This window comes from Desmodus rotundus, chromosome 5, assembly GCF_022682495.2.
Source record: "Desmodus rotundus isolate HL8 chromosome 5, HLdesRot8A.1, whole genome shotgun sequence".
NCBI classification, from domain to species: Eukaryota; Metazoa; Chordata; class Mammalia; order Chiroptera; family Phyllostomidae; genus Desmodus; species Desmodus rotundus.
This window is the reverse complement of record NC_071391.1, coordinates 159010415-159116901: the sequence shown is the minus strand read 5'-3', so window position 1 is coordinate 159116901 and position 106487 is coordinate 159010415. Positions and strand designations below refer to the sequence as shown.

General features: G+C 37.9%; 2 protein-coding genes across 5 annotated transcripts; one reads left to right on the top strand and one right to left on the bottom strand.

Moving 5' to 3' along the window:
• Positions 1-5330: 5330 nt before the first annotated feature.
• Positions 5331-66151, bottom strand: SMC6 (structural maintenance of chromosomes 6). Of its 2 annotated transcripts, XM_024552482.3 has the most exons (27): positions 65940-66150; positions 59313-59440; positions 56192-56309; positions 53928-54033; positions 49646-49782; positions 48960-49021; positions 45853-45933; positions 44492-44593; positions 40662-40781; positions 40476-40574; positions 37671-37817; positions 37219-37307; positions 36876-37040; positions 36291-36469; positions 35004-35208; positions 32103-32217; positions 30646-30806; positions 28358-28493; positions 27426-27506; positions 26214-26384; positions 21307-21444; positions 20133-20278; positions 18260-18385; positions 15285-15390; positions 9445-9597; positions 6614-6711; positions 5331-5816 (listed from the first exon to the last, which is right to left on the bottom strand). In XM_024552482.3, the coding sequence occupies exons 2-27, from the start codon at positions 59433-59435 to the stop codon at positions 5702-5704; spliced, it is 3279 nt and encodes a 1092-aa protein (XP_024408250.1). In that variant the 5' UTR covers positions 59436-59440; positions 65940-66150; the 3' UTR covers positions 5331-5701. The 2 variants fall into 2 exon arrangements, with proteins under 2 accessions (XP_024408250.1, XP_053780309.1); XM_053924334.1 differs by lacking the exon at positions 21307-21444 and having other exon boundaries at positions 65940-66151.
• A 49-nt stretch (positions 66152-66200) lies between these two features.
• On the top strand, positions 66201-97065 carry GEN1 (GEN1 Holliday junction 5' flap endonuclease). Of its 3 annotated transcripts, none has more exons than XM_053924335.1 (15): positions 66201-66608; positions 72456-72480; positions 72634-73219; positions 73861-74047; positions 79291-79467; positions 80623-80733; positions 82737-82810; positions 84879-84970; positions 86497-86647; positions 86942-86978; positions 87060-87140; positions 88061-88191; positions 89854-89915; positions 92380-92520; positions 93051-97065. In XM_053924335.1, exons 3-15 carry the CDS (start codon positions 73059-73061, stop codon positions 94325-94327), a joined length of 2682 nt encoding a protein of 893 aa, XP_053780310.1. In that variant the 5' UTR covers positions 66201-66608; positions 72456-72480; positions 72634-73058; the 3' UTR covers positions 94328-97065. The 3 variants fall into 3 exon arrangements, with proteins under 3 accessions (XP_053780310.1, XP_024408187.2, XP_053780311.1); XM_053924336.1 differs by lacking the exon at positions 66201-66608 and adding an exon at positions 67435-67619; XM_024552419.3 differs by lacking the exon at positions 72456-72480.
• Positions 97066-106487: the final 9422 nt, after the last annotated feature.

The window sequence follows — 106487 nt, the reverse complement described above, 5'->3', positions numbered from 1 at the left end:
ATTCCACCCAGAGCTCTATGGCAGGTTTGCATTTTCAGAGCGCGCCTAGAGCAGTTCCCGTTTCTTTCCAAGGTGCCGGCCACCACACCTTTGGGTGGTGAAGGAGACGTGTGTCAGTACCAGCTTCATGCGGCTTGTGTGACTGAGGGACCGTTTCCCACTTCACTTTAATCTGACACATGTAGCTAGTATAGTGTCAGGCCGTGCAGTGCTGTATGATTCATTTTTTTATTGAGCACTTTTTCCAACACTCTTGCCTTGTCGGCCGTAGGATCATTAAATAAGAACAGAGATCAAGGTCTAAAAATTCCATTTGTCCACTCAACAGAAACTGAGCAAGCAAACCACCTCAGACAGTCGGGTCCCCACCAGCACTGACGGTTCCAAGCTTCTGCCCCAGAGAGCACAGTCCCATGTGTTAACAGAATGTCCTGGTACCCTTAACCCCAGAGCTAGGGGAGTCCGAAATGGGGGCACAGAGAGATGCAAAGGTCGGGTGCCTCCCCGTACTCTCTCCCCTGACAGGGTGGGCTGGGGCGAGGAGGCTCCTTGGTTAAGTCAGGCTCCGGGCAACGTGGTCATGTCATAGCAGTCTTCATGGACCTGCCATGTGCCCAACACTACTGACAGATAATAAACACGCACAGACACAAATGTGCGACTGTAAAGACAAGGAAGAAAATGCCCAGCAAGCGACGAGTGACAGGGCACAGTGGTGCCTATTCCCTATCAGGTGGTTGGGTGACATTGGAAGTAAGGCCTGAATAGGAAGAAGTGGGTCCTGTGGGTATTCTGGACACTTAAGGAAGAATCAACTCTCCAGCAAACAAACTGGTTCTTTTTATAAATGAAGTGAAGAAATGGGGCCAGCAAGTGAGCACAGTGGTCTTTGCTTGTTCTGGTCCCCACGGCTCCGGCATGAAGGCCGATGCAGCGATCCTGGAGGGCAGCCAGGCAGGACGTGGTCAGAGCCCGTGGACTCATGCCCTGTGGGCCAGCAGCCCCCTCTGGTACGTTGCCCTGCAAAGCTCTCACAGAGGGCCACGAGGGGACATGTCCCGGGATGTCTGTGACGGCTCTGTGGTGTGGGGACTGGAGGCGATCTCATGGGCCATTACTAGAGGAACAGGCAAGTAAAACGCGGACGCACTCTATGGCATTCTGCACCTCAGCTGGGGACAGCAGACTGATGTGCACACGGCAACATGGATATAAATACTGAATGGAAAGGAAAACAGTGAAATCCATTGCCCAGTATCACATGTAAGTGAAAAATACATTCTCCCAGAAGAACATCAAAGTCATGTAAAATAAAAAAAGCAAGTATCGCATCACAATGGTTTCTGGGGGCAGGGGGTGGTAATGGGAATAGTTTAATTATTGCTTCACAACAATTCATCCCCGAGACTTAGTGGCTTAAAATAGAAACAATCATTTTATTATTTCCCCTGACTTCTGTGAGTTAGGAAATTGAGAGGGGTTCACGTGGCTGCTTCTGGCTTGAGGTCTCTCAGACACTGCAGTCCTACAGTAGCTTGAGCTGAGGCAGGGCCCTGAAGTGGCTGGGGGCTCATTGGGCCTCTCTTTTCTTGTGTTCTCAGGGCCCCTCCGTGTGGGCTAGTGTGTGCTTCCTCACACCGTGGTGGCCCCTCCATCTGTCTGAGGTCTGCAAGCACAGCCTTAGCTCTTTCTGAGGTCCTAGCAAAGGATCTTGCCGTCCTATCCTGATCTGATTTTTTGCAAATCAGTCGCCCTCAGAAAGCAAGTCTGGGAATAAGAAATAGTCCTGGCTCTTTTATATGTAACAGCTTATTCTTTCCTTCCTCACTCGCCTCTCCTACTTTGTCATAGCAGCAAGGAGCCAGGAGGCACTTCTCATATTCTCCCTACTAACCTCTTTGGATAGAGCACCAGCATATTAGGTACATTTTCCATTTTCCATGTGACCATGACATCATTTGCCAAGCTCTCCACCCTACATCACAAGGGACCCTTTTCTCCAGCTTCCAATTGGATTTCCTTTTAGCTCTCACCCACAGCATCCATGAGACCCATTATGTTTTGGCTAACACTCTCCTGAAGGCCCTAGATTCATGTGTTCATGAATCTAACCCTCCTCAAGGTCCCTCCAGACAGTGCCACGTGGTTTAGGTTTATTTTTATTTTGATACGTCTACTTCCCTGAGGACCAGATGTAGTAACCAATGTAGTTCCACACCAAGTACCAGTTTGTTCTCCACTTCTGCATCTTCCTTATCCCTATGAATGGCACTGTCTTCCACCCAGGTTTTTAGGCCCCAAGCCAATTATCCTTGATTCCTCTCTCAACTCCGCTATACTCTTGTAAGTCCCACTGCCTCCAGACTTCAAATTTGAACCTGTCTGTCTCCACTGTTTTAGTCCAAGTCACCACGGCCTCTTACCTGGACCACTGCAAGGGCCTCCAAATCACTTGCTCTTTCCATGTTAGCCATCATCCACTCCTTACCTATTCACACAGCAGCCAGAGGGGCCTCGGTATTTACTAGACTAGGGGAGAATGTGCTCAGGACCCCAGATGATCTAGAGCTTCTTTCTGCCTACCTCTGACCCACATCTGCCAGCCCAACATCCCCTTTGCTCACTCATCTCCATCAACACTGGCCTTGATTCCTGGACATGAAGGCTCATTCTCACCCTAAGGACTGTTTTCCTCTGCCCATGGCTTTCTCTCACTTATTTTAGGCCTCTGCTTAAATTCCCTTCTGCAAAGACTTCCAAAATGCCACTTCTCTCAACTTTCAACTCCTTCCCCTGAATTATTATTCACAGCGATCACCATTACCTGAAATTACATCTGGTATTGTTTCCCTAACTACGCTGTAAGTTCCTTGAGGGCAGATGTAGTATATTACTCACAGCAGAATTCCCAGTGCTTAAGAATTGCCAGCAAATGGCAGGAGCTTAACCATTTTTTAATGAATTGATCTCTACATTCTTAAACTAGAGAAAAGTTAGGCAGCAAAAGCCCTTGTAAGCTTGCCAATTAGTAAGAAGTCTCAGGCCTCCTCAGTTTCTATGGTTTCTATCCAGATGTCTAGCCAAAATTTAATCGGTTAGGCATCAATATTATATATAACTAGGGAAAAAATTCATTCACTAACTCAAACAGCTAATTTATATCCACACTGTCACTTTCTTAAAGAACAAAACCAATTCCTATTAAATAATATTTTTACATCTCTTCAAGTCCATTGTCATTTACTCAAGTGATGATGTATCAGTTAACTGTTTAAACTTTTAGAAATGTTAAATTTCAAACCAATTTTCCTGAAAACCTGAGTTGGTTAATGTACAGGCATCTGTGTAGACACATAAATGAGTCATGAATCTTAACTGGAAAATTACTGATTCTGGACATAAAAAAATTGTACTACTTTGTACCACACCTCACTTGTACTCACTTTCATCGGACACCCCGCATCACTGGGTTTTCATCGTAGTTGGCAGCATTTCTGTTCCAGCTCATTAGTCCCAGCCAATAGTTTCTTAGCCAGAATTGGAGCTTTTGGGTCTCCACATATAGAGAGTCCAGGCATTCTGAAGACATGCAAAGTCTACAGGACTGGAGGAAGGCGGCAGTGAAGCTTAGAAAATACCCAGGAAAGCAGCAATGCCCACATCTTGTGTTATCAGTGTGACTGGACTGTTTGCACTTCGGTTTACTACAACTCATCAATCTGTCACTTTAAGAATGATTTTAGTCATGTCCACCCCAAAGCTGTGAGAAGGCAGGAGTTAGCTAAGGAAGCATTTCTTCAGTCTTTGGGACTTCGCTACTTAGTCCAGGCACAGCTGAGCTCGGGATGAACTGTGGGGTGGAGTCATTTGTCTTATGTATTGAAGTCAATCAACACATACAAAGTTGTTATTTTTAGAAGTTACACGTATTTTGAAAGAACACTTTTTTTTTCTTTTAATTAAGGCTACTAGTAGAACACTAACTAAACATAGTTTCCCTTATGATAGTTGAAACCAATACCCTGTGAGGCAAAAGCAATGAATAATCTTTGCCTCAATAAGAGACACATGAATTCCTGAAGATTGTATTTCCCATTCTGTATTAAGAACATTCAAAAACCATCACAAAAACTCAGACACTGAATTTATTTAACTAATATAAGTTTATGCATTTGGTATATTTGATTTTTTATTTGAAAAAGCACATGCATGTTAAAATAGTTTTGATAGAAATTTTTTATAAATGTAATTTAAAAAATCAAACTTTGTATGGTTAGTGAGGGATGTTTAAAACATTCAGCACACGTTTCTCTTTCTTCAGATTCTTAGATTAGGAAAGCACATGTTTTGGACTTCTCATCTGCCAAATGAGCTCAATTTAAAGCTAAATTAAACTCCCATCCTCCACCAAAATAAAAGACAAAATCCAGCTTTTCTCAGTAACTAGAGAAGTGTGGCTGTTTTTACAATACTGCCCTTTTTCTTAGAATACCTCCTTTTCCATTCCATAAACATTTATGGCTGGCAATAAAGGGATGCTTCTTGTTGTATATCCACTGTCTTTTTAAAGTTTTGCACTAATCCTAGTATCAAGCATAGGGAATAAAGGCAGGAGTCCTACCCACACTTTTTTTTTTTAAGTTCATAAATTCCATTTCTTATAAATGCTGTATTCTATCATTCTAAGAAGCACCTTTTTGAACACCTCTATGATCAGGATGTACCTTTAAGTGATGCCAGCTCACCATCAACAGGATGGCCTTTGGCTCCTGGCTCCTGTCCTTCTCCAGCAGGGCCACTCTCCTCCCCGATTTGCCCAGCCTTTCTCCCCAGCCTGGTTGGCAGCCCCTCTGGCCTGTGTCCTCTCTCAGCCCAGTGAGACCTTGCTGGCCCCTGGATTGAAAACTGAGGGATTTCAAACCAGGCAGGCACACGGCAGGTCAGGGTGTAGGAATCTGTCATAATCCAGTTCTGACACATGTAGACGCCTAGTTGAGTGGATGACAGTTAAGGGCTAAGGGAATGACACTGTGTCAGAGCTGGTGACGCTTAGTGCTCCACGGAAGTGTCACATAAACAGACAGCATCTTAAATTTGATGGAACAGCAATTAAAAGTACAGCTCAAATCTGTGGTTGTACCTCCAAGGTTAAAAATGACCTGTACAGATTTTGACCCAAGTTTTTAGAGTCCTGTGTAAGCCCCTCATAATTAGTAGGCAGAAATCAGATAATAAATCCGCTGTAAACCAGTCCCACCCCATGGACTGACTGTGCGCCCCACCTCCTGCAATGAGAATGTCCTATTCTTGAAAAGCAGAACTAAATATAATCAGGGGATCAAAACATTTATTTTCATTCTTACAAATTCTATAGAAATGAACTCAAACAAAACAAATATGTACATGTATATATGTACAAAACTTTACTTCTGTAAAAGAATCTATAAAAGTAGATGGTTAAAAATAAAACAAAGAAACAGAAAATTTAAAACCAGTACTATGAAACTGATTTTCTCAAACTAAAGTAATAACAACTTTAAGTTGCTGGTTGTTGTTGGCTTGCTAGGCTTATTTACATATTTTATTGTGGTCATCTATATCAAGGTATCTCTTTTATCTTAGAATATCTTTAGTTTCACTTTATTACATCAAATAGTCCTGAATTCCTTTCCCTTTACAAAGCTTTCAACATGAGGACAAATCAGCTTCGATTTTCTTCTTCCTCCTGGGTCACAGGTCGGAAAGGCAGTGTCATCTGTCCTCGCTCAGGATCAGACATTCGAAGGATTCTGATCAGCTGACTTGATGGAAGTGAGCTAGAAGACGGAAAATTTATTACTCAGATTCCAAGAAAAATTTTCCCATTATAAGAAACTTCTAATACTCCTGATGAAAATATAAATCTAAATGGCTGTTATCTGCTAATAGAGGGATATGTCTAATATCTAAAGTTCAAAAGAAATATTAACTTCCTGCTAAATGCTATGAGTTTTCAGTTGGGAGAAAAAAGAAAATAAAGAAGATATAAATCAACTATTTCTTACTCTTGTTCTTCTCGTCTAGCCAGAAAGGAGCTACCTGATGTTCCTAAGGACAGCTGTAAGTCCCCATATAGTCACGGTGACCACTTTAGAGAGAGAGTAATGGCCCCCAGGACACAGTGCCTGACACCTTAGAGGGGCCCAGTCCGTGCTGCCTGACAGCAGAGTAAGCGCTTTGCTTAGAAGGGCTGGTACTTGTAGCCTCCCAGGAAAGGGCCCACACCATGGAAATCATGAATTGTTTCTTTAGTCTAAAAGGAATCACTAGGCCTATTTTATACATCAGATGGCCATGGGAACCACAGAAGAGCAGATTCAAAACAGAAATAGGAGCAAGCCAGTAACCACATTTAAATCAACGTGCTTCTGTTATGGAAGGGAGATGACGCAAACAACATTTTAAATATCTACAAAGAAAAAATTATCTTACATCCCCAGAACTAGTATGGAGGCTAATTTTTCCTATTATGGGTCATTTGTGCATTTGCACTTTCAAGTAAGATTCTAAAAGATTTCTTCTTCCCGATTTACATACTTGACATATATATTCAGAGTACAGTTTTAAAAGCTACCTCATGCTTTGAGGAGTAAGCAGGATAAATTGCCTGAAACGCTGGGAATCTGCCATCTTGAGTATCATGTCCATTGCGATCCTGCGGTTAACCATGTCCTGGAGAGCAAAGGCAGAAGTTAGGTCGGGGCTGTGCCTGCCAAGCAAGTTCCTCTGAACCAGCATCCTGCCGGCTACTGCCAACCCCTGGACCATCCACTACCCCATCTCTGATGCCAAGCACAGAAAAGATAGTATCTGAACTCAGTCAGGGAAAACAACCAAATATATCTATCTTCCAGGTAATTTAAAGTATTTATAAGTATGGTTCCCTCCCCAAAATATACTTAGCCATTCAAATAATGAAAAAATATTCAAAAGACATGAGTTCACTATTACGGAATGAATCTAATTTATGCAGTAACAGTCACTCAAGAGAACAGTATCTGAAGTGACCAGCTGCAAACTTACTCTCTCAAATTTTCCCTCGATGATTAAGGTGTTTTAAAACTCTGCTGGCCTCCTTCACCATCTACAATTTGTACAACGTGAACCAATTTGAATTTACAGACCAATTTCTCATATCTTTAGGTTAAAGAGCACATCAGTGTACAGAAAAAAAAAATGTTTAGTTATAACAGGTTTTGAAGTGAAATGAATTAAACTGTGTGCTTACTTTTTCTGAATTAAATAATAGAAAAAGAAAAAAAATCAAGGTGCCCCTCCCACCCTTGAAAGCTCCTGAAAGTTGGAAACGCAGACAAATGAATGCAGATATTTTAAAGGACTCCTGGCTGTGGAGGCACAGCACGCTGGTTTAGAATATGGGCTTCGGAGGCGGATGGGGACCCACGCCCTGCCTACACTGTTCGGTGGCTCGTGTGATACAAATTCTTCCATCAGGCCTGTCTGTTACGTAATCTGGCGCAGGGTTAACAAAAATAACCACAGCGTGCTCAAATGGAATACTGTCCTTTCAAAACACCGCCCAGGGGAGTAACAAAGCTGCCAATGCACCCAAAAAATACTGATTCACTTCCTTTGGATTGGTTCTCTGAACTTGGGCACATTTTTCTGAATAATTCCAATGGGGCAAAATGTCATTCAGATTAAGACCTTCTAAGTGTCTGAAAGAGAAAGTTGTTGTTCTGAATTAAATATGACAAAAACGACTACAGAAGGTCCTCATTGATTCTGCCTGGCTGGTGGAAGTCCTGAAGGCCACACGAAGGTGACATCTGAACCAAGTCCTGACAGAGGAGCAGGGGTGCGGCGTACCATGAAGAAGGGTGCCAACAAGCAGAGGCGCAGTGTCCAGAAAATCACAAACATCAAGGGTCTCAAGGTCACCCTTGATGTTTGTGAATTAACATTTACTCCAGAGAGGATAGGCAACCAAGGAAGGGTTTTAAACAACTAAGTAACCAAAATCCAATTTATTTTAGAAATAACACTTAGCAAAATGGTGAAGGAGAACCTGAAGGAGCAGCAAGGTTAAAGTCTGGGAGTCTGGGCAGAAGGCGATTATAGCAGGTAAACGGCGGGGAGGAGGTGGCGATGAGACGTAAAAGGGAGAAGAGGGCAGAGATTAGGGAGGTATTTCAAAAGAGGAAGACGAAAGACAATGTGCGGGTGGAATGGAAGAATCTCAGATAAATCAAAGTTTTGCAGTTAGGTGATTCGACTGGTAATGGCAATCTGCCACTAATCAAGGTAGGAAACCGACAAAAAGGAAGAGGCTTTGGGTGGAAGACAGATTCAGTCTCGGACATGATGAATCTCAGATGCAGGTCGTTTACTAGATTATGTCGGACAGGTAGCAGTTGGGCATAAGGACAAGGGGGACATCAAGGTGAGACTCTTGGATCTGGCAGGTTTCCACATGCAGGTGGCAGCTGGGGGAACTGTACAAGTCTGTGTGGGGGGAGGGGAGGGGAGGGTTTGGTATCCAGTAAAATCAGTAACAGTGTAAAAACTAAACAAACGAAGAAGACCTCAAACACTTCCACGCTGGCAGATGGAGAACGAAGCAGAACAGCAGAATGGGGAAGGAGGAGGGTGGAAACCAGCAAGAAGACACAGTTTAAGGGATGGAGGACAGGTCTGCGGTGGCAGCTACTTCAAGTGAGGTTAAAAGTTCATTTACGATTTTGGTGAAACCAGTTCTGCCGGAGTGGTCTAGACCCAGATCACAGTGGATCTGGAAAAGAACAAGGTGTGAGGAAGTAGAGGCCGACAACAGCTCATCCGGGAGAACGACTACGTGCACCGTGCAGAGCGGAGCCTCACTAAAACCCCACGAAGCAGGAAAGACAGAGAGCTTTATTTTATAGATGAAGACACTGAGGCCTAAAAAGGACAAATGCTTTGCCCAAAGTCATTTGGGTAACTGGTGGTGGAAGTAGGTCTCAATCTTCAGGTTTTAAACTTCAAAATCCAATGTTCCTACTCGCTGTGTCATGCCCGCTGCTCTCTGAAAAGCTGTGAAGGGAGGGAGGGCAGAAACAGGGCTGGAGGCGGCCCAAGCGAGGGTGGTGACCTGCCTTACGTCAAAACAGAAGACGAAAGTGCACACTGAGGAGAGCCCATGAGGTGGAGAGGAAGGGCATCCCGATGGGAGAGAGGACGCAGTCAGGACAGGGAGAGGGACGGGGTTTCTGCAGGTGCAGCATCATAGCAGGAGAGAGCACGACTGCTCTTCAGATTAGTTCCTCCTGACTGTCGGCCATGGGCTGAAGTGCCTGGGCAGGATCTTCCCTATTTTGGGTAAAACTAAAGAGAGAATTGCTTCCATTCAAAAATCCACACCCACCTCCCTTCCCCCAAACTACAGAATTTAAAACTTAACACTACCATGTAGACATCAAACTCATCCAGGCATCTGAAAGGAGACTCAGCAATGGACCACAGAGAAAGAATGAAGCAAACGGTGGAAAAAGAGCGTTCCCCTCCAGATAAGGCTCTCATGTCGTTGAAAGCGGCTCTGTTTCCCTCTCCAGGCTGCACCTTGAATGAATTAAAAAAAAGAAAATGGTATAGAAAAAGGTTCTTTACAAAATGGTTGCCTAGCATGAGAAAGAATGGGTTTATAGTTTAAAATAATAAAAAAAGAATAAAACCATTGTGTGGAAGTAACATCTAATCCTTTTAAAATATTTTATAGTAAAACAACGAGCTGTATAACAGTGGTTTTTGTTTTACTGTCAGAAAATCAAATTGAAAACATTTTCTCACCGTAACTGGATCTAACATACCAAAATTCCAAAGGTTTAACAATAAAAATGCCAATGTTAGGTAAATGCTAGTGATTAAAATAATTTAAACTAGTCTTTCTGGTGTTTTTACAGTTTTTTTCTCCCCTCTAGGTTTCATGAACTAACACTGACATATAACATTGTGGACGTTTAAGGTGTACAATGTGATAACTTGACATGTGTACGTATTGCAAAATGGTTTCCACAATAAGCCTAGTTAGCACATCCATCAATTCATACTTACCTTTTCTGGTGGTGAGATCTACCCTCTAAGCAACTTTCAAAAGTGACAATACAGTATTGTTAACGAGAGTGACCATTCTGTACTGGCATAAAAACAGGCACATACACCAATGGAACAGAAGTGAGAGTTCAGAAACAAACCCACGCATGTGTGGCCAACTAATACTTGACAAAGGTGCCAACAATACACAAAGGAGAATGAAGAGTCTCTTTAAGAAATGCTGCAGGAAGAACTGGGTATCCACATGCAAAAGAATGAAATTGTACCCAAATCTTACCACCACTCACAAAAACCAACTCAAAATGGGTTAAAGACTTGCAACCATGAAACTTGCAGAAGAAAACAAAGGGAAGAACCTCTTTGTCTTACATAGTCTGTGACCTCCAGTCACCTTCACCTACTTCCCCCACACCCGGCACCAACCATTCTACTGTTGCCACGAGTTTGGCTCTTTTAGATTCTGTGTAAGTTATGCCATAGAGTATTCTCTGTGTGATTTCTTTTTTTTTAAGTATATTTTATTGATTATGCTATTACAATTGTCCCATTTTTTCTCCCCTTTAACCTCCTCTGCCCTGCATCCCCCCCACCTTAGTTCATGTCCATGGGTTGTGCATATAAGTTCTTTGGCTTTTCCATTTCCTATACTATTCTTAACCTCCCCCTGTCTCTTTTGTACCTACCATTTATGCTTCTTATTCCATGTACCTTTCCCCCCATTTTCCCCCCAGCTGCTGATAACCCTCCATGTGATCTCCATTTCTGTGATTCTATTCCTGTTCAAGTTTGCTTAGTTTTTATTTTTGTCTTTTAGGTTCAGTTGTTGATAGTTGTGAGTTGTTACTCTACTGTTCATATTTTTGATCATTTTCTTTTTCTTAGATAAGTCCCTTTAACATTTCATATAATAAGGGCTTGGTGATGATGAACTCCTTTAACTTGACCTTATCTGGGAAGCACTTTATCTGCCCATCAATTCTAAAAAATAGCTTTGCTGTATAGAGTAATCTTGCATGTAGGTCCTTGTCTTTCATGACTTGGAATACTTCTTTCTAGCCCCTTCTTGCCTGTAAGGTTTCTTTTGAGAAATCAGCTGATAGTCTTATGGGAACTCCTTTGTAGGTAACTCTCTCCTTTTCTCTTGCTGCTTTTAAGATTCTCTCCTTATCTTTAATCTTGGGCAATGTAATTTATGATGTGCCTTGGTGTGTTCCTCCTTGGGTCAACTTCTTTGGGACTCTCTGAGCTTCTTGGACTTCCTAGAAGGCTATTTCCTTTGCCAGATCGGGGAAGTTCTCCTTCAATATTTGTTCAAATAAGTTTTCAATTTCGTGCTCTTCCTCTTCTTCTTCTGGCACCCCTATGATTTGGATGTTGGATGTTTAAAGTTGTCCCAGAGGTTCCTAAGCCTCTCATTTTTTAAAATTCTTGTTTCTTCATTCTGTTCTGGTTGGATGTTTATTTCTTCCTTTTGTTCCAAATCCTTGATTTGAGTCCTGGTTTCCTTCCTGTCACTGTTTGTTCCCTGTACATTTTCCTTTATTTCACTTTTCATAGCCTTCACTTCTTCCTCTATTTTGCATCCATACTCAATCATTTCTGTGAGCAACCTGATTACCAGTGTTTTGAACTGTGCATCTGATAGGTTGGCTATCTCCTTATTGCTCAGCCCTTTTTCTGGAGTTTTGATCTATTCTTTCCTTTGGGCCATACTCCTTTGTCTCCGTGCACCTGTTACATTTTAAGAGGTGGAGCCTTAGGTATTCGCCAGGGCAGGGCAACCCACTTCTCTGTGTTGTGGCGCTGTATGTTGGGGAGGGGTCAGAGAGGGAACAAATGCCCCTTGTTTGGCTCTTGCTCCACTGTCAGTCACTTTCCCCACTTCCCACAAGCAAATTGGGCCCTTCTGGTGCTGATTCCCGGGTGGGTGGGTTCATGTATGTTCTAGGACTCCATGAGCCCCTCCAAGGGACTATCGTGTGAAACTGGCAGTTTTTCCTGCTGCTGCAACTCTCACAGGTTTTTTCAGTCAGAGGTTTTGGGGCTTTATTTCCCCACGCTGGAACCCTGGGTTGTGTGGTCTGTCCCACTCCCCAGTTGTTCCTTACAGTTTATCCACATGCAAATGTGGGACTACCTGGTCCTCTAGCTGCCACCTCGCCAGCCCTGGTCCTCCAGCCGCCACCTTGCCGCATGTCCTCTCCACCCTGACTGCCTGTCTCTGCCCCTCCTACTGGTCTGGATGGATGTTTCTTCTTTAACTCTGTGGTTGTCGACTTCCACAAAGTTCGATTTCCTGGCAGTTCTGGTTGTTTTTTGTTTTTAAATTGATTGTCATCCTTCTTTTGGCTGTCTGAGGAAGCAAAGTGTATCTACCTATGCTTCTAACTTGGCTGGAACTCTGTGTGACTTATTTCAATTAACATAATGCCGTCAGGTTCATCCACATTGTCACATGGATGTCAATTCCCTTCCCTTTTTAATGTTAAATTACAGTATATTCTCTGTGTGTGTGTATCACATTTTCTTTATCCATTCATCTGTTAATGGACACATAGATGGTTTCCATATCTAGGCTGCTTTAGATGATGCTGCAGTGAACATGTGGGTGCAGATGTGATTTCACCTCCTTTGGCTATATAACCAAAGCTTGTACTTTTGGTGTCAAATCCCAATAATCATTGCCAAGGCCAGTATCAAGGAGCTTTTTTCCCTAGGTTTTCTTCTAGATTTCAAACTGTGTTAAAAGCTATAGAAATCAAGAAATGTGACTGCTTCCAGATTCATTCTTTTTTTTCTCAAGATTGCTTTGGCTCTTCAGGGTCTTTTGTGGGTCCACACAAATTTTAGGATATTTTTTCCTATTTTTGTGAGCAATGCCACTATAATCTCGATAAGGACTGAATCGAATCTATTCAGGCTTTGGAAAGTATGGACATTTTAACAATATTAATTCTTCTGATACATCAACACGGATCTTTCCATTTATCTGTGTCATCTTTGACTTCTTTTATCAATGTGTTATAGTTTCCAGTGTACAGATCTTTCACCTCTTTGGTTAAATTTACTCTTAAGTATTTTATTGTTTTTGATGCTATAGTAAATGCCACTGTTTTGTTTCTTTTTTTCAAACACTTCTAAGTGCCAAGATAATCTTTTGTTACTTGAATTCCAGTGACACCTAGTGGTTAAGCTGCTTTAAAAGCAATTACTGAATGTCAAAAAGACACAGGCCAACTTAAATAGGCTCATGCTGGCCAAAGAATGCAACATCAGTAAGCGAAAATTCATAAAATCTCTTAGAAAAATGCCCCCTTTAATACATAAGGGCTCATGGGAACAAGAAAATGGCAATTAATAAATTTCCTGAGAAGATAGTACATTTGAACATTAGGAGGCATCTGAACATTAGAAGGTGCCTTATTTCATTCTGACAGAATTCCACATGCACATACATGCTACACAGGATGTACCAGCCAACTGTATATTACAACATTTTATCATACATGTTTTGGCAGACATGTGGCTTCACATAAATTCTGAATTTAAACATACACTAGAATGTTATATTTATCATCTGTAAGTCTGAATCCTCCATGAAAATCCAAATGAAAAAGCAACACTAACATAAGCAGTAAAAAGCCAAACCAAATAAACAACAGCAAAAACACATATAAAGGAAGTAAGCAACAGGATGCAATCTTGTGCTCCAAACTGCATTTTGTATCAACCTAATGAATGCCCCGAATGAATCATGGAGGTCTAAATCTTACTTCTGGTTTATTACTAACTTATCGTGGGACTTCAGTGTCAGTTTCCTCTTTTGAGAAATGAAGACTAGATAACCAGATTCTTAGAGCAATAATATTCTTTTGAACAATAGGGGTAATAATGTTAGAAAGTCTAGCTTCATTTGTCTTGTACAGTTAGCTCTGGAGAAATAATACCCAAACACATCTAATGCTTTCTTCTTTTTTTATTTTTATTAGAGTATGAATTATTTATATAGTAGGGAATAAAGCATAAGTGTTTGGCTCAATTTTTATACAAACACACACACACACACACACACACACACTGAGTAACCACTACTCAGGTAGAGACAGAACATTGCTCGCATCTCAGCAAATTCTGTGTTCTCTCCCAGTCACCAATGCCCAAAAGGTAGCCACTGCTCTGACTTAAGTGGCAGAGCTGTACTGTGCTGGTTTTTGAAGAGTGGAGTTGCTTTCACAGATACTACCAGATAGGTTTCCAAATTCGTTCTACCACATGACACTCCCACTGGCAGGGTACGAGAGTTCTAAGCCTGCACCCTCACCAACATACAGTATCACCAGTCTAACTCATTTCAGTCGCACCAATAGTGATGTGGTAGTAACTTACTGTGATATAAATTTGTGTTTCTCTGATGACTAATGACTGAACACTTTTTCATGTGCTTGTCTGCCATTTGGACACTTTAATTTATGAAGTTCCTGTGTAAGCCTTTTGATTGCTTTTAAATGTACTGTCATTCTTTTTCTCAATTATTATTATTCTTTAAAATTTTAAATGAGTCCTTTGTTGTGAGTGTTTATGTACACACACACACACATGTATATATTACCAACTATTACTCATTCTAAGTATTAACATGGAAGTATGAAGTTTATGGCAACTAAAAATAGTTAGCAATTATTTGAAAATTTTGCTCCAATTATTTAGAGTGGGTAGCTGCTCTTGACCTCTTGACTATACAATTTTTAAATGACATATCCTCCACCTTCTCGTTCAATGCCACGTGATTATGAAAGAATCCATAAAGATAGACTCCACAAAGTCAAATGCGGTCAAATCTCTATCCAAGAAAGGCCAGATCTAGATACACCTTCAGAAATAAGTAGTACAAACACAATTACATGGGGTAGAATATACTTTGAGAAATCTTTTCTTGGCTTTCTATAGTGAGACCAGAGACAATGGACCTTCTATAATGTCCCATATAATTTAAAAGAGAAACTGATAGAGTAGGAAGAGAAAGTAAACACTTATCACTGAAATACAATTCTTAATTTTCATCATAAGAAAATGTGGTTGTCTGGAGGGGGAAAAAAAACAACAAAAAAATCCCTACAATGGCAGCTTTAGCCAGTAATTTCAACACTTTGGCAAAGCACCTCCTAATAATCAACATGCAAAGTTAAGATACTTACTGATATAGTAAGAGTTTCATTCTTGTGGTCAAAATTCATTTTTCCACAATAGGCCCGCTGAGATAATAAGTTGTCAAAGTACAATTTGCATCGTAAAGTCAAACACCTTGAAATAAAAAAATTGGGCATATTTAAAAGAATATAAAGATACAGAAGTATATATTCAGCATGATCTCTAAACCGGCATGTAAGACCAGACAGAAATAGGCCAAAATGTTAACATTAGTTGGCAATTTTATAGGTGGAGTTTTAGGTGACTTCCCCCCCTTTTTATATTTTGGTTGTGTCTCCACATTTTTTACCACAAACCTCTACAAAATGAATAAAGATGTCACCTCAATTTAATATATCCCGTTGTTTCAGCCTGTTCATATATGGATTATATGATTGTATCAACCCATCACCCTAATAAAGAAGATGTAAGCCTCATCCGTAAGAGCACTGGACTCTAGCAGTGATGCTAATGGATGAAAGACCTATTCATCTGCCTCTCTCCTCTCAACTTTATAGTTGCAAAAAGAAGGGGGAAAAGCAACCTCTTAATTACTGTATCTGTAACACCCTACACACCGTCTGGCTCAATGCAAACTCCCCCGGTCCATCTCTATTTGTCAAATGGCATTCTGCTGGCAGGAAGTCCTTTTTCTTCAATTACTTAATTCACTTATCCACCTTTCTATTTATCAGAATGCAACCACAGACTCTTATTTTATTCACTGGGTTACCATCTACCACTGACCTCATCTACTTTAACCCTCAAATTGTCACAGATTTCACCTGTAGGAGCCCCTTCAACGTGCCTCCTACATTTCCATCATGACTCCAAGTGTTTTGAGTACCTCCTTACTTTCTGGCACAGCAAGAGACTCATCTGTACCTCCCCTGCTCTGGAATCAACCATTTCTCCAAGGAGCGTTGATTCCTTTCGGGTGGGAAATGGTATTTACCAAATAAGATCTGGGTGATAGGTGACTGGCTGTATTCCTCAATATTTTTGCTCCTTAATTAATCTAAGGCTCATTTCTTCAGAGTAACTATCACTTATTCTTTTCTTTCCTAATTTCCTTCCTCAACTGCATTAAATCTCCACACTAGAAAATACTGACAGACTGAGTTTTCTTTTGTGCCACAGCAATGACTGTAGGCTGGTTTTCAGAATTTTCTGTTAACTTTTTTCTCACAATACAGACACATATTTTTCAACTTCCACTCATGGGATGTCTAAGAGAGTCTTTTCTCGTAAAATGGCAAGGTTCTGCAGTGTAGAGAAATAAACAATTTTTAAAATTTGATAATTCTGATTCTACTCCTAAGATTGGGTAAACAAAATAAAACATATCAAAGAAACATACCAAAAGTAATAAACTGTAAGACCAATACTTTTACAGAAAATACTTTAAATAGCAATTTTTTAGATAATGATAAACAAATCCTACTGCTTCTAGAAAAATGTAGTTATATGCATTGGGTTTTCTCTTCTGCCTGAAACAAATTAAAAAACTGGACAAAATGTATGAAACAAGTTTTCAGACTCTGGACATCAGACAGCACAGGCATTTCCAGTGACACTCATCTCCCAAAGACAGGAAATAAACCCAGCTTTACAGTTGCCCCAAATTACTACTTACGGAAAGAGTAAAGGGTGGGTGGAAACCTAAGTGGAGCCCGGGACTTCCCTGATGGTGGACCCAGAGCCAGCAGAGTGGGGAGGCCAAAGTGCCTCTGGGTAATGAGGCGGAGTCTGCAGGTCACCAGAGGGGAGTTTGCAGAAAGCGGCGCAGACGCAGAACCGAGGGCACCTGGAGGGTCTGGAGAGGGGCCTCGCAGCTCATGCAGCATATGTGGGTGGGGAGACACCCCCAGGGGGACAGAAATACCCGGAAGCAATTCCCGAAGGCCACTCAGAGCCAGGAACAGTTCACGCAGTTCACGTTCCCACTGGCAAGAGTAGAAAACCTTCTAACTCACAAGGCATCAGTAGGGTGCACTCAGAAGACCACTGCTTCACAGGTAGGAAAAGCTTAGTACTCAACTAAAGGCTGCTCTGGTCTCACCTAACACAACTGAAACACACATTTCAAAAACTGTCCTGTAGTGTAGTTAGAGAATATGGTAAAACATGCAAAGCTTGTTGCTCTTTATGGTTTTATCTGAAGTTCCATGAATATAATAGAACTAGATATATTTTTTTATTTCTGTAGTCCTAAGACTATAGTTTGGGGTATAAAGACAGGAAGAAAGCATGTGACTGAGGGAATTCCTCTGGGGAAAATAGTAAGTGTAAAGACCCGGGCCGCCTTGGATCCGAACACATCAAGGACCCGTCCCTACCTTTAAATGGTCCTCTGATCTACTTAGGTTGCTTGTGATTTGTGTTGGGGTCAATTTATCCCTGTAAGCCTATACATCTCGAGGTGTATTAATAATACCAGTTTCTCTAATCCTGCACTCATTCACACAACCAAGAAGCATCAAGTTCCTACTAGGTTGCAGGTTCCACAGTGGGTCCTGGAGAAAAGGCAGTGGACAGAGCAGACTCTGCACGCACCACACAACCCCGTTCTCGCTGATCACAGTAACTCAACGGAGGCGCTGCCTCAACAGGTCTGGTCAAACACTTGTATGTTTTAAGAACACACGACATCCAAGAGTGAAAGAGGCTGTTTCAGACGAATGAGCTCCCACTCAAAGGACCTTTCTAAGCAGCCAATGGCCAGGCATCTGTGAATGCTCTAGTAAAGGATAGCTAATGGAGTAGAGAAGCTGGACAGGCTTGCCATAGAGGTCCTTTCTAATCCAGAATTCTCTGTTTAAATCAGAGGATCACAAGTACCAGCTGGCCAGGTAGTCACTGGCAAATCTTACTAGTTGAACCACATAAGATTCTTTTAATTTAATTTAATATTTATAAGAGACAAGTAAAAACACAGAAAAACCAAAAATACATATGTGCTAATATTTTTTAATGCACTTACCTTCTAAATTGTTGGTATGTTTGGTATCTGTGGGTCATTATTTTTTCCAGTAACTTAATAAACCTTTTTAAAGTTCTTACTTTAGTGTCCAGATCAAGATAGACTTCTTTTGCCTCTTGATACTGCCTATTTTATGAACAAAATATTAAGTAAATAAAAGCCATTAAAAGAAACATAAAAAGAAGTTGACTCTCAAGTATATTTAATGGGGAAGAACAGGAAGTAGAGGAGTGCTGAGGGGCCCAGCGGTAGAGTTCATAAATCTCCAAACAAAATCCGTCACCAGAGTGAGCGTGGGCTGCCCTGACCGGGGGAGCTGTTAGTGGGGCTGGGCAGGAACCAAGTCCAGCCCTACGGAAGGCCAAGAAAGCATAGGAGGAAAGTGCCCAGGTGGGGCCCAGAGGTGGCAGGACTTAGAGAATACTAGGAAACATATACCTTCTAAAACTGAGGGATCATACTGGAAGGCAATAAATGTTTCCCTCAGTGACAGATGCGAATATGGGAAGAGAGAACAGAGAAATTAGGATTCCTTCCATCCTCCAACCCAAGCTGAACTGACAAGGAGGCAGAGAAGGCATGGCTCCTCAGAAGTGATATTACAGAGGGCAACAGCTATTGCTGCAGAGAGGGAGAGGAAGTTCCTGACAAAGTATGAAAGGCAACCCTAGCCAAGACTCCCACAGGGACCCGTCCCATCCTCCTTCAAAGGCCCAGGCCAGGAAAAGCCAACTAATTAAAAAATGAGTAACAAGAGAGGCACCAGCATGGCCCCCACACAAAGATATCTATGGCAGTAGGGGCCGGGGGTGGGGAGTGGGGGGAAGAGCTGGGAAAGAAAGAGCAGCAAAACTCCCCCTATAGACAAAGAAAACTTATTAGAACAATGACTTCACAAAGCAGAATATAAATGTAATTGAACACTATGAATTAAAACAAAACAAATGCTACCAGGAAGGAAGACCTCAAAACAGAAATGAAAAAAACTGAAAGAAAAGATAAGGTGATAACCAGACAAGAGGAGGTGAAGTGAGAACTTGCCGTATTCGTGGTAGGAGGGCAAGTTAGCCCCCACCTCTGCAAAAAAAAGAGAAGGAAAGGAGAACAAGACAAAACGAGAAGCTGATACTAAGGGGCAAACACACGGCACCAAAAACAGAAATGAGAAAAGAAGTTGTGTGGAAAAGAGAAAATGGTTAGATAAAATATATGGAGAAGACAAAGGATATACAACATATGTGTAAATGAAGACCTCAAAAAGAAAATTAAACAACAGAATAGAAAATATTTATAAGTAAAATACAAGGAAACTTTTAAGAAATAAGACTTAAATCTGTACACTGAAAAAGCACACTGTGTATCATGGGGGAAAGTCACAGATTCGGGCATTCCAGACAAGTTATCGGACTTAAGAGACCACTGCTATCATGAACAGATGCTCGAGAGACAGAAGATTGTATATTTCACTAAACTATTCTTCAACTCAACGTTAAAGACAAACAGTTTTGAACATGCAAAAACACACAAAAATATTATTCATGTAGCCATTCAGGAAGCAATTACAGGATACTTTTTCAAATGCTGCAGAGCCATTTTTAAAAATATATAAAACATTCCTCATGCCCAAAATATTGAAAAAGCACATAAAAATTTCACAGAAAAAAATATCATTCTGTAATGAATTTTGTAAAAATTCAGAGGAAAAGAGTTCGTTTATTATTAACCACACACATGTGACACACTAGTTTGGCTATAAACTACATGCCACAGTAACATTTAATCCAAATTTAAAATTTGCATGTAAACATTTATTTTTTGTCTTGATAATATATACAGATAACATGATAAAGCAGAAAAGCTACCAACTACTTACCTCGTTATTTCCTCTCGATCTCCGTGACTAGCATGTTCTGCCTGAATCTTTTGTCTTAATCTATTAATTTCTTTGTCTAGAATTGATGCAGACTTTTTTACTTCTATCCGCTCTGGGCAGATCTGTCTTGCTTGAGACATTTTCTCCTAAGATAACAGATATTTAGTATCTTTAAAACTCTTCTTTGAGATAACAACTCACTGTATTATTAGTGCCAAAACAGGCAAAGTAAAATTCTAAACTTAGATCTACAAAATGTATTTTAATTACACTTAGTATCAATGTTATTTCTACAAGTTTTATATTGAGCATATAGTCCAGAGTCGTCATACATCTTCAAAAGACAATCACATTACTATACACACCTTTACTAGTTTGTAAGAACCCCACAACTTCCTATTGAAACACATTTCAAGTAGCAGTTATGAAGTTTGGCACACTGGGTACTGAAGTCAGAGGTAGCTTTCTGTGTGTTCTAGGATGGACTCTGAACACTAAATAGCACTGAAAACTCAAACAAAAAGACCTCTATTAAAACTAGAGGTTTGTAAAATATTAAAAAACTCAAAGCACTTTACCACATAGAACTTATTTTATATTCACACCATTCCATATGGTAAGTTTTGAATACATAAGGCAATAGATTACAGTTTCCATCATTTCCTAAGATAAATAAAGGCACAGTTGGAATCCATCTTTTCTAGTTTAGACCAAGGGTGCCTTCAGCTTATCTCTAGAAACAGGAACATGCTTACAGCTGTCAACGTGGGTGTCCAGTGAGGAGGAGCTGAACTGCAGCCCAGACCACTCCCAACTACTCAGAGGCAAGGGTGACTTTTCTGACCACAAGGCTGCCACCTGTTTGCCCAACTGGGCATCTAAGGAGCTCTGTCAGTAGAGAGGGAGGGCCACTCTCCAGCCCCCAGAGGCTCGACGTCTGACTGCTACGGTCTAGCCCAAAGTCCTCTTTGTGTTGTCTGTTTAAGCCCCAACTCTCTGAGAGTCCCCAAGTCTCCTTCTCTCTTCATTTACCAAAACAGCTGTTAGTTTATACAAGACAGATATTCACTGGACTATTTATCTATGTTTGCAAACATGACATTAAGGAAAATGCACTTTAAAAATCAGGACTAAGGTTGAAAACAAAAACGTAAAACCAAAAATGATGGACAACCTCTAGTTCTTTTTCTTTCATATCCAGTTCTCGTTTCTTTTTATTTAAAGTATTCAAGTGTTCTTTTTGTTTTTCTTCATAATGCTGTTTCCCTCGTTTTTGGGTATCTACTTCAGAATCAGCAAGGTTTAATTCATCCTGTTTGAAGAAAGCCAAAATAATCTCTAAAGGAAACATTGTTTAAAAAAAAATTACCAGCACAGCTATAAAACTAACTGACAACTCCACAAAGCGGTCAGGGCTATGCTGCTTCGAGACATAAGTGTTGGAGTCGTATCCAGATGTGTCTGAATAGAAGTGAGGAGTTTCCCCAAATTAAGAAGTCACATTATTATATTTAAATTCTTATATGAAGTCTCCATATATCATGGTGCTTTCAACTTTCTTTTGGTAAACAAGGTAGTCTGTGGGAAGCCACATTAGCCGGCAAAGATTTAAAGGAGGCACAGCCTGGTGAAAGGTCAGGGGTGTCCAACCTTTTGGTGTCTCTGGGCCACACTGGAAGAAGAGTTTTCTTGGGCCACACATTAAATACACTGTGACATATAATCACACAAAAAAATCTCATAATGTTTTAAGTAAATTTACGATTTTGTGTTGGGCTGCATTCCCAGCTACCCCGAGCTGCGCGTGGCCCGCAGGCGGGGGGTGGACACCCCTGGATGCACACAGTCATTAATTACAGCAGCTTTCTCACACAATGATCTAGCAGTTGACTACATTACAGTTGATTTGGACATTTTAAAAATATATACATTTTTAGACTCCATCATGGAGATTTTATTTTAGGTCTGGAATCCCCAAATCTCAATTTTTGAAATGACTCTTGTTTTAAGACCACTAAGTAAGTTTAGACTCTCAGAGAGTTTGCTCATTTGGTTACAAATGTAAATAAAATGTATAGAGCAATTTATCTGTAATAGCCCCAAACTAGAAACACCTGCCTATCAATAGGCAAATGAATAAACAAACTCTGGTATATCAAACAGAATGGAAAACTATTTGGCAATAAAAAGGAATGTATTATTGATTCAGGTAAAAATATGGATGATTACCATAATCAAAAAGAACCTTTTATTGTACTCATTTTTTCTTTCCAAATCTAGAGTATTCAGTATGTACTAGATAGTGTGTGGTAGGCTCTGAAAAAGGTCAAACCCCACAAAAGTAAGAGTACATGATATGTGATTCTAACTTACGTAATTCTAGGAAATGTGCAGACTGTAGTAATAGAAAGCAGATTAACGGTTTTCTGGGGACAAGGGGCAGGAGGTAGGGAGGGATGGATTACAAAGAGGCATGAGGAAACTTTTGCGCATGAAGAGTATGTTCTTTTTTCTAATTGTGCAGTTTTATAGGTATATACACACCACATTTTTCGGACCGTAAGACACACCTAGGTTTTTCACCACCATCCCCACAAAGCGAGCCAGGTAAGCTACATTCTGACTATAAGATGCACCCCCGTTTTCCTCCCAAATTTGGGGGTGGGGAAATGTGTCTTATAGTCCGAAAAATACGGTACATGTCAAAACTTAAGAAAATTTAAGAAATACACTTATTTGTGTATTTACTGAATGTCACTTACATCACAATAAAACTGTTTTTAAAAAGCTCCTGATTTAAGAACCACCAAATTAAATTTCAGTTTGTTTCTTGAGCCTAGCACTGGTCGTGTTCAGCCTCAAGAGTTGCAGTTTTAAACAGAGAAAGAACCAAGTAACAACCAAATAGCAGTAACAGAATCATGAAAGACAGAATATATTGAAATATCCCAAAAAGGAAAATGGGTATCTAAATACTAAAAATATTTGCCTCATTTAACAGAGGACTTAGGCTATTTCCTAATCTAAGAATACAAATTTTTCTATTTTGTTCATATTGATAAAAATACCACCTACAATAGATGTGATATTATGTAGCTTTTCTAAAAGAGTTCCATTAAAAATCAAAACATTATTACACGAAGGATGAAGGTAAGCAGTTCTGTTACCTTAAATAGCATAATAGAAAATGGTTGCGATTTGTGTAGCAGGAGATATTACAATTAGAAATTGGAACAGCTTAAGAAGTAAAATGGTTATTTTCCAATCATTTTTGGTAAAAGCTGTCAAAATGAATAGGCCCACATTTGCTTTAGGGAACCAATTTGTTGCTTTAGGAAACCGAAGGGGTAAACCGTATCAGGGCACATTTGTGCTAGGTTAATCCTCCCTCCTGGCAAACTTGGGGAGGGAAAGACTTAACTTGTAAAATAATAGGAACAGTACTAGAGATGTTAATGATCCCTTTCTCCACATTTACCACGGCCATTTGGTTTGTCCTTGTATATTTAATAAATTCATGTCCTGGGTACCATCAAATTTAAAACTAAAAGAAAGCAAGAGAGTATTTCACTTAATTTCATGTTATTGATGGTGAAACAAAGAACTAGACATGTTAAAATCAGGTTAATGACATTCATCCTGGTTTTGGGGTGAGGACTAGGTTGGGTTAGGTCTGAAATGAAACTTTGATGCAGGCCTAAACCTGTAGTTTCTAACCTGTAAGAAGTTATAGCCTTTAAAAGATAAGCTGAGATGCTAGAAGGGACAGGATCCTTGAAAAACGTTATTGTTTGGATACCAAAATCAATTTTAGTTACTCAGCACCACTGGATAAACTGCTACTAGTTTTATGCAAACCTACATTAATTATGAGGTTTTGAAAACTATAAAACATGAAATCTTGGAATTTTCAGAAGCATAGTTACCCTCAATACAAATAAACTCTCATTAACTATATCAGACACAGACGCCCTTCTACGGCAATAATGCTAAATGTGGGCCACACTCCCTGACCAACAAGTTTAATACACAACTAAAGCATCTAGCATGGTAGTTTGCAGGGTATTTAAAAATAAACTGTGCAGGCCCTGTCCAGTAGGTTAGAGTGTTGTCCCCGATATGCCAAGATTGCAGGTTCGATCCCCAGTCAGGGCACATTCAAAAACCAACCCATATATAAATGCATAATTAAGCGAAACAACAAATGGATGTTTAGTTCTTTCCCCTGTACTTTCTCTCTCTAAAATCAATCAGTAAAAATAAAATAACTGTTCAAAGTGAGAAAAATATTTCCTATGCCAAGATTTCAATGACTGACTACATGTTTAAACTCTACTCTCCACCACCCCTGTCACAAAATGAACAAATGCCCTGAGAGCAAACAGATTATGTCTAGAAACTGTTAATGTATAATGACTAGAGTTTCTCAGGAATTATTTTGTTAGCCAAACCCTCTTTGTCCTACAGTTACTGATGGCTGTGTGGTGTGATATTACGAAGGAAAACCTCTTGGCTACTGGCTGATTGCATGCAGGTTAACTGAAGGACTCACCTCCTAGCTTTCAGTTATTTGCAGCCAAGGCAAAGAGCTAAGATCAAGAATTCTTACTGCCTTCTGCCCATATTTTCTGCTCTTGAACTTATTTATGGACTCCCAATTCCAGGAGTTGCTTTAGCTTAGAGGTCCCTAAAAGAACAGAACACAGCTTACTCTTCATCATTTCTTGTTTTTAATTTTAAACTGTTTGGGATAAATAATTTAGGCACTAATCTATCTTTTTCTATATCATTTTAGCATATTTCACCATTTTGATTTTGTCACACTGTTCAATCCTTTACCCATTTAAAGAAATGTTTTAATCTTACCTTTGTTGTAACTTTACTGCTCTGATTCCTGAGTTCTGAATTCTACCTTGTCTATTCTTAAAATTTTTCTCATTTATTTTATTCTCTTATTCTATTTTCTTTTAAAAGCTAATTTGCCTTTTTTTACCTTTGACTTTGTCTTTTAAATTCTTATTTCCTGTAACAACTACTCACTTATTTGTCTGTCTCAGCATTTAATACATTTTCCTTCCCCATAACTTTAATATTTATATATTCTTAATCAGTTAGTCTATTTTCCTATTTTTTATTCTCATACAAAATAGGAAAAAAATTAATCCACATTAGGTTACAACGGCAGGCAGGAACCCCAGCTCCATGGACGGCAGCTACAGAGAAATCTACCACAGACAGCTACTCCTCTAACTTCCTCTAATATTCTCTTAACTCTTCGTTATGACATTTTTTAAATTTTTCAGTAAACACAATGACTAAAATTTTTTATGCATGCAAATTCTTTTAAACTTTAAAATATCTAAATACATTTTGATTCACAGGGGATAATTAATTTTCCTGCAAAAAAGAAAAAAGGAGTACGGTTAGAGTGATATCATCAAATACCCCACTTCTCTTAAAATATATAAATCATTCTTCTCAGCATCTTATAAGTAAAATTTGAAGTTCTGAGAATTAAGATATTCATAAAAATGATAATGACAAAATATTGATAACTAAGCTAATATACAGCTTGGGGAGATTTATACAATTTAACTGTTGAAAAATTTTATTTTCCTAAATTTGGTTTCAAAAAACATGGGTTAATAAAAAAATCAATAGAATTCAAGCTAGACTGTAACTGAGACATGCCCATAAACGGGAACTGGGTAGCACTGCATTTCAAGGTGGCCTGAGTTACTGAAGGAAAGGTAGGACAACAGAAAGGTAAGCACAGAAGCAGTGTAGACAGACAAGACGTCCCTGGCTCTGGCTCTAAAAAAAGAAGGAAGTGAGAAAATGAAGAGAGGGCAAAGGCTGTAATCTTCTGGGAGAAACAGAAACTTGGCAACTCATTCTCATAAAGCCATGGGCAGAAGAATTTAATTCTAATAGACCTAATGAGAAAATTTGGTTTACATCCTGTTTTTTATGTGGTTATATTTACACTGAGCCATATATTCTGATAGGGCGCATCTAGTGAGTACACTGTAGATATGAAACTAAAACATAAGATGCATACAGAGTAACAGCACTACATACCTTAAGTGGGTCTGCTTGCTCTGATAGCTGATTAACTTTCAGTTTAATTGCATTATACTTGCTTTCTGCTTCTACTTTCAGATTTTTAAGATATTCCATAGTTTCTTTTTGTTGTTCCATCTTTTCCTCAGCCATTTTCATTTTCATTTTATTGTCTTTAGCTTCATCTTCCTGGTTACATTTACAAAGCACAGACGGTTAATTAAAATACTTTTGTTATCAGGTAGAAAAATAGTACAAACAATTCTGAGAGGAAAAAACTACAGGCTATGGGCAAATCAGATCAAAGACAAATTCAAAAATAACAAGAGATAACATTTAGGACACAACTTAAAACTATATTGTGTTTGAGATCATAATCAAAAGGAATAACCTTTATTCTGTCTACTCACTTTTCTTTCAAAATGTAGTGCATATAAATAGCCACCTTGGTCAGACAATGTGTTAGAGGCTGAGTAAAAACAATAAGACATAGTGCACACCTTTAAGAAACTTAAGTCTATCAGTGAAAGGAATTAAAGCAGAAAATAAAATGGGGAAAATAAGATTATGAATAAAAGATGAAGACAAATTCTCATGACAGTAAAGCTCGGCCGGTGCAGGGACTTCATCTGCCTTGTTCACTGTTATATCCCTCCGCCGTTAAAACACTACAGCACAGACACTAATTAATACTTATTTATTTTAACAAGACTCTGCAATCTATCTAATCTGTTGTTTACTGTAACTCAGAGAAGCTAAGCTGAATATCATAAATAGTTGCCCGAAAAAAAAAAACCAGAGTAACAAATATGTGGTTCATTAAAATGAAAACCAGTGACCTGGAAAAAGATGAATGCAAGGAGACCACCTACCACTGACTGAGAGACAGCCACTGACATTGATACTGATTAACTCTGGAAAATACTCTGCTAAGCAGTTTGGTTTAAAATGCCACTTTTTAATTTTAAGTGCACAATTAAGCTTTGATAAAGTTCTGTTTCATGCAGGAGCTGACAAAATCTATTACTATGCATGCCAGTTATATAAATAAAACATTAAGGAACTTGAAGGCTATATTCCAGGTAATTTCTACCTTATCTGTAAATGGAGACAGCAATCATAAAAACATAGCCTCAATGAAAAGGATTAAAAAAAATTGGAGTGTAGATGCTAGTAAACTAAATGACCATTTTGTCCTTTATAACATTAAATTGAGGAAAAGAATCTTACCAAGGTTGCAATATCTACAGACTGATGTTCTTCTATATTCTCAAGCTCTTGAATTTCAGAAAAATTTTTTCTTATTTTCATCTGAAATAAAGTATTTAGATTTTAGTAGTATAAAAATAAATAAAAAATAAATGCCCTGGAAAAGATACACACACACACACACTTTATGTTACAAAAGAGTTCTGTATTTAATGAAAAAGACACATTATTATTAAATGAACCAAAGTAAGTTATGTATCCTATCTGCCATGATCATCCTCATTGGTAATCCATTCCCACGCAAAAAAGATGTTAAGTACTCCATCTTCCCATTTCAAATGATGACAATGTTGAATCCACAGAGAAAATATTGTTCTGAAATATCCAGATTCAAGTCATGGAAAGATTACTCTAATCCAGTGGTTCTCAAAGCACAACTCAAGTACCTCCTCGGTGCCTCTCAAGCTCTTCCAGGTGTTCACAAGGTCAAAACTGGTCTCATAAAAACACCAAGACATTATTCACCATTTTTAAGTGTGTCGGTTTATAATTCTATGATGTGTACGTAATATCACAACAGATTGACTGCAGAAGCTCTCATGATAATTCAGCTGTAGTAAATAATAGATATTTACTACAAAAACATAAAAGTGTCAAACTTCTTACTAAATAGGTATGGTTTTGGAAAAGATATTTTTCATAAGAATGTTAGTTATGTTAACAAATGATGAGTTAATTATTTTTAAGTGAACTAATAAATACTCTCAAATTTTATTTTTTAACAATGTAAATACTGATAGATAAAACCCACATACGTGAAAGCCCGATTAAGACTGTAAAGGGGCTTGAGGCCAGAAAGTTTGAGAACTCCTCTAACTAAATAAATGGTAGAATTTTTAAAAATAGCTTGTAAGTGATAAGTTGAGAAAACAAAGTGATGTATTTTTTTATACCTGTAACTCTTTATAATGAAGTTGGTACCTTCTAAGAAGTTCTTCATTGTGTTTAATATCCTTTTCAAGGGCAGACAAATGGTGCTGAAGATTTAATATCTGGGCCTTCTTATTCTCAACCTCATTCTCCAAGTGGCTAGATAGAGGAGAGGATAAAAAACTCTTTAAATCTATTTCTGAATATTATAAATTCTTTGGATCTTCACAAAGAAAAGTTTGTTTTTAGTAGCTTATTTGCAAAACCCTATTCAATCAAACCAGTTCTATACTCCTACCAAATTATAACACGAAAAAAGATTTCACGAAACATCTAAACTGCAGTCAAATTTTACTTATTTCATTAGTAAGTATCTATGCTACGATTTCTGTGGGACAGACATTGTGAATGCTGATAGGTAGAGGTAAGAGAATTAAGACATGAAGGACTCAAACAAAAAAGAAAACACAATCAGGAAATAAACCATAGCATTAAAACGGGAACAGTACACTACTTTTCCATAGAACCATGGGACAAAAGAGTCTGGGAGAAATGACAACTGAACTGCAGTCTGAAGTTTTCAACAGCTGGACCAACTAGGGGAGAGAATGGAAAGAAATGCACAAAGGCACAGAAGGGTGAAAAGATAAAATCGACAGATGAGCATTTACTCCTGGTGAACAAATGCTATGAATGTCTGGGAAGTAAAAGTGGAGGAGAGGAGGGCAATGAAAATGGATGGAGGATAAAGTAAAGAGAAGCTAAGGCCACACAGGCCTCCTGCCAGCTGTCATTGTCTTCAGAAATGATCTTTTCTGGCCTCCCCTACCCAAGCACCTGTCTCCCAAAGTTGTGTGCCTGGTGGAGGAGGACCAGCTCAGCAGGTAAGGAAAACTTCTCTGATGGAGAGCGCATGTCATATTTCAATAACATGCATTATTTTCCCACATATTAACATCTCTGAAATCATCTTTCAGTCCATGGTTCAATTAGCAGCATTTTTTTTTTACTGATATATAAAATAACACAGCATTTTAAATTTGATGAAATAGTGTAACTGTGTTACCTTGCTGAAATTCTCGAAAGTAAAAAATAATCAATAGCCCTGGCTGGTGTGGCTCAGCCACGGCTATTGATTAGTGGATTGAACGCTGGCCTGTGAACCAAAAGGTCGCTGGTTCGATTCCCAGTCAGGACATGCCTGGGTTGTGGGCCAGGTCCCCATTTGAGGGCATGTGAGAGGCAACTGATCGCTGTACCTCTCCCTCTCTTCTTCTCTCCCTCTCCCTCTAAAAGTAAATAAATAAAATCTTATTTAAAAAATAAATAATTGTTAGCTGAATAACTGATAAATTATGAAAGTAAGGAAAGGAGAATAACTGTGGTATTTCCGGTAAAAATGGAGCCAGATGCCAGAAATTTAAGATGGGTCCTTGGATTTAATAATAAATGTTTATCATACATAAATCTATTCCTTTATTAACACATAATCATTTTGCTAAAAATAACAAAAAATTTACTAAGGAAACAAACTTTGAAACTTAAAGAGTCTAAAGTAAAAACCAACATACAATATTGTTATTAAACGATTTTCTGAATATTTAGAATAAATGTAAAGACTCAACGTAACTTACATAAACAAAAAGACTAAATTTTACAACTTCCTTTTTTCTGGGTAGGACAAATTCTGTTGCATATTTGCAAATACTGCTTCTCCTTAGTTTTAATTACTTTTTACATGGAGAAGGGCCATGTGCTACCTAATAAAATATGGACGAAACCTCCGCTCAGTAAGTGTGAGCTGCTGGTGTGGGATGGACACTTGTTCTAGGCACAGCCTATCTCAATAGCACACTCCTGACTCTCGCCCTTCACTCTGCTGTGTGTGTCTCCTTACTGCCTGACCTTGACCTGGTTAATCTCTCTTTACAGTCCATCTCTACCTTCCTAATACAAGCTCTAGGAGAGAGAAATTATTTTGTACTTTGTATCCTGTTGCATCTTGCGCCTAGGATCAGGGTCTGGCATATTAGGTATTCATTCAGAATCTTTTTTAAAGAACATAAAAAAATAAAATTGGAAAAACATACTCCAGAAAATTATATTAAAATGTTCTGGTGTTTTCAAAGTCCAAAAGTCCACAGGTAATTTTTTTTAAAAAAGGTGTTTATTGATTTTAGAGAGAGAGGAAGGAAGGGGAAAGAGAGAGATTCTCAAAATTCTTCATAAAGCAACTACTTATATAGTAATATGAAGTGAACTCCAAAGGAAGCAGTAGAAATAATATAGCAAAGCTATACTGGACACCAACCTTATTTCAGAATCCACATCTCTGCTTAGGAATTTAGGTCTTGTATATTCAGATGAATAGTAACGTCCTGCAAAAACCTGATCACCATCAGCAGTGAAAGCTTCTCTACAATTCTTAGGTGGCTTTTGGGACTGCATTACTGCACGAGCTACAGAATTATTCTAAAAACAACAGAGGAAAAATATACTCTTTAGGTTGTGCCAAAGCATTTCTGATCCACAAAATTTCAAATTGTTACCTGTCATTGTTTTAAGAGTAAGTATTTTTACTTATTCAAGTAAAATAATTCCATAAAATTAAATAAAAGAGGAGTGGGGAGAAAATGCAGACAACTGTAACTGAACAACAATAAAAAGAAAATAAATAAAAGAATTAAAAAAAAAAAAACACTTTCAAGACACAAAGAATTAAAACTATTAATTCTTTAAAATAACACAGTAAATAATGCTATATGATAAACTGATACATTTTATTTTTAAATAAATTCTACTATTGCTATCCATTTACAATTAAAAATTATTTAAGTAACTTTTCACATGAAAATATTTACTTTAAACCAGTTTATACAAATCTCGTTTTTTCTAAATGACTTTTACACCCTAGAAATGATGCAACGGAACAGCAAATTCCAATAAAGAGTAAGATACTAAAATATGTTGGAAAAGCCTAGAAATATTTAAGCCCTGGAGGAAGTAAAAAGGGAAATTAGGCTTCACTGAGTTCCTGTCAACCTTTCTGGGCACAGACATTTACAACAGAACTTCATTATTTTCTTTCACATATCATTCCAAAATACGATAGAGCCAAGCCCACAAATAATTGCAAGGTGAACTTGCAATATATACACACACCCGGATCACCAATACCATTACTCCTCAGTTTCCATTAATGAGAAAAACAGGTATTATTGTGTTTGTCTTGATTACAGATGGCTGTTTTAAATTTCCTTATGCCTTCTCAGCAAATGTAGGCCAAAGATAAAATACAACATGGTGACTGAATCCGCCAAGTATATCAATATGCACATACAGATGAGGAGTAAATATTAGTTTTACAGCACTTCAATTTTTAAGAAAATGGATTCTTAAAATATCAAATCAAGTATTTATTTAAAAAGTGGAATGATAATATTATATGTATGTATCTGTAAGGATAAATAAAAAGTGAATTTGTCAGGCAGTCAAGAACAAAAAATGTTTATAGTATCATACACCAAAAAGATATATTTATGAAATGATTTTCGAAGAACAGCTGAAAGTAACCAAGTTCCCCGGGGCAGAAAGCACACCAACCAGCAGCTCTATATTGGTCTACAGCTTCTCCTACGAGGTTAGAATGCGAAGATGAAACATCGTCAACTCCATGATATTTATAGGAGGGGACCAGGAATTCATATAACCCACTTCAGTTTCGAAAATTCTTAAGTAACACAAAATACAGCAAGCATCTGGTCTTACTTTGATTAGTAGTATCGTCTCTATGCCTCTCATGTCAATTAGGCTATTTGCAACAACTGCGTTATCTATTTCTAAAGCTGTCAGAACCGTTGGGAAGTCTGGATGATAAGCAGCTCTAGGAGACAAAAATATGTAAGGATTAACATCAAACTTTAATTATATTTAAACATACCTATATATTAATGGGGGAGTAGATGACAGATACTGATAAGACAATGAAAACTATCTGATATCATTTGGAAACATTGGATTAGGTTACTTTTATTTATTTAGCAAACATTTCTATGATATGTCACAGGCACTGTTATACGTATATTACACGCTCATCTAATCCTTACAGCTACTATGAAATAGATAGTATTACTCTCTCCATTTCTTTTTTCAGATGAGAAAGCTTCAGAGTTCAATAAACTCTCCAATGTCAAAGAACTAGTCAAATGCTTGGGCTAAGATTTAAACCAGGGAGTTCAGCTCCACAGCCCAGATTCTTTTTCTTTTAAATCAGAGTAGAGTTGGCATATGGTATTGTATCAGTCTCTGGTGTGCACCATCGTGATTCAACATTTGCAGAGCCCAGATAACCATTATGCCTTACTGCCTATTATAATAATTACACTTTCCTTAAATCTTCTATGCTTCCATACATAAATATAAAAGTCAGTTAATTAAAACACATTTTTAAAAGCTAAACATTTTCCTACTGAGATAAGAAAAACTAAAGTACAGATTATTATGAAGACAGAGGAAATAGGAGAAAATAGATATTCGTATAAATAGTAATTTGTGTTACTTAAAGAGACATTCAATCTTTCAACTAGTATTTTGAACATCTGTGCTGTTAACAGCACTGAAGAATGGATGTACAGGAACAATGAATCAATCTCTAATGGGAAAATGATCATAGTATTAGTGCTTTCCTTGTCCTAGAATTCTAAACAATGAAAGTACCTTCATATATATAGGGCAGGGCAAAAGTAGTTTTATAGTTGTGAGTATGCGAAACAGTTCATTCTGGTATTATTATTTACTATTGTATTATTTTCCATACAAACAACTGTGAACCTACTTTTTACCCCACTCTATTCATTAATTTGACATGCATTTACTAAGCACCTACTATATTCCCAAGATGAGGCAGGAATAAACAAAACATACTACATCCTTCTGACCATGGAGCCACCATTCTACTGAAGGAGAGAGAGAATAAAGAAGTGATATAGTACCTTTCCACACAAAAACAGTTAGGCAAGCCTCACAGGTGACAACTGGACAGACACCTGAAGAAATGCAAGCATCACACTGACATCCTGAGAGCATTTTGGGCCAAGGGAACAGCATTTGCAAAGGCCCTGAAAGGTGTGTTAGGGAAGCCAGGAAGCCAGTGTGCTGTGGTGGACTGAGCAGTGGGAAGAGGGCTGGAGCAAGAACAGGAGAGCTGGTAAGATCGGGAGGTCCTAGAGGTCGTGGCCTAAACAGGATGGGAGTGTACTGAGCGCTTTGGGCAGCAGAAGGACACCACCTTACTCCACTCTGTCTTCGGTACTGAGTGTGGGGTGGTAGGGAATCAGATGAGCCTACTGCATCACTCAAGTGAGATATGATATTGGCTTGAACCAGATTAGTCCCTACAGAAGTGATTAGAATATACACACGCACACATCTTTTTAAGTAAAGCCATTAGGATGTGAGGGGCAGAGAGGAAAAAAAAAAGATGGGTGTGGCTTAAAAAACTGAAAAATGAAGATGCAGAAGATACTAGAAAGAACAGACTTCAGGGTAGAAATCAGGAGACTGGCTTTTCCACATATTAAATTTGAATTTCTACAGGACATTCTCCCACTCCAGATGCAACTAACCTGTCAGGGGCCTCTGTTACCATAGCAATGTTGTCTGTTAGCACAGCTGAAATACCACTTTTATGAGGTTTTAGAAACCAGGGATCAAACTAGAATTAACATAAGGTCAAATTCTCATGGAGACACAGAAAACACTTACTTTTAACTCCCAATCCTTATTTCTAGTGTAAAAGCTCAAAATCAACAATTCCAAAATAGGACTTAACTACTTTTTGACAAATCCATTTTTTTTCTTGTTTGGCACATCTGTTAGGTTAGTCACTTCAGCCAAAAACCTAGCAGTCACCTCAATTCTTCCTTCTCTTTCATTCAAGTAACAAGTATCATTGATTTTGTCCTAAACCTCTTTCAATCTATTCCATACTATCTATAATGCAAATGCTGTTTTTTGCAGAATAATTCATGATGTCATGCCTCTATGCATTTTGCACGTAAAATTTTATTTGCTTAGAAGGCATTTAACAAACTCATAAGTTAGCTGACTAATCATTTTTCCTCTCTGATTTCTTCCCTAACCTACTTACTAACATTTAATTACTTCCTCATCTCAACCACATCCCTGCAATCCAATTTTATCAAAGCGGACGAAGAATAAAGTAGAAAATATGCACATACTTAGAAGGAAAGAGACCCAGCAGCTACTGAAGAAGCCGGGTAGGTACTGTGCCTTGAAGTTTGTTAGGGTCCTCAAAGAAAACAGACAGCTCTCTATGGAATCTTCCAAGCACCATGAACAATGGGGGCCCCGAGTTCTTCCTTAACACTTCCCTCTTCCTTTGGCTTGGTCTGCACCATACCCCTCATCAGCACAATTTCTGCGCCACACCACATATATCTCACTGTACAGTCCCCCACAGTAGACCTCATGCAGGGACCTCAAGGGCAGGGAGTATCTTTCTCATCTACCTGGAAGTAAAGAAGGGGCCTTATACAGTTTTACATATCAGTAGTGTAGATATGGTTAACATAAAAACGTTTTAATTCTTTGTGATCTTGCATGTGATTTAGTAAAACCAGAAACAGTGCTTAATTCCTGATGCCTTACCTGTGTCTCACATCATACACATCATTCCGAAACTCAGAAACTATGATCTGTGGCCGTGAGGTCCCTGGTAAATAAAACTTTCTCATCAGTGTCTGAAGTACTCTTTCATCAGAATGATTATGGCAACAGTAGGCTTGCAGAAGTCCCTTTAAGCAAGATTCAATCGCCAAAGCATGTTCAGGGTCCCGAAGATGAATGCAAGCTCCTACAAGGGAGAGGAAATTATTGAAAGGCCCATAAATACTTCCTTTGAAATATTAATGTAACTACCTTTGTATAATAATTTTACAATAGTTTCATATAAAGCAGCTTAAATGATATTGCATATCTTATTTTAACTGAATGGGAAATCCCCTATACCCATTGAATAGACTGGGCAGAAAACCCACTAAACCCTGTAGAAAAAGCTGTCCCATTCTAATGTAAATCAACAGCATTTTTCTATGTAAGTTTACACTATTCCAGCCTTTGAATAGTGTTCTGACAATCAATCAAAAGATTTACAGATTCTTTATTATTTTCTATAAAAATGATTAAATATTGGAACTGTTGACTATCAGCAGGAAAAAAATGCTTCATTCATTGATGCCTCATTCATTGATGAAATGGATCTTGCCATAGAGGTACATATTTAAAGAGACATTACTACAGTACTTAATACCGTACATAATACTGTACTTATACAGCAATACAGTACTTTACTAACGAAACATGTTTACATTTACAGCCTCACTTTTACCTAATGATACATAGAATGAGACATAACTCCTTAACAGAATTCAACTGATTTTTAAAAATCTCATGTATATATGAAGAAGATAATTAAGTAACCCCAGATTTTACAGTTGGAAGAGGACTTAAAAACAATGTTGTCCATCCTTAATAGAAACTAAGAAAAAGACAAGTCATTTTATGAAGGTTACACAATACTCAGGTGGTGAGTGCTCTTTCAAGTATATCTTGATGTCACTGGATTTTCCTACTCATCAGTTATATTTGTTAGTTCCTTTATTTATTCATTCAGGAAAAAAAATCGGACTCAGATTATTCAACTCTATAATTACTGTTTCTTTTCCTAAATTCTCTTTAACTGTTTTATGATTTAAAAATACAAAAGAAAGGTTACAAAGTTTAAGTTGACTCACCACTATTTCTTAAAGTATGTACAATGAAAATCCACACATAATTATATAGTTCTTTGATAACAGAGTTTTAAAACTCGACTCAATAGAAAATAAAAACTTATTTCTAGTGTTAACTATATCTTGACAAAATAGTGACAAATACCTAAGGGGCCTACAGGTTTATAGGTAAACTGCCCACGTGTATAAGCGTCATCTATTGCTTCAAGAAGAGCTGGAACATGAGGGCCAAATCGCTTCAGTCGATCAGTTTTACTATCTTTCAGTTCTTTCAGTTGCCTCTGATTATAATTCAGTGTATGCTTCACATCTAATTCTTCTCTCCTGAAGAATAAAAGTGGAAGAAGAGAGCAGATCTGTGATACACTTACACAGAAATATTCAGCCTTTTCCCATAATACCTACATACTGGTGAATGACCCAGCTACCCTAAAAACTAAAAGCAGATGACTCCCCTTGAAAATAATTGTGTCACTAGAGAAAAATAGTCAGAAATCCTCAAAACTTAGCATGAAAAAAAAGATGCATTAATGATGAGGACTAGAAATCCTGGAAGTTGTCCAACTCTGCGGTGTAAGAAAAGTCTCAAAAAAGCGACTTTAAAAGATCCCGTATGTAGAAGAAACAAACAAAAGAAGCAAAAAAATCCCATGTTTCTCTCTTCATATAAAGAGCAAAAATATGATTTTCAAGTAATTGAAAAAACCATTGTAAGCATGTTGAAACTTACTTAATTCTAGTATGTTCTTCTTTATCCTTTTCTATGGCTTGCTGAAACTGTTCAATCTCTTGGTTGATGGAGCTTTCTTGATCCTGTAAGGCCTTTCCTCTCTCTTTTAACCAAGATATTTTTTTTTGTCTTTCCAAACGCTCAGGTTCCAAAGATTGGTCAGCACTAACAGTAAAAAAAATCCAAAATGGAAAATGTTAAATGAAAAATCTAATATTGAAAAAACATAAAGCAATGTGATAAAACCCCTTTAGCAATAACACAGAAAAGAACAATGCATTTCACTTAGAATACTTTGTTAGAAAATGAGGAAAGCATACAAATGGCAAAGCAACTATCTTACCTTTTTTTTAGTTCTTCAATTCTTTTGCAAAGCTGCTCATCATCTTTCTTTAATGCTTTATACTCACTTAGGGAACGGTTATATAAAACCTAACAGAAAATTCGACACACTTTAGTGAAATAAAAAAATAAATACCCCATCCAAGTCTACTCTGCCAAGTCTTCACATCAGAGGCAAATACAAGCAGGAATATATACATACATACATAATACATGTATGTATGTTTCAAAATATAAGCAGGAACATACATATATGTTTCAAAAAATATATATATTTTTTAAGGAATATATTTTTAAAATACAGAAATGGCCAAATGCAACCATTGCATTTTTTAAAGTCTTAAAGCAGCACAAATTTCTACAAAATTACAAAATCTCTACTTTAAAATGAACAAACAGTATTTATATTTGATGTGCAGTTGTTAATATTCCAGGTTGGACAACTTCTCTCACCTCAGCTCCGTTATAGTTCCTTTTCTTGGCAGTGAGGTCTGCTTTCAAAGCCATACATTCTGGGGCTCGTGCATTTGTCTCTTGACTAATATTTTCCAGTTTATCTTGAATATCCTTGTACTTGTTTTCTGCTTCATTAAGTCTGGCCTTTAAGAAAATAACATTGTTGGTTTTATTTTATTTTTCTTCAATAAAATTACATATAGTTCACATCCCAATAATAAACTTAATTTCACTCTAAATAAACTCAAGATATCAAGCAAGTAAGCACAATTATATAAAATACTAAAACGTAATTAAATTTTAATTCCGCATTTCCAACAAATGAGCTATCTTCTGGGGATACAAACATGCCGTAACAACTGTTTTCAAGTAACACAAAGAAAAAGAGACACAATTTAGCAGAGAATAGGAACGCAAACTGATCCTACAGTTTGAGTACAATAATGCTGCAGTCAGGTATGTCTATTTATAATTGTAGAAGCATAGAGAAAAAACCCATAGGTTTGCCAGAAAAAGGCATGCTTTCAAAGCGGGAGCTGCATTTGAGCAGAAGCTTGAAAGATTAATCAAAATGCACCAGGAGAAAAGCTGGGGAAATGTGATAGAAGTAGACAACAAAGCACGCAGAAAGGGATTACTACCCATTTTAAGAATTAAAAATATTCTGGAAATTAAACTGAGAAGGTAGCATGGAGAGATGCGGTGATAGGTTTTAAGGCTCTTGAATTCCAGAATGATTAGCTTATAGCTTAACCCTCTCGAAAGCAGGGAGATGAGATATGACCAAATGTGTATCATAAATTACTTTGGAAACACATGGAAGGCATGGTGAAGGGAAAAATTAATGGCAATGATTTCAGTAAGAAGTTAATATGTATTCTGATTCGGGGCCAGAATGGGGCACTGAAAATAGGAATAGATTAGAAGGGACAAATATGAGAACAATTTAGGTCAGGGGTCAGCAAACTTTTTCTAGAGAGAGCCAGGCAGTGTATATCTCAGGAGAGGTGAGTCAATTGTCTATGCCACAGCTATTCGACGAGACATGCTAAGATTAAAGTGGAAAATGCATGTGAAGCTGTGAAAACAGGTATATGAATCAAGTTTTGAGGATAAATTTTTGAGTAGGAGACATAGATTATGGAATCGTGAATATAAAGGATATTTAAACACAGGTTTAAAGTCTGCTTGAGACACTATTATTCAGAAACCATCTATTCAATAATCATTCTATAACCAATAACCAAGCATATATTATGGGAAAGGTTTTATGTAAGACAGAGTAAGAAGGACATAAATATAAAATTAGATAGTCCTTACTGTCTAGAAATTTACTACTTACTACATACAGGGCTCAAATACTAAAGTGGAGCAAACACCAACAGTTGTAAATATCACCTAGCCTCAAGATTCCCCTTTTCACGTTAAAAAAAAAAGTAAAACGTAAGCGTCTATTGCTCAGACTGGACTCCATTTTTAGACTGGTGGATACATAAAGAGGAAAGTAACTTAAGGCTTTCCCTATGACAATCTAAGAAATGGGGCTGAGAAGAATAGTGAAAATTTCAGAATATTCTCTCAGAAATGAAAAGATAAGGTGACAGAGGTGGGTGGGGTTGAACTGCCCTTTACTACCTGAAGAGGGAGGAAGAAACTCAGCCCAGAGATCACTAAGCAAATGGACTACCTTTAGCATTTGTTATTTTTACATACTCATCTATTATCTTTGATGGATTAACATCACAACCCTTAAAAGAAGATGACTTATCGCCTTAACTTGGAGGGATACAGAAAAAAAAGCAAGGCGGGAAAGAAAGATTACAGCCTATACTACACACTTGGGCGACAACAACTCCTAAGTAAAACCAAATAGGAAGAGCTAAGGCAGCCACACTGAGAACGGGGTGGAGGGGGCATATCCCGTACAAAAAGAAAAGGCCAGGAGCCCTACTTCTGGCATGACAGTGTGAGGAATTCCGCAGGGCTGGCTACACACCCTTGGGAACACACGAAGATACCCACTGGCCTGTAAATTTTGCTTGGGTGAAATGCATGGTATATGAATTTTACCTCAGTGTAGCTGTTTTACAAATGAATGAAAAGGCGAGCATGAAGAGTGGATCTGCTACATGGTAGAAGGGTCGAAGAAGACCCCAACAGAAATTGACTGCCTTTATTTACCATTCAACCAGCTTCTGACTTGACGCCCAAGTGGAAGACTCTGGAATCTTAGATAAATGACATAGTGTCTACCTGGGCTCTTTGGCCTCAGGCTGAAATTAACCCCATCAGGTCTAACAACTAGTCCTACGTATGTTTTCCCCATAGGAAATCCCCTGATAGTTCTGGGCCCTAAAACTCGGTTCCCTACCAGCTCCATGTTCAGTTCTGAATTCCTATTATGTCATGACATTTAACTTTAATGCTGTTCTAATTGAGTATCATCCTAGCACTCTTTTATTCCTCGAGCCATCTTATGTTTCTATTCCTTAGTGAACCCAAAAGGAAGAGCTTCAGGCTCTAGCACTGCTGGTCGGTAACAAAGTCCCATAGTCCACATGCGTGAATTTAGAGTTCTACAGTGTGAGCCTCCACAGGCTGATGACATTCAAATAGTGCACTCTTTTTAAAAGAGAGTTCCACAGTAGTCCTTGAACAGAAGTTCAGGTCAGCTTCACTTGAATGACAAAGTCAAATCAGATAAATATAGAGGCTGAAACTGCTACTTTTGTAGGTCATAATAGTGTAATATTGGCAATCTCATGATTTAACCTACTAAATCTGTAATAAGAAACTAGTCACCTGCTGTTCTTCCAGTTTCCTTTGAAGTCTAGCAGCACGATCTTCTCCAATTTTGATATTATCTCTGATAGCATTCAACTGTTTTTCAATTTCATTGACCTAAAAAGAAATTATATAGCAAATCACTCTGTAACCAATATACTGTGTAATACAAACATAAGTGAATAAATAATAAGTGAAAGTTACCACTGCCCAAGCCATTTCATGTTTCAGATATTCTAAATTAGTCTTCATTGTACTTAATTCAGCAATATTTTCAAAACGTTCTTCTTTCTCTAAACACTGGCGCTTCAGTTCAATAAGTCGCTTTAAAAAAAAAAGGATATATTTCTTACTAACATGGAAAAGAGAAGACTTTTTACAAATGTCTTTCTTTTAAATACACTACTTAACATGTACTAAAAATGATTTCTTTAAGGTGAAAATAAAAATATTTTTGTTTCTTTGGCATATTTTACTAGGTGCAATAGTTTTGTTAATTTCTGCACTATAAAAATGTTCAAGTACTCTTCAGATGAAGAAGAACAAAGGAACAAAAGGATTAAGATGACTCAGGCAGAGACAAATCACAAAAGAGTTTTACCATTTCCTCTCTATTCCATATCTAATACACAGACCGAAATGTTCTGGGCAAAATACACTCCATACTGATTCCAAACACAGTGGAAAGCTCAGAAGAAATTCATTTCCAAAAATCAATAAGGTATAGTTTTTGTTATCCAAGTTCTCTCTTAATGATTAATAAATGAAATAATCAAATATTAAATATGACATTAAAACAGCTTCTGAAGTGGCTCCTAGACCTTATACTCCGTACATGTGGGCAGACAGCTTCTCCCCTTCATCCATGATTACTCATCCAATACGTAGGACCTTACAGTGTTCATCTGACTGTGTTTCCCCATCCAAGTCACTTTTCATTCTCCAGGATTACTTCCATCCCTATCATTACTCTCTTCAAACCTCATACACCTGCCACACTAATCCCTCATTCATTCCCCCTGCCTCCTACTTCAGAGAATTTAATAGCCATGAGAAAGACATTTCCTCCAACTTCCAATAATCTTATCAACAAATCTGATGCAGTCATCTCCTCCTGCTGCTACAAGAGAGGTGGCTTCATTATCCTGAAGTCCAGTCCCTATCGCCTACCTATACTTTGGATTCTGCCATCCCCTTCTGCCTTCTCAGATCTCCAATAGTTGAACTGTCATCTCATCTTCTCATCTTCCACTTCCTCCTCTTCCCTCGCTCCCTTCCTTCATCATATTTAAATCTTTATTTACTTATCCTTCCCACTCACAAACAAAACCACCACTATCCATCCCTGGGCACTATCTCCTCCCTAAAGGTCTCCTCTTTCCATCATTTCGTGAAAATTATCTTTCTCTTCCATTTACTCACACTTTTAGCCCCACCAATCTGCCTTCTCTTTTCACTACTGAAACTTGTCTTGCCACAGACATCTATGAAAATTATGTCACTAAATACAGGTGTGTATTTGTCAATCCTTGTGGTGCCTGCCCACTCAGTACAGTCGTGACTACTTCCTTCTCGAGTCTTCCCTTCTCTTGGCTTCTACCACTTCCATAGCATTTGTGACAGCTCACACCCGGCTGGGGCCCACTTTCTTCCACTCCTCGGTCTCAGACGTTACCTGTGGCTTAGACAGCAAAAACATACTGATGACTCCCGAACTGTTAGAGGTCAGGCTTGACTTCTGTGTGCCCAACTCATACATCCAACTTCCCACTTCCCATTTCTATTTGGATGGTTTATAAGCACCCCAAAATTAACTTGTTCAAAATGGAATTCATCTTTCTTAAAAGAAAAAAAGAAAAACTGGTCCTTCCTTCCAAGCTTCCCATCTTAAGAAATGTACTCTATTGCTTGGGTCATTAACGTAGATGTCATTCTGTCACCCTTGGTGTCTCTTCTGGCTCAACTTTACTCCTACACATACTATGTAACATCTGCCCAAGTCATTTCAAAACTCTTCTCCCCGGTACTGCCGCCACCACCCTAATTTACATCATCATCTTCTCTTCAGACAAAGGTAACACCTTCTTTACTGATCTCTCTACGTTTACTCTTCCTGTACAGCAATAGCAGGCATTTAATTAACTGGAGAAAGTAGTTCTTATGAAGTGCACATGTTACATAAGGAACTCAGCTACAAGATACAGGGAAGTGCTTCTTAAACTTCATAACCAAAATATCTTAGATTGCTGATGACAAAATACACGGTGAAGAAAGTGGGTACTTAACCACAGGCTGTCTAAAGCAGAGTTTTTCAGAAGTCCTAATTTGTTAATTTTAAAATAATAAATGTAACATATACCAAGTACATTTGACACAATATGCAAATATTTCCTTTCCCTAATGTTGCGCTGGCCAAAAACTTCACTTGGTTTTTTCTGTACGACGGCTGTAGTAGCGCTTATTTGTTTTTAATGTCATCCGAAACAATTCTGAGATTGTATTGTGCCAGCTGTCATACCAGCATGCATTTTTAAAAAACTTATCAAAACAGGTGAATTTTCATGTAGCTGTTTTAATATTGAAGATGGAAGAAAATAAGCAACATTTTGGACATATTACACTTTATTATTTTAAGAAAGGTAAAAATGCAACTGAAACACAAAGAGATTTGTGCAGTGTGTGGAGAAGGTACTATGACTAATCAAACATGTCAAAAGTGGTTTGCGACATTTTGTGCTGGACATTTCTCCCTGGATGATGCTCCATGGTCAGACAGGCCAGTTGAAGTTGACAGGGATCAAATTGAGACATTAATTGAGAACAATTAACATTATGCCATGCGGGAGATAGCTGACATACTCAAAATATCTAAATCGATAAAGTTATTGGTGAAAATGAGAAATGTGTCTTTTATTTTACGGAAAAAACCATAAGGACTTTTTGGCCAACCCAACAATAACACTGACACTCCAGAAAAGTGTGCTATATACTATTAGTCTTGTGGTTTACAGTACTTCCTTGCCCACTACCACATATGCCAAGTTTGAAGGGATGATGTGGGGAGTAAAAGTAAATATGTTCATCCTTGCTTTTCAAGTTTTCACTTAATGAACCATACAACTATAGACTTAATTTTAAATATACACTCCTCAAAAACTTGAAGTAAAAAGGTCAATGTAACAACTAATAAATTTGACCTGAGTCAATCATTAGTACAATTCTGTCTCAGAAGGAGAAGGCTAAGAAGTTGCTAAAAGTTCAACTGGTTGCATAAAATTGACTAAAGAGCAAAAGCACAGGATACAGAATCACACAAAAATTGGTGGGACTTAACTTCCTGGATGAACAGCTAAAACGTAAACCTTATGACTCTGAGATCTCTGATATTCTGACAGAAGGGTGTATCTTCAGGAATGTGAAGAAGGTGTAAGAACAAAATACAGCATATGTAAAAACAAATTTAAATAAGCCCCACTGGCTTCAGTGGTTTGTAATTCAAGCGAATTTGCACAGCTGCCAAGTGGCGAGTTCTGACGTGACAGCTGCTACCAAGCTATCAGAGCTTGATGTTAACATTGTACTCATGTAACACAAGAGTCATCTACCATATAAAACTATGAATGTGTATTCTGTTTAATATCACCTTGAAGCCTTGTTTATTTTCCCATCAAAAGAAATATTATAGACTTTATGCTTATAGTGAGAAGTGGTGTATCTTATTGTTGAGCCAGTCAGTCATATATCAAGAAAAGAACTAAGTGAGATACTGCCCTGTCCTTCAATTTACATAGAGGAAGACGTGTACATACACATTGTTACAAAACAAAAAGTAAAGGTTAATAAATGCTCTGACTTTAAAAACCACACTTCATATGCTTCACAGAGTGCTTTAGAATGTTACTACTTCTATACAGATGGATATCTATAAATAGGTCTATAATTTTACAATACCATTTACAATACCATTTGTAATACCATATACAATACCTCACAGAAATTTGATCTCAAAAAAAATTCATTAAGTGTTTACAAACCTCTTCTCCCTGATTTATCTGCTCCTTTGTTCTTTCTTTTGTTTCCATAATATATGAATAATCTTCCTTCATCTGTTCAAGTTGGGTTGCTTTCATAAAAAACTACATCAACAAGGAAAACACAATGAGGAGTTTGCAAACTTTCATGGAACTACAAAAAATAATTTGGTCTCCAAAACTTTTAGACCAATTATGTAAATAAGACATGAAGAACATACTTAAGGAAATACACATAACCACAAAAGAACATGTCTTATTTTAGACTCCAAATTTACTTAACCTGTATGTTTACAACTACATGTTCATTTGCAATAGCTGTTGTTTTTTTTTAAATCCGCACCCAAGGACATTTTTTTCATTGCCTTTTTTTTCTTTTAGGAGAGTAGGAAAGGGAGGGAGAAAGAGAGGAAGAGAAACATCAGTGTGTGAGAGAAACATCGATTGGCTGACTCTCATACTTTCCCAACAGGGGACCTGGCCTGCAACCCAGGCACGTGCCCTGACTGGGAATAGAACCAGCCACCTTTTGGTTTGCAGGCCGGCACTCAATCCACTGAGCCACATTAGCCAAGGCATTATTTTGTTTTGTTTTGTTTTTTAAAAGAGAAGAAGAGAGAAAGAAACACTGATGTGAGAGAGAAACATCTATTGGCTACCTCTTGTACATGCCCAGACTAGGGAATGAACCTGCAACTGAGGTGTGTGCCCTGACAGGGAATCAAATCCACCACCCTTTGGTTATGGGACTACACTCCAACCAACTGAGCCACACCGGCCAGGGTGCACTTGCAAACACTCTTAAAAGCCCATGAGAAGAAACACTTTTGCTATGATACTAATACCATTGTGAGAGCTTATTTCCACTAATTCTCCTAGTTGTTAGGCAACTATGGAAACAGAGAAAACATGTGTATGCTTGATCTTAGTGCATTATAAATTTTTAGAAAGGGAAATACTTAAACTCATTCAAATGTTACAATGTAAGTTTTAGTAGCAGTCACAATTTTGTTAGCTTTTTAAGTTTTAAATAATTTAAGGTATAAAAGTTGTTACGTACATGTAGCAAATTATTCCTTTGCATTTCCTTAAGATTAATTTTAGAAAATAACACTCCAATTCTCCCTCAGAATTAAAAGCTGAAAAGTAGATGCAAGGATTTACAAAAAAATGAACATTTTGGTAGTGTTAATTTATCATCTTACTGAATGATTTCCTAAATTAGTCCTACAATATTATTTTAAATAAATGGCTTAATAAAAAAACCTCAATATTTATTGTATGAACAAGAATTATGTCCAGAGTATATGCTTAAACTATGAATGTGTTCTTTCATGAAGTTACATTTACTTGGTGCTCCTTACTTTGTATTTGTCTCCCTCATTTTTAGACTGTAAAAACTGCTTGCTCATCTCTTGTGTTAAAACAGAAACTGGATTATCCACCTGAAACAAACAAACAAAAAGTTATTTTTGAATATATCACTTTAATGCCTTAAAAATAACTGAACTGAAATATACAACTGACCTAGGGTGCCATCAAGCAGGCTAAGTAGTAGCCAACGGTTATAGCATTAGGATAAATATACAAAGAAAAATGTTAAATGCAGAGAAAATGTTTTAATATTTCATGACACTAAAATAGATACTATAGTCAAAACTCAACGTTCTGCTATTACATGAAGCCACAAGTACAAGAATTCTCTGAATGGAGTCTTTATTAGAAAGTTTTAATTTCTTTTATAGAGTACCACTCCTAGCTACTGAGAACAGCTCCAGCACGGGAACCAGCTGACCTGATATCCAGTGTGGGCTCTGTACCCTCCTGTTTAGCCTTGGGCAAGGGAGTTAGTTTCTCCAAATATAAGAAGTCCTACTCAGATTCTTTTTAATCAGAATTATGACAAGTTTTGTTTATTTTTCTTACAACAGTTTTTCAGATTTCCCATTTATTGTTATTTCCTCATAAAGACATTGTGGAAAAAAGTGGAAATACTGGAATCATTTCTATCTTTCATAGGGGGAGTCATTTTAAATAAGCCATTGTTTGCATTAAACCACCTTTGGCCAACAGGTTAAAGTACAGTTAAGGTAACAGTAGAGTAACATTTCAAAGTATAGTTGAAAAAAGCTTTTAAAAAAATATTACTTGTTTCAGAAAGATTCAGGGTCTTATATCTCTGGTGTTAGTAATAAAGCAACTGGTATGTTAGAAAATAATCCTGTTTCTAAATTATATGTAAGGCCAGTATAAATGGGGAAAAAAAGTTTTAAACTCCTTCACTTTACCATCTGTAAAATACTGATTGTACTTTGTTAGTAAATCGATGCCTAAAACCTTTCTTTTAAGTGAAATTTTAGATCTTCTAAAATAATTTTTTTTAAATCTATGCAGTTCTAAAGATACTTCTACATATCGCATTTTTCTTATTACATAGGTAGACTGGACTGACTGCTACATTTTTTTTTTAACAAATTCTGCTCTGAATCTTAAGGACACACTATGTCTGACTTAAAAAATAAGACCTAAGGCACTAGCTTTAATGACAGACATCTTACCACCAACTTTGGATTAAGAGCTTCCTCAAAGTTTGTATTCTTTTCTCCACATCCTTTTTTACTATTTCTGAAATGAGGATCCTAGTTCCTACTCAAGGAATTACTTAAGAATCTTGCAGTTTTATCTTTGAGACCCTAGAGCAAGCTCAGATGGGTAATCTTAAGAGAAAATGCAAGAAGGGGAGACACAGGGGACAAACATAATCAGATAAACACAGTAAAGACTCTCCTCCCTCCTGGTTATTCTAGACCAGCACTGTCCAATGGATACATGACATATACCATACATATAATTTAAAAATGTTTAGAATCTACATTAAAAATATAAAACAGGCAAATTAATTTTAATAACATATTTTAATCTAATGTAACTAAATTTATCATTTTAACATGTAATCAACATAAAAATTGAGTTATTCCCTTGCTTTAGGTTTTAAGATCCAGCATATAATTCACACCATACACCTCAACTGGACCACCCACATTTCAAGTGCTTGATATCCACTCAGGGCTTGTGGCTGCTGGAACAGTAAGTGCAGCCCTAGACCTTCTGTATTTTGATCAATGAACTTGAACCTTTAGAACAATATGAGAAGAGGACTAAAGGACTTATGATAACAATCTTCAAATATTTCGAAAGAGAATAAACATGGTTTAGCTTCCCCCATAAAGTGGGAGATTACACAACTTTTCACATCATAAGAACCTTGTAATAAGCACAGCTACCCCAGAACGAATCAGAAGCCTCAGGCAGAGATGCTTTCCCCACCTGGCAAGGACAGAGTATGGTAATGCGCTTCAAGGTTCGCCCAACACCCATGGCTCTATAAACTACTAACTTCTGGTCTTCCTGATTTTGTTTGCCAAACTGTTCATATGCCAGTCCCAAATTTCTTTGCATCTGCCTTTATTCAAATTTTAATAATTATTTTTCGGACCTGTGCTGCCTTTTACATTTAAGTCAAGTGAAGTTAAATAAAATAAAAAATTTAATTTCTCAGTCACATATTTCAGGTGCTCAAGAGCAATGCATGGCTAGTGTCTACCCCACCGGATGGCCTAATACAGAATACTTCTATCCTCACAGAAAGTATTCCGGACAGCTTTGTTCTAAAGCAAACTGGGAAAGAGACCCAGATGTGCAATTGTTCTTGTTCCTCAGTGACTAGTCTTGGTGTTCTTCACCCTGGAACCAGGCAGGGTGGCACCATGGAGACAGCAGTAGAATGCACAGGAGGCCTGGGTCCCAATCCGGGCACTACCAGTAACCACGCCTAGACAACTGTAAGTGCACACTGACTTCTTCTGCATCCCAATTTCTTACCTACAACATAAAGGGCCTGGATTCAGTGACCTCCAAAGACAATTCCAGTATTAATGTTTTTTTTAAATTATTTTATTGTTGTTCAATTACAGTTGTCTGCGTTTACCCCCCACCAGTGTTAATGTTGTAGGACTATAGGTGACCTATTTCCAATGATCCAATCAAAATATCTTAGCAGAGAAGGACTGAAGTCTTGTCTTCTATAGGTATGATCAGTATCTCCACAATACATAAAGAAATGGTTTATCTTTCCAGAACAGATTTCCTTTATATGAGAATTTGGCAACTGAGCTTAAGAAACTACGATGCTACTCTGACCAGGAGAGCAGAGAGCAGAGGAACAGCCAGCCTTTATGGACATAAATTTAGCACACACCGGTACAGACTACACGTTCTTGACTGTTCTACCACATTAAAGGTGTCACAGGACTATGTACTGAAAATTCCTGTTGCATTACTAAATTTTCAGGAACTTAACTAACAATAGTTATACATATTCTTCCTGTAATCAACTTTAATTCTTTCTATATCACAAATGAAATTTTAAAAAAGTAACCAGGTACATTAATTAATCTGAAACACAAATTACCTGTATGTTAAAATGATCAAGAATTGCAATCAACTCTTCTTTCTTAGCAGAAACCACAGCACCTAGTTATGAGAAAGACAAAATGACCAGACTGTCTCTAGTGCAATGGTACAGAAAAAAAAACGGAGTGATTATTTGTAACTGTAGAGAAGAATTACTTCCACTGCCATCAAGAAGGTACCACTGACTGTACAGACGTCTGAATGAGCTGGGGTGGCACACTAGTCAGGACGAGCCCTCACAGGAGGAAGCGGCCCAGATGCAGTGACTGTGCTTCTCTCCACAGCTACACATTTCCTGTTCCTTCTTACCTATCTTTTCAGTAACTCTGAACACTCACTCCCTCCTCCATGTCCTTTCCCACCTTTTGCTAACCATTTCTTTCCACATGTGAGAGAAACTGTGGGTGTAAAAGGAGGTCTGCAGATGAGAACAAAATGGCCTAGGCTGTTTCAAACAAACCCAAACACTGCTCACGGTGGTTCTGCTGTGGTACGACCCTGTGTACATGTGTATGTGAATATACCTGTATGCATGCATCTATGCAACAAATGAAGCATCTTACAAGAAGGAGGTCTCGAGAGGTAAGCAGTGCCTTTCAATGAATACCAGCACAATCACTTAACTCTTTTGAACTGGATATTTACAAATACTTCCTATGAAAGAGAAAAGAAAACGTAACCAACCTGTCTGACTTTTTAGTTTGTAAGACCGACTTCCATCCATGCTGATGTGCTGTTGCACAATTATGGAGTCACCGTACACATTTGCCCTGTAAGCATCGTCTCCTCTGTTCCTTAACGTTATTGAGATATCTGCTGAGCTGAAGCAATAAGGCTAGGTCACAGAAGGATCAGTGCAATCACGTTACGTTACTATGATGTTGCAAACTCCCGAGTAATTTGGCTACTTCATTTAAAAAGTCACTGTACAACGGAGGTTGATGATTGATAGGCTACTACAGAATGATGTTAAAGACATCAGACCTAACAAAAAATTGAAGTTGAGAATAAGGGAAGCTTTATTATTTTTTTTTTTAGAAAGGACTATTCTACCGATAACAGAAATACATTTGTTAAATAATCAGAGCACACATTCTTCAGAGACAGTGAGAGGGAGACAAACACTCCCCCACACCAGTTGTCATTAGTCATGTGACGAGGATGGGCGAGGTGGCCCAGGGGAGGAGTGCAGCATGGCCTTAGAAGGGAGAGGGACACTAGAGGCCTAGAGACAGAGGCACATAGGGAAAACAAGAGACAGAGGACACTTGGTTCTGAGGTCTCTCTTTCTGGTCACTCATGAGATCCAAATGTACTTCCTCCTGGAAGCTTCCAAGATATATACCCCTGCATCTTTACAGGAAGTCTCCTTTTCAAAAGCTACTCTGAGGAAATTAGTGTATGTGTTTTCTTTTATTCAGAAATACCTAATGAAGACAGATACGCTCCTGTCAGGCTGTAATTAACAAGCTCCCCGAGTTGATTCTAATGAAGATTCAAGGTTAAAAGCCATCAACTAAAGTATAATAGGGGAAGAGTAGCTGACTTATAATACAGAGCAAAAAATATTTATTTCATTAACTAGTATGATTACCTACTACTAAGTGAATGTACCTCATGAAAACATTTTAAAATAAAGTGACGACACATGCTCTCTGAATTATCAAACATCTCTCATTAGCCAACATCCACTTTATTAATTTCATTCCTAGCTATAGCTTGCATTTTAAAGCTACCTTTGATGTTGTGAGAATTTTCTTATAATAAATATAGGACAGTCAAGTTATTAAACAAAATTAGGGCTTAAGAAAAAAGCTTCATAGGGATTAAAAAACCTGTATAAGGGGAAAGAGACAACTAAGCTGGGCTGTGACTGCTGCCTCCCAACCACAGTGATGGGGCTGATGCTGAATCTGGGTCAAGGGCCATAGAGCCCAGTGTCTGTAAATATGGGAGATGCTTAAGAGACAACGATCAATGAGAGTTCTTTCAGAATGACAACACAGAATGACAAGCAGTGCCACCGTAAGCACATGGCCCCTTTCTCAACTCCAGAAGAACATATATGCAAAGGTAACTGGCAGCACACACTGATGGGATGTAGGAGCCAAGAAAATGCCACGTAAAAATATGATGCATCTGCCCCTTTTCAGGGTAGCCAGCTCATCCACAGTAAGTTCTGTTGCCTTGAGTTTTCATCCCTCCATAACCCACTCCCAATGCCACAGCTGATGGCAAAACAGGACTGGTGCAAAGACCCCAGCGTCACTGGGGCTGGGTCAGGAAGGGCGAGGGGGGGAAATGTGGGTGAGACCTGGGGCCACTGTGAGAGGTTTCCGTGGGGGGATATAGGAGGGGAGCAACGGTTCGCTGTCCTTGTATCACTGAAAAGGGGCTGGTGGGTGATCAGGGGGCTGAGCCCCAGGTCAAGGGTCTTCAGAAACAGTTCTCTGGTATCCCCTAACCATGCTGGGCAAGTATCTCTAAGGCAGCCCAAGGCCCAGGTAACACAGATAGAGGGTGTAATGTTCGACGTGGGTGAGGCCGGCAGAGTCCAGAAGCCACCTCACACCTGTCCCAGACTGACAACCATTTGTTAGGCACGGAGGGAGAGGCACTTGGATTTCAGACACTGAACAGACTACAACAGAACTGAAAAGTTCAGTGAGCTGATTCTTTAAAAACGTGATGACCGAATCAGACACTATAAAATAAGGGGAATTTCATAGGTACCAAATGTTTCAAGTGAGGAAAGGAACGAAAGAAATAGTAATGGGTCTGGAAAAGCTGTTTATAGCTACTTTTTCAGACAAGGTCAGTAAAAAGGGGACCAAGCTCACATTAAAGCTTTTAACTGTTATTAACTCTGTTTAAAATATACTGATGTTCTTATCTACAGGCAGCTGTTTTCAAAAGCTGATGATTTGTGTGAACTAGCCCTTTTCTTTTTCTTCCTTTCAATGGTATTTCAAGGCAAGTCTCAGAGAAAGTTTCTGTTTTGGTCCAGGTACATTCCAAATGGAAAAAAAAAATGAGTCATAAGATATTTGATGATACAAAAAAAAAAGTCTTCCTGAAGGTTCTATTTAAAAGATCAATGTGCTACCTGGCTAGGTAGATGAGGTGTCTAGACAACTAAGAAATGTATAGTTAAATATAATGAATTAAAACTGAGTCGGGACAATTAACTTTAAAGTGTTAAAATAACTAATTTTTTATTTCAGGCATAATTCTGTTTGGGGACCCTGGAGGAGAAGAAGACCTTGCTGGACTGAGGCCCGAATAAGATAAGCAGAGACAAAAAAAATATGCTGGATAATTTTCACCAAACAGTCTTTTCCAAGGCCACATAGCATGGGAAATGATTTTCTGTGTTATCTATTCCCTGTTTCTCCTAAGTCAGCTTGGAGACCTGGTTCAGGCATGAGATTCTTAAGGTTTCTAAGAGATACATAAGAAACCTGCAATCATGATTCACACCCCTCCTTGTTCTATTTTTTAGCCATAAAATGTTAGAAGTCAAATGAATACGACACTGAGCAGAGGAAAGTCTGTTGTATGAGAAAAAAGACACTGCTGCTAATTATCCAAGTTCTGGATGTTCTGGGCACAAGGGCGTGAGGGAGGAAGGAGCGGCGGAAGCAGCCTCACTCGGGAGCTGCAAGAGGCTGGGATGTCTAGTTGTCAGAGAAACAATGTCCCTGCTGAGCTACCTGGGGCAGTATTAAAAAATAGGGACATCACCTTGAAGGCAGCTCCAAATGGGCAAAAGGCCATGAGTCTGTGATGACAGGCAATTACTAGACACTCATGTGAAGGCAAGCTGTAACAGAGAGAGATACAAACCTGAAGCCAAAGTGTGCAGTTACATTGGGTTGGCCAAAAAGTGCATTTGGTTTTTTCTGTAAGATGGCTCTAGTAGCACTTAGTTGTCTTTAACTTCATTCAAAACAATTTTGTAAGATTGTATTGACAGCTGTCATATCAGCATGCATTAAAAAAAAACATCAATATTGGTGAATTTTCGTGTAGTCATTTTAATATTGAAGATGGAAGAAAATACAACATTTTTAACACATCATACTTTATTATTTCAAGAAAGGTAAAAATGCAAAAAAAGATTTGTGCAGTGTATGGAGAAGGTGCTGTGACTGATTGAACGTACCAAAAGTGGTTTGTGAGGTATCATGCTGGAATGGCCCCTGGATGAGGCTCCACAGTCAGAGAGACCAGCTGAAGTTGATAGTGACCAAATCGAGACATTAATTAAGAACAATCAACGTTACACCACGAGGGACATAGCGGACATAACTCAAAATATCCAAAACAATAAAGTTTTTGGTGAAAACGAAAAACGTGTGCATACACACTTTTTGGCCAACCCAACAGGACCATTCACCAAGGGTCAAAATGGACCACAAATAAACTTGTGACTATGGTCCTCAAATCAAACTCATTGGTAAACCACCTGGGTGAAGGATGCATTGTAAAATCCGAGACAGAGAGTGGAATACTCTTTTGAAATTCGTAAAGAGCCTGGAGGTAGAAATTTTGTGCAGGGACACGTTGGCTGGTCAAGGACTCTGCGTCTGCCTGTGGCATATCCACGTGGACTTGCCGAAGCTGGGTTTGGAACAAGAATGAGGAAAGTCTAATGTTTATAAATATTGCTTTAAACACAAGTACACAGATTTATCACTGTTCTTCTTGAAAGGTAATAGAAACAAAACTGTAGGTGAGCAGGCACATGGCAATAACGTGCACAAGCTTTTTGTCTGCAAAGGACAACAGGCAGCAGTGGCCACGCTGGGAACAGGAGCAGGGGAAAGGAATAAAAAGATACAATTCCTCTGCTGTAGTTCCAGGAAGCCCATTCATTTCCCGTAATGTCTACATAAACTGGGAATCTAAAGCAGTTGCTTCTTACAAAAAAACTGAATAATACACGTAGAAAGCAAACACTTACTTCTGTCCATCTTTCACAAAACCCTTTAGAGAAGATCCTCTATTGGTAGCGATAGCTTTTCCACCAAGACCAACTATGAGAGCTGTGAGTACTGCACTCTTCCCACCTAAAGAAGCAGGTGTTGAAGAAGACACATTCATTAGAGACAGAAAAGGAGCTGACGTATATTTTTAAAGGCATTTTTCTTTTCTTTTTTTAAAAAAGATTATTTATTTATTTATTTATAGAGAAGGGAGGGAGAAAGAGAGGGAGAGGAACATCAACGTGCGAGAGAGACATTGATAGGCTGCCCATACAAACCCCCAACTGGGGACCTGGCCCACAATCCAGGCAAGTGCCCTCACTGAGAATCAAACCAGCGACCTTTCAGTTTGCAAGCCGGCGCTCAATCCACTGAGTCACACCAGCCAGGGCTGATGTAAATATTTTCAGAATGAAAATGTAAATTGGTCTAACCCTGTAAGTGTTATACTTCAATTACAATTTTCTTCCAGTGCCAAAGCAGCAAACTTAAACAAAAACAGTTGATTATGTAATAAGATACTTAGGTAATGTTATTAGAAAAAAATAGTATATTTCAGGAATTAAATTTTTGTCACTAATAAGGAAATGGAAAGAATGTTCGATACCTTTCCAACCTAAAAATCCCATTGTATCTGGGCTCATCAGTCAATTAAATGAACTAACTATACATACATAATTAACTGATCTGATTTTTATTACATTCTAACTATAATTTATTTTTTCCATAAACTCTTAGAAATCAGAAACTATTTTTAACAACCCTTGAATTCCAGTTCCACAGGGACAGGAATACCGTCTATTTTATTCAATGCTATATCTCCAATATCTGCCCAAACAGGCACTCACAAATGTTTTATGTAATATTTGGACAATTATTACTATTAATTTGAATATTATTCATTTGTTAGCTCTTCAAAAGTGTACTACTTTTTACCCAGCAATCATACCATTTTAATAACTCCACAATCAACCAATTCAATCAACTCTGATCAGCCCATCAGCTTCCACAACCCAGTGCAAGTCAACCAGCTTGTACCACAGGTTAACCCATTTAGTTTCTGGAAAGCCTTTCGAGCCCCTATTCTAACGTTCTCCTTCTCCTCCATTTCCAAATTCACTGCTTCCACTACTTGCATTCTTTCTTCTAATCACTGTTTTGAAGTTTAAAAGAAAGGACCTAAATGCAGCATCCACTCGTCTTTCTTCACTTATCGTCCCATGTGACACCCCTATAGCACTGATCTCTCCACCCATTTCTCCTTCTGAACACACTTTCCTCTTGACTGAACAGAGTAGGGAAAACGAAGAGCTACATGCACCTTGGTTCATGTCCTCGCGGTGTCACCAGCTGTAGCCTCTGGCTAGCCTCTTCTCCCCGTGTACTGGCTCGGTCAGGCTAGCCACACCTCCCTCATGCCTGGCTGGTCTACCACAAAAGTTACCTTACTGGTCTTCCCAACTCCTGTGTCTTCCCCCTTCTAAACTATTCCCCACAATGGGGCCGGTTTCTTTTACAAATCTTGATCATGTCATCGCTTTACTCAAAAATTTTAATAGCCTCCCCCTGACTTTTGAATAAAACTCTGCAGTCTTTATTATGGCATTCAAGATCCTCAACAGTCTCTCCTACACATGAAATCTCCACGTCAGCTTTTGTCTTTCCCTACCACGTATGACATGACAGAGCCACACAGAGTTGTTCACCTCTCTCCCTATGCATCTACTTCACCCCTCCGGACCTTCGCTGATGAGCAGTCTGCCCAGAACCACTCAGCTTATTCCTCCACAATGAGACCCCATACCAGCACAAATACCACCTCCTCTTGATGCTTTCATTGGTAACAAGAGCGAGAATTAGTTTCTTTCACGTTGGGATGCCCATGGCACTTTACTTATGCTGTTACAGCCACATTTAACAGATACAGACACAGGGCTGCTCAATTACCTCAATGCTAACAAGGGTAGCTTGTCTACAGTTCTGTGGTGTGAATTCCCAGGTAAGTAAATCCAAAAGAATAAGCAGGAAAGGTTTATCTCTACCGCATAAATAATGAACCTAGAGTTCATTCATTTTCTTAACGTGCAGAATGGCAGCAAATACTGAAAATATTCATGACCACATGTTACAGATCTAAGGTTTAGATTTTCAGTACTAATTGTCACCTATTTCAAAAAGTTAATGCATTATAATCTCAACACAGTTCTCAGAGCCACGTGTGAAGGAAAGCGAAAGCACTTACTTCCATTGTTGCCGACTACAAAGTTAACATTAGAGCCAAATTTAAAGGGTCCAAGCATTGAATGACACATGAAGTTTCTCAGCTGAATGCTCTCAATTATTCCAACTTCTGCTGCGGTCTATTAACAAAAAACAACCGGAGAAGGCAATCAGTCTCTCTAATTCATTCACAATAATCATCTGCTGGCAGGAGAAAGATCAGCAGTGTTACCAAAGAAAAAAGTTACAGCAAGTGAATAAAGTTAACTTCACACAATAAGTAAAACGAAACCACATGGGAAACTTTTATGAGTAACTACTCACCCTAAAGCTCTCAAAGTATCTGGTAAGTATATCATAAGGCTTCTTAATATCAACAACACTAACATTTTGAGTCCGATATTTTTTGTTGAAGTGGCTGTATCATTTTATATTCCCACCAGCAACACATGAATGATCCAGTCTCTCTGCTTCCTCATCAGTAGTTGGTGTTCACAATGCCTCCCTCCCCCCCATTTTAGCCATTCTAATGGGTGTCATGATAGCTCACTGTGGTCTTACTTCAAATATACCTGATGACAAATGGCGAACACCATGTCATGTGCTTATCTGCCATCTACATGTCCTGCTCTTCAGTGAAATGTCTTTTTATGTGGTCTGCCCATTTTCAAATCGAACTATTTGCTCTTAACTATTGAATTTTGAGAGTTCTTTATGTATACAAGATACAACAACTTTGTCAGGTACGTGGTTTGTAAATATATTCTCCTAGTCTATGGTTTGACTTTTCATCTTCTTTTACAGAAAAAACATTTTTAATTCCTGAGGTCCAATTTATCATTTTTTTCCATAGTATGGTTTTTGGATTTGGTGTCAAGTCTAAGAACTCTCTGCCTAGCCCCAGATCCCGAAAATCTGTCCTACATTTATTTCTGGAAGTTTTACAGGCTCTTGTTTTACAGTTAAGTCCGTTACCCAACTGTGAGTTAATTCCCACAGAAGGTGTGAGACTTAGGCTGAGGTTCACTTTTTCGCCTATGGAAGTCTAACTGCTCTAGGACATTTATTAAAAAGCCTATCTTTCCTCCACTGAATTGCCTTTGTATACCTTAGTCAAAGATAAGCTCATCACAATTTGTGTGGGTCTATTTCAGGATTCTGTTTTGCACCATTGACCTGTATGTTTATCCCTACTCCAGTGCGACGCAGGCACAGGTACTGTAGGTATGTCACGAGTCTTGAAACAAGGCAGACCAATTCCTCCCACTTTATTCTTCCTTTTTCAAAATTGTTTTATCTATACTAGTTCCTTTGCCTTTTCGTATAAATTATAGAATAAGTTTGTTAATATCTATAGAAAATCTTGCTAGGATTTTGATCAGAAATTGCATTAAACCTGTATTATCATTTTTAGGAAAAGCTGCTATCTTTCCTATGTTGAGTCTTTCAGTCCATGAACACGGTGTGTCTCTCCATTTATTTAGGTCTTCTCTGACCCATTTCATCAGCATTGTATGGTTTTCAGCATGTGAGTCCTATACATACTTTGTTAGATTTATACCTAAGTATTTCACTTTTTTGAGCAGTAGTGAATGGTATTATGTGTTGAACTTCAATACCACTGTGTTTAATGCTAGTATGTGAAAATCGACTTTTTTAAGAAAATATTTATTTTGTATCCTACAACCTTGCTAAACACACTGATTATAGTTATATTTCTAGAGATTCCTTGAGATTTTCAAACTAGACAATCAAGTCACCTGTAAATCATGACAGTTTTATTTTTTGTCTTTCAAATCCACAGACCCATTGTTTTCTTTTCTTCCTTAATACACCCAAGCACCACGTTAAATAAGAGTCACGATGGCCACTGTTGCCTTGTTCCTGAGCTTAGGAAAAAACAGCTCAGTGTTCCACTATTGAGTATGGCATTAGATGTAGGTATTTTTGTCCATGCTCCTTATGTTGAGGAAGTTTCCTCTATTCCTACTTCCTGTGAATTTTAATCATGAATAAGTGCTGAATTTTGTCAACTTTTTTTTGCCTTGAGTGACACGATCTTGTGATTTCTCTTCTTCAGCCTGTTAAAATGGTGAATCACCCTGACTAATTTCCAGATACTAGACCAGACTTGTATGCCTAGAATAATCCACACTTTATCATGTTGTCGAATTATTCTTTTTTAGGATTTCATTTACTTTTTGAGAGAGAGAAAGGGAAGAAGAAAGAGAAGGAGAGAAACGTCAATGTGTGAGAGATCTATCAATCAGTTGCCTCTCACACACCCACAACTGGGCAAGAATTCTTTCTATGTATTGCTGAATTCTATTTGCTAATAACATGTTAGGGATTTCTACGTCCATACCCATGAGTTATACTGGTCTATAGTCTTCTTTTTTAGTACTCTGTTTGTCTGGTTTTGGTATCAAGATAATGAATTGGAAAGTGTTCCTTTCTCTTCTATTTTCTGGGAATGACTGTGTAGAATTCATATTAATTCTTCTTTAAATAGTTGGTACAATTGTCCAGTCAAAGCAACTGAGCCTGAGAATTTCTTTATTAGGAGTTTTTAAACAATAAACTAAATTTCATTAATTGTTGTAGATCGATCCAAACTACCTATTTCATATTGGGTATATTGTGGAAGTTTGTGCTTTTTTAGGAATTGGTCCACTCCATCTAAGTTGTGTGACTTCTGTGTATAGAGCTGTGAACAGTATTCCCTTATTATTCTTCTGATGTTTGCAGGATCTATGGTCTTAGCTACCATTTCATTCCTGATATTGGCAGTTTGTATCTCCTTAAGCACATCATAAGGTTTCTTCATACAAACACCACCAATATTGAGTCGGATAATTTTCTGTTGGAGGAAGGCAGTCTTGTTGTGGGGAGCTATTTCCCAGAGTGGCTGCATCATTTAACATTCCCTTTTTCCGTCTTATCAGGTTTGTCATTTTTTTTATCTTTCCAAAGAACCAGTTCTCTTAATTTTTTCTAATTAACAAAATCTTTAAAATTAGTCAGGTTATTTACCTCAGCTTTTTAAAAGCCATACTGCTTTTCCTGATATTGAATTATCAGGAGTATGACGTATAAACCAGACGTGGGACACGTGCCAGGCAAAACCGTAATTTTGTACCCACCAAAGTAGAGGTGCCGTTAGTGAAGTCTTCATCACCGTCTCGAGTAAGATCCTCCATTTCTTCTCGTCTTGGTCTTTTGGCATTTTCAGGAGAGCAGAAATTATCTTCCTTTCTTTTGGCCATCAGGTCTGAAAAGATATTAAAATACTACAGTAACAGTGAAGTAAATCAAGTATAGCATCTATATGATTGTTCCACATACATCAAACCAACAAAACAAACCAGACAAAGCTTACGTTTTAAGTACTATGTTCATTCATTTTTACTTTAAAAAGGCAAAAATATCACCCGCATGGAGAAAGAGGTCTGTGAGCTACGGAGTGCAGGTGGCCACCAGAGCCTGGAAAGGCAAGGAGACACGTGCCGCCCTGGAGCCTCCACAAAGGAACACAGCCCCACTGCCGCCTCGATTTCAGCCCCGTGAGACATGCCTGACTTTGAACCTACAGAGGCATTAGATAATAAACGCACGTGTGTTTAAATCATCCGCGTGTGTTATACTAGTTGACTCTACTTCCATTACTCATGGCCGAGATTTTATTGATATGGGCCAACCTAAATGTTTTGACTCCTGAACTCACAAAAGGTAAAAGATTTTGTGTGACTGCGGTTTCTAGTTTCCTAGATCTATTAGGAATGGCATAATGCTTTCTGAAATTATTCCAGAACAATCATCTCCAACTTTTAGAAGTTACAGAGTAATAGTCAATCAGATAAAACTTTTAATTTTAAATTATTTTCCCAAGGAAACATATTTTTAAGTCACGTTGCCTAGCACCACAAGTTTCCCTGAGCAGTGCCCTAAAGAAAGTCCATTCTGATCGACTACTTTTTACCCAGAGACTAAAATTTGTGCCTGAAAAATTAATATATATAAAGTTATACAATATTTTCTAAACATATGAATACTATACCTCAAGTCAAAGTTAACAGTCCATGACTGAAATTAAATGCTGTCACTATTCTGATTGCTTTCATTTTTCTCTTTAAAATACATTTAGGACCTCAAAAGACAGATATCTAATAACAGTTTGCTGAGAGAAAAATCCTTGACAGAGGTAATCAAAGATTTCTAAGACACAAAGAATATGAGAACAGTTTCAGTCTCAATCCATTTCAGCCCCTCAAGTACTACATCATAGCAACCCTGTTTGTACCAGGAACCTGGGCAGCAATACATTAAATGAGATTTTCTCTTTCATGGATTTCGACTGAAAGATTCTAGCCAGTCCTCCCTAGTAGAGATGATATGAACACAGGTCAGGAAAGCCTGTCCTGTGTGTGTGTTTGTGCTGCGGGAGGCCGTGGGGGGTGGTTTCACACAGAGCATGAAGTACATCCCAACTGGGCTCATGTCAGAGAAGGCTATGCAGGACAAGTAGGGAGCCATGATAATGGCTTAGTGGAGACCACCTAGACAGCCGAAACCTCCACCCCCACCAGGCAGTGAAAGGGTGCTACTTCCTCCCACTCCCCCTTGCACAGTGCCACAGGCAGACTTTTACCACTACCTAGAGAGGTACAGAGGCCACCCCACTGCAGTGTCTATGGTGACCACTGAGGGAGGGAGGGGGCGCGGGGGGGGGGTAGCGGGGGGAGCTGGAACTCCCACGCTAGCTCGGCAGTCATGTGGCTAAGGAAGAGCTCTGGTAAGTTCTAGATCAGAGTCTCTGTGTCCACGGCCCAATACCATAGGACAGCAGTTCTCAAAGGTGGTGGTATCTCAAAAGGCACTACGGTATTTGAAGAGCTTTTGTTTATATCTATCAAGATTTACCATATTACAAATTAAAACTGTTAAACTTTTTAAACGACACACAAGTACACATTCAATCAGTCATCAGAGCAACGACATCATCACATCTCATACCCCCTGGAAAACTCCACTGTTCAGTCATAAGTGAATGAAAGTGAAAATGGAAAACGACATCTTACTATTATTACAAAAACCGTTTTGACCTGTGAAGCCTTGTGGAGCCTGTGAAGACTCTCGGAGATGCCCGGACCGCACTTTGCAAACTGCTGCTGTCGGGGATACTGTAAGCGGGTCCATGATGCAGTGCCATACATTACAAGGCACAGCTAGCAAACGAGAAAGTTAAGAGCAGCAGAGAAGTTGACCACAGAATGACTTGCAGACTTCACATGCAAAGTGTAGTCCAAGGACAGCACGCAGCACCGACACCTCCTGGGAATGTGTTCTAGACAGCCAGAATCTCAGGCCCCACCCTAAACCAAGTGAATCAGAATCTTCATTTTAAGGAGGTCTCAGATGGTTCCTAAGCATCTTAAAGTTTGAGAACTGTTATAAACAACATTAAAGAACTTAGACTTTATCCTAGCCTGAAGGCAACGAAGAACCTGATTTATCATGACTAATTATGTATCATTCAAAAGGTATTATTAGGTAACATCCAAAGGACATTTAACCCAAACAAATGCCTTTAAAAACAATATTAGCATTATACAGCCACAGTTACATAACAGTAAACACCTTCTTTGACAAAAAAATTTAATGTTTATTTTGAATCTCTTACGCAACTCAAAACTTGAAAATCAAATATTCCCCAAATCACTTACTAACAGGAATCAATGTGTGTTAGTTTCAGCTTGTCACTAATTTAAATTCCCTAGAATACCACCAAGCCATGTTGCCCCAACACCTCCTTCTCTCCCAACCATCCGCTATTTCCCTTCTCAATTACTGAGCAGTAATTCTTTCATTATAGAAAAGCAAAGAAGAAACATTACTTTTTGGTTTTCACAACACTAAATGCCCCTTTAAACACTGTTTTAATTATTGCCTAATACATGATCTCAGTTAGCAGGCATTCAGATATCAGCTGACTGATTTCAGTATTTTACCATTCGTAGAAATCACCAGTTTTTCAAGGAATATTGGGGGGGGAAGGAAGTGCACAAAGGTGAGTGTGATAAGCTTCTTGCAATGTGAGATTCTACACCACACGGAAGAAAGTGCACTACATGACGACAATGTTTTTTATTTGCTGTGTGCTTAGTCTGGGATTTGCAGTTTGCTATTAGGTTGCCACGGTAACTTGCGCCTAACAGACACTGAAGGATCCTGCCTTTTAAAATAGGAATCACTTTGTAATTTAATGATAATGGATATAAGTATCTTGAGAGTTAAATACAAATTAAACCAGTAAAACTGTTTCCAATAGGCTAAAGAGCCATATAAACAGACACCCCCCCCCAAAAAAAATACTTTTAAATATTCTAGAATACACAAAATTGGAAGAAGAGCTCTTCTGGGATTTTCAATATATCCACAAAGCTCTTCATAGTTTTTAATGTTTATTTAGAAGAAAAATATCAGAATTAAGGAACGTATCATTTCCACTTTGCAGGAACCAAACGCCATCAGAGCAGGAACGGTAACAAATGTGGATTTCAATAAAAAATAAGTTCAAGAAGGATCAGTAACCAAGTGTTCATTACAGCAAGTATGTGCATAGGAATTTGATAAAAATCAAATATATTTTAACAGGATTATAAATTTCTAGATTTTAAATTTTATTGTGAGCATCTAATAATTCATAGTTCCCATTTATCAAAGTTGAAGCTAACAGCAGGGAGAACAGGCATAACAGAATTGGGATTCTCAATAAAAATCGTGGTTATAAAAAGGCAAACTGCTGCTACTTTTAAACCTCCTGCGGGCTGTTTACTTCATCCCCAATTCCATTCCTTCCACCTACCACGGACACATTCATTCTGCATTAAATAACCTTAATTTTGATGTACTCAATCAATTAGGCATACTGGACTGTATCATGAAATTATATGAGATGCGATAGATAATAATATATTTAAGTTAAAAAATCCGTAAGTCCACCCATCAAACAATTCCAGATCAGCAAAACTGGGAAATACCACAAAATTGCAGATAAGACACTCAAACACTCAGATTTATGTTTTAAAAACATCCCTGTGGCCTCAGGGTAGAGGACAGATGAAACAGAATATGGGCAAGAGTCCAGTCTCTAAAAGATAAGGGGCACCGAACAACAACAAAAAAAGCAACAGCAATATCAGAGATGACAGGAAGAGATGAAACCAAGAGCTTTAAAAGACTGGGTAATGTGGGGGAGTAGAATTAACATTATTGAAAACATACTTAGCTTTTGAGAAAAACACTTTTTGTATTGCCTTTAAATCCTCAACACCCTTATCAATTGTCCTTACTTTACAAAAGGGGGTACTGAGGCTCAAGATAACACTTGCCGAGGCTTGTATAGCTATAATTTAGTAGAGCCCAGATCCAGACCCAGGTTTGTCAAAACCTAAAGTCAACCCTGGCTGGTGTGGCTCAGTGGACTGAGCACTGGCCTGTGAATCAAACACCTGCTGGTTCAATTCCCAGTCAGGGCACATGCCTGGGTTGCGGGCCAGGTCCCCAGGAGGGGGTGTGTGAGAGACAACCACACGTTGATGTTTCTCTCCCTCTCTTCCTCCCTCCCCCCACTCTCTAAAAATAAGTAAATAAAAATCTTTAAAAACAAAAAACCAAAGTCAAACCTCTTTAATGTCCAGCTTCTGCCTGGCGTGAACAACTGAGTTTACCTAACAGTTTAATTGTTTATAGGCTGTGAAATTGGCTATTCATCTGTTCATCTTCCTGCCTATCTTTTGTTAATGTACAAAACTACAAAAGTGATTCTATTGTGATGTGTCCACTCCAATGTTACTATGCTTTATAAAGTTTTTATTTTGCTTAATTTTCAGAAACAATTTTCACACTTAATGCTAAATGTCATTGTAAGTAGACTAAGCTGGTTTGGCAGGGAGGGAAGATAAATAATGCATTTATTTTGTTTGAAAACACTGAGTTTGAAGTGCTCCTAGGATACTGAGATGGAGAGGCCGACAGGCAATTAAACATACTCTGCAGTAGAGTTGATTGGGGAATGGAATGAAGAAAGCCACAGAAATTATTTTGAATTTGGTCACCAGAAAAAGTATGTTGAATGAGAAAAAGATGTATATTTCCTAACTAGTGAATCAAAAATGCTAACGTTAATTAGTGACTACACTTGAACCTCAGTCATCGGGACTTCTGAGTATGTCTGTATATAAAACTGCAGCATTTAAATATGCCTTAAATATAACGCATACTATAATGATAAGTTTTGTTATGTATTAATTTCTGAAAGTAAGCCAAGTACAGCAGTGATTAATTTTTCAACTTTGGTCTAAAAGGTCAAGATTTAGGCAGGTTTTATATAAAATTCTACATCTAAACACTCAGAAAAGTAAACCTTTGGAGAATAAAACCTGTTTTTTGCTGTAACAACTTTAATGTGTCAATTGTACTTACTTTTTGCCAGGCTCAGTAAATGTCTTATAATAATTATAGATATATATAGAAATATCTCTTTCATTCTACCCTCCCCCCAATATATTTAAGAATCTTGTGACTTAGGTATTACGTTATTTTCTCCAATTACAAAAAAGGAACCGAAACTTAAAAGAGATGGTACCCACTTGCCCAGGGTCACACAACACTCGTTCTGTCTTATTCAAAAACATGGTTTTAAACAATAAGTCTAGTGATCACCAAACTTTTTTGTGCCTACACCCATTCCAGAAAAGAAATTCTGAATACACATTTCAACATAAAATTAGTACTCTGTGTATTTCACACTAATAGAATGAGATAAAGTAAATATATGTAGGTCTAACATGCTCCCTCCCAACCAAAGGAGCTATCTTCAGGCCATTGTAAATGGCATTGAATATTTTAAAAGACTACACAGCAGCCTTCTAAGAGTCAGGGAGTTTGGACTTTACTTTTTCTTTTGAATATATATTCCAGAATAGCTTGTCTTTGAAACACTCGCTTTTAATCTCCTAGTCATGAAATATACTCAAGAGTAATAAGCGCTCGAATAACTTGTCTTCACAAATAGTTGCTCTTCCTAGGAATCATCACAAGTCCTACGGGTTCTACAGCCCTTTCTCTACCCTTGAGTCCTCTGTTCCGCAATTCTCAACTGGGATTCTGCTCCAGTCCACTGCCACAAGAAAACAGGGGGAAGAAAGGCTATCATAAAAGCTCCAAACATCACAATTTAATTTCCCTAGATGATACAGTTCGCATTTTCACGAAACTGGGATTTAACCACAAATCCAGTTTATGCGATAGTTGCATATATCTCTTGAATAAACATACTTGAGTTGCTTCTGGTGAAGTGATCATCAGGTTCGTGGTAAGAGACCAATTCCCGATCGCAACCTCACCCCCCTACCCCTATGCCCCTTAAGCTACTTCTCAAAGCCAAAGGGCCTTTTGGGGCCGGAAAAAGGGTCCCACAACCTGAGCCGGGACTTCTACGGCTCGCCACCACGGCCGCCCGCAGCAGGGGCCCAGCGCAGACCCGCAAGTTTCCCGCGGCACAGGGGACCCGTACCGCCTGCAGAGAGGGCGCGAAGCTTTCCTCCGGCCCGCCCGCCCGCCCAGGCCCAGGGGGACCACGCTGGACCCCGCGGCAGCTCCGGTGACCCGGCGGGTACCAGACACGTTGGGGGATGCCCCCTAAGGTGTCAGTGACAGGGGGATGGAACCGGAGCAAGGGAGAGCGAAGGCGCGCACCTTCTCCCTACCTCGAACAAGTCGAAGTCTCCCAAAGGAACCCGATCAGCGGGGCTGTCGCGGTGCAACAGGGAGCCAAGGCCACCTGGGGGGAGTCCCTGCCTCGGCTGGCCGCCGTTGGCCCGCCGGGAACCGCGCGCCCGCAGCGGGAGGAGGCAGGAGCCCGGCCGCCCCGGCGCCCACCCCGGGACGCTGCGCGCCTGCGCCCCGCCCCCCCTCCCGCCGGGACTCCGCCCGCGCGTGCGCGGTCTGGAGTTTTCGCGCCACTGTAGTCTAAAGGAGGGGCCGGAAGTGCCCCTGGCCAGCGGGTGAAACTGGTTGGAGCTTGGGCTCGACCACCGCCGGACCCTGGGCGGTGTGTAGGGGGAGTGCTGATTTGCCTAAGTGAAAGGGAAGATTACTCAGAGGCCCCGGCAACAGCTCTACGCATGCGTATAGCGGCCCGGCTGGGAGCCTGCGGCCCGGTCGGGGCCCGGGACAGTCACTTCCCGGAAGAGGCGGAACCGTGTCTGAGAAGGCGCGGAATTTCAAGTGCTTCCAGGAGCTTTCCTCGTCACGGTGCTAAGCCCCGTACCACTTAGCTCGGGAAAGGAAAGTTTTCCTTTCCTTACTTTTTTTTTTAGGAGAAGACTAAATTCAGAAACTTGGAAGCAGCTATAGTAAGGATTCAGGCCAAACAGGTACGTGACGGAGGGACGTCTTTCAAAAACAAGGAGAAAGGGTTTTCTGGGTGAGTCCTGCGGAACCTTGGGAGGCGGCATCGCCCGGGTCCTTCCACTGGGTCCTTTGAAGTGTAGGTTAGGGACGAGTTCTGTGTTAGCGTCCCCGTCGCGTCCGACCCTTCTCCAACCTCATCGTTGGCGGCTCCCGGGTGATCACAGTGGGAAAGCCGTCCTGCCGCCTCGCCCGCCCTGCGTCTCCACGCCCAAGCGCCGACCTCCGGGGTCAGTGACGGCGGGGACTCGCTGTCGTCGGCTGCTCCGCGCTTTGCATCTCTGCCAAGGCCTCTGCGTCCTGAATGTCCTCCCCGCCCCCCGAGTACACCGTGGGGCAACTCCCACGCCTGTTCTGGGCCCTATGGGGCGAGCCTCCCCTGATCCCCGTAGGCAGACGGGTGTTCCTCTTTTTCGGTGTTAACATGATTTGAAAGTAACTTACATTATAGCAATTACCTTAAGATATTATATGGTTGTTTATATACAGTCATTCTTCCCCGCGTGAGCCTGTGTTGTAAACCCCCTCAATAAATATCGGGACTAATAAAACTTAAGTGCCTTGACTTTGCTTCCAGAGCCCTTGTCTACCCAACCTTAAGCCACCTGCAGTATCTTTGCTCAACTCGTCGTGTGACGTGCTGGTCTAGACAAGTACCGGTAAACTTTCTGTTTTCCGTTCCAGAGGGAAAAAGTGGCATTTGCCGCTACTCCGGTCCACCCCTACATAAATTACCGTCAGATGTCTGGAAATGAAATTCCTTTCACTGAAGTCACCCTTTTACCTCTAAAGATAACCACATATACATTAGATCTTACAATGGCCCTCGCCCTGATACAATCAGTATGACGTAGTCTAAATTAACAACACTGTAACATCTGGCCTACGGGGTTCTCGTTGGCAAACCAAGGGGAAGCTGGGAGGTGCTGCTTAGATGTCACTTCCTTTAGGAAGCCTTCCTGGAAGCCCTAGAGTTGGTAAGGCCCCTCTTTTTTTATATACTCTCCTAGTTCGCTCTCTCTACCTCTGTACCTGTACTTGTCCCGTTGTTATCATTGTTTTATCTCTAGTTTCATTTCCTCTACTAACGTCCTTAAGTGCAAGGCTTGATCTTTCGTTATTATATCCCCAGCATCTAGAAGAATTTCTGGTAAATAGTAGGCATTTAATAAATATTAACTGATAACATAGTTAAGACTGGGTTATGTTATGATTCAAAGTTTAAGCTAAATTCATATGAAAATAAAACTGATGAAGTAATTTTAAAATCCCAGTATTAATTTGTAAAATTATGTGGGAAATCCCGTTCAGTACAGTTCAGCACTGAAGTAAACTTTACATCATTTACCAATCTTTATCACCTAAATGGGAGTAAGGTAATTTGAAGTATTTCCTGCATTATTGTTAAAATAGATTTTCTAATGTTTTTGCTTAAAACTGAAATAAAATTGCAAAACTGTTGGTTTAATAAAATGTATTTTTGCGTAAATCAAACCACTGACCTCTTTTTATGCGTTTTAAATTTGATTCATTAGTAGAATTAGCAAGGTTCTGTGCTCTTCTCACCTCATTCAGTTTTATAATTAACCAATAAAAGCTTATTAGCTTTTAAGGAAGTTTTAGAAGCATAAATTGATTTATGGACACCATATGGTTACATCAAAGGATTTCTTTTTGTTTTAACCTGAAGTGAGTTTTTAAGCCCTTTCTTTAAACTAGAAATTCATGCTCTTTCTACCAAACAGTATCTGAAATAGAGATTGGTGTTTTGTTTTTTTTAGTACCAACCTGTCAAAATTAGTCATGAAATCCAAAGGATGTCAGAATCTTATAATCTTATAGTTCATCTGGTTAACACCCCTCATTTTGGAGATCAGTTAAGTCTTCCCAAGGTTGTACAGCTAGTCAGTGTTATAATCCAAGACCAGAATCCTAGGTTTCCTATCCCAAGTCCAGTGCTCTTTTTACTAAACTAAATAAATTGAAGCCACTAATAGGTGATAAAGTTATTTGTTATGGGTTATTCTGACTTTGTTGATTCATGTGAGTAATCATGTGTCACACTAATTCTTAAGAATTGTGAATGTTATAAAACTTATATGTAATATGCACTGATTGCATGATCAGACTGATATCCATAAAATTGTTACATGAGGAGTAGAGGCTAGCCAATTCTCATACTATAAAAATTTCAAATTTCAACCCATTAAAAAATAAAAAGCATGGCAAAATTATATATACTTTGGGGTGAGTTTCATATGTGTAATATTTTAAAATTTAATACGGAGCTATTGTCAAGTAACCTCATCAGGTTGATCATGACCTCATGCACGACCCATCTCTTTTATCTTTGACTGTAGTTGTACTTGAATACCTATAAGCTGTGGCATTCTGTCCCTTTCTGGAACTTTACATGCTTTTCTTGCTACTTCATGTTACTTCAGAGGCTGGTGCAAAGAAAGTGACAAAGAATAAAACAATAGCTCGTGAAAACAAACATTTTGTACTAACTGCCTTCTAAAATATGTTATGGTTTATTTTTCAAAAATATATATATTTCAGCCCTGGCTGGTATATGGCTCAGTGGATTGAGTGTGGGCCTGTGAACCAAAGTATCGCTGTTTGATTCCCAGTCAGGGCATGTGCCTGGGCTGTGAGCCAGGCCACCAGTAGTGGGTGTGTGAGAGGCAGCCACACATTGATGTTTCTCTCCCTCTCATTCTCCCTCCCTTCCCCTCTCTCTAAGAGTAAATAAATTAAATCTTTATGTATATTTCACATAGTTTTATCCTTTCAGAACTTTTGAGGTATTCTTTTGATAATCTGCTTTTATGAATGATTTTCATAAGGAACATAAGTGGTTTTCAAAAAGAAATTTTTTTTTCTTCTTTTGCATTTTGCAAGTGGCTGTAAGGTAGCATCATATTTGAAGAAGCAAATTACCTTGTGACAGAGGTTAGGTCACTATGGATAGAGGAAATTCACTACCCATTGCCAGAGAGATGGTGTTTTTAATGTTTTAGGTTATTGAACAGTATCACTCTGGCTTCCAAGGGACCATGATTATGTGGGATGAAGGGCAGTAAAAAGTAGAAGCAGGGGCCAGTTGGGAGCCTATTATAATTATATACAGGCAACACTAGGGGAGCATCATTAGAAATGGGGATTTGGGGAAAGACTAGGGGTAGAACAACTTTGAAGAGGTATTGGAATCGAGATCCATATTATACATTCATGTGAAGAAGTAGGGATTGAATGTTCTAGTTCAGAGCTGAGAGGAGTTAATGAGATGATGTGGGATAAGTTTTATTAGAGAGGGAGAGTGAAGAAAAGTCCCTTCATTGTAGAGTCTTCAAATGGGACTCGGCAATAAGGTCCTCTCCTGTGTAGTTTGCCTCTGACTCTAAAAATATTCTTCCTGTAAGTCTTCCTGCTCACTTTCCAATTCCCGTGTTTACCCCTGTCCTTTAAATATTGTTGCTTGGCATAGTTCCAATCCATTATTTTTTGTTAAAAGTTGTGAAGGTTATAAAAATTCTTGCACTAATTTATGAAGACCTAGTAGAAATTCATTAATCGCAAGTTACTAAGAGAAAAAAGTATTCACTGGGGTATGTCATAGAGAGAGACTAGCTTCTGGGAAAATGTCCTCTTGGTTCCCATCATTTAGAGAAAAAAATGGAGAAAAAGTATTTCACAATAGCGGCAATTCTTCCATGCTTATGAAGAAACAGCAGAGCATTACTGCTTCACAGGGGTGTGCTTGGGGAGCACAAAAGAGACAGCTTTTCAAATCCATTTCGGTAGATACATGGGTACTGTAGGTTAAGATACCAAAGTGGTTTGAAAAGCTTTGAAATAGGTTTAAAAATATGGTGACCAGAAGGATTAGCAATGAAAGAGACATTTTTCTAGCACTGTCACTTAACAAAGGAAAAGTGGAAAAAAGAATGCTTTAGCTCTGAGTTAACAACTCAAATTTTACTTTCTGAGAACTACCATAATTCTGTTGCAGCCTTTTTTTTCCTGTTGCCTATGTTATTTATACCAGTTGCTTTTAAGTAGACATTGTTACAGTGCTGTAGTCGTTTATTCATATAATAATAAAAGAATGAAATAGATGTCCTAGGTGGACATGGCTGATATCTGTTCAGTTACCCATGCTAGGTCTATGACATAACCATGGATGCTCATTCTTTAAACCAGGTATATTTCTGACGAAAGAAACTAGAGTAACAAGAAGAGTCAAGTTTTAAGTGTAATGATAATATTATATTAAAGTTATTATTTGTGGGCCTAGTTAAAAGCACTGGTTAAAAAGCATTCATTATATTGCTTAGGGGATTCAATCTGTGGAAATCTTAATACATTATAGAATCAGTTCTAGGCTTATGTTTTTTCCAGGCATAGCTGCCCTAGTAAATAATATATTACATTAAAGTCTTTATGAAATGATCTTAGTGTGCTTGAAATATTAGAGAACTACAATTTGTAAAATAAGTCTGCCTCATCAGCATTCTTCTAATTTTTCCCCACAATCCTCAGAAGGAATACAATCTACATCACAGTCCTGTATGTAATATGTGTTTGTGTGCACCATCATGAACAACACTGCACTGTGGTATGATCTTCATTTATTACTATGTATTTGCATATGTGTAGTCAGCTCGTGTAATCAAGCGTTAGAGACATGATAGGAAAGAATGAACTTTAGAGGTAGAGGGGCCAGAGAAAAGACATTGCACTGTCTAAGACCATGTGACTCATTCCTAGGCATTCCACAGGAAACCAGAAGATATGGATCTTTCCTTAAAAAACTACAGAAGTCATATCTGATGTTCAGGTACTCATGAATTTGCAGTACATTGCTTTTTAATTTGGCATATGAACTCTATCCATATTTGCTCACTTAATATTTAGGGAAGGAGTAAACCATCTAAAGATTTCTAGTTTATTTTCCCAATACTTTACAGGTAGGACCACATTTTGTAAACATTTTTTTTAATCCTTACCCAAGGATATGTTTATTGATTTTAGAGAGAGAGGAAGGGGGAGAGGAAACATCCATCAATTGCCTCCCATACGTGCCCCAACCTGGGATCCAACTCGCAGCCTAGGTATGTGCCCTGACTGGGAATCAAACCAGCAACCTTTTTGGTGTGATCGATGATGCTCCCTCCAACCAAGTCACTGGTCTGGGGCCAAACTTTTTTAATTCGAAAAGTAATAGATGCATATGGCTATTTAAAACAACAAAAACCACAAAAGAATATACTTTGAAGAGTAATTGTTCTCATCCTTCATAGTTTTGGGATGATAACCTGGATTGTATTTGTATAGTTAGACTGAATCTGCAAATGCTGCATAATATTTTTATCAAATAATTAAAAAGGAAAAGAAAAACACAGAAGTGTTTAATAAGGAAAAACCGGCCTATAAAAAACCCCAAAGAGGCTGCAATAGCAGAGTTTAAGCCAATTTTGATTTTCAGATGTACATAGGAAATAGTTTAACTTACTTTTCTTTGGATAGTGGAACCATAGGTAGTTAACAGAATTTTTATCTTTTAAAAGATTTTTTATTTTTCCACAATGAACATATGGGACCTTGTAAATAAAAAAAACCAGTCAATCCTCTTTTTAAAAAGGTAATTCCATATTCTTCCAGCTCTGCATTTTCTGTCTTCATCAAAGTTTTCCTTCACTAACCTCTTGTTTTTTCCTTCAAATTGTTTGCTTGTTTATATGCATCCTTGCCTTTGTTTTTTCTGTTTTTCCTGATCATGATAGAAGCTGTTCCTGTTCCCTCTATAGGTATGGAAATCAAGGAGTGGAGAAGGTAAATATGATTTACAGTGTCCATGTTTTTCTACCCATCTTGCATTTATTAGCTGGAACAAATCCAATTATCACCTTTTTATTTTTTTGTAATTTTTCTTTTGTTAAATTTCATGTAGTATTCTGGTAACCATGTGAAAAATTTTATTCTCAGTCACTGCTAAAGAGGACATAGAAAAGAAGAGGAAAGAGTCTACGGCCATACCACCCTGAACACACCTGATCTCGTCTGAAAAGAAGAAAGAATGAAGAGGGACAAGGGACCATTGACATTTGAGTTACATTAAATTTAAAGATAACTATTTTTCAGTGCTGTAGAGAAATCCATATTTGATGACACAGAAATTCCTTTTGTTAGCTGCATCCGCATTTTGTAGCCAGTATGTCATTTACTACCATTTTTAATGTTTTAGGTGTTCTTGGTTCATTCCAAAAAGCTGACTAATGAAAGAAATAAGGAGAATCCTCTTTATGAATTATTCTGGACTAACTTGTAATATACGTTTGAATTCCTGTTCTGAGCTTCTGTGCCCTTTGCAAATTTTTGAAAAGTGTGTCAAGTAACTGCACATAACGAGAATGGGAGTGAATGACTTGTGGCAAATTTTGGAGCCTGTTAAGCAACATATTCACTTGAATAGTCTTGGTGGGAAAACCATTGCAGTTGATCTGAGCCTCTGGGTGTGTGAAGCACAGACAGTTAAAAAAATGATTGGAACCGTCTCGAAGCCCCACCTCAGGTATGTAAAAGTTCTTAGAATGTAAATGTATAATTGCACAAGCAGTCGATGTCTTGGTTTGGCGGTTTTAAAATATATTAACATGTCTAGATCTGCCATCTCTATATTGATGACTCACAAATTTGTACCTCATACCTTGTGAGCTCCAGACTAACATACCTAGCTGCCAATTTAACACACCCACTTGGATGTTTCAGAGACTGAAATTTGGGAGCCATTCTCTCCCTGTTTTACCTCACCCCATGTCCAATCTGTCAGGAAGTCTTGCCAGTTCTCCTTCCAAAATGTACTTTTGTGTTTGTTCATAAACTTCTCTTGATGTGCAGAGGTACCACCTCTGTATGCCAATATCATCTCTTACCTGTACTGCTGAAATGACAACTGGCTTCCCTCCCTCAGCTCTTAGCCTCCTCCTCCTCCAAACTATTTTCCACATAGCAAACAAAATAATCATAAATCTTCCTTGCTTAAAAACATTCACTAGTTTCTCAATCCAGTGAAAATAAAATCATGTGACTAAAATATGGCATGTAACCTTTTAGGTACTGGTGTAATATTCTTGCCATTAATGTCATCCTGCTTGCTTTGCTGACTTTTGCTATCAATATATGATTAATATGTTGCTAATGTTTATATTTCAGGAACTTGTTTTTTCGTATCTCACATTTAACACTAATGGATGTAAAATTGGTATTTGTTATGGAAGGGGAACCCCCAAAGCTGAAAACTGATGTCATGAACAAGAGGACTCAGACTCGATATGGGCATTCTGGAAAAACATGGTCTCAGAAAACAGGGCGATCACATTTTAAATCAGTGTTAAGAGAGGTGAGCATTTGGATCTGATTTAATAATTCTGATTTGAATTGGAGAGAACATTTTACTTTGGGAAAGATTATTATACAATTAATTATCTTTAATACTCACTAGCCTTATACTAGCAGGCCAGTATGGATGGAGAAGAGAGTTTGTATTTTGAAGTGAAAATGACCCAATTTCAAGTCCTGGTTCTGGCATCTTGAAAACCCAAGGTGTTCTGCAAGATTTTAAATTTATATCTGCCTCATTTCCTATTCTATGCAATGAGGATAGCAGTACTTTGCAGGGATGTAGTGAGAATTAGAGAAAATGTCTAAATGATATCTAAAGAACTAATACATAGCGGGGACTTGATGTATGTTACCTTTTATGACATCTTTCCCATTTAAATAATTCCCAGAACAGAGATCTCATTAACTCATCCTTTACTCATCCATGACTGATGCTTGTTCATATATTGAATACACATTTGGCTTTCCTTGGGGCTTTGTAATTTTTTAAAATGTTAATATATTTTAATATATATATTATACATAAAAATGTTTTTATTTTTATAAGTTAAGAAGTTACCCATAAAATAAAATATTAAAACAATAGGAAGCTACTATTATTTTGTCTCTTTTCAAATATATGCATTTTTAAAACTTGCCGTGATAGTGGCATAATAATTTTTACCTTGGATTTTTTTTTAAACATTTTATTGATTATGCTATTACAGTTGTCCCATTTTCTCCTCTTTATTCCCCTCTGCCCTGCGCACCCCCTCCCACTCACATTCCCCGCCTTTAGTTCATGTCCATGGGTCATATATATAAGTTCTTTGGCTTCTCCATTTCCTATACTATTCTTAACCTCCCCCTGTCTATCTTCTACCTACCATTTATGCTACTTATTCTCTGTACCTTTTCCCCCTCCTCACCCACCCACTCCCCCACTGATAACCCTCCGTGTTATCTCCACTTCTGTGATTCCATTCCTGTTCTAGTTGTTTGCTTAGTTTGTTTTTGTTTTAGGTTTGGTTGTTAATAACTGTGAGTTTGTTGTCATTTTACTATTAATATTTATCATCTTCTTTTTCTTAGATAAGTCCCTTTAACATTTCATATAATAAGGGCTTGGTGATGATGAACTCCTTTAACTTGACCTTATCTGGGAAGCATTTTATCTTCCCTTCCATTCTAAATGATAGCTTTGTTGGATAGAGTAATCTTGGATATAGGTCCTTGTCTTTCAGGACTTGGAATACTTATTTCCAGCCCCTTCTTGCCTGTAAGGTTTCTTTTGAGAAATCAGCTGACAGTCTTATGGGAACTCCTTTGTAGGTAACTGTCTCCTTTTCTCTTGCTGCTTTTAAGATTCTCTCCTTACTTTATTCTTGGCTAATGTGATTATGATGTGCCTTGGTGTGTGCTTCCTTGGATCCAACTTCTTTGGGACTCTCTGAGCTTCCTGGACTTCCTGGAAGTCTATTTCCTTTGCCAGATCGGGGAAGTTCTCCTTCAATATTTGTTCAAATAAGTTTTCAATTTCTTGCTCTTCCTCTTCTTCTTCTGGCACCCCTATGATTCGGATGTTGGAACGTTTAAAGATGTCCTGGAGGTTCCTAAGCCTCCCCTCAGTTTTTGGAGTTCTTGTTTCTTCATTCTGTTCTGGTTGGATGTTTCTTTCTTCCTTCTGGTCCACACTGTTGATTTGAGTCCCGGTTTCCTTCACTGTCACTTTTGGTTCCCTGTACATCTTCCTTTATTTCACTTAGTATAGCCTTCATTTTTTCATCTAATTTGTGACCATATTCAACCAATTCTGTTACATCCTGATTACCAGGGTTTTGAACTGTGCATCTGATAGGTTGGCTGTCTCTTCATCGCTTAGTTGTATTTTTTCTGGAGCTTTGATCTGTTTGTTCATTTTTTTGTCTTGGCACACCAGTTACTTAGTAAGGGGCGGATCCTTAGGTATTCACCAGGGTGGGGCAACCCCTGTCTCAGTGTTGTGACGCTGTTTGTGGGGGAGGGGTCTGAGAGGGAACAATATTGTTTGTTCCGCGCTCTGCCAGTTTTCAGTCACTTCCCCTGCTACCCACAATCAAAGTGGGCCCTTCTGGTGCTGATTCCCTGGGTGGGTGGGCTTGTGTACATTCTAGGACCCTGCGGATCTCTGCAACAAGCTCCTGTGAGGCTTGGAGTTGCTCCACCCCCACAGGTGTTTTCAATCAGAGGTTTGAGGCTTTTATTTCCCGGATGGAACCCTGGGTTGAGTGGTCTGTCTCACTCCCCAGTTGTTCCTCCCGGTTTATCTGTAGGCGAATGTGGGACTGCCAGGTCCGCCAGCTGCCGCCTGCCTTGAGTCCCCTCCACTCAGCTGCCCGTCTCCACCCCTCCTACCGGTGTGTATGAATGTTTCTTCTTTAACTGCTTGGTTGTCAGACTTCCATACAGTTCGATTTTCTGTCAGTTGTGGTTGTTTTTGCTTTTAAATTATTTGTTGTACTTCTTTTGGTTGTGTGAGGAGGCACAGTGTATCTACCCACGCCCCCATCTTGGCTGGAAATCTGGATTTTTCAATTAATGGATCATATCCATACTTCCCTGTTGCGACAGTGTATTGTAACAATTGTGTAACATGTGTGAGGCTATGAAATCATTCCCCAGGATTGTGTATATTATTTATTTTTCAGCTCTTCTGTTATATGTGAAATTATGGTGAACATTTTTTGTATATGTAGCTTTTTCTTGTGATTTTGGATTTTAAAATAAAATTACTGAAAGTGGGATGATGGACCAAAGCTTAGGAATGATTTTGTAGCTCTTGCCAATTACTTTCCACCAATACAGTTGTGAGCTAAGCAATTGCAGTGCACCTACAAGGACATTAAATGATAAGAGGGTTATCTTTGTATCATTAGTATTCAAAATCGAAGATATTTCTTTGTTTATATAATACATATAAAACATAAGTACATAATGAGTATGTACTGCTCTTTTAATGGTGAGGTTAAACACTTAACCTGGTTTTAGTCCCTCAGTGGATAATGGCCATCATGTCTTTGCCCCAGTTATCTTCTGAGGTTTTAATTTTTTTTTTGTTCAAGTTCTTTAAGTATTAAGGATATGAACTTTTTATCATATTTGCTTTTTAATTCATATCCCTGTTTTTAATTATGTTTAAAAATTTTTTTTCTTCTTAACAAGTCATTTAATAAATTAATAATTGTTTCCTCCTGTTATTTATTCTCAGGTGATTTTTTAAAAAGTAGTTTTCAATCAGTGTTTATTCCACCTTAGTAACTCTCGATAGTTGAAGAGAATATCTGTACTGGATTGTCATTATTTTTTATATAATATAAGTTACTGGAAATAACCATGATCCACCTACTTAGAGCATTAAATACCCAGTATAAAGCAAAAAGATGCCCTTCTCTTATTGAGAAAATCGCCCCATTCCTATTTATTGAGGTAATTGGGGTGTTCCTGGCATTTTATTCAGTGTTACTTGTCCATTATTCATTTTTGCATTTCTGTACCCTCAGTTACTAGGCCCTACTTCTTCCTAATTCACTGCCAGCTTTTAAATATAAGCATAAAAAGCACAAATTAGTCTTTTTCCAATACCACGTCTGCCCTACGTGTGACAGAGACTTGGGGTATGGAAATTACAGTCAGCATCATCACAAATTCTGTGCTGGTTTTTGAAGAGAGTTGGAATGACAAATGGCACAGGGATCTGAAATAACTTTCAAACTCTTTGTTTATTATAAAGGATACTTCCTGTCTAGAGGAAGGTCAAAGCAACCATGAAGTTGCAATAAAACAGGACCTGTAACAGAACTGTCTCCTGAAAAGTAACCTTTTTGTCCTACACAGTACTTTGTCTTTTTGAACCTTGGCCACACTGGGCAACATCCGGCAGAGGTTTTTCTTATGTAGTACAGCATGCAAGTAATTGATCTGTTAAAGCAAAAGAGGTGATATTTATTCTGTCAGTCTCTGCAAACTAGCGGCCTTGTTTCTTCACCATAGCCAGTATTCCCCACTGACAGAATCTGAGAATTATACATGACAAGAAAGAATGTACTAGGCTGTAAGACTACATACACTATACACTGCTCAGTTGGGTCAAATTAATAATCCAAAGGAAACTCAGGATTATTTATGCATCAGCAAATTAACGGGAACATCCCACACAGGCATGTGACTTCCTAGGAGCAGGCCAACAACTGACCCCTGTGGTTTCCCACAATCTGAGAGTTTCATTGTCCAGAAGAGATGATGTGAGGAAAAGAAGAGAACTCTAAGACCTCAAAACAAAACTATGATAGCATCTTCTTTGGAAGACTTCATATTAGGTTGGCCATCATGTGAGAGGAATTTTTGTAGTTTTATACATGTAAGTCTTAATGAGATTAATTATTGATCAATTAAAGATATTTCCAGGGTCTTAAGATACCCAAAACAATGAACGTTGAATATTCATTATTCATTACTTTTTTGAAGTAATTTTTAAATTAATTTTCAAAATCAAGTACGGATTACTTCTTAACATTAAGAATGTTTAACTGTTTATAACAATTTTAAAACAACATAAAAGTAATCTGTCGTGGATCTTAAATAGTTACCGGCTCTTAGCCAATCTTATTTTATGTATTCCCCCCTCCCCCCATTTCCACATTTTCTTGAAGCAAATCTCAGATATAATATTGTTTCACTCAATATTTCAGTACCTTTGTCTAAAAGATAAGGACTCTTAAAAAATAAGTAAAAACATAACCACAACAAACTTTTTGTTATCACACATAAAAGTTCAGCAATCATTCTTTAATGCCATAAAGCATTCAGTGTTCAAATTTCCAATTGTTTCTGAAGTATCATAATTTGTAAAACTCTTAAATAGCTACTCTTAATATTTATAATATAGAAAAGTAAATTAAACACTGAAAAAAACAGCAGTAAAAATGTTCTTAGAACCCTGGTCAGGTAGCTCAGTTGGTTAGAACATCCACCCCTGCACCAAAAGTTGGCAGGTCTGATCCTGAGTCAGAGTCACGGGTCTGGCATGAAAGGGAGGCAACCAATTGACCTTTCTCACATCGATGTTTCTCTCTCTCTCTCTCTTTCTCTCTTTCTCTGTCCCTCCCTCCCTACCCCCCTTCCTCTTTCTCTAAATTCAGTAAGCATATCCTCAAGTGAGGATTTGATTTAAAAAATAAAAATAAAAATGTTCTTAGATTTCTTGCATCTACTTTTTCTTTTCAGTGTCTTGAACTGCTGGAATGCTTAGGCATTCCCTGGGTCCAGGCTGCTGGGGAGGCTGAAGCCATGTGCGCTCACCTCAATGCCCATGGTTATGTGGATGGCTGCCTCACCAATGATGGGGATGCTTTCCTTTATGGGGCCCAGACTGTGTACAAGAATTTCACTATGAACACCAAGGTATTTTTCTTTCTCTTTGTCAGCTTTTGGTTTACAAACTAATTTTAAAAGGGATTATTAAACGATTAAATGAAAAAAATTCCTGTAAAGTGCTTACCATAATGCCTGGCACATAGCAATGGCTAAATAAAATGCTTACTGTTATCATTGCCACATAGTTCGTTCTCTTCGAAATGTGGATCTCTCTCCTAAGGGCTTGAGGTGTTTCACATACTGTAACTGTAAATGAGCCTTAACAATATATTATAAACTTGCGTATGGAATTTATTACTTTGACCTACAAGTTCTACTTTTAGTAATTTATCCTCAAAAACACCTCCAAAAATGCTAGGAGAGATATACAAGGATGTTATTTGCAGCATTGTCAATAATTACAAAATTGTGACAAACAACCCAAATGTCCATTGAGAGGAAACAGTAAATACTGCCATGGTTCTCAGTTAGAGAGGTACTTCTAGGGGACATTTTGGTTGTACCTATACAAGGTTGAGCAAGAGAGACTATAGGCATTTGGTGGATGGGAACCAGGAAAGCTCATCCTCTTGCCAGATAGTTCTGTTTATCTCTGAACATGCTAATAGTGCGCCCATTGAGAAACACTGCCTCGTAGTGCATATAATGTAAGAGTGAGCAGTAACTAAAACAGCATGTATTATTCACGTTAAAGAGATCCGGATATATTAGTGGGTAAAAGTGTTGCCAAATAGTTCTTTTATATAATCCTGTTTTTACTTAAAATATTGTTAATAATGAATACTGCACATATGTGGTAAAGAAAAGGCTTTTTGGAAGAACATGTACCACATTGTTAATACTATGAACTTGAGATGATGCAATTGCAGGAAATACTTTCAGTAATATACATTTTACAGGGTTTAATTTTGTAAGATGCAAACCTTTCATATACATCAAAAAGCATTAAAGAGGTAAAAAATGAATACTGTAATTTTTAAGCCGTTTTTGAAACTATGACTTTATTTCCAGATGTTGAAGTGTTAGATTCTATGAAGATTCTGGTGATGAGGATAATTTCCCTATTTAAATGTTTATGAATAATTAAACATTTAGAGACAACTTTGACACACTTATTCTTTGCAGTGCTGTTTAATGCATAAATATTTACTTTTTGAAGATTAAACTTGTACTTTCTTCTAGGACCCTCATGTTGACTGTTATACAATGTCATCCATCAAGAGTCAAATAGGTTTGGACAGAGATGCTCTGGTTGGACTAGCAATACTACTTGGCTGTGATTATCTTCCGAAGGTACACTAAAATTGTATTTATTTACTACTCATAGTATGGATTTTTTTTGATACCTTACAATTTTCATAATTATGAATACAATATGGTCATATGATTAAGAATCTAATTTATAATTTTAGGCATTATAAACTATTCAATACTGAAATCATCATTTCAAGTGGCATTAAAAAGCTGGCCCATTGTGGCACTGAATGTTAAATGAGAGTAGAGTAATACCTGTTACCACAGCTTGAATCCCAGTAAACCATTGCTCTAGGGTCACACTCAAGTCCAGCTACCCTTTTAAAGAAATAAAGGAATTACTCTTTTCTTGCCAGTGTTAGTTTCTGTCACTGTTTCATCTATTTTTTGGTTTTCATTCTTTAGCTTTCCAGCTTGTGCCCATGCTCAGTGTTATTACTGTTGCTAGGCTACATGATTATTGGGGTAAGCCATTCATCCTTCCATGCATCTTAGCATTACATTCAGTTTTGTTCATGAAAGTCTTTCAGTTGTATTTTAAGATGCACAATATATACTTTGTAACAAATAGGTATAATAAGTGAGTGATGACTTATGAATTACAAGGATAATTCCATTCTTATATACTCTGTTTAAAAATATAAGATGACTTGTACTGTAGCTCTTATTACACAGTCCCATTATGATGTCCCTACTGACCATCCCTGTATTCTTACCGAATCCCTCATTATGCTATGCTGTATACTCTATTCCCAAGAAGGAGGACATATAATTTTTTTTAGCTAAAGCCTAGGAGAGAGGAAAAAAATATCAGGGAAGTCAAATTATTAACCCTAATTTCTAATTTATGTCATCAGTGACCAGACAGAGAAATCAACTTTTTTTTTAAACTAGTAAGTAAAGGAAGCAGGAGAAAAGCAACTTCTAAATAATACAAAAAATAATTATTTTATTATAATTCTGAAATAGAAATTTTCTATTTTCTTTATGTAGTTATGTCTTAAAGACTAGAAGCAGGCCAATGTTGACTGTAAGAAAAAAATACAAACTCACAGAAACCAACTTTAGCTCCAGTGGTGTTACATTACACATTAGCATTAGCTGTTTTGAACATTTGTATCCTTCATAACCAAAACTGCCATCTATTTATTATTGTTCTACTTAAGGAATGTTAAGACATATACTAACATGATTTGTCTTCAAAAAATTTAAGAGGTAGCTAAATGCTAATAAAAGAAGGGTGATACCCAAAATATTTAGCAACTGGTATGCCAAAGATAGGCCTGCGGTGGCCCTCTGCTGTGCCATGTGGTATCATTTTAGTAGCAGGATCCTGCTGGGCTGGGAAGGGGATTCAGGTTCAAGGGGAGACCCTTTGCCAGCAGGCATTCAGTATGCTTGGGGAATACTTTTAACTGGTATGCCTATCCAAGTGCATATTGGCTCCACATTAGCCCTGCTTATGAAGACATACTCATAAACTTTTATAGGAACTGGAAGACTTAAACCAGAAATTGTCATGTGAATATACATTTATTGGGTTGGAGCTTGTTTTAATTCTCTTAAGTTATTAATGTCAACGGTTAACTTGAAACTCTCCTTTGTCCTCTTTTGACATCTGGGTCTTTAAATATTAAATGTTCATATTAAATGAACATGCTTTTTCCTGATTACCAATATAACATAAAGTTAGGTCAAATTAAAATATTATCTAAGTAATTGACAAAGAAAGTGAATGCCCTCCAAAATTCTCTTCCTCCTTGCCCTAAAATAAACACTGTTAGTGGTTTGCTGTATAAACCCTCTGATTTTTTCTTTGCATAGAATAACAATGTAATTGTTACATAATTTATGAGTCTAGATTGCACCATGGGATATTCTGTGGTTTTCATCTTACACACAGCAGTGTATCTTGCACATCTTTCCCTGTCCTTAGGTAGTGACCTCATTCCTTTAGCTACACATTCTGTCGAATGGACTTATTGTGCTTTATTCATTTACTAGTGATTAACATTTGAATTTCTTTTCTCACTTTCTGAAAGGGGGTCCCTGGCGTTGGAAAAGAGCAAGCATTAAAACTTATACAGAGTTTGAAAGGGCAGAGCTTACTTCAGAGGTAACTAGAAATTATGTTTTCTTGTGACATTAGGCTTTTATTCTTGTTGAATATAATAGTGAATATTACAAAAAATATTATGCTTTCCAAAAAAGGGTTTAGTGTTTTTAAACTGATTTATATTTTTATTTGAAATTACTTTTTCTTATCTATTCTGAAGTTTTCCCAAGAAAGGATGAGAGTATATATTCTAAGCCGTACTATATTTTTTCAATTTTATTTATAACACAAGTAGTAAAATGTCAAATATATTTATTTATAACCATTGGCATTTGCCACAGGCTATTTTAGACTATTTGACCCCCAAGTAAAAATAATATGACATTAAAGTAATTTTATATTTAAAATTATTTTTACTATAAAATACTTCGATATTGAATGAATTTTTATGAATGAAATGCTTGACATGTTACATATATTTAATAAGTAACACTACATTTGATCAAAATTTTTACTGATCTGCCTTTCTATAACCATACATTTAGTAATACATTAATTACTATTTAACAATTCAAGACAGTTAAATATGGAATATATTGAATTTACAAACTATGGTGTTTAGTTTTGAAAGCATGTGAATTATATTTACTTTATGAAAGCAATGGTTTATAAAAATTAATATTAATGATGATAGAATAGAGTGACTAAGAGAAAAAATGAGGACACTTAAGACTTAAAGCAGCCTTGGCCTGTGATTAAGTTTGAGATGGTGACTGCACGAAAGGAAACATTAGCTGTAGAAATCACGAAGGTATGACCATGGAAACAATTCCAAATCACTGTTCTCTTTCAGCTGTAAAGCTATCGATAGAGCTAAGACTTCAATAAATTCATTATTGCTATCAGTGGTTAATGTGCCAAAACAGAAAAAAAGGGTATACTTTGGCATGGAGGTAGTTCAAGAATTATTTGGAATTGTGAAAAATAATAAAAGAAGGAAAAGCAAGCAAATATGGTCCTTGGCTAACTATAAATCAATCTTACTGAAACAGTTTCAGCAAATTTGTAATTTTGGTAACATTTTATTAAATGTTGGTCTTAACATTTGAAATTATATTTCATGTTATAATTATGTTGTTTTAATTTTGATTAACTTAGACTGACTTTCCCCCTATTTATTAACTTTTGAAGCTGCATTATTTATCTAATAGCCAGCAGCAATAAATGCTAATTGTTAGCAAGCTTGTACTTGGTCTTGGTAGTATATGAGTTAGAAATTCCAAAAGCTAAATACTAACTCTCAGTGCCAGTTACCACATAGTAAACTCAAGAGATAATTTAGTTTTTCATTAAACTTTAACTTCTATAAGTAGAGGAACAATTCAGAACTTATGTTACATGATAATGTTTAACTATTCCCTTGGTGGTTTTATGTTGACATGGAACTTTAGCCAAAAATTAACTTTTATTTAGTAGACATTTTACCAATAATATACATTTTCTTAAAATCTTTCATTAAACATGTAATGTTCTTGCTATTTGCATAAGAGATTAAGAAAATGACAATTTGAAGTGATCTGGATTTTTAAACAGTTCTTAAAGTTTTCTTTAGTTTTATACTTTGCCCTTCACTCTTATTTTGATATACAGAAGTGTTCATGTACATGATTCTGTTTGTTTTATTCTCTGGCAATTAGAAAAGATATAAAAAATAGATGTATACTAATCATTTTCCCTACATGTATACCTAAGTGAAGATCATTTTTTTTAAAAAGGCTCATCAAATATATGCACGCACACATACACTTCCCTCCTCCCTCACCCTCTCTCTGACACTCTCTCTTCTCCTGTTGCAATTCTTCTGTCCTTGGTGCACGATTAAAATTGAGGTACATAGATTAAGGACTTTCCCAAGCTAGGCGAGCAACTCTATCTACCACAAAAGGGAAAATAAGTTGGCAGGTAGAAGGGAACAGAATAACCTGGTATTTGAGAACATGACATTTTGGTGACCTTGCTTTTTTTTTGTTTGTTTATTTTTTCTTTTTTGTTTTGGTTTTGTTTTGCTTTTTAGTTTTGTTTTTTATTGTTCAATGTTTTTTCTTTTTAAAACCATTTTCTCTTATAGGTTTACTCAGTGGAGTGCAAAATCTTGTTACTCTAACCAACAACCACTAGCTGCTAAAAAACCAGCTCATTGCTCTGTGTGCTCCCATCCAGGTAAGCAGACATAGGGAATGGCATCTTGGAGTGTTAGTGATGGATACCCACTTTTTCATCCCTGTTATTATAGGTGCATTTTACATTCTCTTCCCCACTGGATTGGACATCCTCAGAGTTAGGAATTGTGTCCCGTATACATAGTAGGTACTCAGTAAATGTTGGTTGAATGAAATAAAGTGATATAAATGATAAATATAGAATAAGTCCAGTTTTAAACTATTAATCCAAGTTACTTAGATCTTAAAATTATGTTTTTAATATAGAAATCTATTATAAGGGAAAAATTATGCTAATAGTCTCAGGGGAAAATGGCATTGAAACTATTTGTTTCTGTATCAGTGATTTACACTTACATACTTAAATGGTTCTTAATTGTCCTATCGTGCATTTTTATTGTGTGAAGATAGTACCTCAAAACTAATTTCTAAAACATATTCATTATTATTGAAAGTAGCTTGGTTTCTCTTCATTTATTTTGGTAAAAATAAATAGATGTCACTGATACATATTAGAGTAGAAAGGTCTTTCACTCTCAGGAGAGATTGAAAGATCATGTTAGCTCAACTTGTAAGAAGAATTCTGCTTTATCTGTTTGTCTTAATATGTTTTCATTAACATCGTTACATTATAGATGAAATCATGGAAGAAATAATTTTTTTATAGATTAGATTCCATTCTGTAGTTTCTTGATACCTTATAAATGACAATTTTAGGTCATATCAATTATGTATGCTCTTAACAGGAACTACTATAAAGGACATATGGACAAAATCAAGGGGGAGGGTGGAGGTGGGGAAGGGAAGTGGGTCCGGCTGGGGTGGGGTGGAGGGATGGGGAGAAAAGGCATACAACTGTAACTAAATAACAATAAAAATTTTAAAAAATATATTTAAACATTCCAAAAAAAAATTATGTATGCTCTTCAGTATTCTCAAAACAATGTTGACAGTGATCGTGCTTTCCCTTTAGAGGGAACTAGGGCCCTACACCTGTGCCACAGTCATAATTTGTTCACGTTCTAATCATAGTTTAAAAATAGTTATACGGGTAACTGAGAGCTAGACATTAGAAGAGGTAATTAGCTGTCGTATTCTTTTAATATTCTTATTAAGGAAACCATTTCATGAATTGTTCTAGTAAGTAAATATTCTTTTTAATACTAATAACTATAACGTACTTTTCTTGCACTTAGCTATCAAATTAATCCCAAAGATTTCCATTGTTGATTATTATGAATGTATAATTTCAAGTCACAAATTCACACTTTCAGATTGAAGAGGGATTTAGAGAAACAAAGAAATGTCATGTGATAGTAATAGCTTAGGATCTACTTCACCCTAAGAATTACTATTGTGTGCTATTGTGTTACTACTGTGTTACTATTACTATTAGTCTATTAAACCTAAATGTATTGAGACCCTTTTCTAAGCTAGGTGCTGTGCCAGGTGGTATTCGTTTAAAGTGTATGTAGAAGATAATTCTAAAAAGCAGTGAAAATCATACCTTGTTGTATCTCCCTAAAGGTTCACCTAAGGATCATGAATGTAATGGGTGCAGATTATGTCAAACTGACCGATACTGCGAACCACATGACTATGAATACTGTTGTCCTTGTGAGTGGCACCAAACAGAGCACGATAGGCAACTGGTTACAGTGGAGAACAATATTAAGAAGTACGTTTTGTTTTTTAACTCATTCTTTTCTGGCATGACCTATTTTATAAACCTGAGGTTGAATTATTTCCATATAACTTTCATCCATGTCTAAATTAGTAACATTTAATAAAATCCTCTCTTGATTCTGTTAAAACATATTAGGCTATCTCAAAAGATAGTAATTTAATAGTTACTCAAAGTGAAACTTTATGACTGGCATACTATACAAGGACATTTTTCATTAAGAGGAGACTGGATGAGATGGTTTTAGAGTCTGATTGTATTAATAACATGTATATAATTTATTTTCAGAAAAGCTTGCAGTTGTGAAGGATTCCCCTTCCATGAGGTAATAACTAATTACTCAAGTGTGTTTATTTCAGAAGCTTTTTTAAAGTTGGAAGTCTCAATTCCTATTTTCTCTTGCTAGGTTATTGAAGAATTCCTTTTGAACAAGGATAAATTGGTGAAAGTAATCAGGTACCAAAGACCTGATTTATTATTGTTTCAGGTATCTGAAAATAAGTTCTTTACAGTATGAGGTTGGATACTAGGAAGATAAGAAGGGATAATCACTTTGCTCTGAGAGGAGATTTGAAACAGACTGCTGTTGACTACCCATGTATTTTCCAGCATTATTTCTAATCTTCATTTCTTTGCTACATAGTAACCATACTTTTCAGACCATATGACAAATCGCAATTATACTGTTTATTAGAAAACACTTTAAATACCTTGTAAGATATATTGTACCCAGGGGTATGTTGGGATAGAAGGGCTAATGACCAAAAAATGCCAGGCTCAAGTACATACATTGTTAGGAAAGGTAGTATAGTTTACAAGGGCATTGTGATTTTTAATTAGTCACCTAAATTTAAATTTGAACAGTCTATCACTCACTAGGTACCAGTAGATATGAGTTATCCTCAAAATAGAAATGATATTACTAATCTCATAAAGTCGCTTTGAGGATTAAATGATTATTTATATTAACCCCTAATGTAATGGCCAGGGAAACAGAGTGACTCAGTAAATTATAACTACTTGTTGCTTATTCCTACCAACAACAGAAATAATAATGGTAACCAACATATATTGAACATTTAAAGTTTGCCATTATATTTAACACATTACATGTGATATCAGTCTTCGTAATCTATGAGGTAGGTTATATTTTAGAGATGGAAAACCTGAGGCTAAGAGAGATTAAGTAATTTACTCAGCATCTGGGAAGTATCATTCTGGCATTCAAACCAAGAACCTTCACACTGAATTATTATGCAATATTGCCTCCTTAGGAGGCTCACTGTTTTCTCTGTGAATATTCTCCGTGATACTTCTTTAATGTTAATTCTGAAGGAAAAAAATCTTGGAGTGTTGTTTGTCTCTAAAAGATAAGAAAATCTTGTTTTATTTTTATTATTTTTACAGAGATTTACTCTTCAAAAAATGGAATGGCCCGATCACTATGCATGTGAGAAATTGTTGGTACTTTTGACCCACTATGACATGATAGAAAGGAAGCTTGGTAGAAGGAACTCTAATCAGCTACAGCCAATTAGGTATGAGTTGTATGAATAAGTTTCTGTGTTTCCATTTGAATATCTTATGACCTAAAATTTTTTTCTTTATAAAGATGGAGGAAAGGTCTACTGGAATAATAAATGCTTATTTAGGTCTTATAGTCAAGATAGCACAGTAAGGCCCTGGCTGCTATGGCTCAGTGGACTGAGTGTGGGTCTGTGAACTAAAAGGTCAACTGTTCAATTCCCAGTCAGGGCACATGCCTGGGTAGCAGGCCAGGTCCCCAGTAGGGAGCACATGAGAGGCAACCGAACATTGTTTCTCTCCCTCTCTCTCTCCCTCCCTTCCCCTCTCTAAATAAATGAAATACTTTTTTTTAAAGATAACATAGTAAGTTCATTCTTTGACATACTTTTATGTTTCAAATGTGCAGTAATAGATTTTTTTAAAAGAAATAAATACTATAAAAAGATATAGTCAGACTTAACTAGATATCTCTTTCAATGGGTCAGAAAGGGAACAAAAATGTCAAGTGAATACAGGGACTGAAACAGAATTGGTGAATCTCAGTGAAAGGTATGTGAGTGACCTTTGTACTATTCTTGCAGCTTTTCTAAAGGTTTGGACCTTCCAAAGTAAATGGTTAGGGGAGAGTATCAAAGAAAAAAGATAAACTACAAAGAAAAGACAATCAACACACGTCTTTCATACTAGTAATAAAAGCCAGAAGATGATAGGATAATATTTCAAAGCTTTGAGTGGGAATAATTGGCAACCTAGATATCATTAAATCATCATCATTTATCATCACTGATTGGTAAGACATTTTGAGACATATGAAGACTAAGAGTTTACCACTCACAGATCCTCAGTAAAAGCACTTTTAAACGATGTGCTTCATTCAACAAGATGAAAGGTGAATCCAGAGGGAAGATGGAGATAAAAATTGATAAAGCATATTTAGCTAATTTAATAAAGTGACTGGAAAAATATATACATGAATACCTACATAATGCTTGATGATTACAAATCGATCATAAACTAAAGCTTCAAAGTATGCATGTAGCCATATAAGGGTAACTACTAAAATATTTTAAATAGAATATCTATCTTCCAAACCAATAGGAAAATAAAACTATCAAACCAAAAGAATGTAGAAGGAGGAAGAGGGAAATAGCAAAGAAAAAGTTTGGTAACAGAAAACACAAAGTATGAAATATGAATGAGTCCCACTATGTTAGAAATCACAATAAATGTAAGTGGATTAAATTAATTATATTGGATGAGTAAATAAACTTCAGAAATAATTCTGCTTATAGGACATGTGCAAAATAAACAAAGTTTGAAAATGAAGATTTAAAAGGTTTAATGGACAAATATTTGCCAAGGTGATGGTAGCAAAATTAACAGAAACAAAGTAGAGTTTAAAATGAAAATTTTTATGGAAAAGTGGTATACTGAATAGTAGTGAAAGGAACAATCAATTCATAAGATCTAATAGTTGTAAGATCTATATACCTGACAATAAAATTATCTTTTGAATAAGTTGAAGAATGACTATGTGGTAATTCCTGATAGTATTTTAAAAATATTATAAAGATAGAGTGAAAATCAGTGGAAATTGAATTACTCAATCTATAAATTGAAAGCTCCTGAATAACTCATGCACTTGAACCTTATTGGATGAATTTGTTTTTCAGAATTGTTAAAAACCGGATCAGAAATGGAGTTCGTTGCTTTGAAATAGAGTGGGAAAAGCCTGGTATGTATTCAACTTAAACAAAATTTATACCATTTAACCATATATGTTTAGCAAATACTGTACATGTATGTAAAACATACATATGTATATAAAAAATAAGGAACGTGCTCAGGATTAATTTCATAATTTACTTGTGCTGTTTAAATAGGCTTTGACTAATAGTACAGGGTGGCTTGGTCGGTTGGAGTATCATCCCGTACACTGAAAAGGTTGGTGGGCTCGATCCCCAATCAGGGCACATAAGGGAGGCAGCCAGTCAGTGTTTCTCATACAGATGTTTCTCTCTCTGTCTCTCTGTCTCTCTCTCACTCCCTCCTCTCTCCACTTCTCTCTCTAAAATCAATGCATATATCCTCAGGTGAGGATTAAAGAAAAAAAGGTGAAAAACTTTAATTTTATTTTAATGCTTTGCTGTATATTTCTCAAGAAAATGCAGCTACAGTCTGCACATTGGATTTCATTGTGCAGTTGGGTCTAAAGAAATCAAGATTGCTGAAAGGCACCTGGGGTACTCTACCTCTCCTTCTTACTCTTTAGTTTTCATGGGAATTTATAGTTGTAAAATTATTTTTATTTTGCTACAGACTGAAATACAGTGAACTCTTTCAATTAGCACCAAAATTGAAGGCAAGAAAAGCACAAAATGTTTAAATGGAAAATAATCACAAATGCAATTTCTATTTGGTGTTGAGATTACATTGTGTGATTATAGGTGAATGAGTGAGAGAGTAGATTTGTCAGTGAAGGTTTAAGTTGTAGGAAACTTTGAAGAATGAAATTAATAAACAATTAGATAAACTGTTCTAAGCAATAATAGGAAAATAGAAAGTTGAAGGATTTTGAAAACTGATCAGGAATACTTACACCACTGTAGTGTATTTTCATTAACCTAGTGGGGCTGTACAGATCTCTCGTCTAGAACTGAGTACAGAGTGCCTCCTTTCAGTTGTCCTTGTGGGAGCTAGCCTTTAGGGGAGAGAATGTACTTTAAATTCACCTGTTTCCATTGTTTCTAGTTTATTATTTTTAAAGATTCTATTTATTCTTAAAGAGAGGGGAAGGGAGGGAGAGAGAGAGGGAGAGAAACATCAGTGTGCGAGGGAAACATCTATTGGTTGCCTCTTGCAACCCCGGCACATGCCCTGACTGGGAATCAAGCTGGCAACCTATGGCTGTGCAGGATGATGTCCACCCCATTGAGCTACACTGGTCAGGGCCATTGTCTCTACTAAAAACTCATCAACTGATATTTTCATTAGAGTTTGGCTTCTCATGCAGTTTTGCCCTGGTAGAGAATAAATACGAAAATCTAGTCTGTTACTATATATCTTATTGTCAGTTTACATATAAGCATTCTCATTTTCATTTATGAGCTGCATGTGAGTCCACAAAGGCTGGGTAACTCTTCAAGAGACTGATAACCTCTGGAAAATAGTACAGTGGAAACCCCTTATCTGTGGTTGCGCTTTCTGTGGTTTCAGTTTCCAGCAGTCAATCACAGTTCATAAATTTTAAATTACATGCCTTTCTGGTGAAATCTTCAGCTTTCCAGTTCTGTCCCGCCTGGATATGAATCATTGCCCAATGTACCCATGCTGTATTTGCGATCCACCCATTAGTCGCTAGTAGCCATCTAGGTCATCAGATTCATTGTCACAGTGTTGCATTGGTTGTGTTCAAATAACCCTTATCTTACTTAATAGTGGCCCCACAGTGTGAGAGTAGTGATGCTGACAATGTGGATATGCCACAGAGAGGCTTTAGAGTACTTTCTCTAAGTGAAACACACTACAATAAGATATTTTGAGAGAGAAAGAGACCACATTCACATAACTTAAATATAGTGTATTTTTATAATTGTTCTATTTTATTAGTAGTTATTGTTGTTAATCTCTTACTGTGCCTATTTATGAATTAAAGTATCACAAGTATGTGTTTAGGAAAAAACATAGTATGTGTGGGGTTCAATGCTACTTGTGGTTGCAGGGATTTGCTGGGATTGGGATTGTATCCCCCATGGATAAAGGGGACTACTGTAATATTTTTGATGACCCTATCAGTCCTGTTCTGTTCAGAAGCCACCACTGAAGAAAGTTAATATTGAAATCTTGGGCAACTGTCCATTCCTATTCTTTTCCGGGAATCTTGACACTTGTTACACTAAACTAAAACCAACTAACCTTATCTAAACAAAGGTTTTTATCCTCTGAGCTGCTTCTACTGTTTCTGAAGCAACAGAATTTAAAGTTCTAATTTTAAAGTAATCTCCTTCCACCTTTTTCAGTAAGAAGAAAATCAATTCTATAGTAGAATCTACAGATTATTAGAATAGACATGTTGTAAAGCAAGATTTGCAATGAATCATCCATTGACTTAGTTTACCTGGTAAATTTACATACCTGGGAAAATTGAATTTTTAAAATCTGTAATTAAGGCCAGTTTACTGTATTTTTTAATCTTTTAGAACATTATGCTATAGAAGATAAAAATGGAGAATTAGCTCTACAAACAATAGAAGAAGAATCATTATTTGAAGCAGCTTTTCCAGAGATTGTTGCCATTTACCAAAAACAAAAGTTAGAAATTAAAAGGAAGAAAAAGGAAAGTAAGTATCTATCATTTGATAGCTCTTTATGGCACACACAGGTGTTTTAGAAGATCTGTCAGTTCTATTTGAATCTATATTGTCTAAGTTTTGCTGAAATTTCTACGTAAGAGTAAGATCATACGCTTGCTTCTTTGTCTTGACATACTTTTAAAGCTGAAAAGCCAGAGTAAACCCTTCTAATCAGTGTCTGATAACTTAAGTGTTAATAATAGTAATTATATTAACCACTTATCGAGCAACCAATATATGTAATATATTTTGGATTATACATACCTTTTCTTTATTTTCCAGAACTTGGTGAGGAAAATAATTTGATTATAACATTGTTTCCAAAAGAAAAATATTTTGTAATATTTTGTTAATAATTGTTTTCTTATAATTATTTATAGTATAATTTCCAGAAATGCAGACACAAAAATGCAAAAATTGCTTATATAGATTTCAATCTGAACTCTTTAGTTTATTGTTTACTCAAGATAAGTAAAATAAAACAGATTTTACTTATGTTGTATTTTTTTTCTTTTCAGGCATGAAAACTAAGCCTAAAGAAAACAATTTGCCAGAAGCAGATGATAAGAGTTTGCAGTCACTCATAAATTTAAAACACACATGTGAAATCTCTTCTGAACAAAATTCCCAGTTAAATTTGGAAATTTTCGCTGATTCTACATTACCCCGGGAATCTATTTGTGCATCGTTAGATAGCTTGCTTTTATCTACAGATGCTATCTGTTTGAATACAGGAGAGCATTTCTTATCTGCTTCAAGACCTGTGGCTACACAGCACATTAAAGCTGTCAGTAAGTCTCTCATTTCAGAATCCAGTCAACCCAATAGCTCATCCCACAGTGTGTCAGCAATTGCTGATCTACACTTGAGCACTGTTGATTGGGAAGGAACTTCTTTTAGTAATTCTCCAGTTATTCCAAGGAACTCTTGCTCTCATGGTTTAAAATCAGAACTTCAAGCAGCCATCCCTGATAGCTTTCACACTATCCCAGGACAATTGTCATGTGATGAAGTGTTGGATTGGGATCCTGGAAAGACTGATCCTGAAGAGCATCTACTTTCTGGCATTACTGATTTACATCTTCAGGATTTGCCTTTAAAGGAACGAATACTTACGAAATCATCACATCCTCAGGGTCACGTACAACCAGATATGGACCTGAAAACTTTATCTCTGCTCACAGTAAAAGAGCCTTGCATTGCTAACAGTAATTCTGATTATCCATCACATCTTTCAAAGGATCTTCTGGGAATTTACTTGCCAAATGAATCTAGGAACTCTGAAGTTCTAAAAGACCAGCTGTTTCAAGAAAACTGTAAAGTGAATACTTCTGTACCTCATTCTGTCAAAAACGTGGTAGTAAAGACCTCTAATGTTAGAGCTGAGCCATCAAATATTTCTTTTGATCACAGTAGAAAAGTTGATTTGAAAACCACTCAGAAAATTGCAGTGAGGAAAAGTGTTTGCCTTGACAGATACTCCTCTGATGAAGAAAGTATCCCCGGGTTTGGGAAAGCTAAGTACGCAGCTGAAAAAATGAAGCAGAGCTCTCGGAAGCATAAACCAGCCCAATTCAAGAAAAATGATGCCAACAAATTGATACAGGCTAAAGAAACTGAGGAGTATGTCCAGGCTTATAAGACAGCTGGAACTGAAGAAAAGTATTTCCCAGAGGCAGCAAAAGATTCTCTGAGTGTTCTGCAGTGTCATAAGGAAAAAGACGACTGTGGTACTTGTCTGGATAGCCCTCTTCCTTTATGTCAGAGATTAAAACTGAGGTTCCAAAGCACTTGAAATTTAAAATATTTGAGTTTAACTTAGTATTCTAGTACCATTAGCAGAGGCAGAGGGAGAGCGTCTAGTTAATGTTTGGCAGACAAATGTTGTGTTGTTCTGTATGTCAGAAGATACTATTACCATTTTAATCAAAATTATAATTTTAAAAAGCCTCAAATTTCCATTTTAAAAGATGATCCTTGTGGTGAAAACTGTAGATAATGTATATTTTTAAAATATACTTTTACTATTTTGTATATTGATAGGGACTATTCTTTAGTCATAGCGTTAAAGTGTTAATATAGTACTAGACGGAATAAATGCTTCATCTATTTCCTCATTTTTACTCATTTCTTGCATATTCCTCTGAAGTATTTATTTAAATTTCAGCTTGCTCCCAAGAGGATAATTCTTTATAATTGCCTATATTCTTGCAATCTTCTATTATGACTTTTACGAGAGTTATATTTTCTCTCCACATGAAGATACTTTTAGTACGCCCTTTCAGTTTGGTAACTTTATTGTTTTGTGAGGGGGAAATGGAAAAGGAGGAACATGATCAATACATGTAGTAAAATCATGGTTGTAATGCTGAATAAACTAAGGAAAGCCACTCTTTACATGTCTCCAGAAGTTAACAAGTATGCGAAATGGAAAAAGATTTGGAAAATAGAATGTATAATCTGAAGGGAGTTAGAGATTTACTCAGGATCACACAGCTAATTAATAATGATGTGGGAATCAGATTTCTTGCCTCCGAATTTGTTGGGATTTTTTTTCTGTTTTTGCTTCTATAGCACTTTTTTCTTTCCCTTTTGTTTTGATAAGGAATCTATTGAGTTCAACATCTCCAAGTATTAAGTTGTACACATTAATTCATTTTATCACTCAAAAAATCTAGCAGCAATCAGATTAGGAGGGAAAAAGGAAAGCTGTCACTATTTGCAGATGACAAGATTTTGCATATAAAAGAATTCTAAGGAATCCACCACTAGATCTGATGAATTTCACCAAGGTTGCAGGATAGGAGATCAATAGACAGACCTTAATTGTAGTTCTCTACATCTTCAGTGACTAATCCTAAATGAAGTTAAGGAAATTCTGCTTACAAGAGCACTAAAAGTAATAAAGTACTTTGGAATAAGTTTAACAAAAGAAATATAAAATTTATACTCTAGAAGCTACAAAAGTATTGTTGAATGAAGAATTTGTAAAACTTAAATAAATGGAAAGATATCCCATGTTCATGGATCTGAAGACTTGATACTAAGATGGCAAACTAATTTACAGATTCAACAGAATCCCCATCAATTCCAGTTGATTTCTTAGCAGAAACTGACAAGCTGATTCTAAAATTCCTATGGAAATTTACAGGACACAGAATAGGCAACGCAATCCTAAAAAAAGAAATGGGAGGACTCACCCTTAATTCTGATTTCAAAACTTACTACAAAGTTACAGTAATGAAGAATGTGTTCTTATGGCATAAAAGCAGACATATATATAGATCAGTGGGATAGAATTGAGGGTCCATAAGTACCCTCACGTTTATGTTCAATTGATTTTCAGCCAGAGTACCAAGACAACCTGTGAGGAAGCAACAGTCTTCCAGCAAATGCTACTGGTATGACTGGGCATCCACATACAAAAGAATGAAGTCTGATCCCTGCTTCATGAAATATACAAAAATAACTCCAATGGATGAAAGACCTGAGTATGAGAGCTAAAGCTGTAAACTCCTAGATGAAAACATAGACATAAATCTTTGTGACTTTGGATTAGGAAATGATTTCTTTGATATGGCACCACAAGCTTAAACAAGAAAAAAAATGACTATAAAACTTTGTGTTTCAGAGGACACCATCAAGAAAATGAAGAAATAACCCACAAAATAGGAGAAAATGCTTGCAAATCATAAATATAAAGAATTCTTAAACCTCAATAAGACAACTCAAAAGTTAGTAAAATATCTGAATAGACATTTCTGCAAAGAAAATGTACAAATGGCCAATAAACACATGAAAAAATTCTTATCGTTAATTATCAGAAACTTGCAAACCAAAACCACAATGAGATACCATTTCATACCTAATAGGATGACTAGAATCAAGACAAATAAGTGTTGGTGAGGATGTGGAAGGATTGGAATCCTTGTACCCTGATGGTAGGAATATAAAAAGGAGGAACAACTCTGGAAAAAGTCCGGTGGTTACTGCTTGATGCATCAAATCCACTCCCAGGTATAAACCCGAGAGAAATGAAGAGATACACCCATGCAAAAACTTGTACACAGATGTCCATAGCAGCATTATTCCTAATAGCCAAAAGTGGAAACACCCGAATACCCATCAACTCATGAGTGGATAAAATGCTTTCTCCATGCAATTGACAATAAAAAGAAATGTACTGATAAATGTTACAACGTGCTAAGTGAAAGAGGCCAGTTACAAAAGACCACGTGTATGATTCAGTTTATATGAAATGTTCCAAATAAGCAAATCCATAATCTATAGAGACAGAAAGTAGACCATGGTTGCCTAGGGCTGAGGGGTAGGGCGGGGAAATGAAGTAGTGAGAAGGGAAATGACTACTAATGGGGTAGATTTTGAGATGAGTGGGTGGATGATAAAAATGTTCTAAAATTGATTGTGGGGGTGGTTGCCGAAAAATGAATATACTGATACCTCTGAATTGTGCAATTTGCATAGATAAATTCTATGCTGTGTGAATTATAATAAAGCTGGTTTAAAAACAAGTCATGTAGAGAATTTTGCCTGTCCTAACTTTTTTTAATATCTAAAATGTATATTGCTTAACCTTACTCCTACACATGCACTGCCATCATCATTTTATAGACTAGAAAAGTCCAGAGAAGTGATGAGATTTTCCTAACATTGGAGATGAAATTTTAGTTTATTAATCTAGTAGTTACTACATTATGTCATGTTGTAAAATTAGACTCAAATTTGGAATACTTTGGAATTTTTGTGCTTTTTTTGATGTTGTAATTCTGCTTGTTCCCTTTCTGAATTCCACGGAAGATACATAAAGTGCTATGAAACGAGTTTCACTTTGTTTCAGAAAAATGCCATGTTTGCTGAGCACTTGCTAAGTATGAAACCCTGCACAAGCAGAACCCTGAATGAAGGCACTGAGTCCTCTACTCAAGGCACCCTCTTATCTCAACTGAACTGATAAGTTTCTATTTAAATCAATGATTATTTGCATAGGTGGCATTTATCTTTTAGGATAATGCTTTCATGTGGATAATGAAAAGAGTGAAATAGTAAAAAAAAAAAAAAAGTCAATTTCCTTTCTATTCTTAATGCCCAGACTCTAATTCTTGATCTAAGAGGCAAGCACAGTTTCTAATCTCTTGTATTCAGTAGATTCTTCCAGAGGTGTTCTGTACCAATATATCGTTGTATCTGAGAAAATATTCAATATCAATAAGTAGGTCTCGTACTCTAAGGGCATCGATGTCCCTGCACGTTTATGTTTTACACAGATACCTAGAGATGGATGATAGCTGTGACTGTTATGTTTGATTTCACCTGTTGGTAAGTGTACATTAGTTGAAACAGTTTTGAATCTCTGAGGCCAGCTAAACTATTGAAAGTCAGATATGTTTGATATGTGGAATTTAAGATACTGCCACACTTTTTTCTAGAGGGGCACAGCCATTCTGTGTTCCTGCAAGCAATATATTGGGAGTTTCAATTATGTTGAAATGTTATCACCAAAACTTAATATTGCCAATCTTTGTCATGTTAGCCATTCTAGTAGTTGTGTAAATAAAGCCACATCTCGTGGCTTTATTTGCATTTTCTTGATAACTGGTGAGATTGAGTATCTTATGCACCTATTAGCCATTAGTTTCTCATCTTTTTTGAAATTCCCTTTTTAGTTTTTTGCCAGTTTTTCAGTGGGTTGTTTTGTTACAAAATTGTAAGTGTTCTTTATTTTTTTTCTAGATACCAGCCCTTTGTCAGATAAGTGTTTTGCAAGTATTTTCCCCCAAATCTGGCTTATCTTTTCATTTTAACTGTCTTTCAAAGAGCAAAATGTTTTTAGCTTTTAAGTCTATATATTGTATTAATTTTTGTGTGCAGTGGCCTATTTAATATATTTTTGTCTAACCCAAAGTCCCAACTATTTTTTTATGTTTTCTTCTATAGGTTTGATGCATTTTACCTCTTAATATTTGGGTCTGTGATTCATTGCAAGTTAGTTTTTGCATATGATTTCAGGTAAGGATTGAGGAACATTTTTTTTTCCTATGCAGATATCCAGTTATGCCACCACAATTTGTTGAAAAGACGTATCTTTTCCCTCATTGAATGGCCTCGGCCCCTTCATTGAAAATCAATTGACTGTGTAATTGTGGGTCTGTTGCTGAAGACTGTTCCTTCTATTGAGCTGTATGTCTATTCAATTCCACACTGTCTTGATTACTAGATCTTTATATTTAGCCTTGGTATCAGGTAGTTTATCTTTGTTCTTTGCCTATACTTTTCTGTCAAGGTCACCAAGATGCCTTTGTGTTACTAAGACTAATAAACAATTTACAATCTTAAATTTACCTTCCCATAGAATTTGGGGCTATTGAACTTCCCTCTTTCTTCAAAGTTTCTATTTTCCAAGTCAACTCTGCTCTTTGGTTTATCTCCTGCCTCCTTGGCTATAATTTTACACTCCTCATAAACTTAAATATTCATGCTCCTTAAATACTTTTGTTCCAAAGGGTATAAGCTCCTTCTTTCTCTCTGCTGCGTAGAATTCCATTGTGTAAATATACCATAGTTTTTGGATCCACTCGTTTGCTGATGGGCACTTAGGTTGTTTCCAGTACTTGGCTATTATAAATTGTGCTGCTATGAACATTGGGGTGCACAGGTTCTTTTGGATTGGTGTTTCAGGGTTCTTAGGGTATAATCCCAGCAGCGGAATTGCTGGGTCAAAGGTCAATAGAAGAAAAAAGCAAACAAAATATAACCAGAGACATTGAAGTTAAGAACAATCTAACAATAGCTGGCGGGGGGGGGGGGGGGCAGTGGGAAGAGGGGATTACAGGAACTACTATAAAGGACACATGGACAAAACCAAGGGGGAGGGTGGAGGTGGGGGAGGGAGGTGGGTTCAGCTGGGGTGGGGTGGAGGGATGGGGAGAAAAGGCATACAACTGTAATTGAATAACAATAAAAATTTAAAAAAAAAATACTTTTGTTCCTCCAGTTCTCTCCTCATACTCTATTCACTGTTTCTACCTATTTTTCTACTCTCATAACTCAGATATAGATCTTTAGCCAAAGCTTTTCCCCTGAAATATAGGTCTGCTTATTAAACTAATTCCTGACATCACTGGATATTAAAAGTATAATAGAGATAGTTAGAAACTCTTGAGTTGCCAGATACATCTAACCCCGGAAGTACTTCCACGCCTTACTGTAACTGGTTCCCAGTTCTAACTGAAGTCATTAGGTCGTGCACATTCATTCATCCTAGAGATATTTACTTAGGGTCAACTGAATAAGTAGGCACATCAAATGCCAGGGGCCACCAGGTGACTGACATTATACTCAATTCTTTGAGGGAATTGACAAGAGCAAGGTAGGGAAATGTGGCATATTTATATACAAGAATAAATTATTTTGTCTAGCACAGAATTAAATGAGTGAAATAGGCAATCAATACTACCTGCGTCTGTCAGAGCAGGGAACATTCTTTTAGCAAACAGATTTGACTGGGCTTTGAAGTATAGGCAATAATCTGGCAGAATTGTAGTAGCATTACAAACAGGACATTTGGGTGGATGAGCTTGAAGTGATGGCATAGAATAGGGCCAGCATGCTTAGGAAACGGTGAAAATCCATTTCAGTTCTGGAGTCTTACTTGGAATTCTGGTCTCCTGGGAACAAGTTGCTGTGCAGGTGAGGAATGGCCAGGAGTTGAGAAACAATAAGGAATCACGCAGAAAGCAGGCTAGGGTATCTTAAACAAAGGGAGAAAGAAATAGGACCAAGTGTAGCAAAGAAGCTGACCAGGATGCTGAAGTGTTCTGAACATACAAGCCACATATAGAGGTTTACATATGAGTTCATGAATTCACACACATACACCAAAGGTGCACAAACCTGGTCATACAGGAGGAAGGAGGAAGACACAAATTTAAAATTGCTGGGTGAGAGAGGAAAAATAACATTTCTTGAGCACATCCTACATGCAAACTTGGTTCTTTACAAGCTTTTTATCCTCTTAACAACTGTGTAAGGACTGTATTGCAATATTTCAAATATTCAGAAGGAAAAATATTCCTTATTAAAATGTACCTCCAGGGATCTGCTAATCATGAGTGTTCACTGAGTACCACAATCTTGGCTATGATAGGTTAGCACCATCCAGCCCTGGTAAATAAATACTTACAAAATCTAGAGGTGTTTGCCCTGGCAGGCGTGGCTCAGTGGGTTGAGTGCTGGCCTGTGAACCCAAAGGTCACCAGTTGGGTTCCTGGTCAGGGTACATGCCTGGTTTGTGGGCCAGGTGCCCGGTTGGGGGCATGCAAGAGGCAACTGATCACCATTTCTCTCGCACATCAATGTTTCTCTCTTCCTACCCCTCTCTCTAAAAAATACATAAAATCTTAAGAATTTAGAGGCGTTCTTAACTTGGGATTTAACAAGATGAGAACAATGTGCTTATTCAAATCTAATTGGTAACTACTATATTAGTCACCTAACATACTTATTGAAAAACTACTTTGTGAAAGACTCCTATGTTTTTCTGTGTATAAGAGCCAGCTGGAGGTCCATGGGATTTAAAATAATTTTTAAACCACTCAGCTGGAAAATGCTTAAGCAGAAGCTAGAACTCAGGTCTCCTAATTCGTTTAGTGAAGGAACTTCCCTATACTTATGTTTCCATACTTCATTCAGTTCTTCACTCAAATGTCAGACCAGTGAGCCTTTCCTGACCTCACCTGAAATAACACTCCATTACTCACTAGTATTCCTTACCCTGCGATATCTACATTTTTCTTTACACTTAGCAGTATGTGATATTATGTTGTGTATGTTTCTTGCATTTTTTTTCATTGTTTCTTTCCCAAACTCGATGCAAACTCTATGTAGGAGGGACCTGTCCTTTTTGTTCACAGAAGACTGTGACAGTGCTCAGCACAATAACTAGTAAATGCATGAATAACCACTCCCCGCCCCTGCCCCTGCCCCTGCAGAGCCTGTTCCAGCAGTGGCTGCACGTTCCTCGCAAATGTGGTCCCAGGACACCAGCGTGGCCCACGAGGCTGGGGTATCCTGGCCTCAAAACATCTCTCCAGCTTCAGCTTCACAGTCACAGCCGTGAGCCTTGGCTCTAGCTACCTAAGGTCACTTGTGAGCCCCTGAGCAGATGTTTATGCCTTTGTGCATAACTTTCTCTCTGTCTGAAATGCCTGCCCCTCCCTTGCTAGCAAGACAAACGCCTCTTCCTCTGTCAAGGACCAACTCAAATGTCCTAACTTGTCCCTAATTGCAAGCAAAATTAGTTGCTCTCTTTGTGCTCCCAAAGAAATTGTGCATACCTCCATGGTAGTAATTTGTCACATTTCATTCATACATTCAAAATAATAGTTAAGGACCTACTATGTGGCAGGTGCAATATTCTTTTAAAAAAATGTAGATAATCTTTCTCTAAGACAAGGCTGAGCATTCTGAACACAGGATTGAATCTTATTTATTGTTGTATTCCCACAGAGCTTTGCACAGAATTTTATTCTCTGCTTCACCAACTTTTATTTACCCATCAAGACTCAGCGTAAACATGGTCTTCTCTAAGAAAGGTTTATATAGCTTTTCACGGATCCCTACTCTTTGCTGTAGTCTTCTAAACTATGATCTGTAAGCAGTTTTGTGTTGACTGATTTGCACGTTGTCTCAGGCACCAGGCTGTGAGCACCTCATGTGTCTGAATCTGTAGCCCCTAGAAGAGGGGCTGCCACAGAAACCCTTCAGTGAATGGGTGCTGATTGCCTGGCAGTGAGTTTGGGGCCTTCGTTCTTCCATTCTCCGTAGAAAAAGATCAGATCCAGCTGGGTGGTTCCCTCCATCAGCTTGATCACTAGTCCCCTTTTGTCATTTGAAGATGCCATGGTGAGATGCCTTGCTTTCTGAAGGGGAAGGGGCTAAATCAACTGTTCACCATCCCTATTAAACTGGTAGCACTTAGGCTAAAACAGCTTAAATCATATCACTGAAGGCAGCCTCCTTTCATCTGCAGATTAACGTGGCGACAGTTTATCACCTTCTTAGCCAGGAAAACCTTTTATCAGGCTCTCCTAACAGCTTGCATTAGCCCCTTAAAGGACTTGCCACATTGCCTTTAAAATGACATTCTGCAGGGTCAGCCCCGGCAATAGCCCCCAAAAGTGAAACCTTTTCTGATGATTGCCAGAATGGATAATTTATCCCCTGGCTGGATAAATTCAATACATTGCCTGGAGAGGGGAGGTCATCAGCAAAGAAGGCTGACTCTTCTGTGGTGAGAATGACTGAGTATTTTGCTAAGGTTGGGGGAAAAAAATTTGTAAGCACCCAAACAGAACTTTTTTTGACGGGGATTATGTGTCTGAGCTTCTCAGCATTATTCTGTACCAAGATGCAAAAAATAAAATGTTGACCTCCCCAAAGTGGCAACATCTGCCTGTGTATTTAGAATTCTCTGATCAAACACGCAATGAAAGAATTCTGTACTGTTTGCATCATCATAACTTAAATCTCTTCATCTACCACTCAGCAGACACCCGCCTCTGTGCGTGAGGGGGGTCTGAAAGCGCTGTCCTTTGAATCTGAAAATGAGAATGAGTGAGTCGTTCAGCATCCATGTGAAGGTGGGTTACAGATTCTTTGACTTTTTGTGTTGTTTGAAAGCAGTGCTAGTTGCAGTAACTGCTCCAGAGTAATTACTGTTGCTAAAATCACTTACACTGTTATTAAACTGAAAATGCCATGTGAGTGCCAGATGCCCGAAGGCTAATTTTACAGGGATGTCCAAACAGGCATCTCTAGTGCAGGCCCTGGGAAGGCCCCATGACTTCCCAGCGGGGATAGTTCCTAGAGAGGTGTCAAGGACTCCATACAGCCAGGTCTACATCCTGTGAAACAGACCAAAGGACACTTTCTTTACTTGGGAGGCAATGGTCCAAGTAATTGTCTGAGTTCTGATAGAGACTGGCTACCTTGGGCAAGCATGCCCAGCTTCTCCATGCTTCTCCTCATACACAGGCGGGAACGATACTTCCTCTTCCTTCATTCTCACTTCTGTGGTGAGGATGAACAGGCTTTGGAGAGACATACATTAATGTATACATTTAGCATTACTGGTTGTGATTTTCCAAATCCATTGATGAACCACAAGTGATGTCTCTAAAATGCATTGTATTGTAGCCCGTGTAATTTTTTGAGAAGATAATTGTCTCTATATGAAGAGAGACAAAGCATGTTGAACAGTGAAGAGTTTGAGCAGGTTTGGTTTTGAAAGTCTGTCATGCAAAACATTTGTGAATCGTGGGAGAAGAGAAAGGACACATACTGAATGTTTACTCATATCCACCCACTTCGCTAATTTTTTAAATTCCTCACATTTGCTCACAGAAACTCGGAAATAAGTCCCTGTTTATTATATGAGGCTAAGAGAAGCTAAGGAACTTATCCAAGGTCATCACACCTAGTAAATAGCAGGGCCAGGATTTGAAGCCACAGCTAGTAGTCTTGCTCCACCGCTTCTTTGGCAAAATTAAGGCTTCTGTGTATTCCACATCTATCTAAGTTTATGGCACTTTTATCTTCTTATTTTTTAATCCTCTACCCAAAACATGCTTTACTGATTTTAGAGAGAGGAGAAGGGAGGGAGAAACGGAGGGGGAGGAAGATCCATGGGAGAGAGAAACATCAATTGATTGCCTTTCATAGGTGCCCCGACCAGGGACGGAACCCACAACTTTCCGGTTTGTAGGATGATGCCCAGCGCATTGAGCCACACCGAAGTTTATGGCACTTTTAAAGAAACCACTTGTCAGAGTGAGGCAATGGCCTCTACTGCTCCGATTTATGGAAAACTGGCCACTAAATCAGAGTAGTTCGGAGTCCCAGAAAAGCCATATTGTAAACATTCAAGAAATGATTGCAAATGTTATTTCAGGAAGGTTGGGTGTGTAAGGAAGGAGATGGAGGCCAGGGACAGCCAGGACACCAAATCTCCCAGAAATTTCATCCCCTTTCTTCAAAGCTCTAACCACCAGGGCCAGATGTCCCCAGGATGAGGTTATCTGCGAGTTCTCAGGGGAGCATCAGTTAGGAGTGTCTTCTTTTTGGCATTCATTTCTGACTTGAATCACCTTTGCACAGTGTCTACAAGGGGCCAGGCCCCATTATAATCAGCTAAGTATGTTTTTTACTAATCTTGAAAGCAACACAGGGAAGTAAAGCAACATGTTTGTGGCCACACAGTTGGTATGCATGTCTCCTCCCAGTTGTATTGCTACCAAAAAAAAGACAAGTGCCATCATCTGAAGGAACTACTAAAGCACCTTCTAATTTCCCTGCTGAAAGCCCTCATGCCCTTCGCAGTGCACACATACACCAGATAATACAAACCACATTCTGACACCACCACCTCGCTCACTCACTTGCTCCCTGTAGAGGCTTCCCATCATACTCAGTTCAAATTCCAAAGGCCTTGATGGAGTCCATCAGGATCCCCCTGCCTGAGCCCTGCCCGTCGCCCTCACCTCATCTCTGGACTCTACCCACTCACTCTGCTTGCTTCAGTGGTGCTGGCTCTATTTCATTTCCTTGAACACACCAAGCTCATTCTGTGCCCTGGCTCTTGAACTTATCATTCCATCAGCATGACCTTGTCACCGATTGTTGGATAGTGAACTCCTTATCACCATTCAGCTAGTACTTTTGTGACAACGCTAGCTAAGTCAGCACCTCCCCGCGCTGCCTCCCACTCCTTCACTCTTGCCTCTTACCCTGAGTTATTTTCTTCACTAATTATATTAGATTTTTTGTCTGTCTCCCATCACTGCAGTAACAACATGAGAAGAAACTTTGTCTTGTTCTTTGACCTATCCCCTTAGCTTTTAACCATGCATGACATGTAGCACGCATTTAATGCATCCTTACTGGATGAATCAATGAATGAAGTTAAGCTTTGAACCAAACCAGCTTAAAACCAAAACCCACATTTTGACCACCAATATGCTGCAATTCTTTTTAGTGAATTCCTAAAATGGATCCAGTCCTGGGCTAAGCATGGTGCAGAGTACAAAAGAATAATGTCTAGTCTCTCCCTTCAAGATCTTTATAACTTAGTTGTGACACCAGACTCATTTGTACTTGAGATCACAAATAATGTAGCTAAGTGCTGGGTGAGGGAGGCGGCATCGGAGGGCCTCAGAATGCAGATGAGAGTGCCAGTAGCACCCTGGTGGTCCTCATAGACTTCCTGAAGGTCAATTGGTAGAGGCCTTCTCTGGTGGATGCAGTTTCGAGGAGGGGAGTGAAGGCTATCAGGCTCTTGGGCAAGATGAAGTCTGATGAATTTACCCAAGAAAGAGTAATAAATGACAAGTATTTGAGGGCATTCCATGTGGGCAACATTGGTTAGATCCTTTTGTCTGGAAAGTAACCCACTCACTCATTACCAGTATAATTTTATGAGAAAATAAGGCCAATAGGTGAAGAAGAAAGGAGGAGAGGGGTGAGGTTTGTAGTTTTTGACTTAGGGTTGGCGGTGGGGGGTAGGCCAGGACCTGGCACACTGTGAGTGTCGGATATTGGGCACTGTGTGTGCTCAGGTATGGAACTGCACAGGGCCCTGGCCACTGGCAGACACCGGCTAAGAGTTTCTCAGAGGGCCACAGCTGCCCCTCAGAGCGGACCCCACCTGCAATTATGGCTCCCAATGAAGTAAAGCGAGGAGATCCCTGAGAACTAGGTCACCAGCTAGTGAAGATGCTGAGCACTTACTATGCTCAGAATTAGTAAACATCCATCCATCTATCCATCCATCCATTTAGTCAACAAGCAGTTTCTCTATGACAAGTATGCAATATGGAAATTTCAGGGGCTATAGTAAGGGTTAGGCCCTCACTGTCGTGTAGGGTCTATACTATAGTAAG

Coding starts and splice junctions, on each gene's coding strand:
- SMC6 (XM_024552482.3), bottom strand. CDS start 59,435: ATGGCCAAAAGAAAGGAAGATAATTTCTGCTCTCCTGAAAATGCCAAA. Junction 26,385..27,425: donor CTGTAGATATTGCAACCTTG/GTAAGATTCTTT, acceptor AAATGTAACCAG/GAAGATGAAGCTAAAGACAA. Junction 6,712..9,444: donor ATGAGTTTGATGTCTACATG/GTAGTGTTAAGT, acceptor TTTGCTCTCCAG/GACATGGTTAACCGCAGGAT.
- GEN1 (XM_024552419.3), top strand. CDS start 73,059: ATGGGAGTGAATGACTTGTGGCAAATTTTGGAGCCTGTTAAGCAACAT. Junction 82,811..84,878: donor GGGCAGAGCTTACTTCAGAG/GTAACTAGAAAT, acceptor TTTCTCTTATAG/GTTTACTCAGTGGAGTGCAA. Junction 87,141..88,060: donor CTGATTTATTATTGTTTCAG/GTATCTGAAAAT, acceptor TTATTTTTACAG/AGATTTACTCTTCAAAAAAT.